Here is a 144,179-nt window from a genome sequence, read left to right as displayed (position 1 = left end):
GTCCTCCTTGTTGAAAATTAACTGTCCATATATGTGTGGGTTTATTTCTGGGCCCTTGATTCTGTTCCATTGATCTGTGTGACTGTTTTGTGCCTGTACCATGTTGTTTTTGTTACTATAGCTTTGTAGTATATTTTGAAATCAGGGAGTGTGATACTTCCTACTTTATTCTTCTCTCAGAATTACTTTGGCTATTCGGGGTCGTTTGTTGTTCCATATAAATTTTAGGATTCTTTGTTCTATTTCTGTGAAAAATATTGTTAGAACTTTGATAGGGATTGCATTGAATCTATAGATTGCTTTAGAAAGTATGGACATTTTAACAATGTTAAATCTTCCAATCCAAGAGCACGGAATATCTTTCCATTTCTTTGTGTCTTCTTCAATTTTTTTCAAGAATGTTTTCGGTGTACAGATCTTTCACCACTTTGGTTAAGTTTATCCCTAGGTATTTTATTCTTTTTGTCACAATTTTAAATAGGATTGTATTCTTAATTTCTCTTTCTGTTACTTAATTGTTAGTGTATAGAAATGCAAGTGATTTTTGTATGTTAATTTTGTATCCTGCAAATTGACTGCATTTATTTATTGTTTTTAAATAGACTCTTTAGAGTTTTCTGTATATAAAATCATGTCGTCTGCAAAGAGTGACAGTTTCACTCCTTCCTTTGCAATTTGAATCCCTTTTATTTATTTCTTTTTCTTACCTGATTCCTCTGGCTAAGACTTCCAATAGTATGCTAAATAAGAGTTCTGAAAGTGGGCATCCTTGTCTGGCTCCTGTTCTTAGAGGGATAGCTTTCAGTTGTTCTCCATTGAGAATGATAGTGGTGGGTTGTCATATATGGTGTTTATTATGTTGAGATATTTTCCTTCTATACCCATTGTATTTAGAGTTTTTATCATAAATGGATGCTGTATCTTGTCAAATGCTTTCTATGTCTCTATTGAGATGCTCATGTGATTTTTATTCTTCATTTTGTTAATGTGGTGTATCACGTTGACTGATTTGCAGATGTTGAACTATCCCTGCATCCCTGTAATAAATCACACTTGATCATGGCGTGTGATCTTTTTAATCTGTTGTTGTATTTGATTTGCTAGTATTTTGTTGAGGATTTTTGCATCAATATTCATCAGTGATGTTGGCCTGTAATTTTCTATTTTTGTGTTGTCCTTGTCTGATTTTGGCATCAGGATAATGTTGGCTTTGCAGAATGTCTTAGGAATGTTCCCCTCGCCTTAATTCTTTGGAAGAGTTAGAGAATGATAGGTATTAAGTCTTCTTTGAAGGTTTGGTAGAATTCATCAGGGAACCTGTCTGGTCCTGGATTTTTATTTTTTTGGAGGTTTTTGATTACTGTTTTGATCTTCTTATTGGTGATTGGTCTATTCAAATTCTCTACATCTTCTTGATTCAGTTTTGGAAGGTTGCGTGATTCTATCTTCTAGACTATCCCATTTGTTTGAATATAGCTTTTCATAGCATTCTCTTATAATCTTTTGTATTTCCAATGTGATTGTTGTAATTTCTCCTCTTTCATTTCTGATTTTATTCGAGCCTTGTCACTTTTTTTCTTGGTGAGTCTAGCTAAAGGTTTGTCAATTTTGTTTATCTTTTCAAAGAACCGACTCTTGGTTTCATTAATTTTTTTCTATTTGTTTAGCCTCTATTTCATTTATTTCTGCACTGATTTTTACTATTTCTACCCTTCTGCTCATTTTAGGCTTTTTTTTTTTCAGTTCCTTTAGATGCTCTGTTAGATTATTTGTTTGGGATTTTTTTCTTTGTTGAGGTAGGCCTGAATTGCTATAAACTTCCCTCTTAGAACTACTCTTGCTGTGTCCCATATATTTTCACATGTCATATTTTCATTTTCATTTCTCTCTCGGTATTTTATTATTTCTCCTTTGATGTCTTCATTAACCCAATCGTTGTTTAGTATCATTTTGTTTAATCTCCATATCTGTGGCTTTCTGATTTTCTTCCTGCAGTTGATTTCTCATTTCATACATTTGTGGTCAGAAAAGATGCTTGCTATTATTTCTATCTTCTTAAATTTATTGAGACTAGTTTTGTGGCCTAATATATGATCAATCCTGGAGAATATTCCATGAGCATTTGAAAAGAATGTGTATTCTGAAGGTTTTGGATGGAATGTTCTGTATATATTTACTAAGTCTATCTGGTCTAATGTGTTGTTTAAGGCCAATTCTTCCTTATTGATCTTCTGTTTGAATGATCTATCCATTGCTGTAAGCAGAGTATTAAAGTCCTCTACTATTATTGTGCTACTGTCTATTTCTCCTTTTATGTCTGTTAATAGTCACTTGATATATTTTCATGCTCCTATGTTGAGTGCATAGATACTTATAACTGTTATACCTCTTGTTTGATTGTTCCCTTTGTCATTGTGTAGTGCCCTTCTCTGTCGCTTGTTACAGTTTTTGTTTTAAAGTCTATCTTGTCTGATATAAGCATTGCTACCCTCACTTTCTTTTCTTTGCCATTTGCATGGAATATCTTTTTCCATCCTTTCACTTTCAGTTTTTGAGTGTCTTTAAGTCCTAAGTGTGTCTCTTGTATGCAGCATATATGTGGGTCTTTTTTTTTTTTGTCCAATCAGCCACCTTATGCCTTTTGATTGGAGCATTTAGTCCATTGATGTTTAAATTAGCTATTAACAAATATGTATTCATTGCCATTTTGTTACTTTTTTATGGGTGTTTTAGTAGTTCTTTGTTCCTTTCTTCTACTCTTGCTCTCTTCCTTTGTTGTTTGATGGCTTTCTTTAGTAATATGTTTGATTTCCTTTCTCTTAATTATTTGTTTACTTATTATATGTTTCTAGTTTGTGATTACCATGAGATTCATAAATAATATTCTACTTATATAGCAATCTATATTGAGTTGATAGTCTCTTTAGTTGATCTCTTTCTAAAAGCTCTACTCCTTAATCCCCTCCTCCCACATGTTAAGTTTTGGAAATCATATCTAATCTCTTATTTTTCATGTGTCTATCTGTTACTCTCCTATCATTGAAATAGTTAATTCTAGTACTTTTGTCTTTTAACCTATATATCATCTTCATAGGTGGTTGATCTGCTACCTACTGTACTCTTGCCTTTACCAGTGATTTCATTGCCTGTTTTTTTTTTTTTGATAATTTTCTTATTCCTATTTGTGGTCTGCTCTTTCCCACTTAAATAAGTTCCTACAGCATTTCTTGTAGAACTGGTTTCTTGGTGATAAACTCCTTTAAACTTTGCTTGTCTGGGAAACTCTTTCTCTCTCCTTCCATTCTAAGTAATAACCTTCCTGGAGAGAATATTCTTGGTTGTAGGTTTTTTTCTTTTCAGCACTTTAACTAAGTCATGCCTCTCTCTTCTAGCCCAAATGTTCCAGGAGTGACTCCCATGTGGGCTACATGTGTCCCTCTGCTGTGGCAGGGTTGTTCTTATGCAGGTACCCAAGGAGTCTAGGCTTTCCCTCCCTGGCCAGCTATTTGTAAATCAGCTTTAGGGAGCCCCAGCACAGTTGGCTGCAAGATTAATAGCACACTCCTGTTGCAGTTTTTCTGTTAAATGAGTAAGCACACAATATGGTTGATTGTTAGGCTCAGGGGCTTACAATTGCTGTAGGCCTCAGGCCCTCAAGCCTGTTGTCAGCTCTCTTAGGAATGCAGCTGAGTGGAGCTGGCCCCAGGTATGGGAGTACCCAATTGTTTCAGGCTTTGGAAAGTGGGACCAATCTCCTTTGTGGCTGTTTCTGAAGCACAGGTCTTCTGCCACTGATAAGCCCCACCCCTCACAAGTCCACACACATCATCAACACAGTCCTGGTGTGCGCACACTTCCTCAGCCCCTGGAGTGTATCCAGTTACCCCGCTTCAGAGTCCCCCACACTCTCCACCAAGGCCCCCAACAGTTCACCTGCTCCTCATAGAAGCCCTGCCCCACAGAGATGCACACATTCACCCGCCTTCAGAGGATCAAGGCACCCAGTCTATGCAGGCTGATGAGTAGCCTAAAGGCTTCCTGTTGGGCAGGGCCAGTCCCTAGGTGGACTGCCTGCTCTGGCTGAGCTGGATTAAATCAGTTCTCTAGTGGGTGTGGTGGACCCCTAGGTTAACAGGCCAGAGGAAGAACTGCAATGGCATCTGCCAGGGTCTGTGTCAGCATATCTGTACTAGGTCACAACAATGGCTGCCACCAATGTCTCAGTATCCAGAGAAGTCTCACCTCTCCATGAGATGCACCCAGAAACTAACAAGTGAGTCTCTTTTCACCAAAGGACTGTGAGCCTTTCTTTCCGGTGTTTTTAGTTTGCTTTCTGAGATGTGTGAGTTTGTGCATGGGCTCATTAAGAGCCTGTTTTTGTTGGCTTATGCCCTATAGCTTTTCTGTGGGTATTCCCCATTATAGTTACTAGCCAACAAAGGCACATATTAGGAGATTTGTCTCAGTTGTGCTGAGTCTGAAGTATGCTTACTGTGGTAATGTGCCCCTGCTCAGGTCTCCACTCCTCCAGGGAGGGCTACATACCTTAGGGTGGCCCCTGCCTGGCCAGCTGTGAAGCTCTGTGGCTCACAAAGTTGGCTTTTTGTTCTCTCCCTTGTTTTTATCCAGTTTTCAGTTTTCTCTCCAGGATAATTTTTCCAAGAATAGTTGTGAGCTTGTTGTGTTTGTGGGAGGAGGTGAGTTCGGAGTCCTCCTACACTGCCATCTTGATGAGATCTCCTGCTTCCAAGTTTTGTCAATTGTGACTAAAGTTGCTGTAAATATCCATGTGCAGGTTTTTGTGTGGAAATATATTTTCAACTCTTTTTGGTAAATACCAAGGAATGAAATTGCTGTATGGCATGGTAAAAGTTTACTTTTACAAGAAACTGTTAAACTTTCCTCCAATGTGGCTGTCCATTTTGCATTTCCACCAGCAATGAGTGAATGTTTCTGTTGCCCTGCTCCTTACCAATATTTGGCATTGTCAGTGTTTTTGATTTGGGGCATTTTAATAGGAGAGTAGTGGTGTCTCATTGTTGTTTTAATTGGCACTTCCTTGATGACATGTGATTTGGAGCACATTTTCAATTTTTTTTTGCATCTGTATATCTTCTTTGGTGAGGTGTCTGTTAGGGACTTTGGCTCATTTTTTTTTTTACAGGTTTTTTTATTGTTAGATATTAAGAAATATTTGTATATTTAAATAACAGTCTTGAACATTTTATGAATTCTTTATGATGTCTTGCTTTTTATTTTCTCAACTTTACTGTGAAGAGTTTGGACCAAATGGTCTTCTTGAATGTATTCGTCAATTATAAATTGCGAAATGTTATGAAGAATTCTAAAACATGCCTAGCACATTCTAGACACTCAATTATTCTTTTACTCAGTGGAAAGAATTTTGAGCTGATTTACTACAGACTTTGGTTAGTGATTGATTTTAGATATCCCCTATGTTCTTCCTATCTACTTTGTCAGTTATAATTGACAAAATTATATGAATGACAAAGTATAAGGCAAATTAAGGAGATCACTAACATTATAAAAAAGAAAAGCAGTGTTTATTCAGAGATCATAGCAGAAAAACAAAATAATTTACCAAATATTTGCTAAGCAACTATTCCAGTGGTGTTTTTAGCAACCAAACTTTTAACAATTCTAGATGTTGATATAGCAGCAATTAGAACACATTTGCCAAGTATCCTGGTGCCCTACTATGTATGCTCCATTTATCTCAAAAGAAATCTTGTTTTCCTGCAAACTGTGAATGAAATGCTTCCATTATGCATGACAAAGCAGTAAAAGGATTTGAGCCTTTATAAATAGCAAAAATTACTAAATAATGTAAATGAAAGACTTTCCTTTATATTATGTAGTAAAAGCCTGTGTATATATCTCTAAAACTAAAAATTCTCAAGATTTATACTCCACAGACACCTATAATTAACTGATTTAAAATTGTATCCCCACTGAACCCATTTCCATTTTAAGGAGAATTAAACATCTTTCACATTTGCTTAGAAGAGAAAGCATATCATTTTTATGCTCTGCAACTTTCCTCTAGATTCCTTTCATAGTGCCCTAGTAATATAGTAAAGGCTAAAATGGATCTTTCACCTCAGTAAATTTCTAACTCTGTTGTTAAATTACATGTATTGTAGCTCTCTTCATTTTTATTTTATCTTTGGGGCCAGAATAATAAGACATAAGTATTGGGAATCTGGGGGACATAAATGAAAATTTTTCCCCTCACTTGAGTTCCAAATCAGTTAAGAAATGAGATAAAATAATCTATAGGTAGAGAGCAAAAATATCTCTTTAATATTGACAAATACTGGGTTAAAGATAAAATTGGTTAAGAGTCCAAAAAGTTTGTTGACTCTTTACTCCTTGCAAATCTTGAAACATTCCAAGAGATGCTACTAGAGTCCCTAAGTAAAAATATTTATTTGGACAACAGCTTACCAGTGTTCTGGGTAGAGATGACAAGAAGAAAACCAAGTACTCTTTATTTAGAGCCTATGAAAGATTAGCTCCAGCAATAGGACCAATAGATATTCCTTAAAAAAGATTTAACTCACTTCACTTCCATGGGAAGATCGATGGGATGAAGAAAGAAGGAGGTACCACTTATGAAGAGCTCCTTGTGTTGGAAACCAGGACTGCAGAAGAGATAGTCCTTTCTGTGAATAATAATTAACTAACTATTCACCATCACATTGGCAAAATTATTTCTATATAATTTATATTCCTGCAAAGCTATCTCCCATATTTTTCCCATATCATGACTATACTTAATTCCAAAATTTTACCTTATATGTTACTTTAAGATAATTTTAATAGTATTTTTATTCTTTTTAGTACTCTGAACATGATGGACGTGTTTTATAATGGGAATCAGTAAGATCAATTTATACTCTTGCCTTTCTTCAATCCTAGTTGAATACTATTTGGAAAAATCTTTCAATCCTTTGCGAAAAGTGAATTTGAAAATAAACTAAAAGTAATTTTTAGAAGAAATAACTTGAACATAATGGAATCCTAACTAGCTCAGTGAAATTATGACTATCATTAAGCCATTTCCCACCATGATGGCAGGAATAAACTGGGGATGGAAATACCGACATCTAGAAAGACAGAGAAAAAATGAGTTGGTGGCTGAATTATTGGACATACATTAAATAAATTCTTGCAGAAGAATTGTCTATCATTTTAGAAAAAGTCACTGTTCTGCTAAGGGCTGAACTGTGTCCTCTCAAAATTCATATATTGAAACTCTAACCCCTAGTACCTCAGAATGTAATTGTATTTGGAGACAGAGTCTTTAAAGAGTTAATTAGGGTAAAATGAGGTCATAAACATGGCCTTAATCCAGTAAAACTGGTATCCTTATATAAAGAGGAGATTAAGACACAGACTTGCATAGAGGGAAAAACTATGCGAGGACAGAAAAAACACTACCACCTACAAGCCAAGGAGAGAGACCTCAGAAGGAATTAAATGTGCTGACTCCTTAATCTCAGACTTCCAGCCTCCAGAACTGTGAGAAAATAAATTCCTCCAGTATATGCCACCTAGTCTGTCGTACTTTGTTGTGACACCTCAGCAAACTAATAAATATCCCTTCACTCCATTTTTCTTTTTTATCCTTCATTTTTCTTTCCCTCCCTTCTTTTTTTAGAGCAATAGAAGGAAAAACTAGTTCTAACCAGCTGAGAAGCATAGTACAACAATGCTGGTCTCATGCTACCCACCAGTTGAAACTGACAGAGGACTGAGAATTCTGGATGGCCTCCTGTATCAGTTATCAGTTTATTGCCCTTGAGCTCTGAGTGTACCCTTTAATACATGCTCTATGATGAACAAAGAAATTCCTTTAAGTATTGATTCTTTAAAGTGAGCAACATGTTAAGCATTCTCAGGAGAGATCCCGGAAGGGACATTGTAGGAAAAACAGGTTGTCCTGCCATTTTGGGGGTGAGAGAGTCTGGCTGTGTGGGTGTAAGGGCATCTGATGGAGCCTACCCAGATTAGGCCAATGACAGCCTGTGATAGCCTTTTCACAGCTCTCATCACTTGGAGCCTAGAGTCCTTCACCAGCTTGAGGGTTCTATTGACCTCAGTAGAGGCCACCAGCAGCTGCTGGAGGCCTGGAGCTGCCACTCTTTCTGTAGCTCGCACATAACTCCGTGTTCTGAAAGTTTTCTGCCCTTCCCTGGACTCCAAGTGCAGCCCACACCCCACCACTGGTGGCTGATTGCCTTCTCTACCACCTACATTATGCAGGTAGCCCATTTCTTGTCCAGCAACTCCAGACCATCTTTGACCTAACCAAACAAGTGAGCTTCTCTGCTATAGGATAAGTTGAACCACACCTTCTCCAACAGGTCTGAACCTCTTCCAAGATTGTCCTTCCTTGGATATCTCTCTCAACTCTAAGGGATCATGTAGTTTCCACATACCTTATAGTTACTCTCTGACTTTACTTACAATTAAACAATATGGCACCCAGAGCAACAAGGTTTCCCGGGAGTATCTGTGTGTGTGTGTGTGTACATTTTTGAATGAAAAAATGAACTTATGTCTCAAACCAATGGATTTGTCAATCATTCAGGAGATGGTTGAGTGTCCTCTGTAATTCCAGTGTGCTCTTGACACTGTCATTACAGTGAAGATTAAAAAAAACTCTTCCCTGATTAAGCTTCGTTGGAGAAGGAAATAGGAGGAGACCAAAATGAAAATAAATAAAAGTACTTCACATCCTAACCAACACTTGATATTTTTTGGATATTTCTTTTCAGCCATTCTGGTAAGTATGTAGTGGTATCACATTGTAGTTTCAATTTATATCTTCTTGCTGGCATTCAGTACCCTTTTATATGCTTCTTGGCCATTTGGATAATCTCTTTAGTGACATTTCTATAAAAGTCTTTAGGGTGCTGGCCCTGTGGTGTAGTGGTTAAGTTCACTGTGCTCCGCTTCAGCAGCCCAGGTTCCAATCCTAGGAATGGACCTAAGCCACTTGTCAGCCATGTTGTGGTGGTGACCCACATATAAAAGAGAGGAAGATTGGCAGAGATGTTAGCTTGGGGCTAATTTTTCTCAGCAAAGAAAACAAAAGTCTTTGGGCAATTTTTGTAATGGAGTGAAATATAAGATTTTACCCATAAATTCACTATATTGGTTGTAGTCAAAATATTTATTTCTACTTTCAAAGTAAATGTAGATAAAGTACAGAGTAAACCTATCTTTTTACATGCACATACATCCCTAGTTTTATTCTAAAAGAAGTGTCTATAGGATGAATATGTCAGTGCCTGGGAAATGTAGGATTATCAAAAGACTGGTCTCATTGAAGTGGAGGGAAAATAACATATTTGAAGAGACTCCCATCCTATTAAGTAGGTAGTCATGGAAGCAAAAAAGATAACATTATCTTCCTAAAAGAAAGTTGTGCTTTCATATCATATTTGTCTTGGAATAGAATATTTGTCTTGACACTTTATAATATAAATAAACCAAAATATTTTTCAGAGAAATTATAGGTTTTCTTATGTTTCATTCTGTTTCTTTTATATTTTCCCTCAGAACCATTCCCAAAAGAAATTATTTCACTTCAAATTTATTTATTGTCCCAATTGACCAAATTACTTAATTCTCCATGGATATGATATCACAGTCCATTACTCTATATGAGTACTGGCAAGAAACAGATGGCATGAATCAATGGGGTTGAGGATAGTGTAATAAATCAAAGTGTATGATTTATTAAACCAAAAGGATTATTGCAGTTCTCTGAGGCTAATAACAGAAATCCATTACTTCCATAAAATTAACAGAACAAAAACAAGGAGCTATTTCTTAAATTTGGAAGGTGAGAGTGGAGTGGAGAGGGCCTCACTCGCAGGAGCTGTGGCACAGAGAAAGAACAGGGGGAGGAAACAGAAGATGGAATGGAGCCATAGTTTAGGTAATTGGACCATTTGTCATTCTATCAACTCAACTATATTTTGGTTTTATCTGGACCCTAACCCATCTAACCCTATCATAAGAATATTCATTTACTCTCAATCACTGAAATTAGCATTGATAAAAATTACTAAGAAATATATTACTTCCTCTTCTTTCTGTTACCTTATCTTCATATTCCCAGGGCTGTGTCAAGGCCATGTCAGTACTCTGCTCCCAGAACGATGTGGGTGTATAGATTTATATACACATAGATACACATACACAGAGTTTGGACTACTCCCTTAGATTTTAGATTTGATTAGTTAATTACACATCACCACCATCTATTTGTGTCTTTGTAGAGTAACAAAGTGACTCTTGGAGTCTTTGTAGAGTTAGGAAACATATAATAAATTACAACTTTGGAATTTTGAGTCAGTAGTATTTGTCTCAGCATGCCTCACTGCATGTTCATAGATATATGTTTATCTTTTTTATAAAATTCCCCTGCTTTCTCAAATTCATACAACTTTATGCTTGTTAGGCTTGTTCCATTGTCAGAAATTTAAAACAAATGCTCAGCTTCACTCAGTAATTTAAACAACACATAGAGAGCAGTACAAATACCATAAAGCATTTGCAAAATACTGCATGCTTATATCATTTGGAATGTCATCATACAGAACCGCAACGCCCTTCAGGATATAACAAAAACTTTGCATCTTGTTGCTGTCTTCACAAAAGACACCATTCAATTTTACTCCCTCCAGTGGTTCTTCTTTTTAGCTTTTGTTTCTTGGGCCCCAGCTAACTAAAGCTATTCTCCTTTCATCTGTAGTTCATGCATTTTTCTTTATCTCAGTATTTCTATGGAATTTTATTCCATTTACTATTTTCCACCAGTTAATGACCCCAAAGAGGAGCCAAGTACAGAGAGCTCTGAAATCAGACTGTCTTTTAGGGGCTTGCTAGCCATCCAATATGACTTGGAATAAGGTCTCTATCTCCATTAGTTATTGAGATTGACGTGCTTTTACAACTGCAAGAACTCAGTCGCCATTTACCACAAAGAAAAGAGAGAGGTTGATGGACCTGTAAGTCTAGTAAAAGCATTAAGTTACCCTGATGACACAGAAGGTGTTCAGCTGTCACTGGATATATGGGGAGAAAGGAGGAAGAGTTAAAGGGTCTCAGCTCCACAGATCAGAGAGTCTTAGCAAGAGCTTTCCAGGAGTCCATTTTCTTTTCATCGAATTGCCCTGAGCAGCCCATTTCCTCAACACTTTGGGTCAGAAAACATACCAACATATCAGTGCCAGCCTTTCTCCAGCTGAATCAGTTACGTGACATCATGAGCACTTGAACTTGCTTGGATGCATCAATGAAATAAGAACTGGCCATTTTTGTTATTTTTGTTAAAGAATTTAAGTGTGTGTGTGCGTGTGTGTATGTTGGGAAGAAGACGTCAATGTGTTCCACCCAAATACCAAAACTTCCAAATTCTGTAGCATCTTTAACAGGACATCCATAAAAAGCAAGACAGACTTCTATGTCTTTAAGATGCCCCAAGATTGAACATGTAGATGACCCATAGTGAAGGAGATTGTCCATCCTTCAGACATGTCCATTTCACCCAAAAGCATGTATTTTAAGGTAACAGATTCAATACAAGCATTTCCTCTGAAATAAGGATTGCTTATTTCTGCAAATTCTCAGTATATTCTATGGGTTTTTTTTGAGGAAGATTAGCCCTGAGCTAACTAGTGCCAGTCCTCCTCTTTTTTGCTGAGGAAGCCTGGCCCTGAGCTAACATCGTGCCATCTTCCTCTGCTTTATACGCGGGACACCTACCACAGCATGACGTGCCAAGCAGTGCCATGTCTGCACCCGGGATCTGAACTGGCGAGCCCCGGGCCGCTGAGAAGCGGAACGTGCGAACTTAACCGCTGCGCCATGGGGCCGGCCCCCTCACTATATTCTAATAATCTCACATGTTGTATAAAAAATAGCCTTCAAGTTTAAGAACCCAAGCAAGAATAATTTTAAATATCTAAAAGCCTTGCAATGGACATAAACAAGTCAATACATTTACAAGTTGTTATGAAAAGTAATGCAGGGTTAGTGAGTAAACGCATTGTGAATATGAAAAAATGTTAATCTTAAAATTTAACAATATAACTAAAACTGTAAACCATTTTGCACATTTATTTCTTTAAGACAAAACAAACAAAACAAAAACCAGTCTTGACAAGCAGTATATGTGATACAAAGTACCATTAGCACTGTAAAACCCTGCTAAACACAATAATAATTACCTAGTAATACCTTATGTATATCAAAATGCTAATAACATATTGAAATTTACACCTTTAATACAATTGTTTCTATGCCTCTGGGAGCAGAGATTTTGTACAACTATTCACTCCTTTTTTTCTTCATAAAACAGAGAAAAAATATTCTTATAGTTTTATTTCAAAATGTGCAATTTCATCTAAGAAGAATAAGGAAGAGGAGAATAGTATTGTGTAGCTGTAACAACTGTATACTCAAAATAAAAATGTATGTTTTAATCAGAATGATTTTCAAGATATGAATCTGTCAACTAAATAGAAACTGAAATCAGGAAATGCAAATTAGTACACATAAAAACCCTGAGAAAATGATTTTATTTTTAACAATGGCAAAATAAATTTGATTATTTATTTGCTTAAGTTTCCCTAAGCGGTCCTCCAGAATGACTATGTTTTTAGTTATAGCTCCATTAAACGTTTTTTAATTACTTTTTTCAGCCTTTTTTTTCTACTAAATTATTTATTCACTTAGTTGAAAAAGCTAATACATGCATATGATTAAAAAATTTAAACAGTACAAAATCTTTCCAACTAAAGCAATTTTGAGGACTTATATAAAGAAGCAGCCAACTGTTTGGATTATTATCATAACTCATATTCTCACTTCTTTTAAGTCTCTGTTCCATGTTGGCCCACCTCATGCAAAATACACCCAACCCCATCATTCTGTCCTCCTCACACGCATTATTCTTCTTCATAGCTCTCTGTCACCTGAAGGACTAAAATCCCACTGATTACTATATTAGCATTTGTGTCCCTATATTGGAAGGTAAGCTCCATGAGATCGAGATATCAAAAACTGTGAAGAGTCTGGGAATTTATTTTACTCTTAGGCTGTCGAGTTAGTGTGCCACAAGTTAATAGATGCTGACAGAAGACCTGGACTTCTGGGTCAGAGACAAAAGTATTTTTTACTTGTGGCACAGTAGGCAGTGTAAGTTTCTTGTTTGCATCTAGTCCTCTTGCCCCCAAATATCATGGGAGTGATGTGACGTGGCATAGATTGATGCTGAACAAACAATGGGTTTGTGTCACAGCTGAGGAACACCGAGCTTAGGAAATCTCCGATCTCATAAATGTGTTGCTGGCCAACCTGTTCAAACTTTGCCCTGGACAGAGACATCATCTTCACTAACTTGGTCAGGAAACAAATCTAACTTGTGTCGCTGAAGGAGGCTTTATCCCCATCTTCCAAAACTGTTTGCTACATCAAATATGCTAAGAAAATAGTCTGAAATAAAGCTGTCAGTGTCAAAAATATGCAGTAAGGTGAAACATAAATAGGATATTGCCCCTCCCCCCATTCACCCTCTGATTTCCACACTTTCTTGGCTTCTGGAAAATATTCTCATGAATACACCACTCCATTAGCTAATTTGACTGACGTGGAATGGGACCATATCTGTTGAATTTGATTCATGCAATGTTTAAATCAGGCCAAGTCAATGGACTCCAAGCACCAGAATGATGCAAACCTTCAGTGCTGACTCAGTCATACTCAGACCACACCACTTTCGTCTTCTCAGCTGAGCAAATCTCATAAGCCGTCAGGAACTACCTTAGAAAGTCAGGTAGCTTTCTGTTTAAGTTTCCATATTAGCCTTTTCCTCTTGGCTGATTCAGATGCAAAATGGTACAGTCATTTTGGAAACAGTTTGAAAGGTTTTCCTTTTCTTAATTTAAACACACAATTACTAGATGACTGAGAGTTTCTATTCTTGTGTATGTACTCAAGAGTAATAAAACTATACGTCCATACAAAGTAAATGAATACTCATAGAAACTTTATTCATAAAAGCTACTCCCAAAAAGAATCAACTAAAATGTCCAACTGATAAATGGATAAACAAAATATGGTGTGTCCATCCCATGGAGTACTACCCAGCAATAAACAAAAGGAACAGATTACTGATACAACAGTAACATGGATACATCTAAAAACATTGATGAGTGAAAGAAGCCAGACACGAAAGACTACATATCATATGATTACATTTATATAAAACTGTCTAAGAGGCATCACAGGAATCTGGTCAGTCATTGCCAGGGCCGAAGGATCAGAAGGTGAATTGACTGCAAAAAGCATGAAGGAACATCGGGGGTGATAGCAGTGTTCCAAAACAAGGTAGTGTGGCGCTTAAACTTCTTTTACATTTACCAGAATGTATCAAACTGAACACCTAACATGAATGAATCTTATTTTATGTAAATTATTCTACCGCAAAGCTGAAACAAATGAATCTTCGATGCAGGAGTATGTATTGAATTCTTTTGAAACATACCTACGAAACTGATAATATTGGTCACTTTTAAAGAGAGGATGGTAGATGAGATTAGGGTTGAGCAAAAACATTCTTTTCTTTCTATACAAGTGATGGGATAAAGGAAGTTCTCGGTGGCGGTCCTCCAGTAGTTACAGTCTCAACTCTATGAACATGTATACAATGAATATATAATTGAAGTAAAAAATAGTGTGCTTACTAAACAAATACCACCTCAATAAAATTCTGTAGGCCTTTATTTATCATTCATCTTTTCAATAAATAAATTTATGGACATTTTACCATGCATCATGTGATCTTACAGTCTTGAGGTGAAGTATTTTGTATTCTGCAATCTTAAACCTTTATTAGATCCATCTGATAAATACATCAATTATTGTATTTTTCAGCTTTAAGTTTTCCGTAGGAGTAATGTCCTTTTTTTGTTGATTCCCTGCTTATGCATTCATTTTCAGCATATATTACTTTAATATTTTAATACAATTATAGAAACTATGAAGTGTTTGCTAAATTCAACATCTGGGCCTAATAAAAGTTTGTTTATATTGACTACTTTTCCTCAGAATTAGAGTCACACTTTAGCATGTGTGTAATTTTTTGTTGAAGACTGGATATTTTTTATAATAAATTGTAGTGATTTGGGATTCTACTTTGTTCTTTGAATGTAATCAAATTCTTATTTGTCTATGCAATTAATGTATCTGGACTCACGTTTTTAAATTTACATCCCCCATGTGTACAGTTGTTGATGGACATCTCTCTTTCCAGCCTGTCTCCACAGGGATATTTCCCGCACTTGTGTAGTTCAGGGTTCAGACAATGATTTTCAGAGGGAGAGCTCAGACTCTTCAAGCCAATTAGGCTTTCTGCCAGTTGAGATGCATGTGGGCTAAAGAATGCATTCATAGGCACAGTAAGTTTTCAAGTCACCCAGACTTTCAATTCTCACTGGGATTCTGGCTTCTTCATCCCAGAATGTGTGGAGAATTTATTATCTCAGCTCTTTTAAAGATCCTTCACTTTAAAAATTTCACAGTTTCGTTTGTTTGTTATTTTATTTATTTATTTTTTTGAGGAAGATTAGCCCTGAGCTAAAATCTACCACCAATCCTCCTCTTTTTGCTGAGGAAGATTGGCCCTGAGCTAACGTCTGTGCCCATCTTCCTCTACTTTATATGTGGGACACCTGCCACAGCATAGTTTGATAAGTCGTGCCTAGGTGCGTGCCTGGGATCTGAACTGGCAAACCCTGGGCTGCCGAAACAGAGCATGAGAACTTAACCGCTATGCCACCAGGCCGGCACCCACAGTTACTTTTAAGTTCTTCTTCCATACTTTTAGTTAAAAAAGCCGCTAACTTGTCTCATGAAGTAGCTGTTTTTCATGAATCACTTTCAAGTTGTTGATTGCTTTGGGAATTTTCAAATTTGTTGAAATTGTTGCTTTTTAAATTTTACTTTGTTATTCTTATTTTGCAAATAATTGTTTCCACTTCATAAATGATTTCTCTGAAATGAAACTGATTAACGTTCCCCAACCTGCCATTACAGAAAGTGGAATCTTAAATTTGGTTATGTAAACTATCTTTGCGGGAACAGTTCGGTGTCCCAAATCATATTTTTTTGCTTTTAGTATCCTGAAATCATGTTTACAGCTTGTCGATAATCATATGTCAATAGATTAATTTGAAAATATATTTAACATATTTAGTAAGAAACTTCCTGTAAAGGTTTTATATTTATCTCAGGGATTAATATGATAAATATGGTCAAATTAAGCAATATTTAGCAACATTAGTCTTAGCAGCTCTGTTTATGTTTACTTGGTGTAGGTCTTTTTTATTAAACAGTTAAAAAGCAAAGCTTTCTGTGACATTTTTCCTCTGACTAAATAATCTGGTTTATTTCAGATAGCATGCCCCTTGTGTGATACTGATTAGAACACCTCATGGGAAAATTACACTAAAATGTCAGATAAAATTGATCGTTTTCATTGACATATTAGTTTTCAAACATATTAAATATCCAATCACTTTCTTTAGATCTTTATTTAATTATTATCTTACTAGAACATAAAAAGCTAACTGTAATTTGTACTCTTAACTAATTTAGTGAAAAATATGTGCCCATTTTGTCATTCATAGATCTTTCTTACTGAGAATGATTAATGCTTATTATGATATCAGTACTAAAGCCAGACTGAAATTAATTTAAAAAAGATAAAGGATTTCAAACGACAGTGATACATAAATGAAAAGCAATAGGATATACTGGAGTATATGAGGGAGCCATTTGTCTTGAAACTAATTCCACCCAGCCTTGTTTTTCCAAAAGGGCCTGACATGGTCTGTTGAGCACACATTGTACATCAGCTTTACACATTTACTATATCCCAAAGACAAGAATGATGTCTTAAAGGTGGGAATGTAGGTTCCCCCCATATTGGCATTTCCTTACAGATAAGCATCTCTTCCTAGAAATTAAGGATTAACTACTGACTTGCTGTGCTCACCTTGTGACCACTAACCTGCTGTGCTACCAAAGCAATCTCTTAATTGTTGTAAAAGGGATATTCCTGTCATATGTGACGTATGCTGTTTGTTCCAAGACAGTATATAACCACTCTATACATGCTACTTCTTTCGGTGTGCCTCCTTCCTGGGAGACAGAAGTCCTCCTGGGCTGTAGTCCTCAGATCTGGCTCGTAATAAACTCACCCCCAAATTTTGATTTGTAGATTGATTATGGATTATTTGCATTGACAACAGAGACAGCTATTTGTAGTCACCTTTTTTTTTTGAAAATTGAAATGAACTTTTCCTAGTTCTGTAATACCTCAAAACTTGATCAGGCTTTTTGAAGGCATATATCTCATCTTAATTAAAAGTTTGAATTATTGTTGAAAACATGATTTTAATAAGCTAGATTACATATACTATTATTATAAAATATAATTTTACTACCTGAAATTGAATATATTGAATAAAATAAAGTTTAACTTGGTTCAAATATTATTAAATCTTCGAACATTAATAATATATTCTACAGATGCCTAATTGTTTTGTCTATTTTATCCAGTATGCCATGTCCATCTTTCAATGGAAGGTTACAAAGTGTACTAAAAGGCCAAAAAACACAGTTTAGAGGGACTGAACACACATCAGAACCAAAGTCAGATATGAAAGGAATGTTGTTATTATCAGATCAGGAATTTAAAAAAAAACAATGATTAATGTGTAAAAAGACTCAATGGAAAAGTAGACAACATGCATGAAAGGATGGATAATATATGCAGAGACATGGCAATTCTAAGACGAATCAAAAAGAAATTCTAGGGGCTGGCCTGGTGGCACAGCAGTTAAGTTCTCACGTTCCACTTCTCAGTGGCCCGGGGTTCTCCGGTGTGGACCCCGGGTGTTGACATGGCACAACTTGGAACGCCATGCTGTGGTAGGCATCCCACATATAAAGCAGAGGAAGATGGGCACGGATGTCGGATGTTAATTCAGGGCCAGGCTTCCTCAGCAAAAAAGAGGAGGACTGGCAGTAGCTAGCTCAAGGCTAATCTTCCTCAAAAAAAAAAAGAGAAAAAAAAATTCTAGAGATAACAAAAAATTGTAACAGACATGAAGAATGCCTTTGATGGACTCATTGGTAAACTGCACACTGCCAAGAAAAAAATCTCTGAACTTGAGGATACAATAAAAACTTCCAAAACTGAAAAGCAAAGAGGAAAAAGACTGGAAAGATTAAAAGAACAGACTATCCAAGAACTGTGGAACAACTACAAAAGCTGTAACAGACAAGGAATGAGACTATCAGAAGAAGAAAAGGGGAGAAAGGAGCACATCAATAATGACTAGGAATTTCCCCCAAATTAATGTCAGACACTGATAAAGACTTTCTCCAGGTTGTTTTCTGTTAGCCTGATATGTCCCTGGCTATTTAAGGGAACAAAGATTTTTTGCTTTTAAAAGAGCTAAGGTTTTATTTACATTATCGACAATTTTGCTTTCCCAAAATCAAATCCTAAATGCAGTCAAAATCTTGACCTTGAGGTTTCCCAGAGGGCCCTTGGAAAATCTCAAAGCACTTCTTCTTCCACCTTTAAAAAGAGAGATGTTAAAAATTGATTAGGTTTATTTGCTATGTCGAATTGCATGAAAAGCATAGTCAAATAATAAGAGACGCTCAGCCTTTCATAGGTTAGATTTGTATAGGTAAATGTTATTGATAGAAACATTTCAGAAATTGTGTAAACTTCTTAGGAATTTGCCAATACCCTCACCGTTCTTGATGTCTGCTATAGTGTTATCAGCCATAAATTGGATTATTATTTTTAAATGTTGCATGCCACTGAAATAATCAAATGTACTTGTCAAATGAACTCCATGGGATCTTTAACCATGGCGTTTTAAGTTTTTATCATCCACAGATAGTTTTGGTTTGCTCTGATCCTTACTTACTGGGAGCATTTAAAATCAGCTACAGGTCAGAGTGCTTCCTTTTCAACAAAACATGGCTGTCTCACAGACCCATGGAAGGAACTATGACAAGTGTTCTGGAGTACAGGCTTCTGATGGCATTGCTTGAATAAGTTTGAGGCCACACCACTGGATTGTGTAAGGATTTCCAGAACTCTAGAGGAGAAGCTGATGGGTTCACAAAACTGCTAATCTAAGATGAGACAGAACAAGAATTAGTTACATGGTAATGAATGGACTGATGAAGGATGATTATTTCATTTGAAACTTCGCTGGTTCTTTAATGCTCTGTATTCTAGACAAAAGGAACTCCTGTCTTATTCTCTTAATTTATCTCTAACGCTCTATAATTTAGTAAGTTGTACTTTTGTAAACAGAAGTGAAATATTTATTTTTTCCCCCTGTCTGATCCTTCCAGAATTTGAAAACTCTTCCTGAGTATTCTTATTTTCATGGCAATACAATTATTTGCATGAATTCAATAATAATCTGCCCTCCTTGTAACAGAACATAATTGAAAAAAAAATGGTTGCATAGCCAACGCTTTGACCAGAATATCATATTTAAGAATTATTCATAGAATCAGATATGGCAAGGCAATTTTATGAAACTAAGGTTGACTTTATGGAGTCAATGATTACGAAGCCCTCTTGATAACATTGGCCTGGTATCTGGTTTACAGTTTTCCCAGCCTTACAGGTGAGTAAGGAAGATCACCTCCTGGCATTCCCAGGAAACAAGCTATTTGGGGGACCTTGAAAGGAAAAGAATTCATGCAACTTGGTGGCAGGTTACTGTCTTGACTTCCTAGCTTCAGGAGACTTGAAAGTTAAATATGAGATTCTGCATGAAAAGTTCTAGAAAAGAAAACTTAAAAAGGTCTATGTTGTGAATTTTCATTGTTGTTGCACTTGTGTAAATAATCAGAACAAATCTAATGAGACCAGACATTTTGTAAACAAGAATCAAAAAAGAGGTGACCGTAGAGACAAATGTTATGTTACAAGGGAAAGCTACAGCACACTCATCATTTAAATGTCTGACAGTTTGCACCATCCAGCAAATATCCCATACTACCAGGTCTCATGAGATGATTGAGCTGGTCCTTAATGAACAAAAGGCAACTGAACCAGAAATAGTCTTATGTTGTTAAGTTTTCATATTGTTCATGTCTCTTCCTTCTTTTGAACAATAAAAGGGACTGACAAAGATTCTCTCCTTGACCAAATTTTAGTCAGGCTCCTCTGCACTCTCTCTTTGCTGGCCTGCATATCCAAGTTTTAGCAAGAATCCTGCTAAGTCACCTTAAAGAGAATGCCTCCCCTTGATATATGATCCACCTTGATATCTGACCAAATTCCTCCTCCCCCTTCCTCTCTATATCTGATTGCCCAAGCATGCCTTCACTAAGAATCCTGTTGTGTCACTTTAGCAAGAATTCCCCCCGTACCCTTGTTGTCTCCTCTTAGTACTTATCCTTTCATCAATTCCCCCAATCTGTTCCATGGCTATAAATCCCTACTTATTTTTCTTGTATTCATGATTGAGCACAGTTCTATACTAACATGTTCCTCATTTCCACCTGAGATCTTATCAGAATGGTCTTTACCCTCCATATTTACACCATCATCCTATTCATGATTATTGATGTATTCTGTAAGAGGATGGAGACTTTCCAGATCTTTCTTTTCTGAGCCTTCACCAAAATTGCCTTTAGCAGTCCCTTCACAGTAATCTCAGTGTTTTCTAGCATGCACCTCAAAACTCTTCCAGCCTCTACACATTACCCAAAGTCCAAAATTCCAAAGCTGCTTCTACATGTTGAGGTGTTTGTTACAGCAGCACTACCATTTCTCAGTACAAATTGCAGTTTTAGTCACCTTGAGCTGCTGTGACAAAACACCATATGTTGGATAGTTTAAACAGCAGACAATAATTTCTCACTGTTCTGGAGGCTGTGAATTTCTAAGATCAAGATGCCAACAGATTCAGCCCTTGGAAAGGATTCTCTTCCTGGCTCGCAGATGGCCATCTTCTTGCTGTATCCTCACATGGTAGAGAGAGAAAGCTCTATTGTCTCTTCGTCTTCTAATAGGGGCATTAATCCCATCATACAGGCTCTACTATTAGACCTCATCTAAACATAATCACCTCCCAAAGGCTCTGCATCCTAGTACCATCACATTGGGAGTTAGGGCCTCAGCATAGGAATTTTGACGGTGCATGAACATTCAGTCCTCGACAACACTTTAGTATTGATTTTTGTTTAAGTTTTTTAATGCCACGCTAATGACAGGTCGCCCTTGTAATAAAATAAGTTACTCTCCCAGACCATCCTGCAAATACAGAACAAATGATCGGAAGGCTTTCTTGAGGTTTAATTTGGAAAGAATTAATTTGAATAATTTAATTATGAGGGGTTATGGGTTCATATACAAGATAATTAAACACTTGATAGATATAATTGATTTTCCAAGCACAAGTTTTATTTTCTATAATTCTTACACCCATTTTTTAATAAGGGAAGCAGCCAATAAAAATGTTTTTCGTGGGCATCTATCATAGGCAAACCATCAAATGTGGGGTTATTATTGGTTGCATCTCACAGATGCATATTTACTTGTTTACCAGTTTTCAGCCAAGTATTGCACAGAGCTAAAAGGTTATAAAAATTCACTATATATCTGCTTTAAGGTTGGTAATAAGCCTATAGCAAAATATTTTTTAAACAGAACACCACCAAGGGAAAAGCTTAAATGAGAGTTTGCTTAAAATGTATTCTATGAAAAGCAAGAGTGAAAGTTTGAGGAGAATCAGTCATGCATTTTATTTCCTCTGAATAAAAATAGAACTACAGAGTTTCTGACAGACAACTGCCAAGTTGTTGACTGTCATTCTATGTAGATGTTCTGGATAGGATAGATTTATCACATCCAACATGCTTTTTCTTAATATCTGAATTTAGACATATAAATTATGTTTGTCACAATTTAGCTTATTAAAATATCAGAATCATAATGTAGAAAAAATTGTTTGTAAAGATCAAATAGAATGTAAAATGATAAAAGTTAAGTCTAATATTTGTTCAAAACAATCAACAGTAACAATACTGAGTAAGCAGAGTTTTAATTGACTCAAATCTACAAATCTATGAACAGATTTAGTGACAGTCAAGAAGCTAATGCAGTCAAGATTATGATAATAATTGTACAGTGTTCAGAAGCAACGGAGCTCTACTGCTCAGAGCACATCTTGACTCTAGTGTTTATTTTTAAGACCAATTTTCAAAGAGGAATATTGACAAGTCGGAGAATAACTAAAAGGATTAGACAATAGAAGATTCACATGTAGTATAGCAGAATTAAACATCTTTCAGTGTGGAAAAGTGTAAAGCATAATTAATAAATGATATCTTCTAATAGTCAAAGGATGTCTCATGAGGAGCAATGCATCCTACTTCACACAATTCCAAGATCAGAGCCAGAACTAAAGGAAGGGTGTTGCAGAAGCAATTTCGTTGATCCTATCAATACTTTTGCAGTAAGAGGAACTATTACTCTCCTGTGATAAAATGACTTCCCATAACAGGGAATGCTGAATTAGAGAACTGGTAACTGTACCTCCTTTCAAGGGTGTAGAATAAGTAATTACTTCTATTTTTGGTATAGTATTGTACTGAAAGATCTCTATCATCTACTCATAATCTAAGAATGTATAATTAATTTTATCTATCATGCTGTATTGTTTGATTAATGGAAGCATTTTTGTATATAAATTCCTACTTTTGCCTCACTAGAAAGTTTGTTCAATAAATTTTATTATTATATATTTCATGTACAATAAAATGCTTAGATCTTTAGTGTATAGCTTAATAAGTTTTGACAAATGTTTGTATCCATGGAATCACCAATTCACTCAGGAAATAGACCATTCTCATTATCTTTGAAAGATCCTTTTTATTCTTTGCAGTCAATAGTTCCCAACACCTACCCAAAACAAAGACTGATCTGATTTTTATCATAGTTTTGCCTGTTCTAGAAATTCATGTAAGTAGAATCATAGAGTATTTACTATTTGAATCTGTGTTCTTTCATTCTATATGAACTGTGAGAGTCTTCCATGTTGTTGCATTAAAATCAATTTGTTTCTTTTGTTTTTTGAGTAGTATTTCATTATATAGTTATACCACTATTTGGGTTGTTTACAGTTTCAAATACTTAAAAAACTTCTATGAACATTCGTATAAAGTCTTTCTGTGGACATGTATTTTCATTTCTCTCAAGTGAATACCTAGTAGTGGAATTTCTGGGTCAAAGTGTAAATGTGTCTTTAATTTGATAAGAAATTATCATATAGATAGTAAAGTGGATATAGCATTTTACAGTCTTTCCAGCATAATGGGTTCCAGTTGTTTCACATCCTCACCAACATTCAGTATTGCCTTTCTTTTTATTTAAATCTTTCTAGTGGACTGATGGTTATCTCTTATGTTTTTAGTTTGCTTTCCCTTGATGACTGAAGATGTTGAGTATCTTTTCATTTGTTTATTTACCTTGCATATATCTTCTGTTGTGCATTGTCTGTTCCAGTCTTTTGTTCATTGTTTCATTGGAATGTCTCCTTCTTAGTCAGTTTTTGTATTCTATAAGCAAGTTCTTAGTAAAGTATGTTTCTAGATATTTTCTCTTAATTTCTGTAGAGTGCTATTTCTTTTCTGAAAAAAGCACCGAGAAATATAGGTCTTTATAAATTTGATGAAGCTCATTTTTGTCCTATTATAATTTATATGTAGAGCTTTTGTGTCCTAGATAAGTAAACTATGCCTCTTCCAGGTTTCAAATATTTTTACTGAATGGCTTCTTTCTTTTCCTGTGATAAATTTTCAACTTAATTTTTGTGTAAAGTGAGGCAGCGATCAAGGTATACTGTTTTTGTTAAAGTTCTTTTATTTGTTATCTTTTAAAGACAGAAAAGTTATTGCAGCATCAGTTAACAAATTAAGAATTATTATATTTTATTATCTATTTGGTTACTCTTTTCCTTCCAGGAGAAAGTACAAAATAATTTGCATTTCTGTGGAAAAGATTTTAATACAAGTTTATTATGCACCCATAGAAATATATAAATTTTCTTGCTTCTCACTACAACCTGATATGAAAAGACTTGTTTGATTCAATTGAAAAACACTGTTACTCATTATCTTTGATTAATCCTATGACCCCCAAGGGGAAACTCATTAACTTGATTAAAATACTCGGCCCAGCAAAAAGACCAAAAAAAGGAGAATGTTAAGAATTACAGGTGCAATTGGTACTAAACACCTATTTTTTTAAGAAAAAAGCTCTTTTCTCTGCCAGCTCCAAAGGAAAACAAGAAACGAAAAGAGTAACTAGATCTTTGGTTTCTGGAGAAACCACAAATCATAACTAGCAATGTCCTATCCCTTCTATTCACAAATTTATTTCTCTTAAAGTATGATTTGGAATAGAGCCCTGAGCGACAACTGTCTCTCTTGGAGCTTCAATTACGCATTGTCCAGTCGATTCCTGTGAAGCTGCATATTGCCAACGCTCAACAATATTAGAAATGTCAGCCACTTGCACACATGTTTACTGGAGCCTTTGGAATAAGCCCACAACTACCACCAATAAATGACTGGTAAACTTTTACTACAAAGTTACTTGAGGCTTCTACCAAATACATTCCCTTTGAAACACAACAATTGTCCTGGGCTTTAGTTAAATATGCTCCTGTTATAAGAAGACATAAAATTATTTTGAGACCTGAAATATAACATGGAATATGTCAGAACAATATTCCAATAGAGAATGTTGCACAAAAATGTTTCATTGTCAAATGTTCAAGGGCGTGTGTCAGAGGATCCCTAGGGGCTACAGAATGTAGAATGAAGATATATCTGCCATGACTTTGAGGCCCATGTTAGATGCTCCTGAGGAGTTACCCAATCCCATTGCCAGATGGACTTCTACACGTCATCAGTTACTGAGGGTTGCTGAAGAGCAGCACAACTTAAAGGTCAAGGGTTCGGGGCTGGCGCTAGGTCTGGAAGCAGCTGCATTGCAACTAGTTGATAGCTGCACTATAAAGGGACAAGATAAATCCATTCAATGGGTGGAATAAAGAGTGGTGTTCCCCATGGTATCAGAGAACTGGTAATGTTAATAGTAATAATAATAATAATGTATAAGTTTATACTAAGCCTGTGCAGGAGACAGTCAACTGGCAATATAGTCCGGAAAATGGGGCTAAAATGATTGGAAGATAAAAGGAATCACAATGTGGGGCAGATGTAGAAAAGAATCATGCACTTGAAAAGAAAAAACAACACGTGTGAATTCATAGAGAGAATAGAACCAACAAGTGGATATCCTCATTATTTCACTGGAAGCAGCCTCTTAGGTAGACATGATAAGTCCTGATGTGATTCAAGTAATGCAACGACGAGTAGAGAAGAAGACATATCCCACTATCTTCTTCAGAAACTATAAGTGTGACTAACGGTTGGTCTTTTTGCCAATAGAAATATCACAGTCACCTTACCGAGAGGATCGGGTAACCCATACGTGACAAATCAATTACATTTACCTATTTCTCAGGATTCCAAGTGGATAACTATGAGTCTTGACCTAAATGTATGTTGATTCTGAATTTGGATTTTCATATCTGTTATCTGAAGCAGGTGCCATTAATATTATTAGGGGTCTTTGACGGAAAATATTTGAAAATATTATTTCAATTTGGGCCATCTCATCTATCAACGGATAAAGGGATCCATTTAATTATAGGTGCACCATAATACTGTATTAAGATTAAACAACATGTACAATAGACATCTTTTGCCTTATAATTCAGGCAGAAGTGGACTTATTTAAAAATCCTAACAGGTGATTGAAACACCTGCTTGCTAAATTAAGGGTTCTTATGAGACTCAAGGGGTCGTTCGTCTGATCGACCTGATCGTCTGATCACTGTTGGATCAATGGTTAAGATATTGTGGGGAAGACAAGAAAGAGATAGTGAGGGATGACACTTGTATGCACTTTACTTCTTTTTTCTCTGCCTCAAATTATAGTGTCAGAAAATGTGTTAACTTTATGAGTTCTGAAAGAAAACTTGATTTCTAAGCACAATATGATGACTATTCCTTTAAATTTTGCTGTCTAAATTCTTACAGGAATGATTAAGGAACAATAGGTTATTCCTTCTCTTTTTAAATAATTTATCTTTTACTGAAATTGTTAAGTACTTTATATTACAGTAATTTTTTTTTTTTTGAGTAAGATTAGTCCTGAACTAACATCTGCTGCCAATCCTCCTCGTTCTGCTGAGGAAGACTGGCACTGAGCTAACATCCCTGCCCATCTTCCTCTACTTTATATGTGGGATGCCTGCCACAGCATGGATTGATAGGCGGTGCATAGGTCCACACCCAGGATCCAAACTGGTGAACTCCAGGCAGAACGTGCAAACTTAGCCGCTGTGCCAGCAGGCCAGCCCGTTACAGTAAATTTGATTGGAAAAAAATGAGGAAAAGATCAATTTTAAAAATATATTCATCTTGAAAACAAATAAGCCAGCCAAACCAAGTGCATGCCAAGTAATTCATATTCTGTAACCCAATATATGAATACCACTGAGTCTATGTGCAATTCTGTAATATGAGAAAATTCATTCATTAAACACTTCAAGAAAGGAGCTAACACCCTGGGAAGGACAGTAATCCTGCCCTCCAGTCTGCAACACTGAGAGGCCCAACGTCAGCCTCCCCTGGAACAGGAATCCAAGTACAAAGCTGAAGGGGGAGATTCTGGCCCATTGTCTTTGACGCAGTTTCCGTAAGTCACGCACCATGCAAATTGAGGCTTCTTACAGGTCGAATGGTTGATAAACACTTTTTCTTAAAAAAAAAAAAAAATAAGCACAGTAAAGGTTGTAACATGAGAACTTGAAGAGATTGAGATCTATACCCCAAATCAGGAAAAAAGTTATTTTCTCTGACTTTCAACTCCATTCTTTCTCTCTCTCACACACACACACACACAGATCCATCTTTGGTGGGTTGTTTGAATTCACCAGCTAGTGAAAGAAATACTGATGAATGTGCTCTGTACACCTAAGATTGAAGAGGTCATACAAAAAGCTTCAGCTATTACTGACTCAAGGCATAGAACAAGCAAACCCTCCAATTCTAGACACTCAGGCGTCCCTGCACGTGTGTGTGCATGCATGTGTGTATTCACTTAAGAAACAGCAAAAAAGAGACAGAATGCAGTATTCTAGTTTAAAGGTTAGAACCGAGGTCATTCCTTCTAGTCACGTGTTTCATCTGCTTCTTTCCTACCAGCAGGTAAAGCAGTCCTATACTCACATATTTATCCAATATTATTCCATGTTACTGGCAGTGGGAAAACACTGATCAGACTCGTGTTGCTGCCATCTCTACAGGTCAGTCCTCTTGCTCCCTTGACCGTCATACCCAGGAGGTGAGGATAGGGGTGAAGATTAATGGCAAATAGAAAGAAAGAGAAGTGATTACTGATAGACAGAGAGCCAATAAATAGTTCATGAAAAAAAGAAAGGATCACCTTGCCTTCGTGCCTCATGAGAGGCTGAGCGCAAGAAAAGATAATGTCCTTTAGGTATATTAACAGATGTCCATAAAGATGAAATTATTAGCCTGATGTATTTTACTATTTTATGTGAAAGTGAAGATCTAGGTTGTGCCCTGGTGGATTTAAGGAGGAATCAATGTTTATTCATCTAAATGTTGCATAAAAATGACTCATAGCACTTTGTGGATGTGAACACTTGGAATAATCATCAGGTTATTTTGTCTTTTGGTTCCTATTTCACAGGTTACGTCTACTACAGAGAACTCTTTTTAGCAATTTACATATGGTAATTATTTCCTCTCAAAAGCATGTAGATGGCTTGTCCAATGTCAGAGACTTGTAACATGGTGTAACTAATGTTGAAATCTAATGAGCCAGCCAAACCAAGTGCAAACCAAGGAATTTGGTAGGATAGTTTGCTTTTCAATACTATCTGAACACCACTGAGTCTCGGTGAATACCCCTGAGTCTATAAGCTATGATCTGCTGAGAAGTGTGGAGGATATGATGGACATTATATCCATCTGCTCTACATCTGACTTCTTATGGTATTGAGCCCTGATGCCTATAAACCATGCTTTTTTGTGGGTAGAGGAAAATAATCAAAGTCAAGTATACTCGGTCAATTTAAACCAAAGTAGCTTAGAAGTTACTTGGGAGGCTAACATACATGTCACTGATAACCCCAATATCCACAGATGTCACTATGGTAAGGTCTTCGGAATACTCAATCTAAAGTGTATAAATGGCTAATAGCCTTAAGACACTCTCCTAGGAAAAGTAATACTTTTACTAGAAAGCGTAGGTTCAAACCACACTCAAACAATGAGCACTCAGTGAAAACAATATATTTGGTGGACATACCAACATTTTCCAAAGAGTGTAAAAGAGAGTTAAACATAATTGACATTCCTCAGAAAACCTAAATTAACCTTTAAAAGAGACCCATTAAGGAAAAAAGACTTATTGGTAATGTTATTTCAGAAGAAGGATAAGGCGGTGAGAAGTCTGGACAGATGGCACAGATTTAGAAAAATGGATTTCACAAACTCAGCAGAGTTGAACAATATGCTAAGGGAGAAAGCTGGGACAGATTGTGAACACTGGTTTGAGATGGGCAATTAAACATATTTCTACAGATAGAAGCAGGCATAATTCAAGGAAAATGACCTAGGATCTTGGCAGGAGAAATACAAAATATTAATTTATAGGACAATTATGTTCCCACTCATCTACGAGAATCTTAAACTGGAAAATATAATTTGTATATGAGCTCTCAAACTGCCAGTGATCAATGCACAAGTTAAAAACCAGCTGTGGAAGTCTCCCCCAAAATGTTCCCCCATCTCTGGAATCTGTGGATTTATTATACCTTACATTGACTTTGGGACTTTGAAAAGGTGATTAAATTAAGGACTTTTAGATGGAGAGATGATCCTGTATTTTCTGGATGGGTCCAATGTGATCACAGGGTCTGTGTAAGATGGAGGCAGGAGGATCAGAATCAGAGACAAAGACGTGATGAGGGAAGCAGAGGTTGGAGAGATATGAGAACACAAGTCAAGGAATGCAGGTGGCCTCTAGAAGCTTGAAAAGTCAAGGCAACTGTTCTCCCCTACGTCTTCCAGAAGGAACACAATCCTGCCCATCCATTTTGTATAGAAAATATCAGGAATGATGGTTTGCACCTGACTTCTGTTTTGGTCTCTTGATTTCTTCAATGGAGTATGGTCATACCACCAGAGGGTTATAAAAGGCACCTCCTTGAATGAGACTGGGTCTCCGCTGTGATCAGTATATAATACATGGATGCTGCCAGCTCATGATCTAAAGACAAACTATATCCTATGTGACTGAGAACAAACCTTGGAAACTGCTTGAATGTCTCAAACACCTTGGATGTTTGCCTGTGTTTTCTTTCTCCTGCTGTATTTTATCCTTTTCACTGTCATAAAGACTTACATGAATATACCTTGCTAACATTCTGAGTCATCACTGCATCCTGAAACCTTGTGGTGTAATGAAATGCAAAGTCTCCTGGTGGGTCCTGAATCTTGAGAGGGGTTTGCTTATTCATATAACTCAGGTTTAGTTTCAAAGTGCCCCTGGTACCTTTTGATCATCAGTGCATTGCTGCTGTTTTAATGAACTGTTGAGTATCTCAGATCCCAGAAGAACTCAGCATTGCTAAAATCTAGACTTTCACTTTATCTGCATGAATTTCATAAAGTTTTTCTCATTTTCATAATCTTTGTGTACTGCTTTAGAACTATATATCATGCTTACAAACTTGTAGTACCCACAGGGAATATGAACATGGAAGCTATGTATAGTTTAATCTTTAAATGTTTAATCTTTAAATATTTTTGCATTGCCTCTATGTGTCAACTTTCTAACATCTGAGAGTATAGAGATAATTGTACCTTACTATCTCATTATGTAAGTGGAAATAAGACTAAATATTCTAGAAACTACTTAACAGAACTTCTACATGTAAGACACTTAAGTAAGAACTTCTCAGGAAAAAAAAATCAGAGGAATTTTATAAATAACCAACTCATGCTAATATTTATTGAGAACTTATTGAGCTATGCTAGGTACTAGGGATATAAAGATGTCTAAAACCAAAATTCCACCAAGCTTACAATTTTGAGAGTAAAAGAAATAAACAAAAGCAAGTTCAATGACATTTGAGGAATTCTAAAATTATGACAACTGTCGATTGCCATGACGGTGATGATTACTGACATTTAATCTTTTTAATCAAAATGGATGGGATTGGGTAGCGGTCAATAAATGTATTCTGGGAAAAAAATGACAGGCACCTGAGATATGAAGGATAAGTTTTAACTGCACGGTTCTGGGATTGCAGACACCGCATGAGATGACTGAGATTGGATGAACATCACAGAGCAAAGAGGAGAAAAAGGAGTATGCTCATTCGAAACTAGAAAATATTTCCTGTTGCCAAATAGCACAATTCTGTGTGGGATGGTGCAGGATTGTAGAAACGACACCAGATTGCACCTCAGAAGTGACCAGAAGCAGGAGTTTACAAACTGCGGTAGTGGAAGGAGGACTGAAAAGCAGCATTGTAATGGCCTCTCTGTGAAGCTCCTACATGGAGAAGTCATTCAACGTAACTACCTCCTGTGTCCTGTTAATATGCTCCACGTATTGATCAATAGTGGCTTCACAATTTCATTTTAAGTCTCATGTTTGCCTTTCCAGTCTAAATCTCTTGCAACTGTAATTTCCAGAAAATATCCCAGGCAGCTCTTCAAAATGAGATGATACCTGAAACAAAATGAGCAAGCCACTTTATCTTACATTTTATTGATGGAATTAGTAAAAAACACGTGCAAGATCCATAATGTATGGCTTAGAATGCCTGATTTTTCCCCTCTGAATACGGGACAATGAGCTGCCGCAAGTAATTATGAGTGTGAGATGCCGAAGGATTGGAACCGATGCTGAAATATTTTTATGATATATTTTGCAGATGGGACTCATAACATACTATATTGTAGAAAATAAAAATATATAAATATTGTGCCACTCTGGCATTCTAGGCATTTCCTACAGAATTTCAGATTATGACAAAATGGTTACTGGTATTTTAGAAATAAAATAAGTGTTTTGTGAGCAGGATTGGATAAAAAGATTATTGAAAACAAAAGCTGTGCATTGTTTTTGATCTTCGTGAAAAGCCATCAGTTCACTGGGTTCTGGGATTTTAGCCAGGAGGATAATCAAATAATGTTATTTCCTTATTGTGATATTAATTATTCAATTAATTTTTTGATGCTTCCATCTCTGAGTTTTTAAGAATTCCCTTAATCACTTTGCATTGCACATAGAGACATTTTGAATGTTTTCAGAAAGCAAATTCTAATTAAGAAACTTTAAAAAATACTGCAAATCAATTTTATCTTATGATTTTGAGCCGCTGGTGAAATTAGGGGGGTCAACACAATAGTAGTCAAGATTAAAAAATAAAAACAAACACAAAAACTCAAGACTTTGTATCAGATCCCTTTTAATTTCACTTCTTATAGTTTACAGACTTTTAAGTGTAACTTATGCATTTATTATCTAGATTGTCTGTGAAAATGAAATATGAAATTTAGAATTCCTTATAATGAATATAAATGAAATGAATACTTTATATATAGCCTGGCTAACAACTAAAGCCAATGTTTACAGCCTTAAATTAGTTGGCATTTTTTTCTCTTTTTGATTTTTTATGACAACTGCATTGAATATTAGAATATTGATCAGTGTACGTGTAATCAGAACTCTGCATTTTTGTTCTGATTTACTTATAAATATAAATAATAAGATTAAAAATAGTTGACATAATTTTTACAAAGTCTTAATTATCAGAAGTATCTCTATATTTAGTGATATAGGCCATTTTAAAGAATAGATTCACAATGAATTAAAGATACAATAAAAGATGCAGTCAAGTTGTACACAAATAAAATGTTTTCATCAAATAAAATGGCTGTGGTTAAATAAAAGGTCTATGTGGTAGAGAGAAATATAACCAGGAATCAGAGATCTAGATTCTGATTAAGAGAAACAATATGCCAGGTGGGTACACAGGCTCTGGAGTCAGACTGCCGGAATCTAAACTCGGCCTGACAATTTACTAGCCCTGTGACCTTGTGCTTCTCCATCTTTCTCTTTCTTTATACATAAAATAGAGTTAATGATATCTCCTCCTTCATGCAGTTTTTTTGAATATTAAATTATTTAATACGTAAAATCACTTAGAACAGTTCTAATATATAGTATGTGTTCAATTAATTCTTCTTCTTCTTATTACTAGTTACAAAAACTTTAGCATAACTCTATTTCTTTGACCACAAAATTTTAATTTAAAAATGAGAGGCTCAAATGATTAACTGGGAACAGAACTAAATTTTATTTCCAAACTACTTTTTCTTTACCATTATTTCAGAATTATACAGAATTAGCCTCCTACCTTACTCGTCTGTCCATGTATTAGCTTCTCTTCACAACATTCTATTTGATGACCTTGTCCAATGCGTACTTCCTACCACTCTTTTACTTTCAATTTTACTCAAATGCCCTAACTTTCCATCTTACCTGGCTTAGGTTCGGGGACCATCATTTTAATCATAACCTTTCACATACCCACAAATTCCGTGAACATTCTCATTTTAGCTAAGTAGGAAAAATGCAGATTAAACCCAATTCTCTGCTTGTTCACATCTTCTCATCTTGCAGGCACAAGGCTCTGAGAAATGGTGAAAAATGATCCTTTTGAATGGCCTCAGTTTAATTTCATAACTACTGACCTCCAATAGGTCCTTAAGGCTGCCTAGACTAGTCACTCTTGCATTAGCTTAAATTAATATTTAAAGCCTTCTCCTGTTTCTCCAAACTTCCAACATGTAGTACTGTCTCCAGATAAATTGAGAAATAAAGGATTGAGTGGTTTCAAAATCATCAAGAGGGACAAAAGAGCCTATTCTAGGCTGGGTTCACCAAAATGGCTTCCATAATAACACGTGACACATTGGTAGAAACACAAAGTTGGATTCCACAACTGGGACTGTGCTAGAATCAAGAGGCCTCTGCCACCTCTGCCTGGGCCAACAACATTATTATTACCTGAAACCAAATAGCTTGATGAATAACATTTGTAAATCATAGAAAATCTGAAGTTTTCATGATTTTCTGTGCCAGCAGAAGCAGTCATTAAGTATTAGGAAGATGACTTCCTCTTTACTTTACCTTTCCAAATTTATTTCAAGTCTATCTAATTAATGGAACCTCATTTGGATTCACAATCCTAGGACTTCGTTTCTCCTTTCTCTATCTCCACGTCCCTTATCACACTGAATGACTTGCTGTGTGCCTTGTTCATTTTTATATCCCAATGCCTAGAATGGTACAACCTGAGACCTCCTCATCTTCTGCCCTCGTTGTATATTCATTTCTTGCCCTCTGATTTCCTGTTGACAATGATGTGGGACCATGTTCCCTATGAAGGGTTAGACCTACACAAATAGAAAGTGTAGGGGAATTAACTCTTCATAGCGTGAACTTTTACCAATTGAAATCCAGCTAACTTCACCCTCTTGGAATCAGACTTTCTGATTCTCACCAGCTCTGCCTTGCAGGGGAAGTGTGTTGACAATACTTTTCCTCTCTCTTCACACACATACATACATACATGTAGTTGTCTTCTTTTCTTTGGTATTACACCAGGTGCTTGCATCCAACTGTGGGGATCATATCCATCAAAATCTAAAGTTCTCTGTGGGCAGTGGAATTTACTTCCTCTTTCCTTCCTATCCTTTTTCACAAACCTCAAGAGACCACACAGGGCATTTTCCTAGGTCACCACTGGTGAAATACTTATCAATTGGGCCACCACCCTATTCCAGGAGCTATTCACACCCAACATGTTACTTGGAATACAAATCTGATTGCCATCCAGACAGTAGGTGACCCAGTTATTTAGCCCATCTTACCACTGACTTTCTCAGGCCATGTCTGATTCCAGGTGTGCCAGTCCATGTTCTCTGGGAAGCAGACTCCAAAACAGAATTAGAAGAGCAAATGATTTGAGTGGGAACACGACAATGAAGTCTAAAGGAAAGAGAGTAGAGAAGTTGCAGAAGTATTCAAGTCGAGCCTCAGACTCTGATACAGATCTGATACCTGAAAAGGAGAGAGAGAAGGAAGATTAAGAAGGCATAGAAAGGCAGCTCTGAGAGTTTTGACCAGGCCTTTGGAGAGGCCAAGAGCAGAGATTTCCCGTTAGAGGTATCTCACATTGGGCAAAAATATTCCAATTCTGTCACGCTTGCTTGTTGAGACATTAATTAATGGCATCCCCATTTTTTAGGAGCATATTCTTGATGTGAATGCTGCAGTAGACCCCCAAAAGTGCAGCAGCTAAAGGCCCTCAGAACATGCTCTGTAGAAGGGAGCCCTACGCAGCACATGTCCGTGGCTGCAACACATCCTCCATTAATAACATCCTCCCTCCTTGAGATGCCCACAGCAAAGTTTTACACCTTTGATACAGCATTTGTTAAAATATCACTTTTGGAGCCAGCCCTGTGGCTGAGTGGTTAAGTTCACACGCTCCCCTTTGGCAGCCTGGGGTTTGTCAGTTCAGATCCTGGGCACAGACCTAGCACCACTCATCAAACCATGTTGTGGCAGCATCCTACATAGAAGAACTAGAATGACCCAGAGCTAGGATATACAACTATGTACTGGGGCTTTGAGGAGGAAAAAAATCCAGTCATTAAAATATCACTTTTGTTCAAATATTTCCTTCTTATTATAAACCATCCCACCCCAGATTTTGCGTTTCCTGAGAGCGAGCATGTTGTCATGTTTATATTTGTTCTCTTTCCAATTCACATACAAATACCTATCATGATAAGTTGTATTTAATTAAGATTATTATATATTTATGGAAGGATGGAAGGAAAGAAAGAAGAAAATGAGGAAAGAAGTAAAGAAGACAAGAATGCAGGTTAATATGTTTTAAAGAATTCATGATTTGCCTTGAAAGATGACAAAGCTTTTTATTTTATTCCTGATTCAATAATGAGCATTCATGCAAATTATAAAAACCGTCAATATAGAGCAGCACCCACCCAGGAATTAATGGACGTCTGGATAAATGATGCTCTGGCACCAATGACAGTGTAATAGAGTTTATTACACCTAGGGTAAATATCAAAGGGATTCCTCAAACAGAAGGTCTCAGGTTTAGACTAGAGGAAAATAAGGGAACTCGAGGAGATGATGGCAGCTTTTGTGTGGATCAGAGCCTGGGGATGTGATGAGGTTTCACAAAGGCCTAGTATTCGCCCACTGGCACCACAGAAGGGAATTTGGCTTTTTTATTGGCCTCCCCAGAAAGGGGGAAAAAACAGAAAGGGTCAGGGATGAGCTTGAAAGCTGTCAGCAACCAAACATCAAAAATGGACTCAGTCTTGGGGCCAGCCCAGTGGTGTAGTGGTGAAGTTCACGCACTCCACTTCGGTGGCCTGGGGTTTGCGGGTTTGGATTCTGGGTGTGGACCTACACACCACTCATCAAGCCCTGCTGTGGTGATGTCCCATATACAAAATAGAGGAAGATTGGCAGTAGATGTTAGCTCAGGGCCACTATTGTTCACCACAAAAAAAAAAAAGGATTCAGTCTCTTTGTAACAAATATTATATCATAATCTGAAATATAATTGTGTATTTAAATAGCTTTTCAATATATATATGGTAAATACACAACTCTTTGGCATCATGCATTACATACATTATAGGAAACTATTTATAGTAAGCATTAATTACATAGATAGAAGTAATCTTTTTCTTAGGCCTCTAAGAGCCAAAAAAGGACTTGGGTAGGTAGCCTGAATGATCAAGGAATGTTGCCAAATTGACTATGGAACTGTGTGGATACTATCTATTTCCATTAAATAATTTTCATCCCAAAACAGAGACAATCTTCATAATTATACTAATTTTACAATATATTTAAAATATTTAAGTAGATAATCAATAGATATTTGTAATATTTTAACTGTTTTAATGGGATTCTTGGTAAATAGCAAGGTCGAATCCTCCAACTGTTGACTAAGATCCTGATTTACTTTGTTGACACAATCCATAACTAATTTATAAATCAAAATCAGGGTAAGTTTATTATGAGACAGATCTAAGGACCATATATCTTGAGACCTTCCTTCCCCAAGGAAGGAAGGGCACCGAAGAAGTGGGGTGTAGAGAGTGGTTATATACCATCAAAGAGCATATATCACATATGATGGGAGTGTCCCTTTACAACAGTCACGAGACTGCCTAGCCAGTACAGCCACAGCAGGCTCTGGGTGGTCACAGGGTGGATGCAGTAATCAATTCCTAGCCTAGAGAGAGATGCTTTTTGTCAAGGAAATGCCAATGTTGGGGAAGTTGCATCTTTATCTTAAGGCCATCTGTTCTTCTCTTTAGGTCACAGCAAATTCTTAAAGCAGGGGTACAATGCATGCTCAATGGCCACATCAGGCCTTTTTGGAAAAACAAGGTCAGGCTGAATTATTTTACACCAAATGGCTTCCTCATATACTTCGATATATCCTCCTGCTTGCCATTTGTTTATCAACTACTTAGTTACACTTTTAAGACAGCAATTTCAATGCTCCTAGTTTTTCAACATCTGTTAATAATTGGATACTCTAACAACAATTCTTAGCTCTTTCTTGCTGATTTTCCTTTGCTGAGTCATTTTTCATGTTTGAAGAGAACTGATGGATAATTCCACCTGTTCTGTCATATTCAGGGTCAGGACCTATTGACATAATCTGATCCTAGATTCTCTCCCATGAAAAGAAAATAATTAAATCTCATTTTTAATCTAGCCATGGAAGTATGCAAAATTATGTCCTGTTAAAATAAGATGTAAATATCTTGTTTTACTATCCTATGCATTAGTTTCCATCCCTCAGTTTTCTAAATTAATAGTCTTTTTTTTTCAGAAAAATTAAGTGGAAAGTACAGTTTCCATATACCTGCTTACCCTCACTTCAGTTCCCCTTATTTCAACATCTTGCATAAATGTGTTACATTTGTTACAATTGGTGAGTTGCTATTAACACGTTATTATTATCTAAAGTCAATAGTATACATTAGGGTTCACTCTTCGTGTTGTACGTCCCCTGGATTTTGACAAATGTATAATGACAGGTATTCACCATTATATTATCCTACAGAGTAGTTTCACTGCCCTAAAGATCTCCTGAGTTCCACCTATTTGTCCTTCCTTCCCCCAACTCCCATCCCTTGCCAACCACTATCCCTTTACTGTTTCCAAAGTTTTGCTTTTATGGAGTATCACATAGTCAGAATCATAGGGTATGCTGCCTTTTCAGATTACCCTTTTTTACTTAACAATATGCATTTAAGTTTCCTTCATGTTTTTCTGTGGCTTGATAGAATTATTTCTTTTTAATATTGAATAATAATCCATACTACGGATGTACCAAAGTTTGTTGATCCATGGACCTATTGAATGACATGTTGGTTGCTTCCAAGTTATGGAAATTGTAAATGCAATCTATAAATATTTGTGTGCATGATTTTTTGTGGACATAAATTTTCGGTTCACTCTGGTAAATACCAAGGAGCACAATTGCAGGATCATCTGGGTAAGAGTATGTTTAGTTTTACAAGAAACTACCAAACTGTCTTCCAAAGTGGCTGTACCACTTTGCATTCCCATCAGCAATGAATGTGACTTCCTGTTCCGCCACATGCTCACTAACATTTGCTATTTCACCCCTCATTTTTATTTATAAGATTTTTACCTTATGAGTGGCATTATTCAAATCTTAGGATTCTTATATTTCACACTGTTTTCAGAGGAATAAAACATTTTCACATGACAGACATCAAGATTTTCTGGAAATCCTCTGGGCTTCTATTGCTCCTAGTCTGGTCTTTTGCACTAAAGTTTACTTTTTAAAACACTCCACAAGTCTCACCTTTATCTTTCATAGTCCCTGACTCCAAATCTAGAATTTTTAACTGTCAATTCATATAAAGATCAGAAGAAAACTAAGAGAATTTTTGAGACACGTTGATTTCATGGTCTTAGCTATCAAAAATGTTTTATCTGACTTTATAAACACTTTTAAACTATTTTCACTTCATTATGATAAACTTTTAAAGCTTCTTTTGAAAAATATCTAGAATAAACATTAAACAAACAGATTATGCGTACAAAGTTTGCACACATGTGAGAAACATGGGAATTCTGCACTAAAGACTCTGAGAAGTATGTTCATAAATCGGATCTATAGAGAGCAGAGGGTTTGCTAGATCGATGGTTCAAAGGTAAGGCATGTCTGGGGTACAGTAGGGTTCAAGATAGACCTGGTCTCAGCTCTCCAGGGATTTATATTTCAGCGCAGAAAGGGGCGAAAATACATCCTTCATATAACATATAATTAAAAATTAAATAGATTAACAAAATCAGAAATTATAAATTATTAAGTATTGTGCAGCAGGCTTAATCTAATAATTTGGTTTAAAAAAATTACTTTTTTTCGGGGTACAGTGAAGCTATTTTCTCCAGTTCTTCCTGAAATTGTTCTCTTCTTAGAATCTTTATTGACTTTTGAAAGTCACACATCCAAGGGAGCAGTAGCAGGAAGTACTTTCCCATGCAGTTCCTAATCAGCTGAATATTGTTCTCTGCGTTTTTAATGCCACTCACATACTATCAGTCCTAGGACGTATATTCTTTGCTTCTATGGTCTTATGTTAGGTCTCAGTCTTTTAGTGAGTCTATGCCTCTGGACTGTGAACTTCAAAAGGATTTCTGAGTTTTATTTCTCCCGCCTTAGGTGGGGCAGAACAGCTACAGCTGACTGGAGTTGGTCATTTCCCTTCCCTCAGGTTAGCTAGGTTCTGATAAAACCCAAGCTGGTGAAGCCTGGTTAATTAGTTTTCCCTGAGGACAGGCCTTATTCAGAAGAACAGAGTGCTCTGGCGTATTTCAAAAGGGTTCTGTTTTCCCTTATCCCACTGGAAGCTTGAAAGGACTTTTCTCTGATATTTAAGGTTAGAACCCGGTTGAGTAGCTGTAGGTAAATCAAACAACATCTGGGGGCCTCCAATGACCGGGTCCCCCTGTTCTTTTTAACTCTGAGAGCTGTCCGCACTGAGCCTACAGCAAGTCATCAATTCCAGTTCTGGTTCTCCTCCCCCTGCTCTGGTTCCAGTGGTTTCTGCTGAGAAGTCTGATCAGGTAAGCTGAGACTCCTGTGTTCACCTGTCTGTCTCTCCAGTCTTGGGGGCAGAGTTTTGCCTCATTTCCCCCCCTCGCTTATGGATCCAAGAAGAGCTGTTGATTTTTCATTCTGTTCAGCATCTTATTTGTTCAAATGGAGTGGAGACTTCCAATCTCCTCACAATGTGGAAGAGGAAACTGGAAGTGACATTTATTCTTTGATTTACATTGTGTCTGATACATGAGAGAAAGAACATTACTTGAAAATGATGTGGGTCTTGATGAGCATTGTGCAATAATTCCTGTTTAAATATAAGGAACTAATCTCAGGTTATGCTCCAGAGAATTAAAATTTAATCTTTACCTGCAAATATTTTTATCTTGTATTTTCAAATAGAAGACATCGACTTAAGGTAAATATTAAAAGAACGATCTAAACTGGGCTTATTGCTTTGTTGTTGAATATGAATATGAAATATTTGCCTTTGAAGCTTTTTAAAAAAAAATCACTGAGTATGTACACTGATGGAATTATCGACAAACTTTTTTTTAGCATATGTATTTTTGAGTGACTGATTTACCTCTTGCATCTATTTAAAATAATTTTCATTGTTCAGTTCTTTTTGGTGACATGTACCTGTACCCACAGAAGTATTCCAAACTTTGAAAATAAAGCCTAGAAAAATGTTTAAAAATAAAGACTAGTGAGAAATACATGTTAGAGTAGGAAAGTTACTTAAACGTTATCTTGTCCAGTGTGGGGGCCTGGAATTGGCCACCCCAAGATATGTCTCTTTGGCATGAGGATCATTTGGGGCTGATTGCTTTTAATAAACTGTATACAGGAAAGCAACTGAAAAGTAGAATTTACTTACCCTTTGTAAGAGACATTTACATTGTAAAGGAAATCTCCATCTGTAAAGGTGTCTCCCTCTCTGTACCAGGAAGAAGGGGGGATGACCTTATCTGTAGAAACTCTTATCAATACAGAAGGCAAGGACTTAAATCTGCATAATAATCTTATACCTGTTTATTGTGCTTGTCCGGTAACCTCCTGTAACTGACTCCCCCCCACCACCAACATCCTCCTTTGTCTTTAGCTGTGGAGGATATTTAAGGTGGGGACTTCAGCCATTTTGGCAAGTTACTCAGCTTGCCTGAGCCTCTCCCATGTATATATGTTATAAAGCTTTGTTTAATTTTCTCCTGTTATTCTGTCTCATGTGAATTTAATTCGTTCTCCGGCCAGAAGAACCCACATTGGGTAGAGGAAATGTCTTCCTCCCCTACACCAGTTTCCCCCAGTTGTGTTAAAATACACTAGTTATGGGGGTAAACAAGTATTTCTTCATAAATACAGTAATGTGTCTCCTAACGATGGAGATACGTTCTGAGAAACGTGTTGTTAGGTGATTTCATCTTGTGAATATCATAAAGTGAATTACACAAACCCAGATGGTATAGCCTACTACACACCTAGGCTATGTGGTACTAATCTTAAGGGACCACCATCATATATGCTGTTTGTTGTTAACCGAAAACTTACTATGCAGCACATGAATGTAAGCACAAAGATTAATGGGAAAAATAATTTCACTAAATCACCAATGATGAGGATTATTTTACGCTGGTTACTTTTAAAAACTGCCAAAGGGAAGGAGGCTCTGAGGAGTAGAATTTGCTTGCCCTTTGATGAGAAACATTTGTATTTGTGAAGGAAGTCTCCATCTGTGGAGGTGTCTCCTTCTCTGCACCAGGAGGAGGGGGGATGACCTCATCTCTAAAAACTCTTAATGGGGATAGCAAGGACTTAAGTTGTTTACTGTCTGGTAACCTCATGTAACCCACACCTCCAACCCCCAACATCCTCCTTTGTCTTTAGCTGAAGATAATATTTAAGATGGTGGCTTCTGCCATTTACTTAATCCGGTTTGATTCTTGTATGAAAGTTATAGGACCACCCAATAACCAGACCCCACCTGCACTGATACCATTTTAACAACTTTTTTTTACATATTCTTTCCTTTGTCTTGTAAAGAGATAACTCACATACCTACGCCTTAAATTTAGCCCTACCCTCAACCCATGTTTGCAGCAGGTCTTCCTTCCCATGGGTCCTGTCCCCATGCTATTCCACACTATTCTCTAAATAAAAGAGCACTACTGCCAGACCTTGAGAGTCCAAGAAATCTTTCTTTTGACTCCTCGGCTCACCGACCCCACATCACCCAAGATGTTGCTAGTCCTGCCGTAACTATTTGCGGTCACTAGGCAAGCTACATAACTGAACTTCATTCTTCTTTTGTAAAATGTAGGCACTTTGTTCCTTAGACATCAAAAATGTTCATATAAGAGAAATACATCTGTGTTGAATAATATCCTTTTGCATCTTGTGTTTAAAAGTATCTTGTTGACAAAAGTATCATATAATTAATAAGAAGGAGTTCATTTTTTTTTATATATTATAACACAAAGGGGCTTTTTGCCTACAAGCAATATGAAATTTTATATCACCTTAACATGATTAATTGTAATAAAATTAAGCATTACAATTCATTTAAAATGGGTGAAAAAAATTTTGTACATATATCTAGATATGAAAAGTCCAATTGTTTTAGTTTCTACCATGACATTTAAAAAAAGAAACTTTTCTCTCAAAAAGCTGAATAGGAATAGAGTCACAAATATGCCTATACAGAATTAGGATTCCTTTTCTCTTCCATTAATCTAATTCACTTTTATTGGGAAAGCTCTGTAATAAATTCATCTGTGCACTGTGGAAATGTCAATGAATGTGATAAAGGAACTTCTTTGGAGATTTATCATAGGATGTAATTTCTGGATTTTACATTTTGTTGCACTGTGCAGTGTCACAGATAAAAATGCTTTGGAAATTGCTGTCTCTTAGATGATCTTGAAAAATCTGAAAGGTCATGAGTCTCCCCTCTGTGACTGTTAGATAATAGCACGGCAATACCTTATAAAGAATAATTAAACTAAGACATGAGATCATCTCTCATGTTCATGTGCATTTTCTTTTATTTTTCGCCAAGAGGTTTAAAAGTGTATGGCTCATTGACATAAATAAAAAGCATAAAGCATATTCTATGGGATAAAAGAATTGTGCATAAACCAGTGTGTTTAATCTAAACAACAGGCAGTTGGGAAAATATGAAATTCCTGAATAGCAGTTTTTATATCAACAAAAGACGAGCCAGTCCCGCTGCTCCCAGATACCTTGGTATTTAATTGAGGACAGTTAATAAATGCACATAAACATTATGTATGATATATGAATGTAGCAAAAATATCTATTTTTGTCTAATATTATTAAGTTTAATTGAAATAGGACCATGGACACACTCATCTAAATAAAAGGGACTCGGGGGCCAGCCCCATGGCCTAGTGGTTAAGTTCAGAACGCTCGGCTTTGGTGGCCCAGGTTCAGTTCCCGAGCAAGGACCTACACCACTCATAGACCATGCTGTGGCAGTGAACCACGCACAAAATAGAGGAAGATTGGCACAGATGTTAGCAAACGGGGAATCTTCTTCACACACACAAAAAAGGACTAGGACATTTTCTTTAGTTTTTTAAAGTATTTTGATCTGGCGAAATTAATAATACTGATGTTATTTAACTTCAAGTTTAAACAGATTTTGATTCTGGATATGAAAAGTAGACACTATAAAGAGGCTTTAAGATACAAACTTTAACCTCCATAGCTGTGTAAATGGTGGAACCTCATAAAGAATTAGCTTATATTGTTGCCATAATGACTGTCAACCCCAAAAGAGAGTAACACACCACTAAATGGTGTTCCAGGAAGAACTGGTTTCCTCACAAAGATAGGACAGGAACTGAGAAGCAAGTAGCATAAGAGCTTAGTGAAATTTATGAAACAAATTTTATCTTTCCTTTAGTTCTTAAAAACTGTGTTTGTTTTTAATGCTTAACTCATTAAACTGGAGAGACATCAGCAATTTCACAAAATCAGAAGAAGGAGTACAAGACAAAGACTTGAGTAGAGGAGATAAAACACAGAAAAGATCAGGCAAAGGAAAGTAAAGTGGATGTGTGGACAGATTTTGGGGCCCCTCTCCCTGGTCTAACAGGGGAATCTACCAAGTAAACTGCATAGGCGTTAAGTGAGTACAATAAAATCCACGCTGTGCTGCGAAGCAGCCACGGACCATCTTCAGCCTGTGTCAAAGGAACTTGCATCCCCACACCTCATGACGAAGAGGCCAGCTGGACAGATCCACAACAGGAAAAGAGAAAAGGTACCTGCTCTCCCATTTCCCAGCTGCATTTCTTAGAGATCGAGGGAATAACTAAGGACCCTGGTTCTTGCCTCCCTCCACATATAGATAACATCAGCATCTCTGAGCTTGCTTGATGTATAACCAAGGAATTCTTGTTTATGTTACCTTCAATGTATAATCTAGAGAAAAATCCAGATGTACTCTGTCCCTTTTTTTTTGACATATGTGAAATCTAGTTGTAAGTCTTTTTTCTTTTCCTCTTCCCTGCACCTGCACTGTTTGTGAAAGAGAGATAAGCTGCACTTAACCTCACACTCCTTGGAGCAGCTCCATCAGAGCGATCTGTTGTTTTCCTGGTGTTTGAACTCCTCACACTGATTATTGAATAAACTCCTTCACAACTATCACCTAGACTCTTTATTTCAGCTGACAGGTGCTGTATGGTAATGTTTCATTCTTCTGTCCATATGTGGTGGAGCGGCTCATGGTCTCCTTGGGTCCTAGAATTTCATGGCAATGGAATGGTTACAGAATAGCAAAGAACAAACAGAAGAGTGTCCAACGTTGAGAAAATAGAATGCACTATTACTTAAGGCAGTTTTGTGGTTGAGGGACAAAAGTATACTTCTGCTATTTAATCTCAATAGTTTAAAGGGTCTGAGATTTTATCCTACTTGCAAGCTAAATTAGTCAGCTATAGTTGCAAAGCTGCTGGCAGAAGACAAGACTGCTGGACCAGCAACAAAAGATGACTTCTTGCTCAGAGCAGTAGTTATAGCCAGAATATCAGCATTTTCTTATGATGTTTCTCTGAGCTCCTATTTACAAAGGGTGGCTAAAGCAGGGTCAGGTAATACCTGGACACACAATGGGTTGCATTACAGGAAAGAAATTCTGATTGTAGAAAATCGTGACCATTTAAAATGGACTTCAAGCAAATGTGCCTGACCTTTGGTACTGAGGGAGAGTGTTAAAAACAAAAATCTTCTCTTTGCTCTGGAAAGAGACACTATCTTTGTCTACCAGGGCTATTCACTACAAAAACATCCTTGGAAAAAGAGTTGGGAAGCAAAGGGCAGTTCCTTTTCTTGCAACATTGGCCAAAATATGAGAAATCCATAGAGAATTGCCCTAACATCTATTCCTTGTTTCTGTACTGTCTTGTCTTCTGGCCATGACTGTGCCACTCCATTGGCCACTCAGATTAATCCGACCAAAAGAGAGTGCAAGAAAACCCATTCTTTATATATAACATTGAATTAATTAAGGCTATTCTCAGCAGGATTCCAACCTGAAGTACTAACCTAGAAAAAGTTCCACAGGGTCCCCAAACTACCAGCTGAACAAATCTCCTTACCATCAAGGTACACCTTAGAAATCTAGGAAGCTTTCTCTTTAAGATTCTGTATTGACCTTTGTACTTTTCCTGAGGCATTAATCCAGGTATCGGTATAGCAGTTGCACAGACTCTGCCTTGGCCCATGAGAAGGATGTCTAGGACAATTCTGTCTTCCACACTAACCCTGGCCAATCAGTTGAGGCCGAGGCGAATGCTTTCCAGCTCTGAAGGGATAGCATTGATCCCTTCAACTAGCGTCACAGGCAGATTTCATTCCCACTTTCTAATTTAATAATTCCTATAATAGTGATAATTGTTCACAGTTTGCACCTAAATTAGAATTCAGTTATCCTTTGGGAAACTCCACATAACTTAGGGTACTCTGATTTGGGAAAAACTTTCACATTCATCTGAAGTCTAGTCATCTATTCCTTAAACACTTTTAGGTCTCTTAAGACTGACCTCAAGGGGCAAGTCATAGTATTTTTGGAAGAGGATTAGTTGATGCCTGGCTTCCACCAAGAACAGTGGTCCTGGGAAAATAAAATGATTGGTATTTCTGGGGCCCCTCAAATGGGACCCACATCAGTTGGGGAGCGAAAGTTCACCCTGCCTCCAAAGTGACACCCTGGCTGGTTGGTAGACCCTTAGGGTCCCCAGTTCCTTTCAAACTGGGTCAAATCTTTTGTTTTTAGAGGGATTCCTTAAGAGACATTACTATGATCTGTCCCTTGTGCCATGACATCACCTGGTGGCATTCCACACTAAGGAATGATGGGGGACAGCTTTGGGAGTGGGAATGTGGCAGAAAATTGGAAATACTGGTGTTTTGCATGGGAGGTGCAGTTATCTTGGACCATCTAACACCAATAGACTGTTCTGATAGACTTCACAGAAAGGTGAAGAATGAAACAGAATAGTGATCACATTGTGTTCAGAGCTTTTTGTTGGAGGATGGAAAACCAGTAGTCAGTTAAAATTACTACACTTTCAACCATTTTGAAGAGGCGTACCAGAGTATTTTCCTTGGAAAGGAAGATCAGTAATGTCCCCTCCACCTATCCCATACCTGCTAGAATCTAAGATGTTTTCTCCCCAGGTGTCTGGCTTGTTACTCTTTAAAAACGTTCTGTTTTATCTGGAAATACAATACATAAAATTATTTCTTCTCCTTTTAGTATCAAGGATTTAGAGTTTCTGCTTTAAACTTGGAAATCCCCGTGTAACACTCCTTGGTTCAGTCTGTCTTCCATTTATAATCTCATTTTTCTAGATTTACTACTTCTCTATTTCCTTTGTGGGCTTATGACTTAGCTGAAATATTACTAAGACCAAAAGCTACCAAAAACTTGGAGAGAATTCAACGACTAGCATTATTTTCAAGTTTGGTACTCGTGCCTGACAGTATTATGAGCAGCAGGCTGATCTGAGTAATGCTGGCTGAAGGCAAATCAGAGCAAATAGAACAAAGTGCATCAGTGGTAAATACAGCTGAGACATGTTCGGTGTGGCTAGAAATTAGGCATGTCACAAAGAAAGGCTGCATCAAAGTAACAATACACACACTCTCACACACACATTCTACTACTGTGTATAACAACATAATTCTTCCTTTTTTGTTTTGAAGATTGCTAGAAAAATATGATGTCATGATCAAAGACTCAGAGTTTGAAATATTATGACTTTTTGAGCATCATTCAAGGCCTTTTTTAGTGGTGAGTAAGATTGGCCTTGAGGTAACGTCTATTGCCAATCTTCCTCTTTTTATTTGAGGAGGATTGTTGTTGGGCTAATATCTGTGCCAATCTTCCTCTATTTTGTATGTGGGATGCTAACACATCATGGCTTGTGCATAGGTCTGCACCTGGGATCCAAACCTGCAAACCCCAGGCCACCAGAGCAGAGTATGTGAACTTAACCACTACACCACGGGGCCAGCCCTGAAGACCATGTTTTACACATGACGAAATTGAGGCCGAGGGAAGTTATGTGGTTGTTCCCAAGCTATACAGTTAGCGGTAGGGTTTGTACTGCAGGTCGCTACCTTAACCGCCTCTCCAAGGTCCTTTTCTCTATTTCTGAATAAGAGCACATCCTATATTCCTAGCAGTATTCTAAGCACTTTACAGTGATAACTGATTTTATCCTTCAACAACATTATAAAGTATATTAATTGTCCCTACTTACCTATTGAGGAAACTGTGGGACAGAGATGATGGATGATTTCCCTATGGTCACCCAGCAAGTGGTAATCTGGATCAAGAAGGCAGGTACTTCAACCATTCAGTTATGCTGCCTCTTATTTGCTAATAATGTTTAAATGGAGATTTTATTTAGACAATGGAAAGACTTTATTTACTGACAAGATGACTGGTCATGTGCGCTTTCTTTTGAGGAATTTAAATATTTTCACCCAAACACTATAGAATTAGAGAGCATAGGTCATCCCCAGTGATGTTTTTGTCCTATACGACTGGTTCTCAACTGGGTGTGGTTGTGCCCTCCCTCTGGTGAGCACTTGGAAACATCTGGAGATGTTTTTGATTGTGACAACTGGACGGGGGGAGGAATGATACTGGTTCTATGTGTTTGCTGCTTAACATCCTACAATGTATGTGACGGCCCCTACAACAAAGTATTATCTGGCTGAACAAGTCAATAGCGCCGAGGATGAGAGACGCTGTGCTGGACCTGGTTTGGCGAGGCTGATTGTGGTCACACTAGGACTCATTCACACTCTACACTGAGCATACTGGTCAGAAGCATCTTCACTAACATAGTCTCTCTGTGTGTTCTGTAGGGGTGGGATAATGATGGAGAGAGAAGAGTGAAACTACAAAATATTGAAGCAGATTCTCATGACTAATTTCCCGGATTTTTTCCCCATTTTCTAATCAAACTCACATTCATCCTTCTGTTAAGAGTCCCATTATCAATACAACATGTTTGTGAAGTCACTATTTTTAGGCAATTCCTGTATCATAAGACTCAAATAAAAGGTTCTCATCCACGCACACCTGAGTTAGACATATTGTTTTGCTTATCTGTAACTGGATTATTTGAGAAGCGCAATTCTGTTATTGTGATGAATCTTTGCACCCCAGGCCCAATCCCCACATACGTATACCCTCCGTGCACAAGCATGTAGCTGGCACTTCTGTATTTCCTAGGAACACTCAAAGATCAGAAAGAAGTTACTTTAAGCCTATGAATCTATGTGTATTTTTTAAACTTAAATTCTTTGACCATCATTTTATTGGTAAACTAGAGGGGAAGATGAAACAGAGAAGTGCTTTTGAGAATAATGGTGGTCAAAAAAAAAAAATTCCTGTGGCCTGGAGAGCAGATAGAAGTTTTTTCAGCTGTGTGCTTTGAATGTCAGGATATTGGAGAAAATGAATGCTATTTGTTCACTTGTAAATAGTTGGAAAATACTGACAGTATGGAATATTTTATAAGGATTTTTATCTATTTATATGGACTCAACACATAAGTTTAAAAATGTGGTCTTTGTAAGACTTCAGTTTAACTACATATATAAATTGCTTCTCAACTTGAAATATACATGGGAAAGCCCCTGTGGATAGTGACACAGGGGGTGGGGGCCCAGAAGGAATTATGACAAGGACACTAAAAAAGAGCTGGGAAGTTAACAAATGCAAACTTAATTCTCTGGGAGTGCAAGCAAAAGGATAAGCAGATGAGAGGAATTTATAAAATTTTTATAAATTGACAGGCACTTAAAAATACTGATGCTTGTAAATGTCACAGTCAGAATAGTTAAAGAATTTGGAAAAAATGACCACATACACTGATTTGACCTTTGTTTTATAAGAGCAGAGATTTTCACCATGTCTTCTTATATAATTGATTACAATGCGCTGTTAAAAAATAGCATTTTTTAATCAAACAGTAAATGTTGGCCTTATCTTTTTACTTGCACTCCCAGAGAATTTTCTATTCATTTTCAAAAGGATTAAAAAAGAGTATTTTTGATCTTCACTGGACTTGTGCATTGGAGTGGCATTCATTTATGATTCCTAATGAAAGAAAAATCTTTCCCAGGTAATTTCCTATTTTCTATATACAGAAACAATGTTTTTGGACAGACCCATAGCTCACATGGAGATTTGGCCTTTCACAGGTTACAGGATAAGTTGTACTCCATTCAAGTGGAGCAGCATTAATCCTATTTTCATAATTCCACTTTGAGAAATAATGAAATTTTAAAATTATATGGTCATTTGTGAAACATAGGGAGAAAAACTTTGTCACCCCATGGGCATTCCTCTATATCATGTAATTTTCTTTCTATTGCTAATATTTTCCCTCTTACTTTCCCTTCTGAATGGAAGGTAACTAGGTTCTGTTAGGGGAGAATTTGGAAAGAACAAAATAACAAAAACCTCAGGCTCTAATTTGTCATGTCTTGGAAGAAATTAGGTGGCACTCTCAAGTTAGGTAATTTGAGAAGTGTTTAATGAAGGGACTATTTACAAAGATGTCAAAAGAATGTAGGAAACCCTGAGGCAACTGGCGAGTGTGTGTATGTGAACGGGAACTGGGGTGCTGTGTTGTTAGACTTGATGGGACAAGAAGAGGAAGGGTTGACTATCAACACCTGGAAAAAGAGGGCCTGTCTGGAGAAGCTGACCTTTCAGTAGCCAATGTCTTAGTTAATCCAGGCTGCTATAACAAAGATACCACAGACTGAGTGGCATAAACAACAAACATTTATTTCTTGATGGTTCTGGGGCTGGAATTCTGAGATCAGAATGACAGTTTGGTCAGGTTCTTGGTGAAGGCCCTCTTTCTGCTTATGTCCTGCATGCACTCAGGGAGAGTGATCTACTGTCTTTTCCTCTTTTTATAAGGGGACTGATCATATCATGAGGGCTCTATCCTGATGACCTAGTTACCTTCAAAAGGCCCCACCTCCAAACACCATTACATTGGGGATTAAGGTTTCAACATATGAATTTTGTGGGACACAAATATTCAGTCCATTGCAGTCAGCTAGTGTCATTTCACAGGAAGGAAGGCTCGTCACTCTCCTCCTTCATTTTAATTTCTTAGTATTGCCTGAAACGGATCAGAAGCCAGAGCGCAAAGCATACATTGATACAGTCCGGGAGCACAGAGCAGGATAGCAAAGAGTGGAATAATCTGGTGGAGCAGATGAAAGCTATCTAGCAGAATCTCAGAGAGAAGTCATAACGGAAGGAAAATGAGCTTTGTGGTTATGTTCTCTGGTTACGGTACTCAGTTATGAGGAATCTGTTGAATGCATACTTAATGTAGCAGAAGAGGCAATTTTCTATGGGACATAAAATTAAAAAGTAACTGCTAAATTTTCATGCTTGAATGTTTATAGAACCCCAAACCCCACATGTCTAAAACTAAAACCCTCCAAATTACCTGTTTATCATTTGAATTGTATGTCTCATTGAATAACATTTCTGTCTACAATGCGGCCGGAGCCAGAGACCTAAGATTATCCTTGACTCTTTTTTTCCCTCTTTTTCCTCATCCAATTAATTATTAACTATAATCAATTCTACCACCTAGGTATTCACTACTTTCTCTCTCTTAGAGATGTTAACTTCATCTTCAGCTTTACTTCAGGACACTATCATCTCTCGACTGGATGGTACTTGTCTCAGAGCCTCTGTCTTCATTTCAATGCATTCTCTCAATAAAACCAGAACCAACATTTTAAAATGTGAATCTAATCAATCATTTGCCTACTTAGGGCTGCCCAGTGGCTGAGTGGTTAAGTTCGCCCGCTCCACTGCGGCGGCCCAGGGTTCGGATCCTGGGCGCAGACATGGCGCCACTCGTCAGGCCACGTTGAGGCGGCGTCCCACATCCCACAACTAGAAGGACGTGCAACTAAGATATACAACTGTGTACGGGGGGGTTTGGGGAGATAAAGCAGAAAAAAAAAACCAAAAAAGATTGGCAACAGTTGTTAGCCCAGGTTCCAATCTTTGAAAAAAAAGAAAGATTGGCAACAGTTGTTAGCCCAGGTGCCAATCTTTAAAAAAAAAAAAATCATTTGCCTACTTAAAGCCCTTCAATATCTTTCTTTTGCCCAAGAAACAAAATTGAAAAGCAACTAAATTGTGTCTCTGCTACCTTCTTCTTCCTTCTCCTGGCTCTATTTCTACATCCCACTTCCTGTCTTCTAATCATCGGTTGTTTTAATCCTGGCATCAGCATATTCATCCTAAAATCTTCCTGGGTGTAAAGGTTAGCTCCTGCATGAAAGACTGTCTGTCATTTCTTTTTCTTCTGTCGAGCTTCCTGTGTCTTGATTACTGCTTCAGCACTTTCCTTTATTATGGTTTAGATAAATTATCAGGCTCATGTTTGATGAGCTGTCAGGAACATTGAGCCTGTATGTCGGCAACCTGGCCATTTGCTAAAGGAGCAAAATGACAAAGATTCTCTTAGAAGCTTCACGGATTCAAGAGATCTAAGTACAATTTAATTGTGTCCCCAAATGAAAACCAGAGTTACCTAAAAAAGAGAAAATTTAGGGAATTTAACTTAGGCTGTAGTATTTAGACCTTCAAATGGGGAAATGTGGAGTTTTCAGATAAGAAAAAATTTGTTTCTGATAAAAAAGTGTGATTATTTCTACAGATGATGTACATTTTTCGTTATTTGTTATATTTCATTTGGTAATTGAATTTTTAGATATTTTTAGTTCTATTACATAAGAAATGTAGGTTATTCAAAAATTCTGTTTCATTTTAAAACAACTGGTTTTTATTTAATTTTATGTTATAATTGATAAATGTTATGTCATATGCTGCATAGTAGATTTACATCTTTGAGATGTCCTGAGACAAACCATCACTCGGATTTTGGTGATTGCTTGTAATTACTCTAAGACCCGTCTCTTGCTGTAGAAATAAATTCAAGGAGTTTTATTTGTTGAGTACTTAATATATTTATCAAGATAAGCACCTATAAAAATGAAGAACTCTTATAAAAGCATACTTAGTCATAACTTAAAAATGAAATTCACTAATGAATTTGTTGATGCAAAATTGATCTTACTTGTTCAGTTGATGACTTTCGTAGACTATGCTAATGAAAGAATTGCACTTCACTTATAACAATATCATGAATAAAATAAATGTCTACCACAATTGCAACTGAATGAAAGAAACTCATGAATATTAATGTTCAAAAAGAGAGGTGGGCAGTTTGCCACTCTGCGCCCCCAAGGCTATGAATCCAGTATTGAAATCAACTGAAACAATCCATTAGAAATCAACTACTCACTACCCATATTGTGTTTTGCAATTCCAGCCTAACACTGCATTTAAAATAGGCAATCTAAACTTGTTCCCACTGGATAAGAATAAGCCCCGAAGAACTACTTTTTAAACGTTGTATTTCTCCCCAGAAACTGGACTTCAAAGATATTCTGAACACACCATAAAGTTTCGAACTTCAGTGCCCTCAAAAGCCTCACATGGCTCCCATTGACATCAATCAGAATTTTATGTGCATGGACTGAGGGCAAAGGATAACCATTTATATGATCGACAATATGTTTGATGACTAAAAAAGTTGTCTGAAATTTACTGTGCTGACTTTATACTCTGTAAGGACACTGTTTCAAAGCTCACCCAATGTCTAAATATGGTGGGCAATATTAGTTTAATTTCAAAATTTAAAAATTTAAAAGGAATATTTTTATTTGCAATTTGAAAGTCATAGCTGAATTAACTGAAATATCATAAATATTGAAGGGATTTAAAGCAATCTGAATTTTTTCTTAACTGAGATATTTCTTTGCATACAAAGCACTGTTTTATTAATATCATAAATCCTTATGCATATAAACAAATATTACATTTTTTTCACCTAAATATCAGTAATGAACAGCAGGAAATTTTCACCAAGTAAATAGGAAAATATTTCTTCCATTGTAAGTACAACATTAATTGAAAAGAAAAAGTCAGGATGTATTTAAACTAATACTTCAAATCCTATCAGCTGGTTATACCTGGTATTGTTTCACATAGTTTCAATATCTTTGGGTGTCTGTGTTGTAGGTTTACACTTATTCATTAGAAATTGTATACTCACAGATTGAGTTCTGTCTTCTATAAGAGATATTTTAGTGCTATTTTGTTCCCTGAGATACTACGGAATTCCTGCTCTGCTGTCAGATTGAACGATTAAAGGTAACTGTAGTGGAGGTGTCTTCTCAGCTTTGCACTGTTGACATTTCGGGCTGGAAAACTTCCTGCTGTGGGGGCCTGCCCTGTGCATTGTAGGATATTTAACAGAATCTCTGGCCTCTACCCACTAGCTACTAGTAGTACCTCCACCCTAGTTTTGACAACCAAAACTTTCTTCCTACATTGCCAAATGCTCTTCTGCTATAGAGGAATTCATTTCCAACACTGTCTGCATGGTTCGTCTCCGTGGATGGACTTCCATTTTCAATAATTATTCAAAGGGTTTTTTCAACTTTAAAGAATCTCTTAAAATGCAAGTATGATTGGAAAAGATAAACTGTGTTGTTTTCAGCTAACTCCTTAGTGAAGATTAGTAGTTCATAATGCTTTTAACAAAATAATAGGATGTAATATAAGGAATAGAGCATAATATAGGACCATGAGAGTCAGAAAACTAAAATTGTAGAAAAAGTTGGGAAAAGGGAACTAAGAAACCATCAAATTTAACCTTCAATGACGTTCACTACCTGGGAACTTTCTGTTATACTCAGGGTTACAGTTTATTATGGCCAAAGGATACAGATTAAAATCAGTAAAGGTGAAAGGTGCATAGAACAGAGTCCAGGAGAAAGCAGGGGCGAGCTTCTAATTGTTCTCTCCCAGTGGAGTCTTAGGGAAAGCACCTCATTCTGTCAGCAATGATATGTGACCACCAGGGAAGTTCACCAGGGCCTTGGTGTCCAGGGATTTTATTAGGAGTTGGCCATGCATAAGACAAGTGCTTACATGGCTGACAGTTGCTCAGTCTCCAGTCCATCTCTAGGTCAACTAATACCGCATAGCCCAAGATCCCCATCATAAGTCACATTTTTATCATAGACTATCTGGCCTGGCCCCAAATTTTCAGGTAAACAGAGACATTTTTCTCAGGCAAGACATTCCAAGAGCTTAGAGGTTATCTCCCCAGCCAGTCAGGGGCCAAATCGTTATTTGGAATGTGCAGAGTTTGGACAACCCAGGCCCACTGCACAATCCTTTACTGTACATATTCCCTTCCACACAACATCCACCAGGTCGCTGATGCACAGTCTTACGAATGCTGGGATGTTCCCCAGCTCCTCAAGATTAACTTTCTGTTTCAATGTCATTATGTTTAAATATATTGCTATTAATGAAATTATTATTATATATGTTTACCCACATGTGTAATACAAGTAGAAGCATCCTATATTACGCTGAAAAAGAAACTCATTGAGTGCTAATACATGTTGTTTTCTGTGTGATAAACGCTTTGCTTTACATAGTTTAATAATTTAATGCTCACAACAACTCTTGGCAGTGATATGTTGAACGCTGGCTGCTCTGCTCCTTGTTTGTGAGGGCCAGTTGTCAAATTTTCAGGAATTTTGTGAGCTGGTTGAAATTACATTAAAAGCTTGATGTTGGTCATGGTGATAATATTTACAACTTAGAAATTGGAAAATAGTACAAATCAGAATTCTCCCCACCCTCAAAAAATCAATAGTTAGGGGCCAGCCCAGTGGTGCAGCGGTGAAGTTTGTATGTTCCGCTTGTTGGCAGCCCGGGGTTCGCCGGTTCTGATCCCGGGTGTGGGCTTGGCACGCCATGCTGTGCCACATATAAAGGTGTCCCACATATAAAGTAGAGGAAGATGGGCACAGTGTTAGCTCAGGGCCAGGCTTCCTCAAAAAAAGAGGAGAACTGGCAGTAGTTAGCTCAGGGCTAATCTTCCTCAAAAAAAAAAAAAAAGAAGAAAAAAAAAACCCCAATAGTTAAATATTTTAACCAGAGTGTCACTGACTATGAGGTGGGCAACATTTTTACATCCTAGTGACAGAGTCATGGAATACACTTGGTTTTCAAGACATAGTCTAACTCATGTAAATGAATCCCCTTGGAAAATGTGTGGTTTTGATGGTCCACTTCCTAGTCAGAAAGAAGGAAAATCACCTGTTAGTCTGCTCCTCCTCTGGCAACTGAAAATGGCCTCTACCCACTGGCCAGTTCTTTTACCAACTTTTACTAGAAAATCACTGGCTCAATTTTTGAAATTACATATTTTTTAATATATATATGCAACAAATCCTTTTGCTGTCTTTGATGCTTGCCTCAACTTGTCTAAGCAAAGTCTTTACACACCAACACCTGCACTCCCTCCACCACAGAACCCTATAATCTCATTTCCCAGATACAGGAATTCTTGCCTGCTATTATATTGTGTTGTCAAATTCCATTTGTCCTTGCCATTGCCCAAATAATTGAAGTAGAGTATTTTAAACTGTATTAAATTGTCACTTCACATTTCACTTACCTTTTTCAGTTGAAACTCATGTGAAAGATATTTTCTAATTCTCTTCTACAAGACATCAATAGAGGGAAATGATATTATGAACAGTTAAGTACCACCAGATTATATATTGGTTATATAAAGGGTTATGGTTAGGATTACGGTTAACTATTATAACTAATAATTCTCTTATTATCCCTTTATTCAATTATAGAGCTAAATAAATATTCTTAGTTCATAAGGAGTCTCCATTTTCCTTTGCTGAATATATGGTTTTACTTTGACACTGAAGTTTGTACCATCTAGACACCATGTTTATATTTTGAGTTAGGTAGGAGTCCATTTTTACTTTCCCTCTGAACTGGGTCCATTTTCACAGTGTAATTTTGAGAATAACCTCTTCCATTCATAATTTTTAGTGATGCCACCATTATTAGCTGTTAAATTTTAATATATACTTATGCATCTGTCACTGTGCTTTCTATTCTCCTCAATATAATTATTTTCATGTTTTTAAAAACACACTATGAATATTATTATAATATTGTAATCAATATGGCATTGTTCTTTTTTTAATTTTTATTTTTTTCAGATGTACATCATGTTTCGAATTCTGTATACATTACATCATATTCACCACCCGAACACTAATTATAGTGCATCCCCTCACATGTGACCCTAATCACCCCTTTTGCCCTCCCCCCTCCCCCCTTCCCCAATGGTAACCACCAGTCCAATCTCCAATGCTATGTGTTTTTTTTTGTTTTGTCGTTTTTATCTTCTACTTATGAGTGAGATCATATGGTATTTGACTTTCTCCCTCTGACTTATGTCACTCAGCATAATACCCTCAAGGTCCATCCATGTTGTCACAAATGGCTAGATTTCGTCATTTCTTATGGCTAAGTAGTAGTCCATCACGTATAAATACCACATCTTCTTTATCCATTTGTCCCTTAATGGGCACCTAGGTTGCTTCCAAGTCTTAGCTATTGTGTATAATGCTGCAATGAACATAGGGGTGCAAGTATCTTTATGTCTTTGTGTTTTCAAGTTCTTTGGATAAATACCCAGCAGTGGAATAGCTGGATCATATGGTAGATCTATCCTTAATTTTCTGAGGATACTCCAAACTGCTTTCCATAGTGGCTGTACCAGTTTGCACTGCTACCAGCAGTGAACAAGGGTTCCCTTCTCTCCACACCCTCTCCAACATTTGTTGTTTCCTGTCTTGTAAATTATAGCCATTCTGACAGGAGTGAGGTGATACCTCATTGTAGTTTTGATTTGCATTTCCCTGATAGCTAATGATGTTGAGCATCTTTTCATATGCCTGTTGGCCATCTGTATATCTTCTTTGGCGAAATCTCTGTTCAGATCTTTTGCCCATTTTCTAACTGGATTGTTGGTTTTTTGTTGTTGAGCTGTATGAGTTCTTTGTATATTTTGGATATTAACCCCTTATCTGATATGTGGTTTGCAAATATCTTCTCCCAATTGTTAGGTTGTCTTTTCGTTTTGTTGATGGTTTCCTTTGCTGTGCAGAAACTTTTTAGTTTGATGTAGTCCCATTTGTTCATTTTTTCTTTTGTTTCCCTTGCCCAGTCAGACAGGGGACTTGAAAATATGCTGCTCAGACCAATGTCATAGAGCGTACTGCCTATGTTTTCTTCTAGAAGTCTCATGGTTTCGGGTCTTACATTCAAGTCTTTAATCCATTTTGAGTTGATTTTTGTGCATGGTGTAAGGGGATGGTCTACTTTCATTCTTTTGCATGTGGCTGTCCAGTTTTCCCAACACCATGTATTGAAGAGACTCTCCTTTCTCCATCATGTTCTCTTGGCTCCTTTTTTGAATATTGGCTGTCCATAAACGTGTGGGTTTACTTCTGGGCTTTCAATTTTGTTCCATTGAGCTGTGTGTCTGTTTTTGTGCCTGTACCATGCTGTTTTGGTTACTGTGGCTTTGTAGTATAATTTGAAATCGGGGAGTGTGATACCTCCAGCTTTGTTCTTTTTTCTCAGGAATCCTTTGGCTATTCGGGGTCTTTTGTTGTTCCATATAAATTTTAGGATTCTTTGTTCTATTTCTGTAAAAAATGTTGTTGGAACTTTGATAGGGATTGCGTTGAATCTATAGATTGCTTTAGGAAGAATGGACATTTTAACAATGTTAATTCTTCCAATCCAAGAGCACGGAATATCTTTCCATTTCTTTGTGTCTTCTTCGATTTCTGTCAACAATGTCTTATAGTTTTCAGTGTACATGTCTTTCACCTCTTTTGTTAAGTGTATTCCTAGGTATTTTATTCTTTTTGTTGCAATTGTAAATGGGATTGTATTCTTCATTTCTCTTTCTGCTACTTCGTTGTTAGTGTATAGAAACGCAACCAATTTTTGTACATTGATTTTGTATCCTGCAACTTGACTGTTTTCATTTATTATTTCTAAAGGTTTTTTAGTGGACTCTTTAGGGTTTTCTAGATACAAAATCATGTCGTCTACAAAGAATGACAGTTTCACTTCTTCTTTTCCAGTATGGATCCAGTTTATTTCTTTTTCTTGCCTGATTGCTCTGGCTAGGACTTCCAATACTATGTTAAATAAGAGTGGTGACAGTGGGCATCCTTGTCTGGTTCCTGTTCTTAGATGGATAGCTTTCAGTTTTTCTCCGTTGAGAATGATATTTGCTGTGGGTTTGTCATATATGGCCTTAATTTGTTAAGGTATTTCCCTTCTATACCCATTGTATTTAGAGTTTTTATCATAAATGGATGCTGTATCTTGTCAAATGCTTTCTCTGCATCTATTGAGATGATCATGTGATTTTTAGTCTTCATTTTGTTAATGTGGTGTATCACGTTGATAGATTTGTGGATGTTGAACCATCCCTGCATCCCCAGAATGAAACCCACTTGATCATGATGTATGATCTTTTTAATGTATTGTTGTATTTGATTTGCTAGAATTTTGTTGAAGATTTTTGCATCGATGTTCATCAGTGATATTGGCCTGTAATTTTCTTTTTTTGTGTTGTCCTTGTCTGGTTTTGGTATCAGGATAATGTTTGCTTTGTAGAAGGAGTTAGGAAGCCTCCCCTCCTCTTCAATTTTTTGGAAGAGTTTGAGAAGGATAGGTATCAAGTCTTCTTTGAATGTTTGGTAGAACTCACCAGGGAAGCTATCTGGTCCTGGACTTTTATTTTTTGGGAGGTTTTTAATTGCTGTTTCGATCTCTTTACTGGTGATTGGTCTATTCAAATTTTCTATATCTTCTTGGTCCAGTTTTGGAAGGTTGTATGTTTCTAAGAATTTATCCATTTCTTCTAGATTATCCAATTTGTTGGTGTATAGCTTTTCATAGTATTCTCTTATTAGCTTTTGTATTTCCGAGGTGTCCGTTGTAATCTCTCCTCTTTCATTTCTGATTTTATTTATTTGAGCCTTCTCTCTTTTTTTCTTGGTGAGTCTAGCTAAGGATTTGTCAATTTTGTTTATCTTTTCGAAGAACCAGCTCTTGGTTTCATTAATTTTTTCTATTTTTTTTTAGTCTGTATTTAGTTTATTTCTGCTCTGATTTTTATTATTTCCTTCCTTCTGCTGATTTTGGGCTTTGTTTGTTGTACGTTTTCCAGTACCTTTAGGTGCACTTTTAGATTGTCTATTTGAGATTTTTCTTCTTTGTTGAGGTAGGCCTGAATTGCTATAAACTTCCCTCGCAGAACCACTTTTGCTGTATCCCACAGATTTTGGCGTGTCGTGTTTTCATTTTCTTTTGTCTCCAGGAATTTTTTTATTTCTTCTTTGATTTCTTCATTGACCCAATCATTATTCAGTAGCATTTTGTTCAATCTCCACATTTTTGTGGCTTTTCTGGTTTTCATTCTGTCGTTGGTTTCCAGTTTCATACCTTTGTGGTCAGAAAAGATGCATGGTATTATTTCGATCTTCTTAAATTTATTGAGACTTGTTTTGTGGCCTAATATGTGATCAATCCTGGAGAACGTTCCATGGGCATTTGAAAAGAATGTGCCTTCTGTGGTCATTGGATGGAATGTTCTGTATATATCTATTAAGTCCATCTGGTTGAATGTGGCCTTTGAGGCGAGTGTTTCCTTATTGATCTTCTGTTTGGATGATCTATCCATTGGTGTAAGTGGAGTGTTAAAGTCCCCTACTATTATTATGTTACTGTCTATTTCTCCTCTTACGTCTGTTAATAATTGCTGTATATATTTAGATGCTCCTATGTTGGGTGCGTAGATATTTACAAGTGTTATATTTTCTTGTTGGATTGTTCCCTTTTTCATTATGTAGTGCCCGTCTTTGTCTCTTATTACAGTTTTTGATTTAACAATGTACAGTGTACATTGTATTTTTTATGATATAAGTCTTGCTACCCCTGCTTTCTTTTCTTTGCCATTTGCATGGAATATCTTTTTCCATCCTTTCACTTTCAGTTTGTGAGTGTCTGTAGGTCTGAAGTGTGTGTCTTGTATGCAGCATATACATGGGTCTTGTTTTTTTATCCAGTTGGCCACCCTATGGCATTTGACTGGAGCGTTTAGTCCATTGACATTTAAAGTAGCTATTGATAAATATGTATTTATTGCCATTTTGTCACTTTTTCTTTTTTTGGGGGGATGTTTTAGTAGTTCTTCTCAGTTCTTTTCTTTTTCTCTTGCTCTCTTCACTTGTGGTTTGATGGCTATCTTTAGCAATATGTTTGATTTCTTTTGTCTTACTTTTTTTCCTGCTTGTTATAGGTTTCTGGTTTGTGGTTACCATGAGGATCCTATTTAATATACTAGGCATATAACAGTCTATATTGAGTAGATAGACTCTTTAGCTTGACCTCTTTCTAAAAGCTCTACTTTTTCACTCCCCTCCTCCCACATTATATGTTTTTCACATCATATATAGTCTTTTGTTTAGTGTGTGTATCCATTACCCTTTTATCATTGAAATAGGTAATTTTAGTACATTTGTCTTTTAACCTTCATATTACCGTCACAGGTAGTTGATCTGCTGCCTTTACTATACTTTTACCTTACAAGTGATTTTATTGCCTGTTTTTTCTCATTGTTGTTTTGTTTTTTTTTTTTTTGATAATTTTTTTTCTTTTATCTCTATTTGTGGTCATTGCTTTCCCACTTAAATAAGTCCCTTCAGCATTTCTTGTAGAACTGGTTTCTTGGTGATAAACTCCTTTAATTTTTGCTTGTTTTGGACGCTCTTTATCTCTCCTTCCATTCTGAATGACAGTCTTGATGGATAGAGTATTCTTTGTTGTAGATTTTTTCCTTTTAGCACTTCAAATATGTTGTGCCATTCTCTTCTTGCCTGTAGGGTCTCGACTGAGACGTCTGCTGACAGCCTGATGGGCTTCCCTTTATATGTCACTTGGGGCCTTTCTCTTGCTGCTTTTAGGATTCTCTCTTTGTCTTTAATTTTAGACATTTTGATTATAATATGTCTTGGTGTGGGCCTCTTTGGGCTTCTCTTGTTTGGAGCTCTCTGTGCTTCCTGAACTTGGATGTCTGTTTACTTCCTCAGGTGAGGAAAATTTTCCTCTATTATTTTGACAAATAAATTTTCTGCCCCTTTGTCCCTCTCTTCTCCTTCTGGGACCCCTATAATCCAAATGTTAGCATGCTTGATATTGTCCCAGAGTTCCCTTACACTGTTCTCATTCTGTCTAATTCTTTTTTCTCTTTTCTCTTCTGCTTGGGTGATTTCCTCTAATCTTTCGTCTAGCTCACTGATCCATTCTTCTGCTTCCTCTACTCTGCTATTGAGTTCCTCTAGAGAATTTCTCATTTCAAGTATTCTATACTTCATTTCTGATTGGTTCTTTTTTATATCTTCCAGTTCTTTGCTGATGTGCTCACTGTGTTCATCCATTCTTCTCCGCATATCTGTGAGCATCCTCATTATATTTTGTTTGAATTCTTTGTCAAGGCGGTTGCTAGTTTCTGTTTCACTTAGTTCTTTTTCTGGTGTTTTGTAGTGTTCCCTTGCTTGGAAAGCGTTCCTTTGCCTCCTCATTGTGCCTCTTTCTCTGTGCTATTTTCTTTGTACTAGGTGAGTCGGCTATGTCTCCTGATCTTGGAGAAGTGGCCTTATGTATGAGATGCCTTATGAGGCCCAACAATGTGCTTCCCTCTGGTCACCATACCATAAGAACCAGGAGTGACCCCTTTGTGGGCTACTTGTGTTCTTCTGCTGTGGCAGGGTTGCTCCCACTGCAGGTACCCAAGGAGTCTGGTCTTTCCTTCCCTGGCCAGCTATTTGTAAATCTGGTTTGAAGGGGCCTCAGCACTGTTGGCTACAAAGTCTATTAGCACACTCTTATTGCAATTGTCCTCCTAATTGGGTTGGTACCCAATGTAGCTGGTTGATAGGCTCAGGGGAATACAGTTGTGATAGGCCTGAGGCCAACAAGGCTGATGTCAGTTCTCTTAGGAGTGCAGCTGAGTGGGGCTAGCACTTGGCATGGAGGCACTCAGTTGTTTCAGGCTTTGGAAGGTGGGGCTGATCTTTTTTATGGCTATTTGTGAAGCACAAGTCTTCTGCCGCTGATAAGCCTCACCCCCCACTGGACCACATACACTGTCAACACAGTCCTGGTCCGTGCACACTTCTCAACCCCATGGAGTGTACCCCAACGCCACACTGCAGAGGCCCTCACCTCTGTCCCAATGCCCCCCACAGTTCACCTGGTCCTCACACAAGCCCTGCCCCACAGAGGCAGACACCCTTGCCTGCCTGTAGAGGATCAAGGCACTCAGTCAATGCAGGCTGAAAAGTAGCCTGAGGGCTTGCTGTTAGGTGGGGCCAGAAACTAGGGTGGGTTGCCTGCCCTGGCTGAACTGGATTAAATCTGTGCTCTAGTGGGTGTGGCAGACCCCTGGGCTAACAGCCCAAGGGATGCACCTCAATGGCCCCCACCGGTGTCCATATCATCATGCCTGGACCAGCTTAGAACAATGGCCCCTACCAATGACTCAGTCTCTGGAGAGGATCCTCCTCTCACCAAGATGCCCCCAGAGCCCACGAGGTGAGTCTCGTTTCACCAAAGACACTCAGCCTTCTCTCTGGTGATTTTAGGTGGCTGCAATGAGTGAGTTTGTGCATGGGCCCTTTAAGACCTGGATCTTTTCGGCTTTCAGCCGATAGCTTTTCTGGGGTGTCCTCGCTGCAGTTAATAGCCAGCAAAGCCAGATAGTAAGACCCCCTCTCAGTTGGGCTGAGTCAGAAGGATGGTTATAGCAGTATTGCCCCCACTTGGGACCTCACTCCTCCAGGGAGGGCTTCGTACCTTATAGTGGTTCCCGCCTGGCCAGCTGAGAAGCTGCACTGCTCCCAAAGGTGGCTTTTTTCCTCTCCTGCCAGAGTTACTGCCTCTTCTGCTTTTGTCAGGACTGTCCCTTGTCGTGGGGATTCTTTTTATCCAGTTTTCAGTTTTCAATCCAGGATGATTCTTCCCAAAATTGTTGTAACCTGGTTGTGTTCATGGGAGGAGGCGAGTTCAATGTCTGCTCACAGCGCCATCTTGATGAGATCTCCTGGCATTATTCTTAATCTTTATTTTTATCGTAGTTTCTCTTAAGGCTTATATTCATATGTATTTATTGAATAAATTCCTCATCCATTCCAAAACCACCAAATCCATTTAACAATAACAGCAAGCATAAAAATCTACCTATTTGGTTTCTAATGAAACAGGAGATAAATAGTGTGTTGCATATGAGAAATAGTGGTATATCACTTGCCTCAAATCGGGAAAGAGACATCAAAGAAAGATGTGTGTGTGTGTGTGTGTTTAACCACTAGGTATTTTAGCTACAAATTTTGTTATCTGAAAATGTATTCTTATTTTTCAGTTTTTCTATTAATAGGCATTGATATATTACAGAATAGTGATCAGATTATTTGAGAAATTAGGATATTATGGCCCAGGAAGTTTGTACAAATTGTATCTCATTTTATATCAATGTTGTTACTAAACATATCAAAAATAAAAATGGAGATTCAAATTGAGAAATAGCCTTTGTATTTTCCAAATAACCCAGAGTTTCATATATGTGTTGTGGTAAATATTTTATGCTTATTAGTTCAAAAATTTTTTTAAAAAAGAAAGAAAAAATGTCAACCCTGTCACTAGCCACATCTTTGGACATTCACAGTTCCAGAAATAATGTGTATGAATTCTGACTCAATTATTCTTCTAATCCTAAAACCATATACATTATTTATAAAAATTTTTACTAATAATGTAAAAATTCCTAATTCTGTCATGTCAGAATCTACTTTGCTATTATTATTATAATATTTTTGCTGAGGAAGATTTGCCCTGAGCTAACATCTGTTGCCAATCTTCCTCTTTATTTTTTTTTATTTGAGCCACCACCACAGGATGGCCACTAACAGATGAATGGTGTGGTTCTACATCCAGGGACTGAACCCGGGCTGCTGAAGTGGAACATGCCAAACTTTAAGCACTGGGCCATCAGAGCTGGCCTAGCTATTATTTCTTAATGTCTAACAGCAGAGGAGATATTTTGTAATATACCAGGCATCAGTTTTACATCTAATTCGATCACATGTACACTTTGTTCATCAAAAATTTAAACTGAAGCTAACTGCACTGTTTAGATGAATCTAGCACATTCTATTAGATCTTCAGTTTCCAGTAATACCTGTGTAGACCCAAAAAACGTGGCATTTTAGAAAAAGAGAAAAAAATCACATTCTCCGACACATTCTTCACTTTGCACAGGAGATGCGGGTTGTCATAAAAACAGTTGGATTGTTTTCATATTCATACATTATCTTTGTTAGACGAGAAAAATAAATTAAAGAGCTTGTCACAGATGGCTGAGAAAGGAATAACCCGGGAGGAGACGGCGTTCATCTGGCCACATGCACAATGGCTGCGGGTTTCTCCAGCAGGCATTGGGATCTATCCACATTGGAGTAGGATGCTGCCTACAGCTCCACTGACCTCTAGCACATTGTCCATGTACAGGTTAGCAACAGTTGCTGTGGGTGTGAGATAGGGTACAAAAATGGGTAATTTCATTTATGTCTTTTCCATTTTACTTTATTTTCAAACTTCAACGAACCACACATTTTTGGGAGATAAATGTTTTAAGCTTAGTATATATATTTGTGTGTGTGCATGCGTTTGTGTGTATTTGTGTGTAATGTACCCATATGTGCGTGGTTTTGTGCTTTATGGACATAATATACTAGACTTGGTGCTGGTATGCCTCCTACTTAAATAGAGACAGCCTAGTGTAAACAAACTAATTTATGCCTAGATGTCAGAAATAAGAGTAGTACAATATTTCTTAAATCTCAGAGTACATGCATTCCCACCCAAGAAGCTGACCAATGGTCCTGCTGAAACTGACTTAGAAATGGCCGTGGTGGTTGTATTTTCCCACTCTTTTTTGCTCCCTTCTCTCCAGATTTCCTCTCCTCTTTTTACATTTCATGGGGGAAAGTTGCTGGCTTATTGCAATGAATGGGGAAAATATGTCTTTCTAAATTGTTAATGTCAAATATTATTAATAAAATAACTTTAAAAGTATAAGTAAATGAAAAATATATGGTAAGTGCTTACAAAATATTTATCATGAACTTACCTGTTGGATAGAATTGCTAAGCTATTTTAAAAGTCTTGAAAAAGATGATATCACGTAACTGGAAAAAGTCACAAAATGGCGTACCACAGTGGATTAACACATTAGGAAAGATTTCATTCAGCACTGCATTTTTAAAAATAGCATTTCAGTGAGCTTGGTTAGACAGTGCCCTAAAACATGTGAGTATTTTTCAGTTGTCATCAAAAACATTCTGATTACCAAAAAGCAGTTTAGTCATGGAAGTGTTCTTTTTAAATTATATTAGCCCAGAATGTTATAAATTGCTCCAATAATTTGCTTGTTCTTGCAGCAAAAATGAGAAATTCTATTGCTAGGAAATAAGATAGTGTTTTGCCCTTAGATTTTGGTAATTTTTCACTAGAAAATCACATTTTGCCATTCGTAAGTGCTTTACTAAAAGATATTAATAGCTAGTTGCATTATACAGTTATCTACCATAGACTGAATATTTGTGCCCCCCCCCCCCCCAAATCCATGTGTGGAAACTTAATCCCCAATGTGATGGTATTTTTGGAGTGTGTTTAGTGTGAGTGATACATTGGCTTCACCCATGATTTTTGTTTTTGTTTTTGTTTTTTTTTGCTGAGGAAGATGCGCCCTGAGCTAACATCCATGTCAATCTTCCTCTATTTTTTAGTATGTGGGCCACCAGCACAGCATGGCCCCTAACACAGTGATGTAGGTCCACACCCAGGAACAAACCTAGGCCACCAAAGCAGAGTGTGCTGAACTTAACCACTAGGCCACCAGGGCTGGCCCCCATCTATGCTTTTGTTTGAGTATTCTCATCATCTGAATCTGTTCATTCCCTGCATTTCTACTGCTATGACTCTAGTTCAACCTACTATTATCTTTCTATTTACTCTACACTATATTATATAATTTAATATCTGTTCTCCTTAATTCAGACTTTCATGCTTCCTTCCCTACCTCCTCCCAGTATGTTCTCCACCCTTTGATAAAACACAAACCTGGTGATGTCACCAAGCAATCAAACCGCCATACTTGTGCTTCCCATTAAATTAGCCTAAAGATCTATCCTGCACACCCTGGTTTCTCACCTTCAGCTTCATTTTATTCCACACACCCACTTTTCTTTGTGCTCCTGCCCCTTGCCCTCTTGCAGTTCTTGGAATGAGGGAAATGTTTACCCAGTGTCTCCCACCCCCCATCCACACATTGGTAAAGCTCTCACCTTTAGAGGTTGCACATATGTGTCTTATGTGTTCCTTCAGTCATGCCATACCTAGGCCTCAGAAAACTAGTGGAAGGAAAGACGGACCGTGGTCACAGGTGTGATGCTGTTGGGTTGCAGCAGTGTGGAACTTATGAAAGCCTGGAGCACAGCACTAACTACTTCAGCATGGGTTGATACAACATGGAATGGAAAAATTTTATATGTTACCAGAGGTGTCCCAAACAATGAGGACAATAATAGAACTTACTACATATTGTTGCTTTGAGTATAAAATCAGTTCATAATGATAAAATGTCTAAAACAGTATCTGCCTTATTCTCAAAGCTAAACAGTGTTAGCAATTATCGTTATATAACAGGCCATTTTCTGCTGACTTATTTGTCTGCTTTTTAATTTGTAGTTCACTTTGTATTCAGGACATTAAAATAATGAGTACTTTCTGTATTGGAAATATTTTTCCCAAGCTGCTGTTTATCCCTGATAGAAACTTTTATATGTTATATCCTACGTTAGGATATAGATTAACACATGGATCTTTTTTTGATTGTTTTTACTTTTAAGGATATATTATAAAAATCCCCCTTTTACAATATTTTAAAAATATGCCACTAATTTTCTTCTTTATTATATTATCTTATTTCATTTATAATTTATTTTTATGATATAAGGCAAGTACTTTTTTTGTTTTTTATAATATAGAGTGCTAATTTTACCAATATAAACTTTTTAAGATTACATTTTTACCAACTGATATAAAATGTGATTTCTTGGGACTAGCCTGGTGGCATAGTGGTTAAGTCCCTACACTCTGCTTTGGCAGCCCAGGGTTCTCAGGTTTGGATCTTGGGTGTGGACCTACACACTGCTTGGCAAGCCATGCTGTGGTACGTATCCCACATATAAAATAGAGGAAGATGGGCACAGATGTTGCCTCAGGGCCAATCTTCCTCAAAAAAAAAAAAAAAGTGACCTCTGTCCGTTAGCAAATTGCCATAGACGCTGGTTTCTTTCTGAAATATCTAATTTGATCTATTGATCCCTATGTTTTATTCACTTGCCATTGCCAGTTTGCAAGCTATTGTTCTTTTTTTTTTCTTAAGAATTACCATAAGTATTACTTGAGCTTTAAGCATCAGAATGTATTTTAATCCAGTTTTACAGACACTATTATTTGGGATGATTGGACTTACAAATTTATTCCTGGATAAATGTGCTTTTTTTTTTTTTTTTTTTTGAGGAAGACTGGCCCTGAGCTAACATCCATGCCCATCTTCCTCTACTTTACATGTGGGACGCCTACCACAGCATGGCTTTTTGCCAAGTGGTACCATGTCCACAACCAGGATCTGAACCCAGGAACCCTGGCCGCTGAGAATCGGAACGCATGCAAGTAACTGCTGCACCACTGAGCCGCCCGATAAATGCTATTTTGCCATTACAGATTTGTCCCCTTCATAAACGTAATGCTTGATTTGTTTGAATGGTTTTAATGTGCTACAACAAAATATTCTGATATTTTCTGTGATAGATCACTTGGGTTTCTGGTCCCCAGTAGCTCTTATCTAGCTCATGTATCTTTTGTCACTGCAAAGCTAATAGCTTACATTGAGGGTTTTGATTCCAAGGACAACTAGGAATGGAGCATATTCAGCACAACTTTGAGTGAGACGCTTCACTTTAATTGTTCTGAATAGTAAACTGTCCTTCACCACCTTTATTCTGTGGTTAAAAGAATCAAATCTGCCCCAAGGGATTGATTTTTTTTTTTTTTTGGTTTCTGTTTTGTTTGTTTGTTTTGTCTTTACTTTCAAGGTCTTGTTTAACTCAAACATTTTTCTCTTTCATTTACTAATTTAAGTCCTAATTTAGGTAGCTAAATTTAATGCCTTTCCTTCCTCATTTTCAATAGGTTCCCTCATATAATCAACACTACCCTCAATGGTAACATTCCAGTAACTTTCTGATACGGTTGCCTTAGCCTATTTTTTTATTTGGCCTATTTAGGAAAATAATTTTATCCTGTGCTTCAGACCAAAGAATGTGGGATAAAAATCCAGAGATGGGAGAGAGAGATGAGGACAAAAGAGAGTAGAAATTTGCCATGGTTTTTACCAGTTGCTTTTCCCATAATTTCCAAGTTAGGCCACATTTGTAAGTTTTGGGTTCTAACTTATTAACAGTGTAAGTTAATAATCTTGCTTGGTTAGTTTAGTTTTATTGAAAAAGTAGGTGAAGAGCTTTTTACCTGTAACATCCTGTCATGTAGGACTCATTTTCAGTGCAGTTAGTAAAACTAGCGCAAACAAGCACAGTAAAAGTATAATTTAGCAGAGGGATATTTAGAGACTTCTTTATATTATTTTCCCCAAATCTGTAGAGTTTTGAAATCTTGCCTCAATTTCAGAGTTTGGCCTTCTACAGTGAATTGTCCTGATAAGATTCAGTGCCACGAAAGTCTGAATTTTTGTCGAGTGCAAAACGTCAAAATTTATTTTGTTTTTGAGTGTGCCTCTTTCATTTTCTGTATGAAATCAAAACAAAGTTATTTCCTCCAGGGAAAAGGAATGACACAAATTGATAACAAATTCTTTGAAAAGTTTAAAGAAAAAGAAGAGAGATCTTTTCTATGACCATTCAACATTTAATTCTTACAAGTCTGAGTCAATAAACTATCAGGAATTTATTAAATACATCTATTAACTCTTTGGATGAAGTTGAAATGCCTGTCTGCACCATGCCTTATATAAATTTAGTAAAATATCTACCCAACATAAAACCAAAAATATATGTTTCTCTATTTGCTTCTACATATTAGTAGACTAATAGCCATAAGCATTCATTCCATTATTTCAAAGGATATTCTATTCCACAATAATCATGTAGAAAAATTCTATACATTTGTATATTATCACTAATTTTCTTGGGTAGGATTCATCTTCACTTTATAGGTAGCCTGAGAAAGTACCAAGAAGAAAACATACAAGTAATTTTGAGGTTATTATGTATATGGTCAAATCTTGGAAGTTTACCCTTAAGACGCTTTCCATAAAAATCTAACTCTTTATATTAGGAAGATAGTTAAGTGCTGTGTATCAGTCAAGGTTCAATAAGGGATTTATTAGACAGATTTGACCAACTAAGGCAACCGTGGGAGCTGGTTAAGTAATCTCTGAAAGGAGGTTGTCTTCCCGTCTGATTGGTGCTAAAGCTGAATACCTGCAGGGCTAGTCGTCATAGACAGACATATGACTGGCAAGAGCAAGTACAAGCTGGAACCTATAAGCATGAGCTGCAGCCCACAGAGATAGACTAAAACTCTTATCAATTCTTGCTGCCTCTGACCTTGGTAGAGTGAGGGCGCTGAATAAGCCAAGGCCTTTTATTATGGAGCCAACACATACACACACACACACACACACACACACACACACACGGCCTAGGATATGGAGAAGCTGAAGAAGGATCCAGTCCTTGAAGACTTAGAAATTAATGATAAATGCGATAAGTCTCAGGACATATTTTAGCACGTATTTCTCAAGTAACTTGAATGACTGTAAAATAAATGTCATATTTGCCATCAAAGGATGAGTTACTTAATGACAGACTTGATGGGATTGTTTGTCTCACTGTCCTCCCACTTTTCATCTGGGCAGCATCTCATATATTTTTCATCTTTTGTAACCTCTGCTGGTATGCAAAACAGACTGAAGTATTAGTATGGCAATCCCCGTGGCATTTTTATTTAGAGTTCAGTTTTTCATCATCTATCAAAGGTAAAATGAGGCATAAAAGCAAAGATTGCAAAACATGTCTTTTCCTTACATATTGGTCTTTACATTCAGTGAAGACATTCAGTGTTTGCCTTTCAGGCCAACGGAGTGTTTTTCTTTTTAATGACTCAGTTCATTGTTGCTTCAAAAGACACAATCTGTAAATGGGAATGTGTTGTTATTTTTCCAGTTAGCAATTGATGTAAAGGGCTAGGGTGTAGTTTCTATAACACGTATTATGATTTGTCTTGTGTACTTTTGGTTTCACAAACTACTGACATTAAAATCCAATTTTTAAGATTATTTTAAAATGCTTGTTTAGTATAGGTGTAGAAGTGCTTGAAGCTGGGAAAATGTTTTATATATGAATCAAAGACCAAAGGGAGTATTTTTGTAATTGGATATTTATCTGCTTTTTTCCAACAGTGGAAAGAGAATATGCATAGGAACCGGAGAGAAGAGAGTGTTGCATTGGCAGAGAGGGGAGCTATTTCATGAAAGAGAGAGAGAAAGCACATTTTCATTCTCTGTGGCAGTTTGAAAGGAAAGCTTTTTTTCCCACCCTCTTCATTTGCGACTAAGGATGTTAAATATAGTGGCATTCTCTATATACTATAAAATCTCCTTTAATCCTCACATTAAAATAAACAGATATTATCATTATAATCATTTTAGAGTTGAACAAAGTATACAACTAATAATTGTCAGAATTGGATTCAAGTCAGCCAGACCACAAGGCCTGTGCTCTGTCCTATACAAAACACACTGTAAATTTCAGTGAATTATATAAGTGGATGTATATAGCATTCCATGATTTTCCACAAAATTATTTTTTTTTAGTTTTATTTATAGTAGCACCAACATATAACACTTGGGAATACGTGTAACACAGGACGTGAAAGACCTTTAAACTGAAAACTACAGAACACTGCTAATAGAAATTAAAGATGATCTCAATAAATGGTGGGATAAACCGTGTCCATAGATCGAAAGACTTAATATGACTAAAACGACGGTTTTCACAAAGGTGATCAATAGATTATAGATCCAATAAAACATTAGCAGGGCTTTTTTTTGTCATAAAATGACAACCCACCTAGAGCAATGTTTATCCAGCTTTTTTGAGGCATAACTGACAAATAAAAATTGTATATATATATATATATATAAGGCATATAACTTGATATTTTGATATATGTACACATTGGGAAATAATGACCACAATCAAGCTAATTAACATTTTCATCTCCTCACAGTTACTATTTTCTATGAGCAATTTGTAAAATGAAGAAAAATATTGGAGGGTTTAAACTACTTACAATAGTGTCCTGATCATCAATACATGAGAATTATACAGAACACAATAGAGAATATAGAAATAGATTCACATGTGAATGACCAATTGATTTTCAAGAAAGGTACCAAGCCAATTAAATGGAAAGAATATCTTTTTAACCAAATAATATTGGAACAAATTGAAATCTGTGTGGAATATATCTATGTGTGATATGAAGAACGTTGACCGTCCTTCACACCATACACAAAATTAACTCAAAATATATCATAAACCTCAATGGAAAAGCTAAAACAATAAAACTTCTAGATGAAAAAAACTATTTTCAATATTAGAATATGCAAATATATCTTAGATGGAACAAGAAAAAGGTCAAAAATACTAAAAACATTAAAATGATAAGCTGGACTTGTTCAAAATAATAACTTTAAGAAAATAAAAATACAAGTCACAGAATGGGAGAAATATTTACAATATGCATATCTGAGAAGGGCTTTACAGGCAGAATATACAAAGGACTTTCATAATTCAATCATAAAATGGAAAACTGACTAAATATGGGCAAATATTTGGATAGGCACTAGACAAAATAAATGTAAAACTGACCATTCGGCAATAAAAAGATGCTCAACAAAAATAGAAATAAGGAAAATTCAAATTGAAACCAAAAATGAGATTCTACTAAATATCTTCTAGAGTGACTAATGTTAAAATGACCAAATATTTGGTCACAAATTGCTACGAGTCTAAAATTTACAACCACTTTGGAAAACATTTTGTCAATTTCTTAAATAATTTAAACATACTCCTCCCATATGACCCAGGCTTTCCGCTCCTAGATACTTATCCAAAAGAAACAAAAGCTGTCCATGCAAAGACATATACACGAATTTTCATAGCAACAAAATTCACAATAATCAAAAATGAGAAAAAACCTGAATGTCCATTGACATATGAACGGATGAATAAAATATATTGTCTCTCTCTTTTTTTTTTAAATATTGGCACCTAAGCTAACATCTGTTGCCAATCTTTTCTCTTTTTTCCCTTCTTCTCCTCAAAGCCCCCCAGTACATAGTTGTATATTCTAGTTGTAGGTTCTTCTGGTTGTGCTATGTGGGATGCCGCCTCAGCATGGCTTGATGAGTGATGCCGTGTCTGCACCAGCGATCTGAACTGCCAAAAACCGGGCCACTGAAGCGAGTGTGTGAACTTATCCACCGGGCCACAGGCTGGCCCCAAGTCTTTCAATGGAATACTTCTCAGCCACAAAAAAGAAACAAATTATTGATAAACATAGCATGCGGATGAATCTCAAAATCACACTGAATGAAAGAAGCCAGGAGCAAAATAGTGCATATAAAATGCAAATTAATCTATAGTGACAAGCAGGTCAGCCATTGCCTGAGTGCAGGGGTGGAGAGGGATATATTGCAAAAAGGCATGAGAAATGTAGGGCATGGGGGTGGAGGGGTGGTGATGGAAATGTACTGGATTTTGATCATTATGGCAATTGCAGAGGTTTATAAAATTATCGCAGATCATTGAATTGTACAGCTGAAATGGATGAATTTTGTTGTATATAAATTATTCCTCAATAAAAAATATGAGAAATCAGTAAAAATTATGACTAAAAATCTCAGTATGATAAGTAAGCTAAACTGAACTAGTGATGGGACCTATAGTAACTGTCCATAGTCCTGCTATTATATTAACATGATTCATAAGTGCATTTGATTGATCTACTAGGAAGTATAGTAGCACTTAGCAAGAATCAGTAGAAGAGTAAGTTTCATTTAAATTCCAAAACCAATGAGATTCTATATACAACAATTATGTTTTCTTGTTCTTTCCTTTTTATTGCATTTTTGCCATCCCTAAAGTATCTGTTGGAGATTTAATATGTGGCCAATAATAAATTAGTTGCCATTACGGTAATAGAACTAAGAGAGATGTTTCTTATTCCCAACAATATTACTATGAAATTAGAGTTAAATTAGGCATGCCTTAAATTTTAAATGGGATTAAAATTTCTAAAGTTATTGACAAAATATAATCAGACAATTAACCTGATGACAATAAAAAGAAAAAGAACTTGACAAATCTGCTGGATTCCAAAAAAAAGTGACTATTAATCTTTGAATTTTAAAACCTTACATACATCATAACATTTTAATAAGAAAGAATAATTTCAGAATGTGTACCCATTCTGAAATAGCCATGAGCAATAATAACTCCAATAAAAAATAATGGATGGGGAAACTAGAAAGCATATAGCTTAGCACAATATCATTTTTGTTGTATAAATTATTAATGTTTTGGAAGATATACCCAAAGAGAGCATATACTACAGTGAATATGCTCAACTATGTTAAATCTGTATGTTCTAAAGGAGAAGAATATCTAGAATCTTAAAAGAGTGCTTTAATAGTTTCCTTGGGGTTGCCATAACAAAGTAGCACACACTGCGTAGGTTATACAACAGAAATGCGTTGTTTCACAGTTCTGAAGGCTAGAAATTAGAAGTCCCAAATCAAAGTTTGGGCAGAGTTGGCTCCTTCTGAGGGCTGGGAGGGAGAGTCTGTTCTATGACTTTCCTGGCTTTGGTAGCTTCAGGAGTCCCTTGGCTTGTAGATGGTGTTCTTTCTGTGTCTTCACATTGCCTTCCTTCTTCACATATCTGTCTCTGTGTCCAAAATTTGCTTTTTTTATGAAGGACACCAGTCATTGGATTAGAGCTGACTCTAATGACTTCATCCAGCTGCCAAGATCCTGTTTCCAGGTAAGGTCACATTCACAGGTACTGGGTAGTTAGAACTTCAAGATCTTTTGGGGGACACAATTCAACCCATAACAAGTACTTTAAGTATCAGTAATTCCAGCTCTATTCAGGAAAGAACATAATATGAGATTATTAATTTTTTCAAAAGAATTTATTTTTAATTTTTTTGTTGAGGTAGCATTGGTTTATAACATTATATAAATTTCAGGTGTACATCATTATATTTTGATTTCTTTGTAGGATACATCGTGTTCACCACCCAAAGACTAATTACCATCCATCACAATACACAGATGCCCTTTTACACCATTTGCCCTCCTCCTTCCCCGCGTCCGCTCTGGTAAGCACCAATCTAATCTCTGTATCTATGTGTTTGTTTGTTGCTGCTGTTTTTAATCTTCTACTTATGGGTGGAATCATAAGGCATTTGACTTTCTTTGTCTGACATTTTCACTTAACATAATACCCTCAAGGTCTATGCTGTCATAAATGGAAAGATTTCATCTTTTTTATGGCCGGGTATTATTTCATGGTGTATATTTACCACATCTTCTTTATCCATTCATCTATTGACGGGAACTTATTTAGCATCACTAGTATATTGTTTCTCTAACCAAGTTTAATTACACTCTTAGATTTTAAAATAACATATGTGATTCCAATCTCTGGAATGTGGGAAAGCTGGTCAAAAATGGTCCTAGGGAGTAGAACAAAGGAATTTCTGTATATCAAATCTCGATTGGCTGGATATTGACCTGGATATTAAAAAACTACAGAGAAAAAATGATTGTTAAGATGCAGCAGTATTTCACTGAATATAAATTGCCTTTTTGTTTACACATAGTTACTAAAGTTACACTTTACTAAAAGTAAAAAAGCTACTAATGTTAATCAATATATTGTACACCTCTGTATATCTTAACAACTTTACACATTCCAGTGGTTATTGGGTTAAAATAGGCAAAACTGGGTGGAGAGATGAGAGTTTTGAATGTATTCTATCTAATACATACCTAAATATCATGACTGAAAGAATATACCTGGATAATTGACCTAAACCATATCTGAAATATGAATTCACAATTGTCTTAATTTTAAAATTTGCAAATGAGATGAGATGGGAGCAATATCCTAAAAGATAGTAAAATCAAATTTAAAATAAATAATAAACACCTCAATTGATTTTAGTAGTAAACCCAGTTAGAAGGAATTAATGTGAGAGAGAAAAAAGGCAAAAGTTATTGAGGTGAGAAGTGTATTAATTTAATAAAACAATATGAAAAACATTTTACATCTTTACTAACGATGAATAAAATGTCAGCAGAAATAATAAAACTATAATATTATCAGTTAAGTAAAATTTTGTTATTCCATTTTAGTCTTTATTTTCTTCAGTTTGATTATGTTGCTTATTTCTTGACATCCAGTTATAAACCAGAAAGATATGTAAATGTAAATTTGAAAGAACTTAGTGGTACGTAAGGTGGGCTGATTCAAATGTTTGAATACATATTTGGAATATGATGGGAATTTACTAGCTTAACTCTAGAGGTGGGAGTTAGAATCAATTAAATTTTAAAGTTACAAAATTCTGTTTATTGTAAAGAATATCTACCTGGTCCTGGTAAAGTTTTAACTATTCAGAGGTGAAATGGACATTTATGTTTTTCTTTGCTCAAGACCTCTTTGTTCTTGGAAGAAAACTTTATCCTACTCCAAACAACTCCCTTGAATGATAGCAACCCTTTCCTACAAACTTTTCATCCTTAAATGTATTTCTTTTGCTCTGGTGTAGTCACTGAATTTAATCTGTACCAATTAGCATATTGATCTCTTTAAAGGAAATTGGCAATGCTTTTCCAATTCCTCCTTGTAAGCTGCAGTTAATTTACTAGTGTTACACTAGAGACTTGAGTTAGGCTAACGAAATTCTTCCACGGAAACTTTTCACTGGGAATGATGATGTCCTATAGTTCTTCTGTGAGGGTATTCATCTTAATACATGGATATTGGAAGCTGTTGGTGGTTTCTACATTTTTCACAATACTAAGGAAGCAAATATGCAGTGAAAAAGGATTAAATCAGACTATGATCAGACACATAATACCCAAGAATTCTCTGAAACTCAGCTGCATTTCTATACATCCTGCAATTTGGTTTTTGAACTATTTATTTTACTCTGAAGACTACACCCTTTTCTATAGAAGAAGCTTTCTAAATGAGAACATTTATATAGGACCTCATTTGTCTCTCGACGGGTTCAAATAAGACTTCTCTTACTTGCTTCTGAAAAGCTCAAAAAGCCCAAAAGGGAAAGCTAGAATAGCTTCTCCCAGTGATGTTTGGAGTGTACTTCGTCACTCCTTGTCTATGTTATGAAAGAGACTTGGGGAGCTATAAGATTCAATGAGTCTATGATTCTAATGATGTTTACAGTAATCTCTGAGGTTTATAAAATATAGTCCTTCTCTTTCTTTTCTCTTTTTTTCCTTACTCAAAGCAAGAACTTTTCAATTCAACTTATGTTTTTATCTGTGAGTGATACATTGGCTTCACCCACAGCTTTTGCAAGAGTCTGAGAAAAATAAAAATCTTGAATACATTACTCACTACTTATAACGGTTAGATGATGGCTTGTGTTCATAATAATGAGTTTTACTCTGATAGTCTACTCGGGCTCATATCAGCAATGATAGAAAGGCAGAACTGGAAGATACAAAATTTAGAATCACAAGACAATCCTTGAGCATCTCAATGAGAAGCACCATAGGAGGCTGTTATTAATCATCAGACTGGGAATTTGTCTGATAAGTCCAAAACAATTCAAATTCTGATTCCTGGCCACATGATTTAGCAGCACGTAGAAGGTCAATCAGACACTTGGAGATGGATGTCCAGCAACTAAGCACAGTGGAGACTAATATAAAAAATGGCATGCATTTTATTCATTTAAAATGAAAATTGTAGCTGTTAATCTGGGTTGACTCTGGTGCCTTTTAGCCAATGAATTCTCTCCCTTGGGTTAGGATGTATGGAGATACAAATGACAATTAACAGACTAATAGAGAGATGACTCAAATAAGGGAGTGATCTGTACGATTTCGTTTTCTGATGGCAGTGTGCAAAGAGATTTTTGTGCTCAGTCCCGCAGTAAGCTGATACTACCAACAACAGCAAGGCGAGCCCCCTTTCACTTTCAAGAGTATTCAGATTTAGACACAAAACTTTATAACCCCCTAGGGTTAAGTGACTTAACTGACATTACACAGGTAGTTAACTGAGTTAATAGGGAGACCAGGTTCAGAGGTCTTTTTACAAAATGAGTTCTCAGGAAGGCTGGAGATAAAATTTATGCTTGAAGGAATCTTGAATCTTAAAACACTTTATCACTTTATAGTAAAACTTTAATTCACAGGTATTTCATTCATCATTAAGTTTCAGCAAGTGGCTCTGCAAATAAAAGCACTCTCTTAATTTCCAGTTTAGTTGCAATCCTTACTGCATTTGGGGGTAATCTTCAACAAAACTAACATGAGGCTTGATATAGCCTTAATTTTTTCTGAGAATCATTATTTCCTTCAAAATACACTAAGAGTAGAAAATGCAAAAAGCACAACTATAAAATAAAATTTCTAGCATTCCTTCTCAACAGGGGATATATTGTTTCCAAGTGGGCAAAAAGTGGTTCTTGGGTATGGTGAAAAAAGTCTTGACCTTTTTTTGTATAAAGTCACACAGTACATAAACAGATGTCTAGAATGCCTGAGTTAGTACATTTTCAAGGGGGCTTAATTAGAAAAAGAATTTTCAAATGCAACTTAGGGAGATGATAATGAAAAGAATGTGAAGAAACAATTATTTGTTAAAAAAACTACTGAAACTTTCTTTGTGTACTAAAACAATAGTCAGGACTTTCAAAAGTCATTGGACTTTTTGAAAGTCCAATGAAAGGAATTATTGACACTCTTAGCTTAAAGATTCTCTCTCCCAATGTAGAATTCCCCTTTTTATTCTTTTTATTTCTTCTTCACATCCATTGTCCTTCATTTTATTTGATGTTTTCCCTCTACTCAGATCTTCATTTGAAATCCTCATGCTCAGTGGTCCTTCCTTTCAAGACACATTCTTCAGAAGATTCATGTGCACGTCTTTTGCTTTGTTAAGAATCCTGTATTCTAACACCACATGAAATGGTTCAGAAATTCAAATCATGCTCATCATCATCTGAGGAATTTTTGTTTGTTTTGTTGTGTTTTCACATCTTCCATTTTTTCAAGAGTGAAACATTTCACCTGGAAGAAAAATGAAAATATCACCTCTTGCCTTATGACATTAAGTGCCTGAAATTCCTAAGTATAACCTAGAAACATGACATTTATGTCAGGGAAATGGGAAGAAAGTGATGCATCTCAGATTCTGGACTGTGCCCTATCATAGCATGGGTAAACATTCCAGAATGGCTGCCAGTCCTCTGGCTACTAAAGTATCTATTTGACAGTGTGATACTAGAGAGTATCCACTTTCACCATTATCACTTATCCAAACTGAATCTACCGTATAAGTGAATTGATGAAAATGCATAAAGGATATAATGCCATTTATTTTCTGCTCAAATATCATCCCCTCAGAGAGATGTTCACTAACTATAAGAATATTAATCCCCAAATGATCTGTCCTTATGATGCTTTTTTGGGTTTTCAAAACTTACCACTACCTGATATGTTATATATTTATATGTTCATTTGTTTATTATTTGCCTTTCCACTGTAGGTGGTATGCTTATGGGGAGCAAATTTTCAGATGAGTTTACTATACCATACTTGGGGCTTGACATCAAGAAGGTCACAAGAGTAATCTTTTGAATGAAAGCAATGTTAAATGAAAAGCGTATGATTATTTCTAAAAAATTGTCTCAGTAAAGATGATATTACAACTTCAAATTGTATGCTTCAAAAATAAATGTGCTGAGTTTAACAAGGAATATTTTACATCATCATTATCAATCAGATTAAAAAATAGCACCTAGGTATATCCCAATTTCTACTACAAATTCCCATTGAGTGCTTTAAAGTTTGACTTTATAATATAAGATTACTATATTTCCATCTGGGAAGATAGGACCAGTTGTAATTGAATACAAATTACTAAAGTTCAACATTTTCAAAAAACATGGCATTTTTGATACATCCCATTATCAATTATCTGGAAATTTCTAACACTAAAATATCCATATTTTAGCATCAAATAATGCAACACATTGAAAAGTAGGAAAATTTGAATTTGAATGTTTAAATTATGACAGAAATGTTAAAAACTAAAATATAGAAAACTTTTCTGCTCAGAAAGCAATTTCTATGGTGAAGATGCAATTATGTTAGGCCACTTCATAATTTTTCTCACCAGTAAAAAGTGGTTTTGAATTAATAGGACTCATCATTGTGACCTGCGACATTCTGGGTCAGGTTTTCTTTGTGCATTAGGGTTGTTTTTTGTTTTGGGTTTTTTTTTTCTGGTAAGGAAGATTAGCCCCAAGGTAGCATCCATGGCCAATCTTCCTTTTTTTTGCTGGCAGAAGATTAGCCCTGAGCTAACATCTGTGCCAATCTTCCTCTATTTTGTATGTGGGATGCCTCCATAGCATGGCTGATGAGTGGAGTAGGTCTACACCCAGGATCCGAACCTGCGAACCCCTGCAGCTGAAACAAAGCATGCAGAACTTTAACCACTCGGCCATGGGGCCGGTTCTGCATTAGGGTTTTTTATGCATTGGTATAAAAAAACAAATAGAGGCAAACTTAAATAATCACTTGCAGGTTGTCAGGAAGTGTAGAAGGAGGTGTGTTTTTGTTATGACCTAAATCCATTCAGAATCTCCCTGCAACCCGAAATCATGCATAGGAGTGTTAGCGAGAGGCTGCACTGAGCCCACGGAAATCTGCATGCTAGTCAGTTCTGCCCCCTGTAACTTCCTAAAGATACCCCGAGACTCCTGAGGGTCCCCAAATGGCACTTTGGAGAATTCACCTTGTCATGCTTAGAGAATAAGAGGAACCTTACATGTCACAGATGATATGAACAAACGTTTACAAAGGAAAAAGACAATCAGCCAAGAACGTATTAAAAAATACAAAAACACACTTGTATCCAACAAAATTCAACTTTAACAAGCATCATGAACTTTTTCTCATATTAATTCAATAGGAATATTACTGACGCTGTCTGTAGCAGGCTGCAATACTGCTCACCAACATCTGCTGCTCCTTCCTGGGAGAAGATTTTACCTCCCATCCCCCACAAAATTAGGCTCAACTAGGGGAGGCCCGGTGGCGTAGAGGTTAAGTTCACGCACTCCACTTTGGCCGCCCAGGGCTTGCAGTTTTGGATCTTGGGTGCAGACCTAGCACCACTTGTCAAGCCATGCTGTGGCAGCACCCCACATAAACAAAAGGAAGATTGGCACAGATATTAGTTCAGAGATAATGTTCTTCAAGCAAAAAGAGGAAGATTGGGAACAGATGTTAACTCAGGGCCAATCTTCCTCACACACACACCCAAAATTAGGCTCAACTACATGACTTGTGTATTCTGATGACATGTGAGAGGAAGCAATCTTATGTCACTTCAAGTAAAAGAAACAGCATGCTTAGTCTCTTTCTTCTGTGAAGATTAACAACAGTCTTGCTATTGGCTGCTTCTTCAGCTTGAATCCTGGAGCGAAGATATTGTACAAAATAGCCACAGCTGACCCAAAATGGACCGATAGCAGAAGCAAAAATCAAACTTTGTTTGATGTAAATCCCAGAGATTTGGGAGCTGTCGTTACAGCACACCCAGCCTCTCCTGATCCATGGTGAATCAATAATCCATGATCCGTGGTGGAACTGAAACTAGGGAGGAAGGCAATTGCTTTATATGTTGTTGGAGGCAAGTTTGAATTGTAATAGCATCTAAAAATACAACTCTGAAAATATTTACAAAAGATGCATAAATTCTGACTCATTATTTGCCTATTTGGGAAAGTAGGATAGGATTGTCAGCAAGATGGAGTAGGAGGCTCCTGACTCTCCCTCCTCCCATGGATGCTCCATAAGTATCTACACGTGGATCCATTCCTTCTGGGAGAAACTGAGAAATGAACTGAGAGACTCCTACACATTGGACAACTGAGAAAATACTCACATCTAAACAGGTAGGAAAATTCTGTACAACAAAGGAAACCATCAACAAAGTGAAAAGGTCACCTATGGAATGGGAGAAAATATTTGCAAATCATATATCTGATAAGGGGTTAATCACCAAAAAAATATAAAGAACTCACACAACTCGATAGCAAAAAACCCAAAATTCAATTAAAAATGGGCAAAGGAACTGAATAGACATTTTCTAAAGACGGCATGCAATTGGCCAACAGGTACAAGAAAAAGTGCTACAAGAATAAACGCCTTTTTCTTATTTTTTTTATTCACTAATAAGAAACAGTTACTCACTAATGGCACAAATTTTGAAGTATTAACTCTAATAGCCTGAATTATTTTGAAATTACGTACAATTAATTTTTAGGAATGAAATCCAGGTTTTTTTAGGTTTATGACTTCATTACAGAGTTGTTACAAAGACAGATAGTTGAAATCTGTGAATTTTTAAAATCTAAAACCTAGGTTGTCTAACAATTTATTGTAACTAAAATTAATTATAAAGTGATCTGGGCTTTTATCTAAACTTAATAATAACACCATTGTCATGCATCTAATAAGTATTATATCTTTGTTTTGTATGAAAGCTATTTAAAATTTCTCTACTTTTCAATCAAGAAAATATGAAAAATAATTTAGGATTTAGAATGTCAGAATTGCATAAAAATTATGAACGACAAAAGACTTAGGGTGGAAACAATTTCCTCATATTCTTTCTTATGTTTGGTCACCACTCTGCTTCAGTTCCCATGACAGATAGTGTGAATTTTATAGGTAATATATACCATAAAAATTATTAAACTGGTAGTTCTTGCTATATCACTAATGCTCTGTGAAAATACAAATAAATCTTTAAAGTATTTCTGCCTGCTTTAGCAGGCAGATGAATCAGAAATCACATGAAAATCATAAGAAAAGGTGAATGCATTTGTGAAATTCTCTATTACTTAGGACTGTTTCCCTCCAGCATTGGTAATTGTATATTAGGAGAAATATCTTTTATTTATTTTTTTATTTTGAGGAAGGTTAGCCCTGAGCTAACATCTGCTGCCAATCCTCCTCTTTTTGCTCAGGAAGACTGGCTCTGAGCTAATATTTGTGCCCATCTTCCTCTACTTTGTATGTGGGATGACAGCCGCAGTATGGCTTCACAAGTGGTGCATAGGTCTGCACCTGGGATCCGAACTGGTGAACCCTGGGCTGCCGAAGTGGAACATGTAAACTTAACCACTGTACCACCAGGCAAGCCCCAAAATATATCTATTTTTTCAAAATACCATTTACTACTGCTCCCTTGAGGGGCAGCATGCCCTATGATTAAGGTTCTAACCTTTAGAGCCTGCATCCTTGATTCAAATCTCAACTATGTTAACATTGAATAAATAACTCAATACTTCTGTTCCTTGGTTTGCTCAGTTTTGAAATTGGAAGGAAATATTAGCCTCTATTGAAATCAAACATTATTGTAAGGTCATATGAACCAATCTGTATAAAGGACCTAGTAAAAAGGAACCTAATGCATGACATGCTCTCAGTGAATATAGTTATTGTTTACTGTTTGTGTTTCTTTTGTTGTTGTTGGTTTGCTTTTTGCTCCCATCATCTTTGGAGTCAGTCGATAAAGTATTGTTCTCTTTTTCAGCCTACATGGGCGATTTTATTTGTAGCTATGTCTTTCTGTACCCCTTTCTATCTATTATGATTCCCTAGCATGAGAAAGCATCATCAATTACAACAGCAGATTTTGCATCTGATGAAATTGTAATGATATAATAAAATATCTTATTGTGTATATATAATGTTTTCTATATACATATATCATATATATTACAACATACATATACGTAAGTATGTGTGTATATGCATATCCAGATGCCCACAATACCCAGCTCCACCACCATCCACACCCCCTCTCCCATGTATATATATATATAGAGAGAGAGAGAGAGAAAAGCTATTCTGTTCATTGATCTTTTATTTAGTTTTTGTATTAATACTTCACTCTCTTGATTATAGTGACTTTATATAGATGAGTAAATGATATGAATATTTTTAATATAATTTTCTTTTGAATTCTTACTATCTAGTACTTCAGGTATAGTACATCATACAAGGGCTTCATTTGAGGTTTGATTTAATTTTTTTAAGAAATAAGTCAATACAAAGAACTTAACATCATTTTGAATGGCTACCATTATATTTTCTAAATATGCTACAAACAACATATTGAATGCTTGATTTTAACTAGCCATCTTAGTTACATTATAATACTAACAATTGGCTAATAAATATTTAGGTTATAATCTCAAATCCGCTTTCATGGGACAACTATTTTGAATGTAACTGCCAGATTCTTAAAGAAAGGAAGATAATGGAGAGGGCATCCTCAAGATTTGCTAAAACTCTGTTTTCCTTGGTTTCCAAAGATTCCTAAATCTGCTCTTTAGGGAGATAAAAACACAAGGAATTGGCTTACCTCAGCTTCAACTAAAGCAGATTAAAATTGCTTTGAAATTTTAGTTTTTACGTGTATTTTATTTGAGGAAAAGTTGCCTATATCTAATTGAAATAATCAATTAACATGTACTCGGTAATGTGCATTGATATTTTTTAGGTTGCAGGAGTCTCTCACGTCCATTTTTTAGATTACGGTGATTGCTTAGTCACTGGGTAGCAGTAGGGCATGTTTTGGGACACAAGATTTGAAGCCAGGCCCAATGCATTTGAAATATATGGTATATCACATGATAGGAGACTAACAAAGGGAAACAGACCTACCCACTCAAGACCCCAGTTGTCTCACTTATAGTAAGAGAAATAGTATTCCATATGAGGTTACATTGAGAATTGTGTGACGTGATCCACGTGCTATACTTAGAAAAGTCTCTAGCATATAAATTGCTTTTGGCAAATGTTAGCTATCGATATTATGATTCATTGTTATAATAGACAAAAATTTGAATATAGACACAAATTTGGGCTATATAAGGTTTTCTGTAGAAAATAAAAAAGCCATACCATATGTAAAATGGATGTCAAAAATAAGATTTACAGTTTAGGATTATATTCTAGTTGATGATAATATCTGTGAGTGTTTATGCTAGTCTACAATAAACAATTGGAATAATCCACCAGGAAGTACATGTATGGTCTGTGTGGTTCCAGAGGGAAATATAACTGCTCCCAGCTGATTTTCAGGCAATCTTCTTCTACCTAGGAAATCCTTCCTTTAACAAACACTATTCTCTTTGAATGAACAGCGCAGGATTAGCCAGAGAGGCAGGGAGCACTCAGCCACCACCAACTCTTTCATAAATTAATCTGTAACATAGCAAGAGGCATCACATGCATAAAATGCAGGAAATCAGTTGCTTTTGGATTTACTTGAGCATATTCAACCATGTGGAACTGGAAAGTGTTGAGAACATATCTTAAATATCATACTTAAAATTTTGATCTCAAATTAAAAGCTAGAAATCTCTAATGAAAGGCTAAATTTTGTCAGCTATTGCAAAAATAATACTTATTTCTCTACCAAGGGCCCTCAAAACAAGGATCCAAAGGAGTACTGTAAAAACAATAAGACCCTATAAATGTTTGTTTCATTTTAAAAATAATATTTAAAGATTATCATACCTTCTATAAATTTTACATGGCCCATTATTCCTATTCTCAAAATTGTATCAGTAACGGTTTTATTTCAAGGTTAAGGAATAGGTTTTGTAACTATCAACCATCCTAAATATAATCCACAAATCCGTTACAAATAGAGGCACTTAAGCCTTAAAAGAAAATTGACACTATAGATTGTTTGAAAGAAAATATTCCTGAGCAATTTGAGAGTAAATGAATATTTGTTCTACTTTAGGAAAACGTTGTCCACCCCTTTCTAATTTATATAACATTACAAACATTGTTCAGTAAAAATAATCATTAGAAGAAATATTTAGATAGAATGATTGATGATAAAATACAACATTTTCATTATATATTGGTGTGGGTTTTTTTTTTTCTTTTGATCCGCAATGTCTGATCAATAGCCACATTCAGTGAATTACAGTAAAAATAGCTGTTGTGCTTTGAGGATTTATGCCAGGCGCTGTGTTGATTGCTTTGCATACAACATCACAATAAATTCTTGCAAGAATTTGAGAATTAAGTGCTGCTATTATCTTCAATTTACCAATGCAAACTGACAGTTATAGACGTTAAATCTCTTGGCCAAAGTATAAAAATCACTAAATGCTGAGGATGGCATTTGAAACCAGGTCTACCATAGTTCAGAGTCTCTGCCCTTCTCCAGTATGTAAGGCTGTCTGTTAGAAGGCTCTTAAATCTTGGAACCTCGTTTTCCATCCCGCCTTCAGTTCCCTAGCTCAGACAAGCATTGTGTCTTCTTTTTTCATTACTACAAGCACCTTCTTATTGATTTGCTGTCTCCACCACATAAATCTAATCAAGTTATTCACTACTCTACTGCTTCAAACATGTCCAAGCAAGACAATTGATCACCGGCCCCCGCTTCCCTTCTTAGCCTCAGCCCTCAAGATTCCCTTGTTTATAGGTAGTGCTTTCAGTTTACTTTTTTCTTTCCGTTCACGGAAGATGCCCAGTTATCATTTGGCTTGATACCAATGCCTGCAACCCTCTTCTCTGACTACTTTACCAAGACAACGCTATATCTTCATGTCTTCACTCAAATGTCACATCTTACTCAAAATTCTGTCTTCCCTGAGAAAGCCTGCTTACATACCTGTGCCGCAACTGCATCCAGGTGGTACACTAGCCTCTTTGATGTGAAAGTGAACATATCAGTGAAGAGTCAGGGAAATTTGGACATTCCTGACGAATAACTGACAATGACAATCTAGAAATTTCTCCTTTGTTCCACATGTGTACTATCTTTTCTCATTTCAAGAACTGAATACTAATATTATAGCTAGTCTCTCCGGAATCATTAGGCCTGTATTGTAAGAGTGTTTTTTTTGGTGGAACGCAAATTCACAGATCTCTGGCCTCCACTAGATTTTAAATCAGAGATTAAACCCAAACACACATTAAAAAAAAAAAAAGCAATGTCTTAACTCCCCCATTATCCCTTATCTCCTTAATCTACCTTGTGTTCTGATTTAACATCTCGGCACACCACACTTGTTTATGGGGCAGTAGAAATAACGGGTGACATAATCCAATGTCCCCTTTCCTTATCTTTTAACGCACTACCCTACTCCAGCAGGTGGATATTGCCTCTTGGTGTACTGCCACAATTCTGTGCATCTTCCCCAGGCATGCTAGATAAGATGGCAGGTTATTGTCTATATGAATATTGTCTATTTTTTACCAGGCCCCTGATCATTGCCACTGGGAAGGCTCAGATAACCAGAGTCCAGCCTGATCTAATGCTTCTCAAACAAACGAGTAATAGTTATTGCAAGGCCTTACCACTAAAATTGGCACCAAGAGCACGTGTTTGATGCTTCATTTTGTTAATGTCAGAAACAGGTAAAATTCAGGAATTAACCAGCACTTTTTCTGAAGGTAGTATAAGAAAATGAAGAACAATCAACCATTTCTTTTCCACAACTTTTTATAAATCTCTTATAACATGTAATCATGAAGAACTAAATGGTATTGAATGGTATTTTGACCTTGGTCACTGAGATAACGTAGGCACATCCCGACCATCACGTTTTCCCCATGGTGCCTACAAAGCAGATGGTCAGACAAAGGTATAGGAAATATCTCCCCCTACTGGATTAGTGCTACAGTTCCCCCTGCTCCCCGTAAAAATGGTGAAACTCACCAACTTAAGGTTTAAAGGGTGCAAAGGACCATTTTCTCTTCATCACCAATGACAGTGTTAATATTGACCGCATCTTAATGAAAAGTAGGGGGTTATGATGAATAGGTGTTGGAAAGCAATATTAACTGAAAATGTGGAGCATATTCTATTTCCTCAAGGAATTAGTCCCAGTTTTAGTTAATAAATTAGCCTATTAACATTTAATAAAAATTAATCTACAAATAGATAAGAGACATTTGACTGTATCAGGTTTAGGAATCTACATTTCTAAATAAAGATTATAAACCAATATTTTAATGAACAAATTATCTTTCTAGAAAATGTGTTAAAAATTATCCAAAAATTACACATAGCGATTTAAGCAAATATTAAGCGAAACTTTCTTTTTTGATACAAACTTTAATAGTTTAGAAATGTTTTAGAATGTGATATTTGAGTCATTTTCAAACTAGCATAATGGAAAAAATATCTAATACAAATGACAATCTTCTTTGCCTTTGGCATAGTACAAAATTTTGAAATATAGAAAAAAAAGGAAGCATATTACAGTAATGTTAAAAAATAAATGATACCACTCTGGCCCATCCTGCTTCTGTACCTGTTTCTCTTTACAGATATCAGATCTGCACTGCAGGCTGAAGAATTTCTTTGCCCAACTCTGTTTTCTCCTCATTTTCTCTTTCACAGGCATCAGGCTCTAATAAAATCTTGGACTCCTTACTCCATTTCAGCATCTGCTTCCTAGAAAACAAATTCATGTATACATATATTCCCCCAAATCAATACATCAGTATCTACAAATGCAGATTTTTAAAAATGTGGTTGAACAAGGACAAAAATTTGATAAATGTAGACAGTAATTACAACTGATTTAAACCTCAAAGATTTTGGGGTTTTCTTTTTCCTCATAGATGCATAGGAATTGTTTTACTCCAGTTACTTGGGCCATTTGTTTATTTTCCCATTTAACATTACATGTGAAGAGATCTAACCAATTCTAAAATAAGAGCTTTTTGATTAAGTCCTTTCTATTACTGACTTTAATTTTTAAGCTTAATGTATTATTACAGTACATGTAAATAACCACCTAAATAATTCCCTCACAAGGGAGCCATCATAATATAGCAGTTAACTGTACTTGTTTTTCTTTTTTAATTTTTTAATGTTATTTTTACTGCAGCATCATTTCTTTTTAGATTCCAAAAATGTATTTTGGGATATTTTTAAATTTCTCTTCCTCTCTCTCATAGCTTTATCTCCATTTCTCTTTCAGATTCTGATATTTTAGAGCGCAAGTTTGAAAGAGAATTTTTATTATATCCTTAATTCTGTTATGCAATACCACAAAAATTTTGCTTCATGGTATTTGCTCATGTCTTAATGTTTTCTCTTCATCAATCTGTTTCATAATTATAAATATCTCAAAAACAGTAATCACTTTAAATTTACTCATTAGATATATGTATTTGCACTATGACTTTAAGCTTCATTTTGTTTGCTTTAAAGCAAAACATTTGTGTGTCGTTGCTATGAAAGATTAGGGGAAATATAAATGAATGAAATGAGTGTTTGTGGTTCACATTGGTGTTACTAATTGTGGTAGGCAGAATTCTAAAGATTTCTTTTCCCAAGTTGTTCAATCAAATACTAATCTAAGTACTGCTGTCAAGGGACTTTGCAGATAGGATTAAAATTATTATTCAACTTCCCTTAAAATAGAGAGAATATCTTGAATTATCCAGGTGTGTCCAATATAACCACACATGCCTTAAGGCTAGTTAATCTTTTTCCATTAAGTCAGAGAGATGCGTCAGAAGATGAAGGCAGGATAAATGAGGCAGAAAGAAAGGCATCAGAAGTTATAAGGAGATTGTAACATAGGTCATTACCTGGAGGAGTGGTACCCACATGAGACATACAGTCTGCATTGAAATGCACCGTGATGGATAAAATGATAAAATTGCTTGTGTTAAACCACTAAGATGTTTTCATTCTCCTGTGTATGTGTATGGGGTAGATACAGACAAAATCATATGAGCAATAGTGCAACTATTCTAGCTGAAGGAATCTAGAAGGCATGTCACCCACCCTTAGGTACTTAGTGAATACATCCCATGTAAAGGGCAGGTGAAGAAAAGTTTGACTTCAAGCAATTTTGACTTCCTTTTCGATGATGGAAGTAAACATGAGAAGGCTGAGAGAAGCAGGCATTGCATGGATTCTTTTGATGTTGAGTTTAAATATGAATATAAGTATCTCTGTGAGATGCAGAACCAGGGTCCATAATGGCTGAGCCCTCAGCGCTATAAAGTCTCAGCAATGTCATAGTTGAAACAGAATGCTTGTGAGAATATGACTGAGAAAACAGAAGGGATCGAAGATCAGAGGTGATGCCAAGGAAAGATATAAAAACAAAAATGCAAGAAATCCATAGAACACTAAGCAGTGTTAAAAAAGTAAATCCATCACTATTATTTCTGCAGAAAGCAAAAGCAAAGAGGAGCTTTGTTTGTTTCTTGTGAGGAAGATTAGCCCTGATCTAACATCTGTTGCCAATCTTCCTCTTTTTGCTTGAGGAAAACTGGCCCGGAGCTAATATCCATTTCAATCTTCCTCTATTTTATGTAGGATGCTGCCACAGCGTGGCTTGACCAGTGGTGCTAGGTCCATGCCCGGGATCCGAACCTATCAACCCTGGGCCACCGAAGTGGAGCACACAAACTTAACCACTATGCCACTTGGCCACCCCAAAGAGGAGATACTTTAAAAGCCAGAAACAGAAAAATAGCTAATTTAATAGATAAAAATAAAGGTGCAAAAAATAGAAGCAAGAAGAGAATGGTATGAATCATCTATGAACTGAAAAGCTGCCAGTAATAGCATCCTTTTGTAACTAAGGTAAAATAAATACATTTGAAAGCCAAGAGGGGAAAGAGAAGAGGGAGGTGAGGAGAGAGAAAGGGAGATGGAGAGAGGGAGAGTCAGAAAGACAGTGACAGAGAGAATTTGTAACTGCACTGAAGAAAATACTGGAATGTGTTCTGTGGGCAAGAGAAAAATGGAAGGTAAATATGCTATCTTTAAATAAATATTGACTCTATAAAACAATAGCAGTGTCAGTGGAATTTAAAATATAGACTTAATTAAAACAGAGGAGTAATAGTTATTCTTGTGGAGGAAGAAATAAAAGGTCAGCACACTGCCTGCGAAGAGAGGAAAAGGTTGCAATCAATATACAACTGTTATAAGTCTGAGAGACTTTAATGTGCTCTAGTCTCTAATGGAACCATTACTATAAAGCAATAGTAAAATATTGTGTGAGAACCAAGCAAATAGAATAAAAGCAGAAAAAACAAGAAACAATACAAAATAAGCAAACAAAAGAGAAAATAGAAATCATATATTAAGAGGATGGATTTAAACCTACATGCATTAATAATTACATTAATTGGAAATGACATGAATAAAAAAAGACTCTCAGAATGAAAAGAAATCCTAGACTAATTACAGGAGAAATATCAAAACATAAGCATAAGAAAAGTTTGCAAGCAAAACAATGAAAAGGAATATTCCATGCAAACACTAACCTATAGCTATATTAATATCAAACAAATTTTAAGACAAAAATAAATTACTAGAGATAAATGAAACATTTCATATTGATAATAAGATCATTTTCCAAAAAGATATAACAAGTATGTAGGAACTTCATAACACAGTTTCAAAATGTGTAACAATAATTTAAAGAATAACACGGAAAATAGACAGATCCATAATGATAGCTAAAGATATCTCAGTAACTAACAAAACAACCAGAAAAAACAAGAAATTTCAAAATATCAATATATGTTCTTTGTCCACAACTTAAATGAGAAAGAACTAATAAAAGAATAACTAGACTATCACTCTACATTTGGAAATTAAAAAATAAAATACTGAAATAACCCACAAATTATAAACCCTCCATGGAATTATAAAATATATTTAACTGAATTATGCCAAAAAATACAAATTATAACTTGCGGGATGAGCTAAAGCTGTGTAAAGATGAAAGGATATAGTCTTAAGTATCAAGTTAAAAAGAATAAATGTGAAAATTAATTACACATCTTATATTATGAGATGAGTTCAGAGAGTAAAGAAACATTAAAAAAAATACAATGGAGAGAATGAACACAAGAAAAGTTAGTTCTTTGAAAAGATTTTAAAATTGATAATAATTGGGTGTGGTAAAATTTAGCCACGTTTTTACCTCCCATTTTCCTCCTGACTAAAGAACACTTCAGTTTTTAGTTTTTCTTTCCATGCAGGTGTATTAGTGACAAGATTCTCTCTCACATCTGAATTTCCCAAGTGTAACTATCACTGTTTTTGGTGTCTCAGCCCTCTCATTTTAATAACTCGATGGTGACACATCCAAGATCAGCACAATGGCTTCTACCCAGATAAGAGAATGAGAAGGAGGTATTAACTGATTGGTGGGGGGTGAGGTGGAGACGGGGTAGATGAGGATGCTGGTTAATGTGGATTCTGGAAACAAAGTCCACTGGACAATGCTTAGACCTGCCCTTGCTACATATAAGGGTTAGACTCAGTTTTTCTTCTTGGTTGTACCTTACACTTTCTAACTATCAATCTGTATCTCATAGTTCTTTCTCCTGTCAGAAAAAAGATTGAACTAGATCTTTCATGAAGTGATTTCTAGGCCTAAACCTCCATATAAGCTACAACCATTTAATAACATGTACAACATGTGCATGTTTGAATGTCCTTAAATTACTAGGTACGTTGCAATGGTCAATTATATATTCAATTGTGCTTAATTGAAGATAAAAAAAACATTAGGTTTTTAATTTAAAAGCCATGTAGGTAAAATCACCCTAAAAATCCTATTTAAATCGCAGACCTGGTGATGTTTCCTTCTAATGCTAGAATGTTATAGTACATTAAGCTTCACAGTCATATAATTAGAACAATAATAGGATGGGATGTTGTACCGGGTGATACGTGATAGCTCCTTGCATTTATCTCCACTAAGATTTAGATAATGGACATGAAATCGCCTTTGAGAACACTCAGGGTGAAATGTTTCTTAAAAATATATGAGCGAGGAAATATTCTTCTCCTCTTAAACACTCTCAATAAGATGATAGTTACACAAGTCACCAAAACACCAAAGATAAGAACTGTTACTTTCTGTAGACCCTTCCTTCTTATTTTCTCCAACACTCCATACTTGGATAGGTCACTACATCCTGTTTCTTAAATGGTTCTCACATCTAACACCTCTCCAATCCTGCTGGTCCACCACGGGTCGATTTCTGTCCACAGTCAGCTCCTTCCGTTCATCTTCCACACTGCTGATAAAATGATCTTCACCATGTCATACTCTGATTTAAAGCATTTCTGATGACCCCTGAATTTAGGCGAACTCCCAATGCTTAACATCACTTATAAGCTTTGATCCCTTCCTTTTCCTCAGCCATATTTCTCACAAGCATTTTGTTTCAAACCTTATATAGTTATTATTGAGGCCTGAGCCATTATTGATCCTGATCCTGCATATCACAGAGAATACAGGGAAATAGAAAAATACCCTACACTAGTATATTTAATCTTGCACCTGATTAGACTGTAGGATCCAGGAGAAACTCATCTTCATACTTAAACTCAATATCAAAAGAATCCTTGATACTTGCTTCTCATCAGCCCTCTCATGTCAAGTTTGCATTAAGCCAATGTTATTTTCCCTTCAGTGTTTTTGCATTGTCTATCACGAAGAAAGTGGAGAGTTGTAGTATAATAAACACACAAGGAAAGCATGTAATTATTATCTTTGAAAGTTATTAGTCAGTCTGAATAGAAGCCATAAGCATACACCACAGGGACAAACTAGTTTAAGATGGGGTTCATCAGCTAGTAGGCATATGAAGCATATTTACTTTTAATGATGTATTTTAACACAAACTCTAAAAATTGTATCTTGTGGCAATCTTTGTAATTATTGTGTTTTGTTCAGGTTATAGCCATTTACAAATGTATTAACAACAGCCATCAGTGTACTTAAAATTAATTATATTTCAAGTTAGATCTCTAATAATTTCATTATGCTACCACTATAATCACCACATCCTTTCAAATATAGCTATACTAGGAAATATCACTTATAGCAATTTGTACACTTTTGTGTGATACCCTGATCCTTTCACGCATGGAACAATGCTATTTTTGTCACAGTGTGAATGACCACATAAATATGTAATTTGGCATGGTCACTCACACTGTGGTAAATATAACATTGTTCTGTGCCCGAAAGGGTCGGGGTATCACATCTAACAGAATATTGTTTTAATAAAATAGTTTAAAATAGATACTCGGTTCATAGCAACAACTTGATGAAACAGATATATCAGTTTAGAAAATGCTCTCAAATTAGATAATCACTCAACTCAGAGTTTCAGATTCAATTAACATTAAAAAAGCAAACACCATTTTTATCATTTTACTGGTCCATTTTGTGAAAAGGATTTCATTATAAATAAAATCAGTGAAACCTGTTGTTTCAATAACTATTTCAATAAGCGTAGTGAAATTAAACCATTGTATATCCAGATATGAACTGTCAGAGTAAAAAAACTGTAATCTGATGGTAATGGAGAAACATTCTCCAGCTTATTTACTAATTGTTTGAAAGATATTTTCATATATCTCCTCCCTAAATTTTAATAAGGTTTTATAAACCAGAGGTTAGTATTATTTTTCTCTCAGCCTGGAAATGGCCAATTTAAAAAACTATGTTTTGTTTGTTTTATTTCCACTTTGAAATAATGGAAGATGCAACCTTAAATCTCAAAGTGACCAGAATAATAGCAGACAAATCTTTTCACAGCTTTGCTTTTCAAAGCTTTTGAAATCCACAATCCTCTTTGTCTATCTCTGCAGTATTTAAAAAGTGCTTCTCGGTATACTTTACTGTCTTTCTGATCTTAGTTGAAGAAACGATATAATGCTTCACTCCTAATTTTTTCCTTTAAATGGGCATCTTTATCCAAACGGCAATATATCATGGCAGAATCTTTAAGGACTGAAAGTTCTAGATAATGCAATACCTCTTTTTCATTGACAAATCTTGATATTGAGTATGGAATGTAATAAGGAGTCTCCTCCAATCAATATCATCTTTTTCAATTCCGATTCACAATTAACATGGATTTGCTGTAATAACTGTATCAGCAAGCCTCATGGGTGTTACTTCAATATTAGCCATACAGGAAGATCCAGAGGCTGTTTATCACTGCAAATTAATGATACCTCTTTTTTGGAAACTTTGATCAGTAATCATTGTTTTTCAACTGAGTGAATGATTCCCTGGAAACTTTTTTTTTCTGCAGAGCAGATTAAATGGATGACCAAGGGTTTATGCTCATAATGGATCCTTGAACTGGGATGTGGAAGTCGACAACTCTAGACCTTGATTATAAACTATTGAGGTGGTGCCACATCTATATGCCAAAATTTCTAGTCTTCTGCTTAGGCTCTGCACACAGTCGTAGTTCTTGCCCATCCTTTGAAGGGCAAGAGTTTGCGATGCGAATAAGTATCAATTTTAAAGCACACATCCTTAAGAATGTCCATTAGTCCCTTTGTGGGCTGCCCTCCACTTACCTCTCTCCATTTTCAATTGTTCCATGTTCCCTTCATTCACAGAACTTCTCACACGCTGGCTTTTCTTTAGTTCCACTAATGTTCTTTATAGTATCTAGAGGTATGGCCTTTGCACACGCTATTTCTTCTTTTGGAATAGCACTTTCCCACACATTGCTTTTAACTCCTACTCTTAAGTTATTAGAACATCACTGCATCCTCAGAAGGACTTCTATGGTGACTCTGCCATAGTCAATTATTTAGTAATTCAAACTATCCATAGCTTAAATTTATTAAGCTCTTTTTATGTACCAGAGAATGTAGTGAACATGTTACATAAACTTTACATGTATCATCCTTACAATATCTACAGTTATTTATAATCACAAGCATTAGCATTTATTAAGAGGTTCCTATGCATGAGCCTTTGTGTGAAGTGCTCTCTTCATATTCTTTTTAAATAGAAACTGAAATTTTCAATGTTTAAGCAACTTACTTTACAGCTATTAAGTTACAGAAAGTGACAGAATTCTTAAACAGCATGCCATAGTGCCATCTTTCTCTTATTTATTATACCTCTCCTTCATTACTAATTATCATAGCTGTCATGTAACATTTATATCTGTAATTCTTTTATTATGATCTATTCATATATGTGATTGTAAGATTCATTAGAGGCAGGACAGATCCTGGTTTGGCTTATAATTGAATCTCAGGCAGCTAGTGAAGTAACTGACATGTAGAAGTAGACATACAATTTGTACAAGAAAAGTAGGAAGGAGTGGAGGAAAGAAGCAAAGAAAGAATAGAAGGAGTAAAGGATAGAGGGAGAAAGGGAAGAATGGAGGAAGAAACACTTGCAAGTTTGTGTTTTGGATTCAGGATGGTGAAAGAGATGAGAAATAGTACATTCCCCATGTCTCAAGGCTTATTTAACTTCCCATATATCTGCCTTTTTGGATAATTTAGTTATATGGCCACACAATTATAAAGGAGTGTGGGAAATGTAATCTAGCTGGGCAGCCATGTCTCCAACTGTTGCTATCTCTGCTGAAGAAGCAAATGAATGTTAGTAATCACTTAGGGGTCTTGAACACAAAGCCTTTGCTTGGCTTGCTTTCAATCTCTACTTTCAGTATATAAAGTTCACTTATCTTTATAGAAGGAGTTCAGTCTCTAATCTTTCTGTGGCACTTTCTGTAACTTTACTGTGTAATATGTGTAATGCATTAGTGTTCAATTATATTTTAAGTGAACTTCCCTAGTGACACAACCACAGATATAGTTAATCAGAACCAGTGGAACTTGTGCCTCGTATTTTCTCTTTCACTTTCTCTGTCCTTGCTGTACTATTGGCCTTGCTGTTCCTTGAACAGGCCAAGCATGACCCCACTGTGAGGTTTTTGTTCTTCCTGATCTCGCTACCTGCTCCTCTTCCCTCTGTCATCCTCAGAGTTTATTCTCTCACCTTAGATTCTTTATTCTGGCATCATATTTCATTAAGGTGTCCCTCTCTAGACATCCTTTCTAAAATCCCAAAGTCCCACAATTCCCAGCTCCTTCCCTAATTATTTTTTCTTCTTAGCTTTTATCATTAACATACCATTTGCTTTATTTATTTATTGTTTCTTCAGTTCTGTTTTTCCCCTCCTACACTATAATGTCATGAGAGCAGAAATTTTCTTCTCCTGTTTATCGCCTTGTCCCCTATGTTGGTACATATTTGATAACTATGTGCTAAAGATGTCATTGTTTGCAATATTCATAACACTATCAGGATAGAAATAAATGGGTTAAGAAAGAATGTGCATATTTTTATGGTTTTGCATGGTCATGGCTTTCTGGGCAAAAATCACTGGCAACCTGGGTTAAGAAAATGAGTAAGTGTCAAACAAACCTTGGAAGTTAAAAACAGTGGAATACTCTGGGGAGATTTGTAAATTAGTTATCCCTGAGAGCCATTCACTTACATAAAAAGGTAATAAATCCCTGACCCATTCATTTATATTCCAAAGAGTTGAAGCAATTTAGGGACATTTTGATACCAAACCTCTTAATCTCAAGTTTGTGCCTGATGCACAGTAAGCCAATCACTGAGACACAGGTGCTTGGAGATAGAGAAAGGTTTATTTGAATTGGCCAAAATGAGAAGGCAGGAGAATTGTTTCTCTCAAATCTGCCTTAACAAAAGAAGAAAGCAGGGATTCTTTACAGGGGTAACAGGCTTGGGAGGAGGAGTTTCAGAGAAACAAAGGGAAAGTCCATGTTTCTTTCGCTCCACATAAACCTTTGGGCAACCAGACTTCTTGGCATCAGCAGCAGCTGGGGTCTGGTTATCTGATGGTCATAACTTCCTTAAAGGTATTCTTTTTCTTCTGCAAAACAAGCTCATAAATCCTTGTGACCCTTAAGTTACCCCTCTGGTTAAACAAGAAAACAGCAAAATTAACAAGCTATAATGATGTGTGGGCTCAACAAATACATCTAACAGGGATTAAGGTTATTTATCTAGGATTCATGTGGATACTACTTTTCATCTTTGGCTGTGTTGGGAACAACGTTGAAGGGTAACCATGTTCTTATTGAATATTTACCGTCAGGTACCTGGATTCACTTTTCCTTCACTTCCCAGAGAGTGTTTACATTAGACAGGAAAAATTTGTCTCTCTCTCTCAAGATGGAAAGAAGGAATATGTACAACCTGACCTTTAAAAGTTTTGAGATTCATAATTTTGGAGTTCCTCTCCTGTACTACATACACTTTCTATATGTGCAGGATCATTTCTGTCCTCATCATATTGCCCCTATGTAGAAATGGAGCATGGAAAAGCTGTGTTAAGATCTTCTGTAAGCTGAGGCCGGCCCCATGGCCGAGTGGTTAAGTTCGTGTGCTCTGCTTCAGCAGCCCAGGGTTTCACCGGTTCAGATCCTGGGCATGGACATGGCACCACTCATCAGGCCATGCTGAGGTAGCATCTCATATAGCACAACCAGAGACACTCACAACTAGAATATACAACTATGTACTGGGGGGCTTTGGGGTGGAGAAGAAGAAGAAAAAGAAGAAGAAGAAAAAGATATTCTGTAAGTAAACAATCTTTGGCCTCTGGTCCATAAACCTAGAGTTTACTGTCATAATAAAATAAATAAATATAGACAAAAACTTATCAATTTTATGATAAAGGTGGAATTCTATAAGAAACAGGGTTTGCTAGAAAAGAAAGATGAGGGCCCCACAAGCCAGTCGAAATTAGTAGCAAACTTATTTGGTCAAAAGGCAATATATGATTCACTCCATTTGTTCGCCCTTAAGGAAGAATTGAGAGATGGTAGTTAGCTGGGTCTAGGAAAGTAGAGTTGCTGTAAGCAACTGGATTGTTGCTTTCAGGTTTTGCTCTCACCTTCATAAGGAAAGGAAAAGGATAATCGATTCCTACAGCTGGAGCAAGGCTTTGGGCACAGCAGCTGCTGTTCTTCTTGAACCTGAAGGGAAATGTGAATTATTTACCGGTGCAGAGATAACCTTCTCTGTTTTCCTCTGATCTCTTGCTACCCCTCTACCAGAACCTCAGCTGCTTTAAAGATTAGGGGTGGGACCAAGGTAGCACTGTAATATAGCTCATCTGAATATACATAGGAACTTCAGGGAGAAACGGGTTTGAATCTTTGTAGCTCTATTGGATACAGCACCCAAATACTCAATCTTTCGTGGATGCTTACTACAGAAGTGGCCAAAGGTACCAAGAAATGTATGGTTAAATTGTAGTAACATGTGAGGGGCAGAGTAAATAATCCCCCGAGCCCTGGGCACTCCAGATGCTGAGGCACGCACAAGGGATGAAAACAAACTCTGGGGCAAGGAATCAAAAGAGAGAAAGAAAGAGAGAGAGCCCAAAGTCTCTCACTAGCAATCCCTCACCTGCCCTTTGCCACTTCAGTTCCACCTTTGCATTCTCACTCCTCTAGCCAAGGAATAACAGGATCTCCTGGCAGCTAGAACTGAAGCCTTGAAACTATAAATTTAACTGCTAGGGCTTTGAGCGAAACTTGTAGGGAAGAAAAAAAAGTGGAAATGTTTTATTATATTGTTTCATTGTTTCTACATCTGAATGTGTGTTAGGAATTGATGTGATATTTGCTTGTAATTCCCATCTCATCTATGCCAGAGGGACCATCCAAATATCTCAATAGAGGAAAGATGCAATTAGAGAAGTACATTAGTGGGACAGACTCCCCGGTCATTTACAACCAGCAGATGAGTTAGATTTAATACAAGTGCTTCTGCTCTCTGAGGTCTGGTAGTCAAGGAAAAATTGCTATCTTCTTGGCCCTTTACCATGTAAAAGGGAGACAGCCTATAAAGAGTGACAGCTGAAGCTACTCATTTTGGAGTTTTGGAATTGGGTTTGACAAAGCTACTAGACACATTCCATTTCAAAAAGCAACTATTGTTTTGATAATGAGCTCTTGTTGAAATCCATTGCCTAACCCATAAAGACTGAAAGATTTTCTAGCCTGAGATACCCATTTCCAACTCTAAATGATAAGATTAAAGAAGCTAAAAAATGTCTCCCTTGTCAGTAGGATATGCTGTAATAAAGAATGCAGCTGGCCCCAGAAGCTTCTCAGTTTTTCATTAGAATATGGCAGCTCCCGCTTATCTTTATCATTCCTAGATATCACTCTGGTCTTTTGATTTTATATGCTAAATGATTGAGAACATAAGATGATTACTTAGCTAGATAAAACAAAGTACATATTATAAAAAATTCATACGGCAACTACCCTCAAAGTCAGCAGTATTTTTTTAGTTTTCTCTTTTTCCACTTAGAATATAAACTTGGAATATAATGGAAAGATATCTGGCTTAATAGTTCCTAAATTATTCTAAAGTAAAGCAATTTGAATTGTTATTTGTAGGAGAAGGACAAAAAGGGAATTATATCCAATGACAGGATAAATATTGATGAAAGCTTTGAAAGGATTGTTACCGGACAAAATGGTATGGAAAGAACTGTATTGATTAGTAATCATTCATACATTCGTCTGCGCATCCATTCAACGAATGTCTGGAACATGCAACATGATAATATAATATGGGAGCCATGATGAACATGGAGATGGAGAAGTTACAGCCGTTGTCTCAAGCAGCTTGTAGTCAATGTGAAACACGGCATTGAAAGAAGTATTGTACAATCTAATATAAACGTGGCAAAATATAACGTATATATGATAGTGAATTTTAATCAAATAATATCAAATACAGAAAGGAAAATTTTAATTATGTCTAAAAGAGATGGGAGAGAAACAATAAATAGCTCAATCTGTTTATGGAGAGATTTATTCAAAGTATTGGTTTGTCAGTTATTTCCCATGAGTTTTCAGAGTGCGTGAGCTATCTATTGTTGTCCCTTCGTCACTTCATTTCCAGGGAGAAAAGTGTCTGTATTACTTTGAAAATTGTAGCTGACTACAGATACAAATAAGGAGTTCATCAATTTGCGGGGAGTGTAGGAAGAACAATGCTTCCTCCTAGATGTTAAATCCTAATCCCCAGAACCCAGGAATATGTTAGGGTACATGGCAAAAGGAAATTGAGCTTGTGGATGGAATGAAGGTTATCAATCAGCTGGCCTTAAATAGAGAGAACACCTGGGTTATCCAGGTGGGCACAAGAGTCCTTAAAAGTGGAAGCCGGTCCAGAAGAGGAGAGTCAGAAGGAGATGTAACCACAGGAGGAGGAGCAGAGAAATGCAACTTTGCTAGCTTTGAAGATGGAATAAAGGAGCCGTGAGACAAAGAATGTGAGAAGTCTCCAGAACTGGAAAACACAAAGAAATGCCTTCTCCTTGATAAACAAATGGAAAGCAATAGGATATATTGGAGTATATGAGGAAGACATTTGGTATAAAACTAATTTCTCCTGACCTTATTTTTCCAAAAGGATCTGACATGGCCATTGAGCATGCATTGTATTATCTGCTTTAAGAATTTGCTATGTCCCAAAGATAAGAATAATGCCCTTAAGGTAAAGATGTAACTTTCCCCATATTGGCAGTTCCTTAAGGAAAAGCATCTCTCCCTAGGCTAGGAACTGATTGCTGTGCTCACCCTGTGACCATCAGCTGTAGACCTGCTACCTGCTGTGTCCATCACTTGCTGTGCCAACAGGACAATCTTGTGACTATTGTAAAAACAACATTCCAATCATATGTGATACATGCTCTTTGACAGTATATAAGCACTCTGTCAAGACCCACTGCTTTGGAGTGCTCCATACCTTTGTGAAAAGACTCTCCAAGGCTATATGGTCCTCAGATCTGGCTCATCATAAACTCACCCCAATTTTGATTTATAGCTTGGTTATGGATTACTTGCATTGACATCCTCTAGAGTCTCTAGAAAGGAATGCCGTTGTCCCAACACCTTTATGTTGGCCCAGTGAGACCCTACAGAACTCTAAGATAATATAGTTGTACTTTTTTAAGTCACTAAATTTCTGGTAATTTGTTATAGCACCCATAGAAAACTCATTCACAAGGGGAGAGTTCCATGTTTTTTACAAACAGAATAATTTAAATCTTGGTAGCAAGTAAGTATAGAACAATTTAGAAAGCTCTTCATCATGTTATTTTTGTATGTTAAAAGACTACAGGAGAAAACAGAGATTTTATGAAAAGTTTCGCTAATAAAATATTCTGTTCTCATTGCTGACTGTCTTGACCAGCCAATGACAATGGAAATGAACTTTGCATGATAAAATACAAGCTCAAGAGGTTTTAAAGGAAGTTGGATTTAAGTGATCTGTTAAATAGGGCCTGCAATTGGCAATGTCTCCCATTATTACTGGATATAACAGGATCCTGATCAGCACCTCAGGAATAGAAAAATGTAGATTTTGGGACCAAGACCCAGGAAGATACCTTCAGCTTGTTTTCTTTTGAATGTTTTTAGTTTGAATCTTTGACACTGAGGTGCCAGCAACATTGTAGCCTGCTGAAAGGGAAGAAGTCAGGATGTAAATCGAGATTTAAAGGAGACCCCCTCACTAACATTAATTTTTGTCAGTTATAAAGAACCAATTTTTTGCTATCATAAAATTCAAATATAACTATTGAAAACTGTATTTTTTTCTTGTATGAATCTCACTAAGCTTCTAAACTTTTTTCCCCCTAATTCTTTTTATAATGTGTTACTGGACAATTTAATATTTTTAGGAATGCAACTACCATTATTTTAGCAAACGAGACTGTGATATTAAATATAATAGATATTATTATTTGCTGTAATATTACCTTCATGAGGATTATGGACAAGGACACCAGTGTAGCCACCCAAATTTTAAACGTACCTGAGAAAAATGATGCAAACCCTTTTGTAAACCCGGTTACAGCTGTTGCTTGTTGAGGCATTTGAAGCCAATGACCTGAAAGTCCATTGCTGTTAGATCTGCAAGTGGTAGTTATTACGCCAAAACTTTAGTTCAGAAATAAACAAAAATATATGTCTCGTCACTTCCCTGCATAGCTACAAACAGTAACGATATATATCAAAGCCCTGGAGTTATGTCTTGGATGAAAACAGAGCATCTTCAATCCTTACCTTATGAGGTGACCATTTATAAGGATTTAAGTGATCTGTTAAAAAATTTAACATTTTTGAAAATACAAGATGGGAAATATGTAATTCTTAATGTTTTCTTAAACTTTTCAAAACTTTGTATTGTTATTCTATTTTGCCCTTGATGACACGAGCCATGTGGACAACAGGAATAAGTCAAACTGCATTCTGATAAGAATGATAAATAGCTTTAATTCTGAAATTTAATACCCAAAAGTAGTTGCACTGTCTCAAACCATTCTCAGATCATCATTCAATTGGAATGCCACATCGCAAGTGTTTTATTTTACAGCAAAAGTTGCTTAAAGTTTGACTAAACTGATGCAGTACTCCAAAACAATGAATCTAAGAGGAACCATCTTCAGTTTTTGTAGTGGGAATTCTTAAGATTTGAGAGAATGTGTTTATGTTAAAGTGCTTGTCTACCATGACTTCTCTATAACTATTATTTCAGTCACTGGAATGGAATAGATAATGCAGCAGGCTAAATCTCTAATCCCCAAAACCACAAGGGGGAGAAAAAAAACTCACCTACAAGCTTTTAGGAGAGATCAGTGACAATGATATATTTATGTGCACGCTCTGTAACTAGATATTTCTGAAGATATATTATTTGGTTTCGTGCTGCAGAAAGGAAGAAATAATCTTGAAAGCACAGAGTTAAAATAGTTCTTTTGTAATCAAATTTTCAGCACTTTGAAGTAGTAAAAAACACAAAGTTATATATTTTTTGCCCTGTGGGGAATATGAAAAAGAGATAAAACTATCATTCTCTTTCATCACATCTAAAGTATCCTCTTCTGCTTTAAAATCCATCAATTTCAACCATATCATTAGTGACAAACACATGATGCAACCCTTTTATGTTAATGTACTGTTTATACTAAAATATCTATATCATTTAAACATCAGCCCTTGACCTTTAGTGAATTAAATAGGTATGAGAAAAAATAGAAAAAAAAATTGTTAGAAAATGTTAGCACCCGAAATGTGAGATAGAGCAAATTGAAGGGTGGTGGGGATATGGGTTTGGAATAGAGATGGTTGCCTCTAGAAGGTAGGTACAAACTTCCTAGAGCCCGGTGGTCCTGAGAATTGAGCTGCCCATTACTGCTACAACACATCAGCTTTGGTCTGAAGAGTACGCCCCAATACAGAAACTACAGTTTTTCTACCTACTAGATCTACTGACCTACTTCAGTCAGGGTCTCAATCTCTGTCTCTTTCTTATTGTTATGAATGAGCTATCCTCATTTCTTAAAATTCTATAATTTCTCAACTTTGAATATCATCCCCTATTTTCCTTATAAAGGATCAAAGTCCTAAATCATCATTTTATCTCTTTCTCCTAGGTTATTCCAACTGGCATAAAAATAAGTTTTGTAGTATATCAAGAAGAAAAATAAATAAATGTGGGGCCAGCCCCATGGTCAAGTGATTAAGTTCATGTGCTCTGCTTCAGCAGCCCAGGGTTTCGCGGGTTTGGATCCTGGGCGTTGACCTAGCACTACTCGTCAGGCCATGCTGAGGCAGCATCCCACATAGCAGAGCCAGAAGGATCTACAACTAGAATATACAGTTATTTACTGGGGGGCTTTGGGGAGAAGAAGAAGAAGAAATAAAAAGAAGATTGGCAATGGATGTTAGTTCAGGTACCAATCTTTAAAAAAAAAAGAAAAAGAAATAAAAAAATAACAACTCCTACACCCCCTGCAGGTAATATTTTATTTTAAAGAGATGTCCATAATCACTGCTTCAATTTCCTTATTGTCATAGTCTTTCTTTAAGCCACAACCTATTGGAACTTCATCCTCACCATACCAACAAGATTGTTTGTCAAGGCCACCAACAGTCTCATATTATAATGGACACTTTGTTGTGCTCAAATTCTTCACCTGACCAACCAGCCTTAGACACCATTGAACAAACCTTCCATCTTGGTTTACTTTATTCTCTTGGATTTCAGGCCATCTCAGTCTCTTGGGTTTCGTTCTATGTCACTGTCCAATACTCTAAATCCTCTTCGCTGAAAGAGGCCCCTTCTCATCTTTGCAATTCTTACATGGGATGTGTCAAAAGGCTTATGCCTCATTTCTATGTAATCACATGCAGATATGATGTTCCATTTCAGGAACTGAAATGATAGATTCCATTTCAGGTCTGAAGGACTGAAAACAAGGAATGCTGCGGCCAGGAGAAGATGCAAGATTGTTGTCCCAGCTTCTGCAGTCAGGCAGAGGGAGAGTGAATCCTTCCAGCTTCCACCTTTTGGTTCTATTCAGGCCCTCAAGTGATTGGATAATGCCCATCCACATGGGGGAGGGCAATCGACTCAGTCTACTGGTTTATATCCTAATCTCATTAGGAAACACCCTTACAGACACACTCAGAAATAATGTTTAACCAGATATCTGGTCATCCTATGATCTAGTCAAGTTGACTCATAAAATTAATTATCACACACTCCCTCATGCTTCTTCCTACAAATATATTCTAGATAGGTACACTTCTCTTTGCTTCCATTTCAACCATTCTGGCCCAAACTACGATTATCTGTTAGCAGTCCAAGGATAATAACCCAAAAAGTATCCTCTGCGGCTCCTATTTTTAATCATTTGCCCTCTATATGATTTTTCATATAGCAGTCAAAGAAACATAAAGAAAATACTGTAACCAAATTAACACCATCCAGGGTCTTTCTAATGAATTTATAATAAAATCCAAGTGCCTTATTCTGGCCTAAAAGGACTAATGTGGTTTGGATCAGGCTTCCATCTCTGACATCCCCTACCATTTTCTTTCTAGTTAATTAGTCTCCAACCACAGCAGGGGTGTGTGTGTGTGTGTGCGCATGTGCTTGTGTGTGTGTTTTATCAGTCCTTGAATTTTATCAAGAATATCTCCAGACCACAAAATATAGAGTAACCTCCAAACAACTACTTTTTATTCCTCGAAGCACTCCTAATATTTTCTTGCTTATTCAAGTTCTCATTTGCTTATTGTCTATTTTCCACAACAATATAAGGCCCACGAGAGCAGCGATATATTCTGTTATGTACAGTGTTTTAAACTCAATGGTAAAAAACTACATGATGTGTGGTTGTGCTCTCCAGACCTTAATTGAATGAATGGGCAGGTTTACTGATGATTCAGACTAATTAGACTGTTTTTCTGCTAGATTTAGAATTAATTAGTTCAAATATTAGTTTAACATTGAACCTACAGTTGAAGAGTCTTCATGGCTATACACATCTATAGCAGACATGGCAAAGGCCCAGGGACAAAAACAGTTAAACATCATATAATCCATGAGTTATCTTCTTAAAATGCAAGGAATACATTCATTTGTTCTGCTACAACATATGTTCTTCAAGTCCCACACACCTCTGCAGAGAGAAATTCAAATTCAATCATGATTGCTTTGTTTTGTCTTGGAAGTAGAAGCTTAAGAGTTACCTTAAAAGTGGAAAGTTTTGGGGCCAGCCCAGCCCAGCCCAGAATGGCGGTTAAGTTCATACATTCTGCTTTGGTGGCTGGGGGTTCGCCAGTTCGGATCCTGCGTGCAGACTTACGCACCGCTTATCAAGCCATGCTGTGGCAGGCATCCCACATATAAAGTAGAGGAAGATGGGCACAGATATTAGCTTAGCGCCAGTCTTCCTCAGCAAAAAGAGGATTGGTGGCATATGTTCACCCAGGGCTAATCTTCCTCAAAAAAAAAATAATAGTAAAAAATTTTGCAAAGTGGAAAACTTTCTTGAGTCTTTGTGATGAGCAGCCTCACTGGCTCTGCTTCTTCTGTCTCACAATCGTTTAGCCCCCACAATTTGACACTAATAACTTTGAGACGTCTAGATGTTGTACCTTACACGTGTCCTCTCTCTTGAGTTCAGATTCAAACCAAAGGCTACGTGATGGGGAATCTTCTCAGCTCATTGGACTGTGGTGACTTTTCAAATGCAACACAAAGGCCATTTACAAACCCATTAAGTAGATGTTTTAGTCTGTAAACAACAATGATTGGACTTTTATTTGGGGATGAGAAAAGGAATACCATTCTTATTCTGAGTCTCTCCTGTAACAGAAATAGGTAAATGAATATCAATATTAAATCACTTATCCGGCTAATATAAAATCATGTTTGCATGCAGTACTCCAAATTCAATTTGGGTTCATAAAACTTGTTAAGATTTGCAGTTCTTTGCACTGATGATGAATCTTCTCACTTCAAGTCCTTGATTATCCAAATTTAACATCCCAGATCATTTGTATGTATATACCAGTATTTTATAATGATTCTATTACTAACTTAGACTTAAATTGGGACACGATTATCTACACCTTTTTCTCAATATGCAGATATAACATGCATGAAAGTGAGAATGGGATTATAAACGAGCCAGACTGCGGACACACTTGCTTAAGGGAATCAGTAAACCTGTGGCAAAAGAATTATCTAGCAAATTAAGAACATCTAAGTAATTGGTGATTGCATTTCCAGATCCAACTCAAATTTAGTAACATATTCTCCTCCTGCCAAAAGACAAGGAAGATGGGTAAACACTCCCTTAACATTACTCCTCCTCCTTGCCTCCACCATTGTGCTGGATTGACTATTATTGTACTTTGAGCAACTGTAGCAGACAGAATGCAGTCTCTGAGTGAAATGTTCAGGTCGGTATGTCCGTATCTGCTTTTGCACAACTTTTTATCACTGATGCTGAGCACACTGTTTGCAACCTAGTATTCATAACATAGTTCACAAATGTATGCTTGAGTGAATACATGAATAAAATACTGAGGTCAATTACATCTTTAGCTTTAAAAAGAACATCTGGGACATAGGAAAAATTGAACCAAAATTGCTACTATTAAATAATATGAATGCAATTTATGAAAGTTCTTTCTTCAAAGACTTTAGAAAATAACAGATGAAGTGATGATACTCTACAGTTTGTATAAGAGACTTGATCTTCCTGACAAGAATGATAATTTATCATAGTTTAATTTGTGTCTTATCCTTCATTTGTAAAGCTGATTTTTCATTGGAAAATTACTTGGATTTAATGATCTCTACAGAAATTTTCTAGAATGTAGGTATAGCAAATTTTAACATAATAGTTGTGCAAAAGTATGACTATTCTGTGAAGCTATAGGAAGAAACCAAACCAACACTATTTGAAATTAATTCAAAGCCCCACTACCACAGTTTGTTTTTCACTTTTACTTCTTTTAATTTTAATGCTTCATTCATTTATGCATGTTTGTATGTGTATACTAATTTTCCCTGCATCATTAGCTTATATATAAATGTTGATATTTTTCAAATATTCATTGGCAACACATTTTTATCTTAATGACATTTCTGAACAATGTGGATCACTGGTCTATCCATATTAGATCCATTTTTTCATTTACTGTTTTCTCCTACTGCTTAAAATTATGTCACAATAATGACAAGAATAACAGGATTTCATGGATGTACTAGTTAGAGAAAAGAAAGGAACAAAACAGAAAACACACAAAATTAACAATCTGAAATGAAATCACAGTACTTCTTTAGATAATAAATGACAAAATAGCAAATAATATACTACGATAAATCATATATTTATCATAATCATTATTTCATTTTTATTATTATCAATTCTTAAAGTAACAAAGAGTTATCTTTCATGCTACTTGATGATGTGGACCACCTCATTTATTTCATCCTAATTCACTGCAGAAACCAGGCAATAGGATAGTCACTCTGGATCATTGCCAGTCAGGAGGATTGAGGAAAAAGGAGTGTGGTTCTTAAAACTTCAGTCTAGGAGTGACCTATATTATGTCTGTTCACATTGATGGATCAAAGTAAGTCATATAGCCATTCCTCAGGTAAAAGAGAAGAGAAATTCTACTATATGCCAGGAAGGAGAGGGAGAAAATCAAGTGTTTTGAAATGTCTGTGTTAGTTTCCTATGGCTGCTCTAACAAATTACCACAAACTCAGTGGCTTAAAACAACACAATTAAATTATCTTCCAGTTCTGGAAATAAATCCTAAAATGGATTAGCATGCTGCCTTCCTTCTGAAAGCTCTAGGGGATAATCAATTCTTTTTACTTTTCTACCTTCTAGAGGCCATCTATCCCCCTTGCCTGGTGACCCAGTTCTCAATATTCAAAACCAGCAGTGTAGCAACTTCCACTCTCCCTCTCTGGCCCTCTGCTTCTGTCTGACTTTCACTCTACTGCTTCCCTCTTTTAAGGACCCTTGTGATTTATGTTGGGCCCACCAAGATACTCTCCCCATCTCAGGATCCTTCATGACATTGTCAGTTTCTTTTGCCATTTAAGATACCAGAGTCATAGAATTTGGGGATTATAATGTGGACATTGTGGGGGACTGGAATTGGCCACCCCAAGATACGTCTCTTTGGCATGAGGATTATTTGGGGCTGGTTACTTTTGATAAACTGCAGACAGGAAAGGAACTCTGAAAAGCAGAGTTTACTTACCCTTTGTTAAGAGACATTTACATTGTAAAGGAAATCTCCATCTGTAAAGATGTCTCCCTCTCTGTACCAGGAAGGAGGGCTGACCTTATCTCTAGAAACTCTTATCAATGCAGAAGGCCAGGACTTAAATCTGCATAATAATCTTATTCCTGTTTACTGTGCTTGTCTGGTAACCTCCTGTAACTGACTCCCTCCACCTCCAATATCCTCCTTTGCCTTTAGCTCAAGATGATATTTAAGGTGGTGGTTTCAGCCATTTTGGCAAGTTGCTCAGTTTGCCTGAGCCTCTCCCATGTATACATGTTATAAAGCTTTTTTAAATTTTCTCCTGTTATTCCATCTCATGTGAATGTAATTTGTTCTCCAGCCAGAAGAACCCAGAGAGGGTAGAGGAAATGTCTTCCTCCCCTACAACATCTTTGAGAGGCTATTAATCAGCTTACCACACTGTCCCATTGTGACCACAGGAACTGTAGTATAAATGGACAGGAGTGGCCCATTGAGAGTGTTTAAAGATCTACTTAGTTTCAATTAACTAGTACATTTCATGGGCAGTTTACTAGGAAGCTGCTTTTAAAACTCTATCTTACCCCACTGGACGTCATAAGAAAGGAAAGCAAATCTTGCTTGGGGAGGGAGAGAAATAAAGTACAAAATGAAGAAATTAAACCAAGAAACAATGAAATTTGCTGTTTTATATTGGTGAAATGTATAGATATCATTTGATTCTTAAATTTTAATTGCAAAAAAATACAAACGAAAGAAAGGGTTTGGAAGTCTTTTCTCCAAACATTACAAAGTTAATGTAATGGAGATGCCTTCCAAATCATACTCACCACATAAATATAGTGTCAGAACTGTCCCTTGGGGTACAAAATCCAAGTTAGGGACTCATAGACTAGACTCACTGCAGAGAAGACAATGAAGGAATAAGAGAATACCAAAAAAGATCCTACCAGAAACAAAAATTGACTTAAAAATATACTAGAGTAGATTAAAAATATTCATCAAAACTGCCTTACAAAGTTTTCAGTTGCAGAGCAAAGAATCTCAGATTTATGGACTTTACAAAGAAAATAGGAAATATCTATACATATTTATGTAAAGTGATTTTTTCTTTTTTTTTTTTTAAAGATTGGCACCTGAACTAACAACTGTTGCCAAATCTTCTTTTAGTTTTTCTGCTTTTTCTCCCCAAATCACCTCAGTATATAGTTGTGTATACATATATATTTTTCAGTTGTGGGTCCTCCTAGTTGTGGCATGTGGGATGCCACCTCAACATGGCCTGATGAGCAGTCCTATGTCTGGCCCCAGGATTCAAACAGGTGAAACCCTGGGCCGCTGAAGCAGAGTACCTGAAATTAATCACTTGGCCACGGGGCTGCCCTGATGATTTTCACTATTCTGTACAAAGGGTTGGCAAATATTTTATATAAGAGATCAAATAGTCTATACTTTATCAAAGTATGATATTTTATTGTCTTGATATGACCACCTAAAATATCATTGCATGGGTTCATTATTAGAATCAAAATCATGACTAATAGAAGCAAGGATCCTATTAAATAAAATGAAAGTGATTTTAAAATATCACATTCATTTAGAATGCATATAAATAATTTAAAAGGATACCCATTATCAGCATTAAATTTATATAACTAATGTTAAAAGCAAGCATATTACTGGGGGTTAAGACCAGGGGGATGTGGGTGAGGCAGTCGGCTCAGGCTTATGATGTAACGGGATGATGCAAAAACTCAGTACTCAAAATAATATTTCAATGCAATAGTAAAAAACAAATGATCAAACTATGGCCTGAGGGCTGGGTTCCTGTGAAGAAAATACTGTCAAAATCAGGTCCTGGATTCAGGTGAGGCAAGTGAGAAGGATTATGTAAGCACAGGGCTAAGTCGTGCCTTTGTCTAAAATTTTGACAGTTTGTTCACTGTAAGTATTTTTACATTATTTTTTGATTTTTAAAAAATCTTTTATTAAAATATATATCTTGACTACTATGTTTTGGGTTTTGATTTGTTGTTGTTGTCATTGTTGCCTTACTAGCTTCATCCTAGTTGCAACCCTGGAAACAACTAATGCAACATCAATATTAAAGAAATGTGTTGGAAATTTGCTTAAAATTTAATATTAAAGTTTTTTTATTGAAATGCACTAGGTAATAACAAACTTTCCCTTATTCTCAATTGATTTTCTATTATGACAATATATTCCTAAAATATCTTTTATGTCTCCATATGATTTCACATAAATATTTATGGCTTACCTGGGTTGTTCTTCCATCAGTAACCATCATTGGGGGTTAAACAATGGCAATGTTTCTGAATTGAATGTTAAGAAACAAAAAAAACCAGTGATTTGACTCTCTTATCTCTTTTTTATCAAGATTTGCTTTTAGAACCTAGAAATAATTTTAAATAGTAAAAATAATGTAATATTTTCTTTTTTCTTAAGTATCATAATCATCGACATATTGAAACAAGAAAAGAAATAGCTTCTTTTAAAAAGGAAACTTCTCAAGTGTTCTTAGGATAATGCATTTTATATAACTAGAATTTTCTTATGTATAAAGAATTAACTATATGTACTCTGAATTAGGTTGTGTCTAACATTCCAGGAAAAATGTATAAAATAATGTTTTCTTTATCAGTTAAATAATTTTAAAGTAAATATAGTAAACCTACATTCACACACACGCACACATATTCTAGTAAGATCTGTTGTATGTAAACAAAACTTCTTCTTTTTTTTCCCCTTATTTATTATCCACTTTTTTTTCAGTTTGATGGGAGATGAGAGTGGTATGAAATTGGAAAAAATTATTTGCAGCTTAATGAAACATAAGAATTGTGATCTCACCTGTTTTATGCTTTGATGTGCAATCCAATATTTTAATGTGGTCTGATATATGAATCATTTTCTCTAGGGCACATTTTGTTCTTGTGCCTTAAAATATTCTTTTTTGAGAGAAAATGGGAATTTTATTTACATTTGTATAGTGATCTTACATCCAGCAACACTGATATTCTTTAATTCTTAAAACTTTAAGATTATTTTAGTTTTTTTCTATGCACAATCATATCATATTCAAATAAAAGCTATACCACAATTCTAATAAATAAATACATACACACATAATTACATAAGTAGCCTGAAACCTCACAAGAAAAACCCACAGGACATTGTTGGTATTTTCAATAGTCATAGTTTGCTTAGATTTAGACAAAAGATGGTTTTCTTTAGTCATCTTGCTTTCTTTTTTAACTCTCATATCTTCATTCCAGAATCAACTGTCTTCTTGCAAGATATATGCTTTAAAATGTCCTTTAATAGGTTAAATTTCCTTGTTGAATATGGTCTCTGATTCACATGAAACTGAGGAGATTTTTAAATATTTATTTAGACTTGTCTCCTCTTTTTCAGAAGCATCTCAGAGGATGGTTCCTGTGAAGCACAATCCTGAGACCATTTGTACTAAGAACTGATCTGTCTCAGGAATGGATTCCAAAACCTCTGTCATAGCCACTCCCAAAGAAGGAAGTTGCTTTTGCTGATTTGCCTGTAAGAAGATTCAATTTGCCCAGTGGCAATCGTTTCCTCTTCTAGCTTCATTTCTCTCCCGCAGTCTCCTGTGGGTACATCCAACTGTTAGAATCTTGGATACACAGGAGCACCCCAGCTAAACATGCATCATGAAATAGTTGACATGTGTATGGAGAAATCGAAATCTAGTATTTTTCAAGTGGCTCCTGGTAGAGGCCAGATTCTGCTCAAAAATAGGGGTATTTTTTTGAAACGTAGGGTAAAAACCTAAGAGGATAATTTTAAACTGTAGATTAACCATATGCCTGAAATATAATACTAGCATATTTCTAAGGTAGAGGAGACTGAAAGGAATGTTCTCAAATCATATTTTGCAAGGTTAAAACACCTCAGTGTGTAAATAAAACCTGCAGGCAAAATCTAGTTTTCCGCCTATTGTTGGATATAAAATTGAATTGGAAAATGGCCATGACTAGTCATTTCTCGGTTGTCTGTGGCTGCTTTGCATTAAAATGGCAGGTTTGAGTAGTTGAGAAGAGACCATCTGGGCTGCAAATCCTACAACACTTACTCTCTGTCCCTTTACAGAAAACCGTTGACCAACCTCTATTTGTTAAAGTAGCCCGCATAGATTTGTAGATTTGCCACTGGAAAGGAAAAGGTCCCTGAAATTTGGTTATAATTGCAGAAATATAGCAAAATAAATAAAGGAATGAGATGTTGAATATGTTTAGTATGTGACGAGGATAAGTGAATAGTGACAGCTAATCAGTATGTGGCTACGTAGCCTCAGATGGGTAGCAAATTGAGTGTTTTTCTTTCTTCGATAATATTTGCAACCTGTTTTACGGATCTGACTGAAAAGTGGTTCCTCCTTTGTCACATTAAATGGGCAATTGAGGGATCAATTTTTCAATTTTAGAGGATGATTCTGTCTACTGAATTGAGAATGCCTTTGAAAGTGTTAGATAGGAATGCACTTAAACCTGCCATAAAGATATTATAAATTTTCAAGTGGCTCTGACTTTGAAGGTGAATAAATTATGGTAGAATATAGGGAAGGAGATTCAGCTCAAACATAGACTCAGATACAGCTGTTTTGTGAGTCAACAACAGCTTCCAGAATCCCCACCATCCTAGACCTGCTGAGGAGGTCTTCTGAAACAAAGAGACCCAAGTCTGAATCAGTGTTCTCCAAGGGCCAGTGGGGAGGCTTGCCTAAGACACAGCTCTCCATGCTTCCAGAAAAAACTAAGGAGGAGACTATACCTAGAGAGTTACCAAAAGAATATCACCCAGAATGGAGAATCCCAAGAAAAAGCCAAAAATTGCCACTCTCTACTTTTTGGGAAAGAGAATTTGTCAGTATTAGTTTGACACCATTAAACTCAAATCTAATATGCAATTCATGTATGTTTTCACTTATTCATTGCAAGAATCCTTCTTTTAGTGTCAGCGTCCCTCTCTTCCCCTACTAGAATTTATTTTTCACACTACCCCTTTTTTATTAAAAGGCTTTTTCTTTTTAAAGAAAATATGCATGCAGGAAAACACTAGCAGTCTCACACTCAGCATGGCATCAGATTACAGTTGCTTAATCTATGGAAATAGAGACTTAATACAGGGTGGTGACAGGAAGCACCCCGTGATAACTGCCTGTTGGAAGGAGAGAAGGAAGGATTTTGCAACATTCAGGTGAAGCAGAGGGGCTTTTGACGGAGAAAATACACATAATCTTGTGTTTCTTGAGGAAAGTATTGTAATATGCAATAAAACATTTTCTCTTCCCTTTAATCATTTTTACTACAGACTGAAAAGCCTTTCATATCTGGCTACTGTGTACTTCCTCAACTTTAGACTTGCATTAGGGCATATTCTCTTCTCCAACTACACTGGCTTCTTTCAGTTCCCCAGATGCATCAGGCTACCTGTGTGCCTTTGCCTGCTATTGCCTCAGTGTAGAAACCTTCACTATTTCTCCAACACACACACACTCACACACCTACCAAAATTAAATACGACCGACTCATTCTTCATTTTCCAATTCAGTCTCCCTTAGATCAGGTAGACATACTGGCCACCAAAGTAAGTCCCACCTTCATGGACCTTTCTTCATACATGAAGTGCATTTGTAACGTGTTTGTTATTTTATAGGTATTTAATACATATTTTATTGCGTGAATAGGTTATTGAAAGTTTCATCCAACTCATTTGTCTTTTGATGACCACAAATGTTATTTTAAACCAAGAGTGTATCGAGTGGGTTCCAATTCATGTTGTTGTAAAAGTAAATGTTTTTGTGCTCCATCCTTTTCAGAGACTGGTAGAGAACGGGAGGTGGGTAAAGCTAAAATCGCAAAGCGTCAGCCAATACTCCTGAAGTAAAGATATATGAATTATGTCTCCTTTGTTTAGTAAAGTCTTTGGATTTTTCATTTACCAAATATTTATTGGAAAACCACTCCACACTAGACTCTGTTTCAGGCACTGTTGATACAGTATTGGATAAGAATTGGGCAGCCTAACTGTGATACAGATGTAAACTGTACATAGAGAGTATTTTCATCTCAGTTTCCAATTGGGAATTCACTTTTATGCCAAAAAGACAAAACATCCTTTTACTTCATGCTTCTTTTCCATTCTCACACTTCTTCTATAATTATCAACAAAATCCTGTGTTTGTATAAGTTGTAACGTAGGAATAAAATCAAACTTTACCGAATAATAATTTTTTAACTGAATCTAATTACTATTGTCAAAATTCGAGTTTAAAAAGAACAATGGAAGAAACCTACACATCATACATGATATTATCTTTTCTATTTTATTTCTGTCCACATATACGATATTCTTCCCAGTGGATACACAATAAAATTATATCCCATTGTAAAAATAATTATTGATGGCAAATCACCATGGCAAACTCCATGCAATATGGGCATGAATAACACAAATTCTGTTACTCAGGAGTTTATAATTTAGTACAAGAGAACACATACAACAAGAATAGTGATATGTTGGGGGCCAGCCTGGGGGCGCAGTGGTTAAGTGCTCACGTTCCGCTTCAGCGGCCCAGGGTTCATCGATTTGGATCCCGGGTGTGGACACGGCACCGCTTGGCAAGCCATGCTGTGGTAGGTGTCCCACATATAAAGTAGAGGAAGATTGGCATGGATGTTAGCTCAGCGCCAGTCTTCGTCAGAAAGAAGAGGAGGATTGGCAGCAGATGTTAGCTCAGGGCTAATCTTCCTACAAAAAATAATAATAAAAAAATAAAAATAAAAGTGGACTTGATGTAACATCAGGGGTGCCCAATTCCTAGTAAGAGGTTCTGGAAGCTACACAATAAAATTGGTGCCTCTTATTTAAATGTCAATTTTGGAAGAAAATTGGGAAACTGCTATTTTTATATTAAAGCAAATAGTGGAATATGATAGCATGGAAAAATTTTTGCATGAATTCTAAGACTTGGGGGGGGGATTCAAAATTCTCTATGTTCTATAAGACCTTCAATGATGCTTCTCTCCAAGTGCCCCAATGCTGAACATTCATTGATTTTTGCCTTTATGTCTATGTTGACGGAGAAGGTTGGATGCATTATGCTAAGTGGTAGAATAGCCATATGAGAGATTTGAGGCTACAATATCGACAAACCAACAATTGAAAGAGTTTAATTAAGAAGCACTTTCATTAGGAGAAACATCCACAAAATTATCCATAATACACAGAAAAAGGAAAACATAAAATCACTGGGCCCAACCTGGTGGTGCAGCGTTTAAGATCTCACACACTCTGCTTTGGCAGCCCAGGGTTTGCTGGTTTGGATCCTGGGTGTGGACCTGCACACTGCTCATCAAGCCATGCTGTGGCAGGCATCCCACATACAAAGTGGAGAAAGATGTGCATGGATGTGAGCTCAGCGTCAATCCTCCTCAGCAAAAAGAGGACTGGCAGTGGATGTTAGCTCAGGGCTAATCTTCCTCAAAAATAAAATAAGTTAAAATCATTGGGGTAATTTTTTTCTAAAAACATTTAGCATTCAAAAACTGAGTAGACAATTATGTTACAATAAGGAAATTTAAATATTAAAAAATTAAAAGAGCAACTAATAGCCATCTTGTTGTTACAAAAAAGTTGAATTGAATTACTCAAAATTAAAGACATAAAAATTCTACTTTGTATGCTTAGTTCACTATGTCTCACGGGCTTCCCCAAACTACTTCAGAGATGGGTCCCTAGATATTGTCAGGAGGCAAAGCAATAACGTTTGAGCCTGAATCTTGAGCACTGCAATGGTTAACAATTTTTTTGATGGTGTTAATACACATCCCTCTAAATATGTGCATTCCTCTAAATATGTGTATTTTCATCAAAAAATGTGATCTAGAATAGCTTTATTCCTAATGTTTATGTTTACAGGTGAGAATATTCATTAAGACAAAAACAAACTTAGCTTGTGAAATTCCTCTGCTGCCAGTTGTCTCTGCAATCTACATTTGCTAAGTTGCCAGGTTGCTTAGTCAAGCTCCACTCTGGGGCTCAGAGCTGAATTTAGTGTTGTTGTTTTTTTTTTAATCTAGCAGATTTTCTTTGTTTTTTAATGCAGCTCTGCAATACGTTAGTAAATCCTATCAGGCAGCTTCTGAATGAAAAGTTTACTGATAAATCCATGAGTTGGAATATATTATTGCTTAAACACAATTGGAGAGCTGCACATAATCATTTATCAAAATTTAACAACCCAAAGGAATAATCTAAACTTTGCAACATAAAAATGCTGCACCTTTAGGCTCCAAAATTGCCCTCATTTGTCCAGAGTTTAATAATATACAGTTGAGAAAAGTAAAATCATTTTTATTGCTATTAAGCCAATAAAAAAGACTATAACCTCAGATACACACAAACATATTTCTTATATAATGTCAAAATTTTATAAATTGACATACTTTATAAATTATTGCAAATAAAATAGATGTTAATATGAAAAATGAATATGTAATATTTCTTATTAATTTTAAATCACATTTTAATATTTTATTCTAAATGAAAATTTTTAATCATACATTTTTCAAATATCAGAAATTAGATACAAAGGATATATTAAATATAAAAAAGATTCTAAATATTAATATTTGAATCATTACTAATTGCTTAAGTCATACAATAGCTTCAATTCATGGCTTCATTAAAGAAAATTTAAAAAGCTTTCCACAAATGTATTTCATTACAGTTTATAGTGGATATTGTCAATCATGTCAAGGCTGAATGAATCTGCCACTTTTCATTTGGAAAAATAAAGCAGCTTTGTAAGTATCCAAATGCTTGACCCCATCCATCTAAAATATCCTGAGACAACCACCCTAAGAAAAATACACACACACACTCTCACGCACATGTGTTTGCAAGCATCTGTCTTCAGAGAACACACTTCATAAAACATTCTAATCCAAAGAATCCAAATCTTGACTTTTTTACATTGATCTGCAAACAGAGAAAACATTTGTATGTTTAGCTAAAATTTTTATGGATTGTTGACAATTTCTGTATCTGAATTCATGAAAATAAATTAATTCTACTAGGAGTAAGCAGACTTCAATTGAACTTTTGATATGAAATTATACTTCCTAATCTAGGCTTATGTCATATGTGTGGTTGAAATTTAACGTATTTAAGAAAAAACAATGGTTATCAAATATATTACTAAATCAGCATGAACTCAGGGATATGTATTTTGTTCTTTGGATTATAATCTAGTACTACTTTATTTTGCTGCTCAAGTTTTTCCAGATTGCGGCATCAGGAGCTCTTTTATTGGCTCTTGCATCCCTTTGGCATACCCAATAATTGCGCGGGTGGCTTTTTTTTTTAAAATAGCATTTCCTTATTTTCTGACACTATGAGATGCTCCAGGCTCATCTTGCATATTTCTTGCCCATTTGTCCAAGGATCCCTGGTTCCTTTTATTGGAGAATGGCATAAGAAACTAAGAACTGGGTGCTGAGTATATTTGTAGCTACCAGGGCACTTGCTTCTAAACTCTCTCAACTGACAGAGCAAGGAAATATATGCATATATACTAACCAAGGGCTATACAGATATCTGTAAATATTGATATATGTAACCATCTGTATCTATATTAAGCTAAACATCAGGACATATTGATGTATCTATTTCTAACCCATTACCATATGGATCATTCTAGCATATATATTGTTAAATTATTATCCCAGTCTTAGTCACTATTCATCTGATCAATAAGTATATGGCATAAAAAAGAATAGCATCACAAATATAAAGAATAAGTTAATAAATATTTCTGGAAAGCAGTTTGAGTGTCTGATTAAAATAACTCTCAGAATTCATTTTCTTTTGTGAGATAATACTACTAAGCTAAAACTTCTTTGCTAATTTTAGGAGTTTATGATATTTATGCTTATATAACACAAAAGTTTTTTGCAAGTTTTCAATGTTAATAATGCTGAATTACCAGTTGATAAACTTAGTGGATAAAAGATTTGGCATTGAAGTTACAGAGCTGAGTTTGAACCAGATCCACTATTAACTTCTTTTTTGTTGTGTTACCTTGATAAAGCTCTTAAACCTCTGAATGCCAGTTTGCTCTCGTGTCCTATTCTTACCTGGTAGGATCCCTACAAACAGACTGTTCCAAAATTCCCTGGTCATTGAGACTTTAGTGGCTCCATAAATTTTTCATGGCACCCTAATTCAAAGAAATATGAAAAGTTACTACTTTATTAAATAATCAAATATAAAATTTAGTAAGTATTTATGTGACAACTTAGTAACTATTTCAAAAAATTATAGTTATATTTATATGTATAATTTTTCTTTTGTTGACTATGTTTTTGGTGTCATATCTCAGAAATCATTGCTAAGGCCAATGTCAAGAAGCTGGCCCTGTGGCATAGTGGTTGAGTTTGGCATGCTCCACTTCAGTGGCCTGGGTTTACAGGTTCTGATCTCAGGCACGGACCTACACCACTTGCCAGCCATGCTGTGGTGGTGACCCACAGATAAAGTGGAGGAAGATTGGCACAGATGTTAGCTCAAGGCTAATCTTCCTCAAGAAAAAAAAAAAAAGCTTTTTCTAGTTTTACAGTTTCAAGTCATACATTTCAGTCTTCAATTCAACAAGGGTGGTTCAACATACACAAATCAATAAATGTGATATACCAAATTAATTTAGCCCCATTAAACAGGCAGAACAACCATGTGATTGAAGGACTGGAGCTTTTGGTCTCATCTCACTGACCTCTGGGGAGGAGAGAGGGGCTGGAGGTAGAATCCATGCCAATGGCCAGTGATTTAATCAACATGCCTGTGTAAGTGATTCTCCATAAAAACCCAAAAGGACAGGGTTGGTAAACACTTGGAGACACCAGGAGAATGGCACAAGAGGAAGCCCTGTGCCTGTTCTCACATATCTTGCCCTATGCATCTTCTCCATCTGGCTATTCCTGAGTTACATCCTTTTATAAGAAACTGTTAACCTAGTAAGTAAAATGTTTCTCTGAGTTTTGTGAGCCACTCTAGCAAATTAACGGAACCCTAAGAAGGGGCTTTTGGAACCTCCAATCTGTGGGTGGTAAGTCAGAAACCCAGGTGACAATCTGGACTTGCAATTGGCATCTGAAGTGAGGAGGGTAGGCTGTCTTGTGGGACTGAGCCCTTAATCTGTGAGATCTGATGCTATCTTCAGGTAGTGTCAGAATTGAGTTCAACTGTAGGACACCTAGCTGGTGTCAGAAAATTGCTTGGTGGTGTGAGTAAAATATCTGCACGTTGGAATCGTGTCAGAATCATACAGTATGGTTCCTAAAAATACTCATGGTTTTTTCCAATTTCTGAAAATTATCAGCCTTTTTGTTAAATATTGCTTCTTCCCTCTTCCTATTTCTGAATTGGTCTATTTTTGGAATGCCAATTGGGTGTATGTTAGACCTTCTCATTCAATCTTCTGTGCCTCTTAACTCTTCTCAGTTTTTGGAATTTTCATCTCTTACTTTTCTATTAAATGTGAAGTAATGTGCTATGATCTATCTTCCAATGCACTGATTCTCTCTCCACTGTGTCTGATCTTCAGATAAACTATTGAGTGAACTTTTAATTTAGTGAAAATATTTTTGTTTTCTACAAATTCTAATTAGTTAATTTTAAAACTGTCTTACAATGTTTTATAATTTCTTATTCCTTGCTCATATTTTCAATTATCTCTAAAAAAAAATTCATTGCATTTAATTTGTAGTCTGTGTATATAAATTTAAATATCTGAAATACTTAGTTTTCTAATTTTGTTTTCATGGACACTCATTTATGACTGTTTCTCATGTTTTGAAACTTGGGCTTGCCAGCAGATATTTGGATGATCTTAATCAGTAGGAATTCTTAGAGCCTGTGTGGATAGGGATTTTCCTGATAGAAGATTTGTGTTTGCTGCAGCCAGCTGCTCCAAGGTGCCACCAACCTGAAAACACTTTAAATCTACTAGGTGGCCTAGATTTTCCAGTAAAAATTCAAAGCCTAAATATGAGTAAGAATGCATCTATAGTCTGCTATTCTCTTGGGAGGGTACTTCCTTCAGCTAAAACTAATAAAAATCTTATTTTATCTTCTTAGCTGTGAGTGGATTTTTAAAGTTGACCCTTTCTTTAGTGTGTATCCTTTTGTGGTCCATGGATTCCGAGGGGCTGTTGTCCCAACTTCTCACCTTATGATACTGTCATGGGGAAATTACGAGGTCATAGGGCTGTCTCCCTCACTCTGGGCTGCTGTGAAGACCATGGTTCAGCAAACTTCTTCAGGAGAGCTCCTATTTTAGTCAATGTCTGCCAACATTTCTTGGATTCTCTCCATGCTTCTGGTTCCTGAAGCTTTTTTTCCTTTCATTCCAAGCTTCAGAAAAATTTTGCATTTTGTCCATCATGTCTAGTAGTTTTAAGGAAGAATGGTGTTTTTTAGATTGTGATGTTGAAAAGAATAATAATAAGTTTTCACATATTGAGGTATATGGGGAAGCCATTCTGGTTTAAATCTGACTCAGCTTAAAACTTGTTTTTTCCAGAGCAGCCTGACTTACAACCCGCCAGACATGCATTGTATATCTGCTTCGAGAATTTTCCCAAAGCAAAGAATGCCCTCTTTAAAGATGGGGATGCATGTCTCCCTTTCCTCTGATGCCAATACCAGTACTTCTTTCAAGATAAGCTTTCCTTACCAGAGAACCAAGTTCAAGTTGACTTGCTGTTTATGCACTAAACTGCAACAAAACACATCCTTGTGACTTTGGGGTAAACAAATTGTATTCCTGTCATGAGTGATGTATATTCTTTGTTCTGAAATGGTATACAGCCACACTGTAAACCATGCTTCTCCAGAGTGCTTCTTTCCCTGGTAGAGATAGCACTTCTGGCTAGTCCTCAGCATTGGTTCAATAAATATCACTCTTTCTTATCTATAGATTAATTATTGATTATTTGCACCAACAGCATAAATAACCATGAACTCAGAAGCAGAATTTATTAAAAAAAAAATTTATCCATATGAAGCCATAATAAAGAGTCTATTACATAAAACTGAGGTAGAAAATATGCTTACATGATCCTATTCATCAAAACAATTTTTTAATTAAAATTATTTCAAAAAGTTGCTTTTTTGCTTATTTAATTCTTTTTCTTTTTTTTTTTTTTCCTGAGGAAGATTAGCCTTGAGCTAACATCCACTGTCAATCTTCCTCTTTTTGCTGAGGAAGATTGGCCCTGAGCTAGCATCTGTTCCCATCTTCCTCTATTTTATATGTGGGATGCCTGCCACAGCATGTCTTGATAAGCGGTCCGTCGGTCCACACCTCGGATCTGAGCCAGCACACCCCAGGCCACTGAAGCGGAGGGCACTTCATGCCACTGGGCCAGCCCCTAAAATTTCTTTTTTTAAGAGAGATTAAAGTGATGCATTTTTATCAAAAAGTTAAATCCCATTGTAATACTGTACAATGGAATGGAAAATATTAGTTTATTGCTAAAACATTAAGAAAATACCAACACATAGCAATAAAATAAAGTAAAAAATCTTAATTTGGTAATTTTTAGGTTTTATTATGAAATGTGTCACTCCAGAAGGCAACATATGCACATTTAAAAAAATTCTCATAGAGAATCAATAATATGTAGAATCCATCTTGATCTAGCATTTCACAATTAGCAAGTGTTTGTTAGACTTTGTTTTCCCCAGTTTCAAATGTTACAATAATAGTAATAATGCTTTGCATTTATAGTTTGTTGAATTTATAAAATACATTTATTTTGAATTTAATCTTCATAATCTCCCTGTGAGATTCATAATTCACTCATCTCCACTTTTTTTTTTTGAGGATGATTAGTCCTGAGCTAACATCTGCTGCCAATCCTCCTCTTTTTGCTGAGGAAGACTGGCCCTGAGCTAAGACCTGTGCCCATCTTCCTCTACTTTATATGTGAGACACCTACCACAGCATGGCTTGATAAGTGGTGCATAGGTCCATGCCCAGGGTCCCAACCAGCGAACCCTGGGCTGCCAAAGCAGAGCATTTGAACTTAACCACTACACCACCTGGTTGGCCTCTGTCTCCAATTTTTTGAAGAATCTAACTGAGACTCAGAAATTATATGCCTAATTTGATGTCTCATGATTTTGAACAAAAGAGCTCAGATTTAAACTAGATCTTCTTACTCTTGTTCACCATTCTTACAGTTCTAATTTGTATTTTTAATGGGACTTAAGAATACTTAAAGGGGCCTATTTTTAGTACAGAATGCCAATATATTTTTTAATATTGTGTATTTGAGTCAAACAGCCAGGCAGTGTGGCTACCTAAAGTAAAAGTACTTCCTGTATCTTTAACAATACAGCCTCTTTACAGAACTGTGAGTCTGTTCTGATAAGGGATATTTCATCAGCACAATAATGCTCTAGTTCAGCATACTTCGCTTGTGAAGATTTCAGTGGCACTTTATCTTTTCTATAGACATGTGGTTCTTATAAAGAGAAATTATTCTCAACATAAATAAAATGTCAAGGTGTATGATATTTCTTTTGTCCTCTTTAAGTGTGCCAGGTGTTTCAGTAACAAAATATAAAAGATGGAAAATTTTGGTTTAGTTTTCTTACTCTTGCTTTTTATTCCCATGCAGGAAATACTTGCTTCTGCTTACACAGTCACCCCCTCAGGCAGTGATAGAGCAGCTTCCCAGTAAGTAAAGTTTACAAAGAACATTCATCCTGCTTCAGTAAGAGATCCAGGCAAATGAGCTCCTTAAAAGCCATAAGCAAATGCCTCACCACAGATACTTCTGCGTTTACTGGAGCTAGACACCTCACTATTTTTTAAAGGTGGTTGGCAAGCACATTTATGTCTTAGGAAAAGTAACTCTATGAAGAAAACTTATTAATAGTGACTCAGCATTTATATAATACAATCTTGTTAGTCAGTTAAACAGTAATCCAATGGCATTAGAATAACCTGAGAATTTGTTCGAAATTCACCATCTTGGGCCTCACTGCAGATTCGTCAAATCAGAATCTGCATTTCAGCCCATGCGCACTGAAGTCTGGGGGCATTGCTACAAGATGATTTTGGGCCTGGATTTTATTAGCGGTAAGTAGTTTTTAGTCACTCTTCCTAATATATATTAAGTAAGTTAATTTGCTAAAGGAAACTATTTACCATATTTACATCATTTTTGATGTGGGGTCCGTGAGCCGAGGAGTCAAAAGAAAGATTTCTTGGACTCTCAAGATCTGGTGGTAGTGCTCTTTTATGTAGAGAATAGTGTGGAATAGCATGGGGACAGGAACCGTGGGCAGTCAGGCTGCTGCGTGGGGACAGGGCCCACGGGCAGGAGGAGCTGCTGCTGCTGCCCCCGCTACTGCTGCAAACATGGGTGGAGAGTCAGGCTAAATTTAAGGCATAGGTATGTGAGCCATCTCTTTACAAGACAAAGGAAAGAACATGTAAAAAAGTTAAAATGGTATCAGTGCAGGTGGGGTCTGGCCATTGGGTGGTCCCACAACTTTTAGATAAGAATCAAATCGGATTAAGTAAAGGCCAGAAGCCACCACCCTAAATCAGTTACATGAGGTTGCCAGACAGTAACCAATTTAAGTTCTTGCCTTTGGCATTGATTAAGAGTTTCTGGAGATAAGGTCATCTCCCTTCTTCCTGGCACAGAGAGGGAGGCATCTTTACAGATGGAGATTTCCCTTACAAATGTAAATGTTTCCCAACAAAGGGCAAGCAAACTCTGCTCCTCGGAGCCTGCTTCTCATCTGCAGTTTTAAAAGTAACCAGCCTAAAAATCCTCATCACTTTTCAATTAAATTATTTTTTTCTGATAATAGTTATGATAGTTTCTTCTGAATTGATATTCCTTTTGCTCTGCATAATCCCTCTTCTTTAAATTGAACAACAATTCACCACTTTGATTATGTCTTCTCTGGAATGTCAAGCCCTGTGAAGGCAAAGACTCTCTCTCATGTGTCCTAATGCATCCCAGTTGAGTGATACATTGCCTGTTTCAAAGTCTCTCTGCTCAGTAAATACTAGGAGAATAAGTGAATGAAAGACTTGAGATAAAAAGAAATATAATACCATTGACTGATATAATTATTTCCTTTAAGGAGTTTAGGGAATATCATACATCTTTAAAAATTTTTCTTCATACAATTTGTACTATATATTTAAATTTTTATATTATAAAAGCTTGAATAATGTTTCTATGGTATTTTTATTTATACAGATGTTGACAATCAGCTATTTCATTTTACATTTACCTGTTTTGATACAATATTACCTTAAATATTTATATTTTTAATTCATAAAGAAAAATCATTTTTTTACTTCAGATGACATCGTAAATCTTTCATTTATTTTAACAGCAAATAAAATTCATATTTCATTACGAGGGAATCCAGAGGAAAGTGCAATGATACGGTACCCTTCCTGTGCTTATATGAGGTCTTCTGTGGTTCCAATTTGGTAGTTGCTCATTGACCTACACTGTGGTTTGGGATCTTGGGGTCTTATTCTTTTGGGAATATTCAGATATGTAAAATTCTATTCACAAAGGAACTAAAGCCTCTGATGGCAGCTTTTAACCACATTTCCCTACCTGAGTCTTTGGTTTCCACTATTCAAAATGACTTATCTTTTAAGATGTAAGAATTAAGATAGCTGAAAACTGTGTTTACTCAAAGGCAAATATCAGGTTTGTCTCATACCAGTTAAATCCAGTGAGATGCTCTTTGCAAGATTATTTTCTTGGAAATAAGTTGCCTTCATGTAAACATTGTTTGACATCAAATCACTTTGAATGGTAAACTGATTATTTGAGCACTAATATAAATTGTCACAAGCCACTGATGGAAAATGCCTCTTCCTTAAAGTGTTCAGGCATGTGTACATCAGGGCAGCTTAGAGTAGTGCAAATTTCACTTAGAGATGCTGTTAAAATGTAGATTCTGATTCAGAAGGTCTAGGGTAAGTCCTGGGATTTTCAGGTGATGTCGATGTTGCTCTGCTGCAGACCACACTGGATAGAAAGATTCTAGAGAATCTTTAGTATTTTGCTTTAAGATTCTAGAGAATCTTTAAGCAAAATACTAACACAAAACCTGTTCCTCAGTCTCACTTACTTTAAACCTGTTACTGATTTCTTAGGATTATTCACACTACTGCATGCTGCCCATGAATATGTTGTCCATTGTTCTTTCCCTACGTAACCATTCAAAACATTCAGTATCATTATTGCTCCACTTACCTAATACTAATACTACTCATTCCCCCCCACATCCAACCTCAGTATTACATGTTTTGAAAAAACATATCTTGGTGTTCTCTTCCTTCTGCTTTCTGAGGTATCACTTATAGTATCATGATTTGAAGTTTTTATATCTGTTTTCTTCTTTTACTTATAATCATATTAGTGCTTTTCTTTAATTTCAAGAATAATATTGGACAAAGAAAGTTATTTAAAAATTTTATTGACTAAATGATATAAATTGTTTCTTTACTTTTGACAAAGTTAGCATTTCTAAAAAGACTTTTTGAATGGAAGGGGTATTAAGACGCTTAATTTGATGAGGAAATGACTTAATCTTTTATGGCAATTTAACTAAGTAGTACTTTTGTTGTTCACTTTTTATTTCTAAGAATAAAAATGATATAGCTGCCATTTCACGTTCAGTTACTATTTAAAATATTGTATTGATATGGTATTATGATCCTCAATTGGCAGAACTTGCTAGAGGCAGAAATCAAGCTCACACTGTATTACCTGCAACCAAACAAAATGAAAGACCTAGAGTTTAGTGACCATGAAATAAAGCAGCACAAGGGGTTTATACATACATCCGTGTGGTCCAAATGCCATTAGTCTCATACTCCCTGTCCCCACCGTTTTCACCAATAGGTACTTACCTCTCTCTCTTCTTCTTTCTGTCTCTCTCACACATCTATACACAAATATTCACAAATGCCACACACAAAGACACACACATTCCTCTCCACTCTTATTTTTACTTTCTAAAACTCCTCTGCCATGAAAACACTCGTAAATGGCTCCCCATGGTCCCTCCCTACTAGTATTCAACTCCCTTTTGCAATCCTCTTTTCTTGAGTGGGCATGATACATAACTTGCTTCTAATAATAGAATAAAGCAAAAATGATGGGATGTAGAGATTACATGTACATGATTACATTATATGAGATTGAAATGGCTATTATGGGAGGAGACTCTCTCTTGCTGGCTTGATGAAGCAAATAGCTCTGTTGGGAACACAAGAAACAAAAAATTCAGAGTTAGCTCTAGGAATGGAGGGTAGCCTCCTGCCAATAAACAGCAAGAAAATAAGGCCCTACTCTTGCCACCATAAGGAATTGAATTCTATCAACAATAGCACGAACTTGAAGCAGATCCTTCTCTAGCCAACTTTCTAGATTAGAACCCAGCCATGGTGAAATGTTGATTACATCCTTACAAAGGACCCAGATAAGCCATGTTGGACTCCTGAGTCTTAGAAACTGTGACATAATAAATGAGTGTTTCTTTAAGCTATTAAGTTTGTGACGATATTGTTATATAGCAGTAGAAAATCGATGCATACTTCTTCCCAAGTGTTTTCCATCTGTGATAGGGGAAATTCTAAAACAGCTACATTATAATTTCTTACCCTAATTCCCAGGACAGTGAATATGATGAGATATCCAGCCCATAATGATATTAAGTTACATGGCAAAAGGATTTTAACAATGTAGTTAAGGTTAATAACCAGTTGACTTTGATCAATAAACTCTCAAGAGGAAAATTAACTGAGTGACTGGGCCTAATTCGGTCTCTGCTCTTTCAAAGCAGAGACGTTTGGGTTTTTAATTTTTTTCATTGTTATTTTTGTAATGGCTAGCAAAAGATAAAGGAGACAGGGGGCTGGCCCTGTAGTCTAGTGGTTAGGTTTAGTGGGTTCCACTTCGGCATCCTGGGTTCTGTTCTCAGGCACAGACCTACTCCACTTGTCAGTGGCCATGTTGTAGCAGTGACCCACATACATCACAGAGGAAGATTGGCACAGATCTTAGTTCAGGGTGAATATTCCTCACACACACACACAAAAGATAAAGATAAAGAACTTAAAGCCATCCCAATCATGAGAAGAATTTGATGTCACAGAGCTGGTTTGAAGGTGAAGGGATGTCACATGTCAAAGAATGCAGATGGCCTCTAGAAGGGGATAGTAGCTCCCATCTAACGGCCAACAAGGAAATGGGGACCTCAGTCCTACAAACACAAGTAACTGAATTCTGCTAATTACCTGAATGGACTTGGAAGTAAATTCTCCCCAAAACTTCCAGATAAGAGCCAAGCTTGACTGACACCTTGATCTCACCTTTGTGAGATCATAGGCAGAAAAGCCAGTTGAGCCTACTCAGATACAGGTAAGAAAATGAGAGTACGTAAAATGTGCCTGGCCATTGTAAGGATGTTTGCTATTAGAGTTGAATGAGATGGGTATACATGGGAGTGTTTTCAGAAAAATAACACTATGACTTAACTAACGCAAACGAAGGAAATCTTTGAGTACAGTGTGGTGTATAAACTGAGGAGAGATAATGGAAGCAGGAAAATCAGCTTGGTTTCCACTGCAATAACCAGGTTAGAGATGATAGTGTCTTGGACTAAAGTAATAACATTGAAGATGGCAAGAAGCAGGGATGATATGCAAAATCTTAATGCCTAGTACGGCATGGATAATGGAAATTCACAATAGATGCCATAACAATTAGAAGAGTTGCTAACCAATATTCTATATTGGAAATTACAGGATGAATGGAAGAGTCTAGTGTTGGATATATTTTGAAGTTACATCTCATACCTTTTGCTTATTGATTGGATAAAAGGTGTGTTTTCATGTTAAATGACATTTTAAAGGGCAATTTTAGCAAACATGTCTTGTCAAGGGCAAGACAACTAAAAAATAAAAGTCCAGGTAACTCCAGTATGAAAGGTATTTATACTAGCTACAGTGAGAAGTCTAGAATGGATGATAGAGGAGGGAATTGATAAATATCAGCTAGCAACCATACTATGCTGAGAGAGAATCACAGAGATTCGTAATCATTTTTGATCCATGCACCTCTTTCTTAGAGCAGATTATTAAATTCATGAAATAAAATACATTTCATTGGAAATTTGCAGTTATTCAAACATTTAATACATAATTTATTAATATATATGTTTCTTCATTAACACAGCAAATGATAAGAAATAGTAGCATTTTTAAAACCTACTATAATATCAAAGTGGTGGTTAGTTTATTATTTTGAGATAACTGTAAAAACTGTATGTTTATATGAAAATACATATGATTTCTATTGGTGACAAGTAAGTTAATCCTAATCTTTCTATAATTTGTTGCCTACTTTCATTTAGGATGTGTGAAATTTCAGTTAGAAATTAGTGAACAAAATTATATTTTCTGCAGCCAAGTTTATGAACCCTCAGAATTCCAACCGAGGATAACTACTGGTACCCTACTGCTTCTTCTCCCTAACCACTTTGATGCTGTCTGGCTGCCCTTCCTCACCCGCTCATCGCTCAAAAGGCCTTAATATTGAAGATTGTGCAAAGGAAGCCACAACCACGACCAAAGAATGTTAGAACATAAGGAAGACAGCATTCAGGAAACATGGTGGAGGGACCAAATTTTCTAAAAGGCACAAGCTAAGGGTTGATAGTTGCTTAAGTCTCTGAGTAGACAGGATCATTTTACTCACAATTAGGTCTTATCTGATCCCCTATTAAAAAATTCACCTAAAAATGCTTTTACAAGGAAAAGACAAAAGAGCTTGGCTAATATTTCCTTTGTCATTGATTTTATTTTGAGAGATGTGTAGATTTAAGAGCATTGGCAGTGTGCACAATAAGCATATATTTGTATTTGTCTAGAAAAAAAATTTTATTGGCAATTTTATAAAATTATGTTCACGTAAGAAAGAATATTCATAGAGCAGATATAACTCAACCATATGTCTCATTCTTTGGAAATTTATTCAGTCAGTGTGCCAAGAAAAATATTGAATAAAATCAATGTTTTCATGGTTTATGAACCAGTAAAATGGAGTGAATTAGACACGAAGCCCCAGGAATTACTTCTACTGAATGCAGCAGCAAGAATTCTTCAGCTGGTCAGTCGCCCTAATGTTTATGGTTCATTGACTTAATTAGAGCCTACAAAAATGATTTTATCATGAAGGAAAATGTTCAAAAGGCAAAAGAGACCTATGTGAATGTGTCTTTAGATGCTTATAAGACCATGAAGTGCAAAATTTTTAAAGAGCTTTATAAAATATAAGGAAAAGTGAATATTGAGTAGACACACACAAAAGAGAAATTTAACTGCTCTTGACCTACTGAAGCAATTGAGTTATTCTTAATTTTTAAAACTTTGCGTTTCATTTTTTAGATTTTTTTGAAATTAAAATGTTAACATTCATAAACGTTAATCTTTATTATTTCATTTGGAAGTGAATTTTAAAAATTCCAAAAGTAATAGTCAGAACAAGCTATCATTATATACATATACACATAATTTGTTTTTTAAAATTTTTATCTTCTTTGCCAAATTCTCAAAAAGCTAACATAGCCGCACAGCATGAGTAAGATACTGCTAAATATTTTTTCATGATATTAAGCCAACTACCTTTCAGATTTCCACATAATCAAAACAAGTGAAGAGCAAATGGAAAATTTGTTTTGGGTTTTGCAAATTAGTCTCCAAAGAATTTGCCTAATAACACTTCCTCTTTGCAATGTACACATTCTGTACCTCGTTTAAGAGATAAAGCTTATTTTTTCTTCCTGTTGAATAAGGACCATCCTTGTGTCTGGCTTTGACCAATAGAATGCATCAGAAGTGATAATTTGGGATTTCTGAACTTAGTTATTTTAAGAGTGTAGCAAGCTCCACTTCCTGCCTTGTGGAATCCGGTTGCCATGTTGTAAGGAGCCCAAATAGCCACATGGAAAGACCTTTGAGAAGACCTGAGCAGATAGTGAGAAAGGTTCCAGACATATGGCCTAAATCAAAACATTCCATCTACCACCCGGAATTCTAGCTACCCTATCTAGAAGACCGGACACATAGAAAAGCCGTATTAAATGTGGTAGCCCAGCAGACATGATGTAGAGCAGAGATGAGCTGTCACCACTAACCCACAGAATTGTAAGACACAATAAAATGGTGTTGTTCTAAGCCACTGAATTTTGGAGTAGCTTATTCTGAAGCAATTGATAACTGAAATGAGCAAAATGCGAAGAATTGCAGCCTTCCCCAGAGGTCAAGCTTTCATGTCCTACTTTTTTGTGTGATACAAGTGAGTAACTTGAAAACTCTGGAAAACATTTGCTGAAATCAATGCCCTTTAACCAGGAAGCTTTCAGCAAATAACTTATTAGTGTCTACCAGGATACGTTATGATCCAGTAAGAGAGGGGCGAAAGAATTCAAATGACTTGTTAAACCCGCCCCAATGGTTCTCTGAAAGTTGCCTGATTTTATAGACTATCACCAACAGCTGGGAGACATAGAGCACCAAACAGCAGTTGAACCTGAGATAGAGAAAGATATTTTTGCTTAACTTTTGTCTCCATAGAAGATAGGCAGATTCGTGTCTTAATTAAATCCAAAAGTATATTTTTTTTCATAATTTAAGAAATAAATCATCAATCATTTTAAAGATTCTACTTTCACAATCAATATATTATTTTCATTCTCCTAACATTTCTTGTGTGGAGAGCACATTTCTGTTTCATTTCAATTCTGTCATCATATAAGAAACTCCAGATATAGCCATTGCTAACCTGGCTGGATCAAACAGCCTTCATCTTTTTTTTTTCTCTTGTAATTGTTTAGTCTTTATTTGCCCTTGTATGCCATTCAAAAAATTGCATTAATTGCTTGCATATGCAGTGTCAAACATGCATTATTTGCCCCTGCTGTAAACAGCAGCAGCAGAAATTTACATAAGTTAAATGTGATATGTAACATTTTATGACACCTTTCATAAAGTGATATTATAATCGTTTCATCAATATAAATAACAGAGTAATATTTATTCATTTGAATATGACTTTGAAATTTACTCTCTAGGAACTTTCATAGAGTAATATAATAAACGCTCATGTTTAATCAACATAACTGAAAAGATCATTTTACTTGCAGTTGGAATTTAACATTTGCTATTCTAGGAAGTCTTGTAGGACCATTATAGATGTGAATTTCATGAAACTAATGGTACAAATAAGATCCATAATCATTCATTTATTTATTCATATGCTTGTAAATTGGTTGTTTTCCATTTCCACACACTGGATGTTGCTAGAGATACAGGAGTGAGTAAGTACCCTGTTCTTAAGCAGTTCTTAGAGCTTCCCACAGTGCAGAGTGCTACCCATATGCACATCAGTGAGGGAATAATAGCTATGGTTACTGGGATTATAGGTGTAATGCATGGGAGATTCTAAGCACCATTAACTTTCCTGTCAACTATCAGGCACATAACATAACTAAGGATCTGAGAAGAAAGCACTGATCTGTCATCTAATGGTGGATAAAGAGGGTTATACAGACACTCCTTTGGCTGAAAGTTTTCATTGTGCTCTAATGACAATTGAAATTCGGTATCAATTATTTCAAAATTATTGACCTATACGTCCTAGAAAATTTTATTTCAGACTGATTTTTTTAATTGAACAAAATTACAACTGAGTAGATAGTACATTATATTCTTTTTCTTTTGGTCACAGAATGTGCATCACAATTTTGAAATTGGATCAAAAGAGAAATCCAGCATTCAGTAATGCATAGTTTCATTTTGTGTAGTGACAAAATGTTATACAAACTTTGGATCTTGTAAGATTTGACTAAGAAACAGTAATATTTTAGATTAGTTTAGACCATAGAAAAACCCACATATGTTCTAATGTGCTTGGATACATGCAGGTGAATACAATGGTAAAATGGTTAATATCATCATGTATTTTGACTGTTTTTATAAGATATTCCTTATTCTAAATTGTCTCCAAACTTTGTAGAAAACAATGTGTCAAACATCCTAATATGCAGTTTCCTTACTACATTTGAGAAAGAAAGTGCATGAAAGTGTTTGAGCGTTTAGCTAATGGGCCATGGGAATATCTTGAAAACGTGGATAACTTCAAAATTAAAAACACATTTTAAACTCTCCTCATTGAGTAGATAGCATGTAAACTTATATGAACTTTTAAAAATTGAGACTTATAGGGAATCTTTAATAAGAATTTAAGCAACTAAACCATAAACATTTTGATAATAACATTTTTAGATCCAGACCTAGGATCTAAAATATAGCCACATGGTACAATATTGTTATAAAATGAGTTTTGAATGTTTCATAGCTCCAAAAATAACTATTTCAAGAGTTAATATGAGTTTCCCCAACTAATAATACTTGATCTTTTTTCAAATTGATGTTTCAAACTTTGGACTTCAGATTTTTCATATGTATTTAAAATAGTTTGGAGTGAATTTTATACTTTTTGTTCCTTCGCAAATTTCTTCATATTATTTCATTATGGGGAAAAAATCTATTTACTGCTCCATTGTGTATTGGCAATCCCTGCCTAAAAGACCTCTATTAGTGAAAAACATCTAAAATATTCATGTAGAGGGAGGTTGATCCTGCTAAGTTATTGTTTCTTCATTCTTGAGAGCTTCGTCATTTTACTTTTTATATATACAAGCCACTCTCATTCCATTATCTTTCCCTTTTGGAGAATTACACTTGGGTCCAGGGCTTCCTCGTGTGTTCTAGATTTCAAAGAAAAATGCTGACTTTAAGGTGAGGATAGGCCTGTCCGTAATAAGGGTCTTAAACATGGATGAGAATAGAAGGTAAGTCAATGTCTCAACAAAGATTCTTGGGAAAGCAGGCTGATGGGATACTGGGATAGAGGTTGGATTAGGTGAGATGATGGGTTCTTGGAACAAATTCTGACAAAGAGTAAAGGACAGAACTTGGCTAGGCAACGTGTTATCCAGATTTGACCTGCATGACTCATGTTTGATATCCGGCTGCAATGGTCAGGGCTTTCTCATATTGCATTAATATGCTTTTGTCACTACCTATTTTACTCAAGCATAACAGAAGCACGTACTGAAGGCAAGAAATGCCCTACTATTCATTCTCCTAAAGCGTTACTCATTAGTGGTAGCCCGAGATGTATTGATACTTTTGTATGATACAATATGTATTTTAGTAACAAAGTTTTCTAATTTATCATTACTAGTAGTAGAATTCTATTTCTTGGGGCTGGCCCATGGCCAAGTGGTTAAGTTCTCGCACTCTGCTTCAGTGGCCCAGGGTTTTGTGGGTTCAGATCCTGGACGTGGACATGACACTGCTCATCAGGCTACACTGAGGTGGCATCCCACATAGTACAACCAGAGTCACTCACAACTAGAATGTACAACTATATGCTGGGGGGCTTTGGGGAGAAGAAGAAGGGTGGGAAAAAGAAAAAAGATTGACAACAGATGTTAGCTCAGGTGCCAATCTTTAAAAAAAAAAAGAGAATCCTACTTCTATTTCTTTTTCAGTAATTTTAAATTATCCTTTAAATGGAGTTGTCTCAAAACCAAAAATGCACTTATTTAGAGACATTTGAAGAATTAAATATGTTGTATTAAAACAAAAGCAATGTAGTATTTGCAAAATACTTTTTGTTAAGGAGAAATTTTTGCATCACTTCTATCTAATGTGCCAATTCTCTCATATTAATTTCAAACCAATGAATTGACAGTCACTTACAGAGGGCAAGAAAGTGATCTTCAATTGACTGAAAAATACTTGATCTTAAATTTATTAGACTTCTCATTTAACGGCTCAGATTTGAGAGGATTAGCCACATTATGTCTAAAGGGGAAAAGAAATACATCAGAATGTTTTCTCTACAGGTGAACACTTTTATTAAAGCAATAATCCTTATTCATTAGCAATTGATCAAACACCCTTACTAACCTGCTCCCCCATAATCAATCAGAAGGCTTAACCTTAACCATTTCTGCCTGTCAGTTTAGGCTAGATTTAAATGAGGACTATAAATGATAACATTTGTTTTACATTTTTTGTGTCTTGAATGGAAAACCACTATCGAGCAGTGCCTTGGCTTAATCCAGACAAAATAAGAAGAAAATGCATGGCCCACAGCCCTATCATTTTATTTGTTTGTTGGGTTTCCTATATATAAAGATTATTTAAATAGTCAATGGCAATGAGGTGCTGTATTGAAGAACAGTAAAATAAAAGTCCTCAAGTTATAAAAAGAAATATTAATCGAGAATATAACTAGCATTGAAAAATAGGAGTACTTTCACAATGATCCATATGCAAAAAGAATGTTTTTTTAATTTTTATGTATTCTTATATAACTTGGTCTTCATTTCACTGGTATTAGAAGAAAAAAAAGTACCTCTAGCATGTACATTTGTTTACTTTCAGCAAATAGAATCCACAGGGAATGGTCTGTAAAGTGGATTATACTTATTTGATTCCATTAGTGTTATGACTTTTATTTCATTATTAGTTAGCCCAACTTTACGCCAATTATAACATGACTATGTTCAAATCAGCTCAGATGTAAAGTGATTTCAAAGGCAGTTGCTTTTTCACAAAGTTCTCCCTTTTTTAAATGGAACTTCCTAATAATTCGTTAGTCATTTTCCCACTGTGTGCTAACTGTATTTGAGTCTTTCGGAATTAAAACTTCAAATTAAAATCACATATTTCTTTTTTTTCTAAAAGATTTATTTTTTTCCTTTTTCTTCCCAAAGCCACCCTGTACATACTTGTATACTCTTTGTTGTGGGTCCTTCTAGTTGTGGCATGTGGGACGCTGCCTCAGCGTGGTCTGATGAGCAGTGCCATGTCTGCGCCCAGGATTCGAACCAACGAAACACTGGGCCGCCTGCAGCGGAGTGCGCGAACTTAACCACTCGGCCACAGGGCCAGCCCCCACATATTTCTTTTAACTGATGTCAAAATGTCTTTATATATCTTAGGAAAAAATACTGAAATAATAAGCAGATTATAATTTCTTTCATGTTCTAAATTCCCCTTATCCAATTTTGCATTAATAATTACTTTCATAACCAAAGAAATTGTACATGCAATTCTAGCCCATTTTTTTCCCTAAGGATCTTCTCTATTACCTTCAGTTTTTGTTCCAATATTAATATTCCATAAAGTATTTTCATATTTCATACAGACACTAACTTTTAATAGACTATTATCAATGATTGAATTTCACATATGTTCTCTGTGAGAACTATCAGAATCAATAGTAGTTTATTGCCTGTTATTCCTACATAACAAATTTGTCACTAGATTTCCCGGTATAGACAGAAGTTGATTGTTAATTACTTTTTCATAAGTTTTTTTTTTAATCTTCTCTTATCTAATTGCTAATATAATACCAAGATTGGTCTATCTGTCTGTCTATCTATCTATCTAATCTATCTATCTATCTATCTATTCATCTATCATCTATCAATCAAGAGAGGCAGGGAGAGGGAGGGAGGAGTCATTAAGTACATAAATACATACATACATACAAAATAGATTCCAAAATTCAGTTCATTGAGGAAAGACATGAATACCTAGAGAATTATTTAAATATATTAATAAATTTGCTTTAAAATTAAAACTAAACTAGTAGTTATTATTTAGTCTCTAGTGGTTGATCTGTAATTATATTTATAATTATATTTTTCCTTCTTCTCCACTATATCCATATGTTTTGAATTCCAGAAAGCCTGATAGAAATCCTTCTTTCTCCAGTTTCTTGCATGAGCATGGAAAATTTATTTAACATCTTTAAACTATAGACTAACCTATAAAATGAGAATAATAACTATCTCCAAAAGACTGTTGAGCTCATTTAGTAAGATAAAGATAGATTGTCATAATTTGTGATCCATAAATAACAATTAACACAATTTTCATTATTAGCATTATACGAGATAAACCAATTTATTTTGTTGGTGCAGTAGATTTTTATTTTAGATTTCTGTAAGTTAGAATATCTGTTTTGCCTATAAATTCTCTATGAGAATAGTATAAAGCATATTGAATTCCCAGTGGTACCAAGTATGTCCTATTTGGGGGGAAATAAACACGTTCTCACTTTTAAATGTAGAGTGTGATATACAGCTGCCAGAAGCAAACAATTTTTAGGCATGACCTAAATGAGCCTTCAAATTGCCCAGTCAACACCTCTCACCTAATCTCAAAGCATTTCCCCTCTCCCACTAAGATTCTGTCACATTTGCTTTATGTTTCCTAGAATGTTCCAATGTGATTCCTGCCTCATCGTGCTTGCCCTTCATGTTCCTATCTGGAATGCTCTTCTGCCATCTTTCTTTGTACAAAACCATACTGTCCAATATGGTAGTAACTAGCCACGTGTGCCTATTTAAATTTAAATTAAAATTAGCTAACTTTAATTAATTAAAGGTAATTGATTAATTAACATGTCCCTCCACTAGAAGACAGGCTTCAGAATAGTTGTGTTCTCATCTGTTCTGTTTGTTGCTATGTATCTAGTGGTAGGGTAGGAAATATTAAAAAACTGGCTCTTTGGTGGAAGAAAAAAGACCCAGAATTGCCAATTATCATGATGTAACTTTGAGGATGATGATGGCCCACTTTGGCCACTGGTAAGGTGAAAATGTGAAAGCACTAAATATGGAGTTGGTAAGAGATGTACACATTTGGTTGCCACAAGCCAGTATGAGCTGACTCTAGGATGCTGCTTTACAGGTCCAATGATAAAGGAACTAGTTCCTTAATAAGGACTTACTATTGTTGAATAAATGGAAGAATAAATAAATATAAATTTTAAAAGTCTTAATTTGCTCCTATTCAATCTTACTTGAATTATTTTTTGAATAAGACAAGACATGTCAATTTTACATGTTGGCCAGTTTTGTATCATATTTAAATATCAGTCTCTTTTCAATTAGTGTCAATTAGTGTATAAGAATTTCTCTGTATGATTTTTATTAGTCTCCTTCAGTCTAGGAAAAATTAATCATTTTAAAAGATAAGATTTGTCCAGTTAAAATTATTTTTTAAGTAAAAAACAAAACTATGCCACTTTGATTTCCACAACTAATCTAGTATTTTCAAATCAAAGAATAAAACCAAATTTGAGAAGCAATTTTGTTGACTGTCTCTAATTAGTTTCCAAATAAGATCAATTCTTATGACTGTATGAACTAGAAGTATCCATCATTAGCAATAATTTTTGTCATTATCTTTATGTGCACTTACTTAGTATTGGTTCAATTCTAAATAGGAACTAGGTTTCCTTAAAGTCCTCATTATAACAAAATAGGTTTATGGAAATTTATTTTGTTTTGTTTTAGTTACTTTTTTTTAAGTGTACCATGATATCAACTCTTCTGTTTTCATGGAGCTGGTCTACATTTCTGTTTAAATATTTAAGACTATATCTAAATATGATAATTAGAATAAGTTAGTGGTGGTTGATATATCCTCTATAACCCCAATACAAGGAAAAAAAAATAGAGCACAGATGACAATAGACTTTGTGTAGTCATTTTGTTTTGTGATATCTTTCACGTACATTATGTGTAATGGATATTTTGCAGTATGGGTCAATAGACTATTAAACATTCAATTTTATCTAATCACTGATTTGGAATATAAAGTAAATAATTATTATGCAAATATATTTTTCTCCTATCTGCAGTACCTAAAGGAAGATTTACCTAACAGTAGATTTTTCTTTCTTTTCCTTTTTCACAGTTGAAAATGTATTCGACATTTTTTTATATTTTAAGCTTTTTAAAAAGCAAATAATGCAATTGTGTTAATAAAATCATCAGAAAAAATTTCCTAAATAATAAGAAACGTAACAAAATTACACTGATGAGGAAACCATCACTATCTTCTTGGTATATGATTTTAATTATACTGTCACATATCGCTTAATGACTAAGATACATTCTGAGAAATACTTTTGGTTGTTTGGTCATTGTGTGAATATGATAGAGTGTACTTACACAAACTTAGATGGCATAGCCTACTGCACACCTAGGCTACATGGTACCAATTTTGTGGGACTATCATCATATATGCGGTTCATCTTTGACCAGAATGTCATTGTGTGGTGCACGATTGTACTTAAATTTTAAACCAGACACTTTTAATATTTTTTAATATTGAAAATTTCCTTTGTTCTTGCTTTTGCAAAATAATGCCTTTCAAAATAAATATAAGTTAAGGATGGAACTGAAATACTTATAATTACAATGCTGCTTGCTAATTATTCTTGCTAATTGTAATTAAGAATATATCATGGTGGTTTAGTTTACCTTTTTTTGACGTTTGAGGTTTTTGAAGTGTTTCTAGTTTCCTTGTGGAAGAGCTGGAAATCTCAAGAACTTTTAATTTTGAGTTATAAATTTTGAATAGGAATTTATAGATTATAGTCTGAGAAACTAAGCAATTACAGGCTCTTAAAATTTGTTAGGTATTTTACGAAATACCATCACTTGTAATAGAGAACAGCAAGTCACAGTGCACAGAACTTGTATAGGGAGGCTTGATTCAGTGCAGGCATATCTTGATGTCATTGGTGGTGTTGATGACCTACCCCATAACTCCTAGGCCCACCTCTGAGTTCCTTCCATCTGTGCATGGCATTTGGTAACTATTATGTCAGACTTCACTGCAAGGGAGTCTGCGTTAATGTAGTAATTAAGAACAGGGACCATGGAGCCAGAATGTCTGGATTCCTTGGCTGGGGCACACTGGTTGTATAGTTTGGGAAAATTGCATAAAGTCTTTGTGCTTTAGTTTCCCCAAATGTAAAATAGAGATAGTAACAGTTTCTAGTTTACCTAGTTACTATAAAGGTTAGTTGAATTCATCCACGTGAAAACACTTGAAAGACTAACTGGCATGCTGTAAGCACTAATAAATGTTTACTATCATAATTTATTCTTCATATATTAACTTGTATTTTTGTGTATAATAAGAAATTCAAGAAAAAGGGCTACATATTAGGCCCCAAGGTTCCCAGAAATCTCCGAAGAGTCTTACACAGAAAGAAGAAATTTCAAAAGAGTCTGAAAGACACAATATAAAATTTAGTGAATGAATTGTGTTTATCATTAAGTAATTTGATTTCTTCTTATTAAAATAGTTGATTCTCTGATTCTTTTTGTTCAGTCTCAAGGTAAGTTTTATGTTTCTATACCTAGTGAAAAAAAGAGTAGGGTATATTTTGAAAATTGATTTTTTCCAGAAGTAAATCATCTATAAGGAAACATAGCATGTGATATACTTTTGTTATTTTCTTTGTTGTACTTTCCTTTGTCCCCAAGAAACCCCCTTCCAATACAGTATGGGAGAAAGCACAATAAAAGAATAATATCCATGATACATAAGCAAAAACATAATATCTAGCATTTCATGATGTGAAAAATTGATCTTCAAGTTATTGATCTGGAAAAATAAAGTATTTCTTAACACAGATTTTAATGGTTGACATTTAGTTATTCAGCACAGGGAGGACTATTTTTTCCTGCTACTGAAATCTGGTGAAAGTACAAAGAGAAATGGAGAGTAAACTAGAAAAGGAGAAGAATATACATTCTTCTCTGCTCCCTGCCCCCTTTACAATGGGTAGCAAAATACTACCTGCCAGGCAAATGCACTCCATCACTTTTGTGATAAATAAAGTTTTATTGGAACATAGCTAATTCCATTTGTTTACATATCGTCTATGTCCACTTTCACACTACATCAGAGTTAAGTAATTTTCACAGAGACCATATGACCTGCAAAGCAGAAAATGTTTACAATTCTTGACAGAAAAAATGTTTGTCAACTCCCGCTCTAGCCGGAGTCCACATTAGCAGACAGGATAGACTAGGTTATTTTAAGGTAACAGTACCAAAATTGCAGCGACTTAAAGGAAAATTACATTTCATCCTCACTCTACATGTCCATCATAAGAGTTCGCACAGGATGTGAAAATGGGGAGGGCTCTGCTTCACCTTGTTCTCCCTACGGACCCCAGCTGATGCTTTTCCAGCCTTCTGGAAGAAAAGTAGATGTCCCTGCAGAGGGAAGGTGGTGTGGGGAATTTTACAACCATTCTTTAAAGCTTAAGCATATAGGGAAAGTAGGTCAGGGCCTGTGCTGCTAGACTCCAACATGGCCTCATATAGCCCCTGCCTTCTAGGATTCATACCCATGTATATTCCTCTCCCAAGGTGTTAGCACCAGAACTGGTCTGTGTGACCCATAGAATAGACATTTGTGATAGTCTATTACTTCCAGAGATGAAGTTATAAAAAGTCACTACAACTTCCATCTTCGCCAGGCTCATTCTCCTGGATCACTGGCTATCACAGATTTTACTGCATTGTCATCAGAGGCCCTTCTGGCAAAGAAGACAGGTTTCCTCCAAAGAGCCAGTGAAGAAGTGAGAGCTCTTGCTACCAACATGTAAGGCAGCCTTTGGACACAGATCCTGCAGCCCCTTCAAACCTACAGATCATTCAGATACTGACTGCAAAGTCATGAGAGATCCTGAGCCAGAACCACCCAGCTAAGCTACTCCTGGATTCTTGATCCTCAGGGACCATGTGAGAGGGTAAGTGTTTGTTGTTTTAAACATCTAAGTTTTATGAAAATTTGTTAAGTAGCAAAAGATAATGAATACATTTCCATTCATATTCTGTTGGCCAAAGCAAGCCATGTGGTCGTACCTAATTTCTAGGAGTTGGGAAATTGTGATTTTCCAGTGTGTCTGAAAGGTGGGCCAGAATACTGAAGTTGGCACTATTAACTATCAGTCTCTAAGTCTTTTATCTTTTGAGCAGGATATAAATGAAAATAAGTAAACATTTTCACTTTTTATGGCTTTGGAGGTTTTCCTAATGTAGGAAATAGAGGTCTGGGGTGTGAAAAAGTAACTAAATATTGAGAATATAATACATGTATATGATTTGTTTATGAGATTAGATTTATCATTTTCATCAACATAAAATTTATTTTATGCCTGCTATTATTAGAATCTATTTTAGACATTGAAATTTGAGTAATCTCCAAAGCCAAAATTATACTATTAATTACAAATCTATTAACATTTTTAACAGCACAAGCTATCTCTTAAAACTCTATGTGGGGGCTGGCCTGGTGGCGCAGTGGTTAAGTTCGCACATTCGGCTTCAGCGGCCCATGGTTAGCGGGTTCAGATCCCGGGTGCGAACATACACACCTCTTGTCAAGCCATGCTGTGACAGGCATCCCACGTATAAAGTAAAGGAAGATGGGTACAGATGTTAGCTCAGGGCCAATCTTCCTCAGCAAAAAGAGGAGGATTGGCAGCAGATGTTAGCTCACAGCTAATTTTCCTCAAAAAATATCTACACGCATGTGCATGTTCATATGTGTGGAACTATAGGTAGAGCGTCTCTAGGATGTACTGGCTGTGGCAGACTCAAATACTCTCCTTTATGCCTCTATCCCCGCCCTAAACTCGTTGCAGCCTTAAACCTGGAAATGAGCTCATGGGTCAGACAGGGTGGGAATCACAGCAGTCAGATGACTTTTTAAAACCCCTGTCACATTATGTCACTCCTCTGCTCAAAATGACTCCAGGCCATCGTGTATTAATCAGAGTAAAAGCCACAGTCCACGAAATGGCTTATATGCCCCTACAGGACCTACCATCTACACATCTCTCTGACCTCATCTCATTCTTTCCTTCCTCTTTAGGCTTCCCTGGCAAGCTTATAAAAGAGTAAGGGGAAACTTCCCCAAGCACCAAATTCCTTTCTCTGCTTTTGCCTTCTATATCACTATGATACTCATCAGCAGCTGAAATCTTAGGTTTTTAATTATTTATTTTTTTGAGGAAGATTAGCCCTGAGCTAACGTCTGCTGCCAATCTTCCTCTTTTGTTTTGCTGAAGAAGACTGGCCTTGAGCTAACATCCATGCCCATCTTCCTCCACTTTATATGTGGGACACCTGCGACAGCATGGCTTGACAAGTGCTTTGCGGGTCGGCACCCAGGATGCGAACCACAGAACCCTGGGCCTCCGAAGCAGAACATGTAAATTTAACTGCTGTACCACCAGGCCAGCCCCTTTATTATTTTTTTGTTGTTGTCCCAACCCACTAAAACGTAAACTCCCTGAGATCACTGACTTTATCTTTAAGCTCACTCCTTTATTCTTAATACATGGGAACACCGGTGACAATGAAATATACATATATTTGTTTTATATATATATATAGATATATATATATATATCTATATATATATGTATAAAATTCATCGTTAACTAAATTTCCCGTTCCACATTGGTTAAAACACAATAAAATGTAGAACCATTTGAGGCTTGTGCAACTGCTTCCTCTCTAGCCTTATCTTTTGCCTCTCCCCCATTCCTTCTCTGCACTTCAACCATATTTATCATTTTTTCAGAACCAGTGTCTTTACTCTTTCAATTCCTTTGTACAGGCTATTTTTCCGTTAACCTGAGATTTTTTCTACAATCCAATCAAACAAACTCCCAACTCAATTTTCAGAATTTAGCATCAATTAATTCCAATTTGGAATTTTATACACACACAAAATCATTTATACATACTTCATGTATTTAGTTATTTAGTTTCTTCTCTCTTTGAGGAAGGGACTGGTGCCTAGGCAATTTTATAGACCCAATACCTAACAGAGTCACAGAATTTTTGATTCATAACTTCATCGGAAAAAATAAGTTAACCAAAATCAACTAGTAAAAATCTAGACAGCAATCTATTTTTCAAAATTATAATCACACTTGAAACAAAACTTCATCTACATTTTAAAAGTTAAGACTATTCCTCAGATATACAAAACTCCTTAT

At 36.1% G+C, this 144,179-nt stretch overlaps 1 long non-coding RNA gene across 1 annotated transcript; it reads left to right on the top strand.

The window, feature by feature from the left end:
• Positions 1–39,232: 39,232 nt before the first annotated feature.
• Positions 39,233–142,446, top strand: LOC123278368 (uncharacterized). The gene is made up of 3 exons (XR_011495286.1): positions 39,233–39,508; positions 74,563–74,662; positions 141,645–142,446. It is a non-coding gene; the product is annotated as an uncharacterized lncRNA (long non-coding RNA).
• The last annotated feature ends 1,733 nt before the right edge of the window (positions 142,447–144,179 follow it).

This window comes from Equus asinus, chromosome 18 (assembly GCF_041296235.1).
Source record: "Equus asinus isolate D_3611 breed Donkey chromosome 18, EquAss-T2T_v2, whole genome shotgun sequence".
Lineage (NCBI taxonomy): Eukaryota > Metazoa > Chordata > Mammalia > Perissodactyla > Equidae > Equus > Equus asinus.
The sequence above is the reverse complement of the archived record's forward strand: the minus strand, read 5'-3'. Positions and strand labels throughout refer to the sequence as shown.